Genomic DNA, 144,179 nt, shown 5'->3' on the forward strand with positions numbered 1-144,179 from the left:
AGTGCATGTCACAGTCATCTCCACATTCAGCCACAAGTAGCAATGGTTGATGTTAAGGACATTAAATCATTCCCTAATGGACAGAGGAGGTAGGCAATCTCAGAGTGGATTTGATGGTTCCACAATGTTACTGAGGACCTGGCTAACCTTCTCACCATCTTCACCTGTACTTAGTCCCTATAATTTTGCCTCACAATTCAAAGAAGGCTACATAATGGACAAGCATCATGTTTTCATGCTTTCCCATTCTTGATTCCAAAGCAGAAAGAACAGGTAATGTGTCATGTCCTCAGATGTTGGGTTGAGTTAGATGAAACATTGATTATAGTGGTGAGGCAGTAAAAATAAACTTCTGGACAATATCTGATTTGAGCCTCCCCTCCCCCTGCCTTTTGCATGACCAACAAAAAGACCTCTTCTCAAGAGGAAATAAGTTTGGCTAAGCAGAGACAAGTTCTTCCATGGGGTAGAGTTTGGAGAGACGAACCTACAAGAGAGGTAACTATTACATCTTTTTTTGGTAGAGGAGTTCACCATCAAATAGCAGGTAAGTACTTGGTGCCTGAGGCAACAGAGACCCAAGCTTCTACCCTAAGGTTCCTTAGCTCTTACAGAGGAACACGAACTGGAATCTAAGCTGAATCTCCCTTTTCTTGCCTTTCCCCTGATCATACAGGATTCTATTGCCTAAGAACTCCCCATTGATGGTACGACCAGGCCAGGACATGATGTCCATGGCCAGTGCTGCAGGAGCCCTGGTCCGTTTTCACCTAGGCTGGCACCTCCCATATTGGACACAGTTGCAAAGGGTCCTTGGCCACAGACTATGGCCCACAGTTTCATGGATTTTGTTTTCCAACTGGTTGATACCAACCGATCCATGATATTTTACTTCTGCATTTTAAGAAGTTATTCATTTATCTACTTGTTTGATAAAGATAGAAAGAGAGCTTCCATCCATTGATTCATTCAAATGCCTGCAAAAGCCAAGGCTGAGTCAGTCCAGAGCTGGAAGCCAGGAACTCAATCCTGGTCCACCACACGGTGGAGATCCAAGTACTTGAGCCACCATCTGCTGCCTCCCAGAGTGTGCATCAATGGGAATCTGAGTTGAATTGCATCTCAAGTGGCATCTTAACCACTGCCAAATGTCGAACCCTAGCCTGATGATATTCTGATAGATTTATCAAGTTAGTTCACGTCAGTCAGTACTGACTTGAAAAAGATGAGTGACTAGAAAAAGATAAAAATAGAGAGGGTGATGTTTAATGAGAGCAAAAGGAGATTCCATGGTCTTCTACAGGAAAAGATTTGCTTCAGAATGTTTGACTGAGCAAAGAGAAGCAGGACTGGAAAGAGTTCTGGTCTGAATCAGGCTCCGGCTTTGGTTTAGGCTCCAACTTTATCATTTTGACCTTGAGCACATCGGTTAAGCTTGTTGGACTTGAGTTTCCTCACTCATGAAATGAGAAACATAACAGCTTTTTTCTTATTTCTCCTTTGTGGAGTTTTGAGACTTAAGCCAGATAAAGTAGTTTTTAAAGCTTAAAGCAGTAAATTCAGAGAATACATTAAGGCTGTATTGCCACACAGAATGACAAATAGATGGATATGACACCCATGAGGTGAAGAAGTTTATGTTCAATGGTTCACAACTTTTCTTCTGTTGCAACTAACTGAGAGACACAGCACACTCCTTTCTGTAACAGTGGTTCTCCTGCAGGCAAGGATAGGTGGGGGTGTGAGTGAGGGTAGAGAAGTGTGTTGTAAGGTGGATAGAAACAAACTGTGACAGTCTTCATGGAAGAGAGTGTGTAGGGACCAACGACTTTGGAAAGGCACCTCAAAGGGTGGGTACATCTGGAAAGGAGGAGATGGGGGAAAATAAGCAGAGATGCTATGGGGGAAAAGAGCACTATGCTCCCTTGTAAAGTGACAGGCACACAGACTGGTACTTAGTGCCTGCGACTGTTGTGAAGATTCAGTGAAGTAACCCTTGCATGGGAGTCCATTTTGTGTTACTATCACAAAACACCCAAGGCAGGCTACTTTCTTTAAAAAAAAATACTTATTTGGGCACTCAGTTGTGGGGCTACCACATCTTGTGGTGACCTTCTTGCTGGCAAAACAGCATAGAACATCACATGGCAAGAAACAGGGAACACATGTTTCTATCTGTGTCCCTTTCTCCCTCTGCTTATAAATCCACCGGGGGCAGATCATGATGTCCTTACCTAATCCTAAACCCTTCCCAAAGCCCCACCTCGAAACACCAGAGTTGGATTAGGTCTTCAGTCTTTTAATCTCTCACAGTGGGAATTCAGTTTCAGCAGGAGCTAAGGGGGACAAGGCACAGCACTATAAGAAGTGCTAAGTACAGAGTCTGGCATTGAATATGAGTAATATATGTTAAACCTGGATTATTACCAATTAAACCTGTAACTCTCTAGGCAGAGAATGCTTCTCCAAAAGATGGTCAAATCCTGATCTCTGGGAGATGCAAACATGTCAAGTTACATAGAAAAGGAGAATCAAGGTCGCAAACAGAATTGAGGATTTGCTTACTAGGAAATCCTAAAATAGGGAGATTATTCTAGGTTATCCAGGCGGGCCCAGTTTAAACACCAGGTTCTTTAAAACTATAAGAAGTTGGGTGTGGACAGGGAAAGGGTATTTGGTGCAGTGGTTAAGCTACTGCCTGCATGCCATATCAGAGTGTCTGAGTTCATGTCCTGGTTCCATCTCCATTCTTTCTTCCTGCAGTATACATTCCAGGAGGCAGTAGATCTTGGCTCAAGTGGATGGAGACCTGGATTGAGTTCCCAGCTTCTGGCTTTGGCCTGACCCAACCCTGGATGTTGCAGGCATTTGGAGAGTGAACCAATGGAAGTGATTGTCCATCCTCCATAACAGTAAGATAATCAATTTATTTTGTCTTGAGCCCCAAGGTTGTGGCAATTTATTACAGCAGTCATGGTTGACCAGCATACTAATCTAAAAGCATCATGGGACAAGTTACTGATTCAGTTCTATTCACTGCTTATTTCCAGCACCCATCTTGGTATGTAGTGGACTCTTAGTAAATTTTTGAATATTCAAATCAGTAGACATGCTAGGAACATATTGCAGTGAAGTTTGCTAGGGTGTTTTGCTATGACCTAGCCATAGATGAGGCTTAAAGCTTGGTTGGGGGTCATAATTTGAAGGCTTTTGGAGATCAGGTTACAGAGTTCGTTCTTTATTTGGTAGACAAGGGAGATGCAGGGACAGAATTAGAGCTGTGTTATAAGAAGTATTTGGGTCATTTTCTGCCTTCTCAGCTGCATTAGCAGGAAGCTAGATTGGGAGCCGAGCAGCCAGTACTTGAACCAGAACTCTAATATGAGATGTGTGCATCACAAACAGCAACTTTTACCCACTGCACCACAATGCTGCTCTCCATTTTTCCACATTTATGATTCAATATGTTAATATTCTTCCAACTTGATACTGATAGTCTCAAACTGGCTAATTGTTTTTACATGTAATCAATCTGAGCTCCAAAATCAAGGAAAGGAATAGTACAAGTAGTGCCTACTCTTGAGATCAAACAGTCTGAGCGCTAATAAAAGTTATGTGGTGACTTCATTTCACATTTGATAGGGTTATCAGTTTCATATTTGATAGGGATATCAGATATAAGAGAAAGACCTACAGATACAGTATATTTTTTATTTCAGAAAAATCTCTTATATATGTTCTTGGGAAAGATTGTGAGCCGAGTGATAATAGCATGAAGCATTCTTGAAACTATGGGCCAACCATATCTAAAAGGTACTTAAAAAGTGAGCTGTATTGGCACATTCATCACCAGTACTATGACACAGGTCTTTGTCATGAGTCTCCACCAATTGGTAGAGGAAAGGATTGGTTGAATTATGCACTAGATATTATCAAAAGTACTGCACTAGGAATTGTTGGACTAAAAGTAACAAAGTGAAGTTGAACAAGTATAACAATAAAATTCAAGGCACAGATCATGGAGTAATTCATGTATGGGTAAAATTTAAATGAGCAGTTTAACGATTTGAGAAAGTTGCTTGCATCGACATTTTGGCCTACAGTTTAACTCTTAAATGAATTCTATGAAGCTCTGGAAGACTGGACAATGGCTGAAAGATAGAGCAGAAATTGATTTTGAGTAAAGATGAAAAAAATCTTTTAACTAGACATAAGGAACAAAGAAGTTTGGTTCATTTCAGGGCTGGCTTATTTCAGATATGGTCAATTTCTTGGTCCATTTCCCATTTGGGCAGTTTCTGATCTGATTAGTCATTCACTTTAAGCATTTATACATAATATTTTGTTATAGATTTATCCACTTGGCTTATTTTTGATTTTTACTTATTTTCCTCCACTTCCATGTGCTACTTAAACTTATTTTTTCAGAATTCTACTTTATAAAGCTTTTGAGTAAATCTCTTTTCATAATATATCTGCTGCTATCATTTCACTAGTTCTAATGAAATATAGAAACTGTATCTTTCTTTCTTTCCAGTCCTTTTACCCTCCACAACACTTTGAGGATTAGGACTTTTTTTTTTTTTTTTTTTTTTGACAGGCAGAGTGGACAGTGAGAGAGAGAGACAGAAAGGTCTTCCTTTGCCGTTGGTTCACCCTCCAATGGCCGCCGCAGCCGGTGCACTGCAGCCGGCACACCGCGCTGATCCGAAGGCAGGAGCCAGGTGCTTCTCCTGGTCTCCCATGGGGTGCAGGGCCCAAGCACTTGGGCCATCCTCCACTGCACTCCCTGGCCACAGCAGAGAGCTGGCCTGGAAGAGGGGCAACCAGGACAGAATCCGGCGCCCCGACTGGGACTAGAACCCGGTGTGCCGGCGCAGCAAGGCAGAGGATTAGCCTAGTGAGCCGCGGCGCCGGCCGAGGATTAGGACTTAAAAATATGAATTTTGGGGGACATTAGCATTTAGCCATCAAGCATAATTAGAAAACTTGAGAAGGAAGGACCATTTTTATGGCATAGTAGGTGAAGCTGCCACTTGCAACACTGACATCCCATGTTTAAATGCTGATTTGAGTATGGCTGCTCTGCTTCAGATCCAGCTTCCTGCTCATGTTCCTGGAAGGGTAGCAGAAGGTGACTCAAGTCCTTGGGCCCCTGCAACTCATATGGGAGACCAGATAGAATTTCTGGCTCCTGAGTTCAGCCTGGTCTCTACCTGGCTTTTGTGCCCACTGGGGAGTGAACCAGTGGATGGAAGATCTTTCTCTTTCTCTCTCTGTGTTTCAAATAAACAAACAAACAAATAAATAAACCCTCTTAAAAAAAGAAAAGAAGAAAAGTTTATTTTATTTACACATATTTTTGTTCATCGTGTTTTTTCTTCTCAATGTTCCAAGAACCCTTTTGTTGTTTCGTTTTTTAGAGAACCTCCTTTAGCTATTCTTCAGGGTAGATCTGCTGGCAACAAACTCTCTTTCCTTTCATGTGAGAGCAACTTTATCTCCTTTCATTCTTAAAGGATGTTTTCACTGGATTGGGAATCTAGGTTGACAGGTTTTCTTTTCTTTTCTTTTCTTTTTTTTTTTTCTTTCAGGGTAGGAAAAAGGTTGAGCCACTTCTTTCTGGTTTCATGTTTTGACAAGTCTGCTGTCATTCTGTTTGGGATGACAATGGTGATCTTGGTTCTTGTCTCAAGTCAAAGAAGAATTTCCATGTGGACTGGGACAGTGAACAAAGTGAGATTCATTGAAAGTGTGAAATCTCCCTTTGTAGCAGTCAGGAAGGTGACTCCAAGGGAGGAGTTACCAAAAAAGTTTGCCAGTGCTGGCTCTTTTATACACAAAATGGTTCTCTGACTCACCCCTTTCTGAAGAGTACAGATTTAACCAATCAAGGGATGGCAGAATAACAACCAATCAGAAGATAGGGTTAACATCCAATCAGGAGGCCAAAATAACAATCAATCAGAATGAAGGGACAACAACCAATCAGGAGCCCAGAATTACAACTAATCAGGGAAGTGAAAGTGTATGCTAATGAGCCATGCTACATGAACCAATCAGGAAACTAACATTGGAGTAGCTGTTTTGCACAGAAGTGTGCAGAGTGCTCAATGGGGTCAGTTCAGCAGAGTCAACAACATTTGGAGGTTACATTGTATATGTTCCCTCCCTTTCCTAGCTCCTCTTCTCTCCCGGGTTCCTGAAGAGTTACATCATGTGTTTTTCTCTTTCCTATGTTTTTCTTTCCTTGGGGGGGGGGGGGCTCCTGAAGTCTATCAATTCAAACTGCTTTTCTCTTAAAAACTAAGGTATAATTTTTATCTAGCTAATTTCAAGATATTTTTCTTTGTTCTTAATTTTCATAAGTTTGATTATGGTGTGTCTTGATGTGGATTTTTTTTTTTTTTTTAGTTTATCTTATCTGGATATGTTCTTGAATTTGTAGGATTTACGATTTTTGCCAATTTGGAATATTTTAAGCCATTTTTTAAATAAAAGACTTATTTGAAAGGCAGAGTTACAGAGAGGGGAGAGAGGGAGGAAGAGAGAAAGAGGAAGAGAAAGAGAAAAAGAAAGAGAATATCTTCATCTGGTTCACTCCCCAAATGGCCACAATAGCCAGGACTGAGTTAGGTTGAAACCAGGAGCCTAGAATTACATTTGGGTCCCCAATGTGGGTGACAGGGGCCCAAGGAGTTGGGCCACCTTCCTCTGCTTTCCTGGGTGCATTAGCAGGGAGCTAGATTATAAGCCGAGCCGCTGGAACTTGACCTGGTGTTGGTGTCACAAGCAGCAGCTTAACCTGCTGTGCCACAATGCTGGCCCCAAGGCATTGTTTCTTAAAGTACTTTTTTTTTTTTCAGCCCTATCTTCTTTCTCTTCTACTTTCAGATCTCTCTGTTGATACACACATGAGATCTTACATTTCCATGCACAGATCCCTGCAGCTCTGTTCCATCTTTTTCAGCCTGTATTTCCTTTGTTGGTAGATAGTATCTGTTGTTACATCTTCAAGCTCACCAGGTGTTTCCTTGGGCCCCACTATTCTAAGGCTGAGCTCATCCTCTGAAGTTTTTATTTTGGGTGCTGTACTTTTCACTTTAAGAAAGGCCACTTAGTTCTTTGTATTTTCTGTTTGCTGAGATTTTCTTTTTTTAAAATGTTTATTTGGTTTTATCTATGAGGGAGGGAGGGAGGGAGGGAGATCTTCTATCCACTGGTTCACTCCCCAAAGGGCCACAATAGTCAGGACTGGGTCAGGTTGAAGCCAGGAACCTAGAATTCCATTTGGGTCTCCCACATGGGTACCTGGGACCCAAGAACTTGTGCCATCACCTGCTGCCCACAGGATGCATTAGCAGGAAGCTGATTAGAAGTGGAGTAGCCATGCCTTCAATGGGCACTGCCATACGGGCTGTGTTCCCCAAGCAGCAGGTTAGCCCTCTGTGCCACAATATTGACCCCACTGCTGAGGTTGTCTAGTTCTTTGCCACAGTTTTCTACTGTTTTCATTTAAGAATTTTCATAATTGTTGAATTGTTTTTATGATGGATGCTTTAACATCTTTGTGTATAATTCCAACATTTTTCTTATCTTAGTGTTGACATCTGTTGATGATCTGTTTTCATTCGGTTTGAAATCTTCTTAGTAAGTAGAACTTGGACATTTTGGGTTTCATAAGACTCTGCGATCTGGTTTAAGTCAGTTTTAGCTGGTTTTCTGACAGTTATAATTTGTTTGTGGGAGGTGGCGGGCACTTTCAAGGTACTGCTGATTAGAAGTTCAGATTTCTCACTGTGCTTCCATTGATACCCAAGTCGGGAGTTGGCCTCTAACTATTGCTGGGTGGGGTGGGAGTTCTGGCTTCCCCCTAGGGCTGGGAAGAGTTGGATTGTCTTGCTGCTCCACATGGGCTCCACTGACACAGGGGTAAAGAATGCATCTTTACTGCCTAGCAGGGATGAAAATCCTGATTGCTTCTCCAACTTTCTCTGCTGTCACCCCAGCAGAAGTGTCAGGTACCTGGCAAGGGGACCAGCCAGAGTTTTTCCTGTGGTGTTTTGTAACAGTAGGGCAATTATTTTCTAGGAGGTGTCTGTCTTTACGAGGCTCCCACTTTCCTAGTCCCATGGCTAGAGAGAACAGATTTTGTTGAGACTTTTCATGTTTGCATCTGTTAGCATTTCTTGCGTGGCTGGCTTCTCCAGGACCCAATCTGAGACGCGTGTGAAAAAGGAATAAAATGAGACCTGGTGAACTCAGCTGCTGTATTTTTTGTTGGCTTCCCAGGGCCCCAGGATGTCTGCCGCCTTCTGTCCTTTTTGCAGAGTCTTCTGGTGTTTGTTTAATAATATCCAGGGGTTATACTTGTAATTAGCAGGAATAATAGGAAAAGGGTATATACCCCATCTTCCTGGAAGTCAAAGGCCTATCCTCTTGGCTTCCATGGTCTTCCTGTATTAGCTATCTAGTACTTTTAGAGAATATCAGTGCTTTGAGGTAATTTTTGTAATCAAAAATTAAAATGATTTTAGAATGGGTCTCATGAAATCCTGATATTTTTCTTGATAACACATTCTGTATTTTATATCATTTGAACTAAGAATCAACACTATCTTTCGGCCAGCAACCAGAAACCTAAGCTCTGATTCATAATCTTTGACTGTTCAGTTCTGGGAAACTGGACCCATCTCTTGGTATTTCAGTATTCTCCGAAGAATTGAGTGTTGAACTCATTAGATCATCTCTAATTTCCTTCTAACACTCATCAATTCTATTACTGTTAAGAAAAATCTAAACTTTCTGTAACAGGGTATGAAATATGTTGGTATTGGTTAACCCAAGTAAAATCCTCAGGGTTAGGTAGAACAAATAATGATATCTATCATTTATTGAACCCTTAAAGTGTTCCTGGTACTTCAGTGGTTACAAACATTTTTTCATCTAATCCTCAAAACAATCCAATGAAGTAGAGGTGACACCCATTTCAAATATGAGAAAACTCAGGCTAAGAAAGGTGAAAAATATGCCCAAGACTATTTTGTTGTAAAGATGTACTTGATTCCAGTTCTATTTGATTCCAGAGCTGATGAGCACAACCACTTACATATACCTTTTATTTTTATTTTCCTGGCTACTTTGAAAGAAGCAAATTTTTTTTTTGGAAGTATTATCTTAAAGCAGTTTCTGGGTAACTAACAGATACATTTTATTAATTTCTACAGTCATTTTATTGTTTGGTTTCATTTTTTTAGCTACAAAATTATAAATACAGAAAACAGGTGCCTATGGCTAGTTTTTCATTTCTTCTTCTTATTCGTCCCATCTATTTAGAAAGCATTACTATCCTTGATAGAGGAATAAACTAAGGATTGTAAAGTATCATTTCTCAGGAACAAAAATTCAGCTTTCCAACCATCCTTACACTTTGTAGTATCTCAGGAATATATTAGCTTTCTGTGTGAGTTTTACTCATTTATGGAGAATGGCTAAGGAACCATTTATACAACTATATGAGCTAATATGAAATTTAAAATAAACACTATGACAAAAAGAACAGAAAGAATGTCAAATTCTAAAGTGTACAATAATCTAAGCACCTTGAAACTGGTTCCTAAAAACACTTCATAGAAATATTGTTTGGTTTTAATTAAATGAATATGTATTATAAAATTAACGAATATCTTTCAATTTGTTTTCATACTGTCTTAGAATCAAAATTGTGTTGAGACAAGATTTATCTTCTTAATCAAAATCAGTTCTGTAGCTTGTATAGAGATGTGGTATATATGTGGTGAGAGACACACACAGACTGAACATGGGAGGGGTTGATAATATAAAAAGCGGGGACTACATTAGTCCTAAAGTGACCCCATTCTTAAATGTGGAGTCTCCCTAACTCTCCCCCTGGCGTGATCTGTGAGAGTTTGTCAGTCTGTAGGGGTATTCCAATGGAAGTCATTAAAATTCCCCATTACTGTGTGTTCCCAGAAGTACTAAGAAATAATTGTGATATAAAGTTGTTGCAATAGCACGTCTTTATAAGGACTTTAGAAAGCTGGTAATTGGCTTGATAATCTTGTTCTGAGATCAGAGTGTGCTTTTCTAGGAAAATGATGTTCTCTTCAAAGTTGCCAAGATTTGGGTAGATAGAGGACTGACTCCTGGTCTGCAGTTCGTTTTCTGCCGTAAACTCAATGTGTGAGGAGGGTGCTCCGGTGTAGAATTATGTTTTAGCTCAATTGAAATGAAACAAAAAGATTATCTGTAAGCCCAATAATACAAGATAGATAAAAACTGCTCAACTCTGTATGGGGTGGAAGTAGGAACAGGGGCGCAGCTCTGTCCCTTGGCCACCCCACTCATGCATAAAGCATTCTCTTTTGAACTTCTTTAGAGTCTGGGCACCAATCCTAAACTGGAGCCCCAGTCCTGCTATCAGTTACTGAACCACAGAGCCTCCAAATCTCCTCACGTGTGAAGTGAGGAGATCGAATTAGGTCTCGTGGAGCTGGAATAATCGGGGCAACCATTAGTGACTATATGTAAAATCACCAAACTTCTGTTTTGTTAGTTTTCTACAGCAAAAAGAAGATGCTTACTGTATGGTAACATCTGCATGCCTACCTCAAATTTTTCTAACAACATTTTTTTAAATGTTCTGAGGAAATGGCAAATATAAATGTAAAAATAAAAAAACCCAGATCATTCTTTTCCAAGCAATTTCAATCATTTTCTTCTTGCCTCATTTGCAATAATGAGCAGTGTGTTACTGATTCACTTAGGTAACACACTGCGTGCCCACTGCCTGACAGGCTCTGACTTGGGTACGGAGGCTAGAAAGGCTGGACCCCAAATGCCCATGGCCGCCCCTCCCCCCACGGCACACCGAGGGTCCCTAACAATGTGTTCTTTTCAACAGAATCTTTATTCAGGTTCTGTGATGCCATCTGCCTTCTAATGATCCCGATGGTGCCGCCCAGGGCTGTTTTCTTCAGTGAAAAGAGAAGTGGCACTCCTATAGAGGTCTACGCTTACAACAAGGGTATTTTGTCCAAGCAGGCTGGCTTTGTTGTAATTGGTCTTGGATCACCTTGAGCAAAGAGTACTGAAAGACTTTGCTTTCCTGCTCAGAGAGCTGCTCTTCTCTATGAAGATGGTGCCACTGACCAGAGGGGCACTCTCCCGCGTGCAGCCAGTACTACCGGATGCATTTCTGGGTTACTGAAGTTTTCCTGCGGTGGACTGAGGTCCAGAGAGAGAAGAGATTTGAATGAAGATGCCCAAAGAGGCCTTTGAGGGGTGAGAAGGGAATTGTGCAAGGTCTGCTCCCTCTAGCCTTAAACCCCAACTTCCCAGCTCTGATTCCAGCAACAGTTTGGGCTTACCTGCCTTTGTTAGGCTGGTACAGCTCCCAGCTCAATCCACAACCCAATCTCCCCAAGAGGGGGCCGACAAGCTGCCTCCTCCTCCTCTACCCGGGGCAGTCCTTAGCTCTACCCACCCAACTCTCTTGACTTACGCTCAAGCCCCACCAACACCAACACCACCATCACCACCACCACCACCACCACCCCCCACCCAGCACCATCTTCTAGGAACTGGCCTCTCCCCCATCAGTCCCCGCCCCTCCTCGGAGAGCACCCAATGGGTGGAGCCGGGGCCGCGGTAGGCGGGGCCTGAGGCGGGCCCATTTAAAGAAAGGCAGAGGGCGAAAGGAGGCAAGAGAAGAGAAGAAAGAGAAACCAAGGGGGCGAGGCGCCGTCCAATGACAAAGCCCAGGGGTGGGCGCCGGCCGCCATCTTGTACCGGGCGGCAGGATATTCACCCGCGTCCTCCGCCCTCGGAGGGGGAGGGGCGGCGGCGGAGGCGAGAAAAGTAGCGAGAGCCGCGCCGCGAAGAGGGCGCCAGCAGCGGCCGCCGCCGCGGAGCCAGACACGGGCGGGGACGGCGGCGGCGGAAGGCGGGGAGCGCCGGGCGGCCCCGAGCGGCCTCCGATGCGGCGCAACGTGAAGAGGCGGCGGCGCCGGCCCCTGGCCGCCCCGGCCGCGGCCGCCCGGTGCGGCGGCCTGAGCGCGGGAGGAGGGGTGGCGCTGGAGGCGCGGGAGGAGAAGGTGGTGTACTCGCGATCGCAACTGTCGCTGGCCGACAGCACCAAGGCGCTGGGCGACGCCTTCAAGCTGTTCATGCCCCGCAGCACGGAGTTCATGAGCTCGGACGCGGAGCTCTGGAGCTTCCTCTGCAGCCTCAAGCACCAGTTCTCCCCGCACATCCTGCGCAGCAAGGACGTCTACGGCTACTCCTCCTGCCGGGCCCTGGTGCCCGACCCGCCAGTGCCGCCCGCCGCCCGCGGCCCGCCGCGCCGGCCGGCTCCGCGCGCAGCGGCCAGGAGGAGGCGCCGCGGAGTCCGGGCGGCCGCCGCCGGGAGGAGGAAGCCGCCGCTGCCGCCGCCGCCGCCCCCGCCGCCGCCCGCCGCTGAGGAGACCTCGCCGGCCCAGCCCGCGGCGGCGCCCGGGCCCTGCTTCGGGGGCCGCACGCTGGAGGAGATCTGGAGGGCGGCCACCCCGACGCTGACCACCTTCCCCACCATCCGCGTCGGCGGCGACGTGTGGGGCGACCGCAGCCTGGCGGCGGCGCGGCGCCGGGCGCGCCAAGTCCTGCGAGTGAACCTGGAACCCGTGGTGAGGCTCCGCCGCTTTCCGGTGCCCCGGGCGTGAGGAGCGCTGCCGAGGGCGCCGCCTGCCGGCCCCGGACCCCGGGACGGAGCTTCCGCCTGGACGAGTGGACAAGTGTCAGTCGAGTGTTTACAGATCCGGCCAGGACCCTGTCCCCTAGTGCACTTTACGCGCGACGAAGAAGTCACCGGATGGTGTTCTCTGCCTGCCCTGCGCCCCCGGCACGCGTCGCCGCCGTCTGGGACTCCCTGGGACGCCGGGCTTGCGGAGGGGGCCGACAGCTGGACCGGCTGGGGAGGCCCCTCTGCTTCCTAACCCCAGACTGCGACGTCTCCAGGACTGTAGGGGCTATCCGTTTTCTCCCTTATGGACTCTACCTCACTGGTCTGGAAGTCCTACGAAGAAGTCACTCTCTCTTTTTTTTTTTTCCTCCAAAGGAATTTGATTTCGTGCTTGTGAAAAAAAAAAAAAAAGGCTAGAATTTACTTGCTCTTCATCGCCCTCCTCCCCCCCTTTTTTTTTTTTTTTGACTGCCACCCCTCTTTCTGGATCGAACATGCTTTGTGATGTTGCACCAGTTTGTGCTCAGGGTGTTCTGAATCCTCATTCGTTTCTGAATTTTTACTGGCTTCCAAAGCTTTGACCAAGGATGTTTTTAAAAGGTTCAAGCTTATGACTCTGAGTAGTGCGAGGATTTGTGTGACTTTAAATTTCCTGGGCTCAGTGATTACAAAGAGATGCAAAGTACAACTGTGTAAACATAAAGTGTTTCTTAAAGATTTTATACGGAAAGCTAATGTTTTTATTTACTGAGCTCCTAAAGAGAATGGTAGAGTGCTAAAAGTTCTGTTTAGGAAAAGTTGACTTGTTAAAATTCCTTTTAATTGAGTAATAATAAAAAAAACTGAATTGAAACACCACATGGCTTGTGATAAAGACAAGTGAATAAATTGTGATGAGCCGGAGCTGGTTACAGGACTAACTGGCATCCGACTGGATGTGATTTGACCTCATGTCTTGGTCCAACATATAAATCCAAGAATCTCAATTCTGGGATACTTACTTTAAAGTGGGAGCTGTGTAAGAGGGGTGAATATGTGTAAAGCTTGTTATGAAAACCATCAACAGAATACCCATTACAAGTCTCACAACTGTTAATGATCTAGAGGGAGGGCTGGGGGGGCATTTCTTGGTATCAAGTCACTGGTTGAAGTGAACTTTGGGCAAGAGAGATCTTTGTTTCCTTGTTGGCAGATAACAAGAAATGCCCAGACTAACATCGCTTTTATATACAGCGTGACGGTTGGGTTGACTTTTTTTGTCCTATGGATTTGCCTTTATCAGTTGACTTTTTTTGTCCTATGGATTTGCCTTTATCTGTTGACTTTTTTTGTCCTATGTGTTTGTGGTTGTTAGGTCTTTGACAGCTGAAGATACCAGAATCAAGCAGGCTGAGCCCCACAGAGTACTGACCCTTCTTTACGCTGTTACAGTAGTGTGGATACCATGTGGTCCAGTGTGGACTTTTTGATTATCCAAGTGCCTTTGGTCATTGGTGGCAGCAAGACTTAATGGTTCGTAGCTAGTGGTGCCACAACCAGCTTTTAACTGCAATACCTAAAGGGTCAAGTAGTGTTTCTGTGCCACTGTTATTTTAAATGTAAGAGTTCTGCTGTGGAATGATCTATCCCAGGCTGGAACTTGACATGTGAAATCCTCAATGCAAAGGTTTAGCTCTGCTTGGCAACTTTTTAGAAGGATACGCAGAGTTGGAATTTTGACTCTTGGGTTCCTAGAATTCACATGGTGTAGCTTTCTGAAACCGTTTTTTTTTTTCTTGTAGTTTAATAGTCCATAATAGGAGTGTAGTGACTTTAATTTCAGTGTTCTTTTGTTTAAAAAATGTATCTATCAATATATATTATGAGACTTTATGCCAGTTGCCCAGTATGCCTCACAGTCTTGCTACTCGATGCATTATTACAAACACTGTCACATGAGTAAATAAAAAGGGAATAATTACTTAGAAGATGGAGAGTGTTACATTATATTTGTGTGATAGAGAGCTTGGACTCTTTTGGTTTGTTAGTTTCCATTGCCAATTGTATTTCAGATACATAGGACTTTCTTCCCAAAAATACATTGTTAACTTTTATAGCTAACTAGCAGCTGGAACAAAAAAAGTATTTGTACCATTTCACTATTGTACATAGTTTTGTAATAATTAAAAAAAATCCAATGGCCATATTAGAATGTAATTTTAATATATAGTTTATCCAGGTAGTTTCCCAGAGCATTTTGAAGTTAGGCTCAGCTGAGAAGTTGACTTTGCTCAGCACACGACTGAAACATAACGAGTGACACCATGCATTTGTTTTAACTCAGTCTCTACATACTTTCCACTTTTGCCTTGTTACTTTGTGTGCTTGAACTCTCATAAGTGCTTCTTTGGATTATTTGGGCTGTTGATTTCGGTTGGGATCTGATTACTCATCGTGAATTCAATATGGTTCATCTGGGCTATTAAAAAGCTTGCCATTTCCGGTGTTTGAAATAAGCTAGAAGAAATCTTTGTATTTGCTGAGTTAGTTTTAGCAAGACCTGTATAACAACTTCAAAAATGTGAAGAAACATCTCATGTAGTTGACTAGTATTTTACCGGGAAAGGAAGAGTGTTTTATGGGAACTTTTGAGCAGAATGTGAACAGAAACTTGGCACAGTGGCCTTTGCAGTGAGGCATCCATTTCCTGTCCTCTCCAATGAGTCTGTAGCTTAGCTTGGGTGTAGTTTTCTAAAGAAATCCTGTGACCTTTATTCTCGCTCTTATATCATGGCACAAGTAGAAGGGAGCTAGGATGAGATTATCACCGTGCTGTGTTTTTATTTAATGTTTAACTCTTGAGTGCCTGTATGTGACTGGGCACCTCAATTAAGATTCCTTACGTCTTTTAACTCCTCCTCCTCCTCCTTGTCAACCAGCAACTTATTTTTACATTTCCAAAACCAGTGACGTGATTGTTGGGGGCAGGCTTGATGTTGATAGTGCGAAGTGTCACGGTAGTGGGGTGTATTTATTTTGTCTGAGTTTGAGTACTCTACTGGACAAGTGTTAAGCTGGTGGCTGACACCTATTGATTTACTATGTGCAAATAATAGTACTATTTTTCAGAAAACACTTGAATAAAAAACTCCAAAAAATATTTGAATCCAAAAATTTTAAGCAGTTTTGAACTCAAAAGTTTTTTGTTGTTGGTTTTTAATGGATTGCCACAGCACTCTATTAATTGGTGGTTTTTAATGAACATAAATGCCTAATATTTACTTTATTGGTGTGCTTAAATTTTTTTTTTGATAGACTGTTAATGTCTTAAGTGCGTTAGAAAGCAATTGTTTATAATGGAATGGAAGTGTTTCCCTGGACAGTTTGATGTGCGTATGATTAAAATTTACAATCTGGCTGTGCTTTCCTTTTTAACTTATTAACTGTAAATAAATTTTAGAGAATACACAATGTCTACTTTTCTAATGTTGCAAGTTTTTGAAATGGAATTTTATGTTTGCATGTGAATTGGAAAATACCAATCTGCAATTTGATAAATTTTGACTTCTTTGTGAACTTTGGATTTCTGGAAATCTTGATTTGCGTTTTGTCCTATCTTGAGAGTCGATGTTCCATCGTTCTTTGATTATCTAATGAATCTCTAGCTACCATCCAGTTTGCCAACAGTAAATCATCCTTTAAGAATACACTCAAATTTGTGGCCGGCGCCATGGCTCACTTGGTTAATCCTCTGCCTGCGGTGCCGGCATCCCATATGAGGGCTGGTTCTAGTCCCAGTTGCTCCTCTTTCCAGTCCAGCTCTCTGCTGTGGCCCAGGAAAGCAGTGGAGGATGGCCCAGGTGTTTGGGCCCCTGCACCCGCATGGGAAACCAGGAAGAAGCACCTGGCTCCTCCTGGCTTTGGATCAGTGCAGTGCCGGCCATGGCAGCCATATAGGGAGTGAACCAACGGAAGGAAGACCTTTCTCTCTGTCTTTCTCTTTGACTGCCTATAACTATCTGTCAAATTAAAAAAAAAAAAAAAAAAAAGAATGCACTCAAATTCAGAGTTCTGAATCCTGGTCCTGCAGTAATGATATAGCATCCAAAACTTCTATTCGTTTATACTGTGACGTAAAATAAGAGTGCTCCATGAGTGTTGCACAGAATCAGGGTAGGGACAGAATTTTCATACCAGTCTGGAAGACTGTTCAGGATCACAAGGCTACTTCAAAAAGTTTGTGGAGAAAATAGAACTTTATGTTGGTGTAAAAATATTTTTTAAAAAAGATTTATTTACTTGAAAGGCAGAGTAGTGTAGGGTGGGAGGTGGGTGAAGAGAGAATATAGCTCTTCCATCCACAGGGTTCACTTCCCAAATGGTTGAAACAGCTGAGGCTGGGCTAGACTAAGGCCAGTAGCCAGGAGCTCCATGCCAGTCTCCCACACAGATGGCAGCAGCCCAAGTAGTTGGGACAATCATCTGTGTTCTCCCAGACCCATCAGCAGAGAGGCAGATCAGAAGCAGAGCAGTAGGGAATTGAACTTGCATCCCAACTATGGATGAAGTTGCAGACAGGGGCTTATTAACCCGCTGTGCCACAGCAGTAGCCCCTGGGCCAAAAAAAAAAAAAAAAAAAAAAAAAAAAAAAAAAAAAAAAAAGAAAGAAATCTCCATAGTTTTACCAAAATAGCTTTTACCTTAAACTTTTTGAAGGTCCCTCCAGCAAGGACTGGATTCACAGTCCTGTTGTAGGCTGAATTTGTCTTTGCATCCAAGTTTCTGCCGGTAGTTGGAGGCAGCATAAGTTACTAGTTGTAGAGTCAAGAGTACGGGGGATAGAATTATTAAGCATGGCTTTGTGACTTGCTAGTGTTGGGACTTGAGGTAAGTTGCTTAAATCCATGTGCCTTTGCCTCCTCTACTATGACCAATTATAAAATGATTAGTAACAGAAGCCATTTGGGTACTGTAAGGATTGAAAGAATGTTAGTGCTAGACACTTGGAAAATGTTTAATAAATGCTATTAATTAGAGGTGTGCATGCTGGGAATAAGTGTCTGTACCCCAAGTGTGGTCCCTTGGGAGTTCAACTCTAGTTTTTTTCAGCATCCCAGGAATAAGAGTATGGTCTGGGGAAGCTACAAAAAAAATTAAGGCAATTTGTGGGTGAATTAAACTGAAGATGTAAAGAAATTATGTCTTTTAGCTTGTTGATAAGCCATTATTCAGGAAGCTGGGTTATGTTGATTTGTTAACAATGTTCCCTGTCAGAGATTTTCTATTTAAGAAATTAGGTCTTTTATTATATCTCTCAAAGACATTTAAAATGTGAAATTTAAGAATTTATGAAAGCAAGACATGGGGGCCCGTGTTCTGGTGCAGTGGGTTAAAATTGCTGTCTGTCCTATATAGTTGGGGTCCCAGCTTTTCCACTTCCAATTCAGCTTTCTGCTAATGCACCTAGGAAGACAGCAGAAGATATCCCAAGAGGATGTCATCCACATGGGAGACCCTGATGGAGTTCCAGGCTCCTGGCTTTTTGCCTGCCCCTGCCCTGGCTGTTGAGGCCATTTGGGGAGATAACTCAGTGGCTGAAGATTCTCTATATCTCTCTCCCCCCTCTGTCATTTCAAATAAATATCAAAAAAGTTAAAGTTCTTGATAAAAGGACTTAGGTTGTCAATTAAATTGTCCATTTGAGTAAGTTCAGTAGAGAGTACTCAAGACTCATGTTAATTTGCATGAACAGAACCAAGCTAGAATTAGTTTGTGTGAAGTTTGTGCTTCAGGTGTTAAAAGCAAAATGAGTATAATAGGTGTTTGAAACATCAGGAAATAATTACTTAAATGTAAATATCCTCTTATTTGAGACATTGACACACTGAGTTTTAAATGCTGGATATAAAGCCTGCAACTTAACTCTAATCCTTAACACAAAGAATAACAGAACATATTCTAAGCTGGTGAGCAAGCCAAAGTCACAGAATCCAAAGCTGATACAGAATTTCCTGGCAAAGAATTGTTTAGAAGTCATGTGGGAGCAAGACCTCAAAACTGAGCTTGATTGCAATTTTAACAAAAGCAGTGACCCCCACTGTCAACACTGTGCCATATCTTGGTAAATGGCATTTTAAATAATCTATGATATAGTAAACATATCCCAAGTCCAACTTGAAGGTAATGATCATAGTAGCACCATAAGATAATTAGCCCAGCAAATTTGAATAATACTCAGATTGGACTAAAAACTGGGCATATTTAGCTTCTGGAAGTATTCATAGGAAAGTTAAATTGAGATTCTTTCAGATAGTTAAATCAAACTCTAAAATGCATACCTATTTCTCTCTTCTAAGTTTTTTTTTAATTTATTTATTTGAAAGAGCGAGCAAAAGAAAGAGGCAGAGAAAGAGAAAGAGAGAGAAGGAAATTGTCCTTCTACTGGTTCATTTCTCAAATGCTTGCAGAGGCCAGGGCTGGGTCATGCCAAATCCAGGGACCCAGAACCTCACTTGGGTTCAGGGACCCAAATATCTGGGCTATCTTCTGTTGCCTTCCCAGGTGTATTAGCAGGTAGCTGTATTGGAAGTGGAGCAACTGGGACTTGAACTGGCATTCATGGGATGCTGGCATTGCAAGCAGTGGCTTAACTCACTCTGCCACAATGATGACTACTATGATTTTTTTAAAGTACATATTCTTTAAATGTTGAGTTAAAGTGTAGAAAAAAATGTCTTAGTGTTCTAAATCTCATACACTGAAAGAATGAATTATTGAAACAAAAATATGAGTGGATCTTCAAAAGAGTTAATGACAATGTGTATTATGAAAAAACCTATACATAGATTTGAAGTTGTTTTGCACCAAAGTAAAAAATAAAAGTAACTTAATTCCATTTTCCATGAAGTTTTTGAAGTTATCTCCTATGTATAAAAATGCATACAAGTATACAGTTTGAATTTTCATAAACTCCATAGACTCAAGGAACCAGAATTAAAAAAGAGAGTAAACCATTATCAATACCCCAGAACTTCCCTTACCCCTTCCAATTACTATCTGCTTGTCACCCCTCCCCTAACAAACCATTATTCTGACTTCTTGCAGCATAGATAACTATTGCCTATCTTTGGACTTTTTATACATGGAATTATATGTCATGTGCATAGCTTCTTTCACTTGAAGTTGTGTTTATGAGATTCATCCATATTACTGCATCCAATTATAGATCATTCTCATTGGCTTACAGAATTCCAGTGATAAGTTTATTCAACTCTTTATGGGTACAGTAGACTATAGTTTGGGGAAATTCTGAATAAAGCTCCAACGAACATCCTAGAACATGTTTTGGTGCACATATGAATTCCCCCTCCCAACCCCAAGGATGTGTGTGTGTGTGTGTGTGTATGTTTGTTTTCTGGCCACAGGGTCCCAGGGATCCAGAAATCAGTAGCTTTGGAACATGCTTCCAAACAATGTTCAAAAGGTTATACCAATTTACATAAACTCTTATAAAATGTGCTTTAAAAGTTTGTTTTGTTTGGTGTTAGTCTTCCTTTATTCTTCAAAGCTAAAGAAGTCCTGTTCCTTCTGCTTTTAATATCAAATGAAAAGATGTTTCTCCCTTACATTACTTTCTTACCATTTTAAAGCTGAGCTTTGAAAAAGAGAATGTAGTAGTTTTTCCTCTCCATCTTTTGTACACAACCAGCTCTGAAACTAGGAATAATGTTGACTACTTGTTAAGCCAAACCTACGGAATTTAAATTGTCACAAAAACCAAGTATTTGAGGAGACTTTGAGCTTAGTCATGTTCATTTTCTAGCCCTTTGGTCAGCATGACATTGAAATAATCCAAAACATAGTGGAGACAGTGTCTCCGGAAGGAACTACCTCGTGCAACCTATATAAGGTTGGTAATTCTAGAAAGTGTGGTGCTGAGAAGACTGGGGCTCAGAGAGGAGAAGAAGGCTTAGAAGGGTGTGTGCAGTGTCCGGATCTGCTTGAAGTTAGTCAAGAAGAGAAAAATTCTGTTGTGGGAAGCGTTGGCTCAGCAGAGCTCAGCTCTCAATGATGACAACAGGTGCTCATGGGCACTTATGTGAAGAATGCCTCCAGAACCCTAAAAGGGAGTTCCTGTTTTTCTTATTAGACAGAGTATTGGGGGATTTGTAGTTCATGCTTGCATGTGCACAAGACTTCTTCACATCAAACATCAATCCTCTCTTTTTCTCTGTCTCCTCCTAGATTGTCAATTTCTCATTGGCAGGACCCACCTTTTCAGCCTTTGTATCACTCCGTGCACTGTTGCTGGTCATGTGCAGAGAATTCTCAGTAATGTTTAATGAATAAAGTGTGATTATGGAGTTCAGACAAACCTGAAACACTGGTTCCAAAATTTTGCAGAACTGGTTATGTTACTTCAGGTTTATGTGTAACAGAAGCAATCTGCCATGGAGTTATAATTTTTTATAGTGCGGTGGGAGTTATGGTGCAGCAGGTTAAGCTGCCGCTTGGGAGGCCTACATCTCATATCAGAGTACCTGGTTTGACTCCCAGCTGCTTCTTGCTTCTGATCCAGCTTCCTGATAACGTGCCTGGGAAACAGCAGATGATAGCCCATGGATGAGTTGGATGGAGTTCATGGCTCCTCATCTTGGCCTGGCCTATCCCTGACTATTGGGGCATTTGGGGAGTGAACCAGTAGATGGAAGATCTCTCTCTCTCCCTCCCGCTGTGTGTGTGTGTCTCTCTCTCTCTTTTACTCTACCTTTCAAATAAATAATAAATCTTATTTTTTTTTTTTGCAGAAACTTACCAGAGAAACTCCATGAATTCCTAGCCTTTGAATTGGATGAAGGCTTTGGCATCTTTTTTGTTTTATTTTATCCACTTGAAAGGCAGAATCAGAGAGGGGGCAGAAGTGAAAGATCTTCCATTTTCTGGTTGACTCCCAACATAGTCGCAATGGCCAGGGTTGGGCCAGAAAGAAGCCAGGAGCCAGGAGCTTCCTCTGGGTCTTGTCTTTCCTGTAATAGCCATTCTTACAGGGGTTCAGGGGCCCAAGCACTTGAACCATCCTCTGTTGATTTTTCCCATGCCATTGACAGGGAGCTGGCTTAGAAGTGGAGCATCTGGGCTGGCGCCACGGCTCAATAGGCTAATCCTCCACCTAGCAGTGCCGGCACACCGGGTTCTAGTCCCTGTCGGGGCGCCGGATTCTGTCCCGGTTGCCCCTCTTCCAGGCCAGCTCTCTGCTGTGGCCAGGGAGTGCAGTGGAGGATGGCCCAAGTGCTTGGGCCCTGCACCCCATGGGAGACCAGGATAAGTACCTGGCTCCTGCCATCAGATCAGCGTGGTGCGCCGGCCGCAGTGCGCCAGCCATGGCGGCTATTGGAGGGTGAACCAACGGCAAAAGGAAGACCTTTCTCTCTGTCTCTCTCTCTTACTGTCCACTCTGCCTGTCCAAAAAAAAAAAAAAAAAGTAATGGGTAAGACTGTGAGTCTATACAGGAACCACTTTGTAATCAATATTGCATTAAAAAAAAAAGTGGAGCATCTGGGACTCAAACCAGTGACCGTATGGATGCCAGTGTCATAGGTGTTGGCTTTACCCATTATGCCAGCCATGGCATAAAACAATTTTTTTCAGAATAGTTTTAAATTTATAAAAGTTGTGAAGCATAATACAAAGAAGTCCCACATACCCCTCACCCATTTTGCCTATTAATATATCATATTAGTATCTTTGTCATAATGAATGACCCACACCCAGTTTTCCATATTTTAAAATGCAAACTTTTTTTATCCCAACCATTCCTAGTTGACTACGCCCAATTTGGGAGTCATCTTGGACACTCCCCTCACCCTGGAGCACTGAACAGAGCTCCCTGGACATACCCAGCACACACCTTGGGTATTCACTGAAAGAACAGACACTCCACTCATCCTTATCCACAAAGGCATAGTCCAAAGATAAAAGCCATCACAGGGAAGAAAAAAAAATCAGTGAGTATCTCCAAAAATGCCTAATAATAAATGCATGAATTCAAGAAACAAGAATAAGGAAAACAATGTGATGCCTCCAAAGGAACACAACACTTCAACTAGAATGTGAAAATAAAGAGACTGAAGAAATGCTGGATATTGAATTCAAAAAATTGATCATAGGATTGCTTAGAAGTAATCAGAAGCAAATCCATGAATTAAAGAAATCCATACATGATATTAATGAACATTTTCCCCACGATATTGAGATTTTAAAGAGAAATCAAAATGAAATATTAGAAGTGAATATTTCTAGAATTTCTATAATTCAATAGATCAGATAAAAAATGCAGTGGGGAGCCTAAACAACAGACTTGGTGAGGTAGAAGAAAGACTATCTAAGTTAGAAGACAAATTGCTGGAAATTTAACAGACCAAAAAAAAAAAAAAAAGAAATTAGAAAACTGAAACTACTGTTGAGATTTATAGAGTATCAAATGACCCAACATATGGGTCTTAGGAATTCCTGAAGGCATGGAAAGAGTCATGGATTAAAAGGTGTTTTTAGTGAAATAATTACAGAAAACTTCCCTAATTTGGAAAAAGGACATCCAAGTACATAGAATTAATAAACATGACCAGAAAAGATCTTCACCATGACAAATTGTAGTCAAACTCTCCACAGTAAAACATAAAGAAATGACTCTAAAATGGACATGAGAGAAATGCCAGGTTACTTTCAGAGGATCTCCAATTAGACTTACAGCAGACTTCTCATCAGAAACTCTACAGGCTTGGAGAGAATGGCAAGATATATTCCAAGTCCTAAGAGAGAAAAAAACTGTAAGCCCAGAATTCTGTACCCTGCAAAGATCTCATTTATGAATGAAGGTGAAATAAAGACCTTCCATAACAAGCAGAAATTCAAAGAATTTGTCACCGCTTGTCCAGCCTTACAAAAGATGTTTAAGGATGTGCTATACAGAGAAACATGGTCATCACTATGAAAGAGGGTGAAGGCAGAAAATCTTCCAGTAAAATTACAAAGGAAATACAAAGTAAACAATAGGAATATTTATGGAAAAATGGCAGGGCAAAGTCACTACTTTTCAATAGTCACCTTGAATGTAAATGGCCTCAACTCTCTAGTTGAAAGACACAGACTGGCTGAATGGATTAAAAAACAAAACACATCTATTTACTGCCAACAAGAAACACATCTCACCAACAAAGATAAGCACAGACTGAAAGTGAAAGGCTGGAAAAAGATATTCCATACTAATAGACACCAAAAAAGAGCTAGCGTAGGCATCCTAATATCAGACAAAATAGACTTTAACACAAAAACTGTTAAAAGATACAAATAAGGGCACTGTGCAATGATTAAGGGAACAGTTCAATAGGAAGATATGACTATAATAAATGTATATGCACCTAATTACAGTGCACCTTGCTATTTAAAAGAAATGATAATTGATCCAAAGGGAAACATAGACTCCCATACAATGGTAACAGGGTACTTCAATACCGCACTTTCAGCAATGGGCAGATCAATCAAGACAGAAAATCAGCAAGGAAACAGCAGTTAATCGACACTGTAGACCAAATGGACTTAACAGATATCTACAGAACAGAATGCACATTCTTCTCACCAGTGCATGGAACTTTCTCTAGGATAGCCCACAGGCTAGGCCATAAAGCTAGTCTCAGCAAATTCAAAAATTTGAAACCATACCATTCATCTTCTCTGACCACAATGGAATGAAGCTGGAAATCAACAACTCAAGAATCTCTAGAAAATATGGAAACACATGGAGACTGAACAACATGCTCCTGAATAAACAGTGGATCATAGAAGAAATCAAAAGAGAAATCAAAAAATTGCTGAGGAACAGTTTTTTTCCCATACTATTTGTTGAACTCTTTAACTTAGTATAGAGTTAATCTTCTTTGTATGAAATTAATTGAAAATAAATTTTAGTAAAAAATAAGAATGGGAATAGGAGTGGGAGGAGGAAGAGGATGGAAGGGTGGGCATGGTGGGAAGAATTACTGTGTACCTAAGGTTGTATTTAGGAAATGCATGAAGTTTGTATACCTTAGATAAAAGATTTCTGAGGCTCCTGGTTTCAGTGCAGCCCAGTTCCAGCTATTATGGCTATCCAGGGAGTGAACCAATGCATGGAAGATATCTCTCTCTCTCTCTCTCTCTCTCTCCTCTCTGTAATGCTGCCTTTCAAATAAATAAGTGAATCTTACAAAACAAGATTTTCTTTTTCTCCACATCCTAACCAGAATTTGTTTATCTCTGTCTTTCCTGTAATAGCCATTCTTACAGGGGTGTGGTGATATCTCACTTTGGTTTGGATTTACAGTTCCCTGATGGCTAGTGATATTGATCCTCTTTTCATATATTTACTGGCCATTTTTATTTCTTCTCATTGAGAAATGTCTGTTCAGTTCTTTTGTCCATTTCTTAACTGGGCTGATTGGTTTTTGTTGCTAATGCAAAGCCAGGTATGCAGTGGTGATGGCTCAAGTACTTGGGAGACCTGGATTAAGTTCCAGGCTCCCAGCTTCAGCTCAGCCCAGCACCAGCTAACATGTGTATTTGTGGAGTGAACCAGTGAGTGGAACACACACACACACACTCTCTCTCTGTCTCTCCCTCCCTCTTAAATACTCTTATTTTTTGAAAGGCAGCTGTAATGCAGTGGTTAAGAGAGGAGGCTCTGGAGCCAGGCTGTCTGGCTGCATAATCTTTCTCTCTGGCTAACAGCAGACCTTTGGGCAAGCTACATAACCTCTCTGTCCCTCAGTTTACTCAGCTGTGAAAACAGGCACAATATAACACCTACGTCATAAAGCTCTTTTGAGAATTAAATGAGGTAACACATATAAAACACTTAGTAGAGTGTCTGCAGTGTGGTTATCCTCAAGTCAATAAATGTTAGCTTTCACTGGTAGTGATGTGAAAGACTTTATAAAGTTTCTATTTGCTTACTTGAAATTTTTATGCCAGCACATAGGGTCAGACCTCTGTAGGGGAATGAGGTCAAGTTCACTGAAAGTAGTCTGTGCACAAGGTTGCTGTAGGCATTGTGAGGGCGCATCATGCCCAGGACTCAGTAAAACTTATAGCAAAATGACCTGGGTAATAGAGAATTTATATTGAGTTGACTTCCACCATACACCAGGTATTATCTCAGTCACTTCATGTTTTTTTTTTTCTTATTTTAAGCAAAAATCCGCCATCTTGAGCTAGGTATTAGCATTTGTATTTAATACACGAATAAACTAAAGTGTAGGGAGGTTAAGAAAAGTGCCTAGTAGCAGATACCTAGGTGCCAGAGTTAGGATGTGAGCCCACATCTGTCTTATCCTACCTCCTCCATTAAACTTTGTAAACATTTTTTCTAAGAAGTGAAATAAGTTAATCACCTCCCTGGAGAAAACTAGTCTAGGACTATGAAACTGCAAGATGAAAATAGACCCTCAGGTTAAGAACTGGGTTTGTTCACCTTTGTATTTCTCATGGTGTGTGTATAGGTGTTCACCCAATGTGCAGAAAATAAAGACTTCTGTGAATGAGTAAACAGAAGCACAAACTCCTTTGCTCCTGTGATTAGGCTGCTTAGTTTGATGGAGAATCTTAGGGCAGTATTGCTGATGACCTAAGTCACTGCATGTGTCTCCAAATTGCCACAGCAGGTGAAAGAGGTAATTTAAAGATATTCGTCTCAAATTGCATGTAATCCAGGTAAAAGTAGATTTTATTGAACTAAACATGGGGAATAATATATAGTTTTAAGCCCCTCAACCCTCTAACTGCCTTCCTAGATCCTTGTGTGTGGAAATTCTGAAGCAACCACTGTAGGCACCTCTTCCAATTTCTAATGATATTAGCTCTGTGGACTGCTACAAGACAAAGTGGACAAGATTATCAGTACATTTTACTTTCCTTTTACCACCTAAACACTTTTGAAAGGTGTTAACTCCTAGGTTTTACTTAGAGAAGCAACAGAGCTGACAAATTAAAAAACCAGAATAATGGATGCAGGACTACAGAAATAGTGGAAAAAGGGCAGAGTTTGAGGGTGGGCAAGACAGGATGAGTGGGAACTAGAGTCTTTAAGTGGAAATTCTTATTCTGCCATCAGTGGAGGTGGGAAGTTGACCATTGTATTTCTTGGTGCCAGCACTTCTTGTCCCCAGCCTGTGGAATTCACTGCTACACATTTCACAGTCGTAGGGCTGATCAGTTGCCTCTTGTAATCATGGGAAAAAATATCACCAATATAATCTGTTCATTATTGTTGCCTTATAATATTTCCCTCCTGTCTGGTTTTGCTAAAAGCATCCATTTGCCTTATAACCACATAAAACAGGTTGATTTTCTACAGCTACCCTTTGCTTTCTTTTTCTCAGTTCATTTGTTACCTAGGGCTCTATTCAGTCATTCAACAAAATTTATTGAGGGCTTCTTTGTGGAATGAATTCTATCCTCCACCCACCTAAATTAATAGAAGCACTGCAGTGCTAACCACCAATGTGATGGTATTTGGAGATGTGGCCTTTGGGCAGTATCTGGCTTTAGATGGGGTCCTGCAGTGGGTCCCCTGAGGGAACAAGGGATAGATGTCCTGCTTCTCTCTCACTCCCTGAGCTGAAGGCACAGTGAGAAGTTGGCTCTCTGCAAGACAGGAGGGAGGTCTGGCAGAGCTGGACCTTGGTGGCATATTGATCTCGGGCTTCCAGTCTCCAGACCTGTGAGAAATAAATTTCCATGGTTCAAGCCATGCTGGTATGATATGTTGTTACATATGGATGTGATGTTTCTTTATAGCAGACAGTATCCCTTATGTCCCCATGGTGTTGTGGGCTAGTGGATGCTTCTTTTTTATGTTCTGTCTTTGAAGCTGCTACACCAGGTAGGTTATTGCAATCTTTGGATGATTTTTTTTTTGTCACATGGGGATGGTTGCCTGCTACCTGTTCTCTATTTATGTATAGGGAGGAATCCAGTGCCCTGGGAATATGGATGGTTACAGTGACTCCTGGAAGTGTCTGATATCTTTGTTAATCGTATATGTTTTTGAAATCTACTTTACTCTTCAGCTGGATATTTAAAATGAAGCAAACTAAACCAGAAGGGGCTCATCAAAACTCCATATCCTAAGCGTTTGGTGAACCTTCAGTCAGTGGCTTTCTTCTGAAACATTTGGTCAGGAGATGAATTAAGTAATTCCCTAAACCTGGGGAGCAAATATGGGTTGGGTTGGAGGGCTTCCAAGTGTTAAATTTGGCCCTTGGTGGAGAGCCCTACTGTGTGTTCTCAAGAGCAATGGCAGGTGGAGCTGCTGCCAGAGTATACATGCCACAGCTACCGCACCTGCAATGACTCCTTTGATGTTTCATGGCTCCTTATTCCAGTCAAAGTGCAGTGTTCCTGGACTTGGAAATGTGGAACCGAGAGCATGCTCTAGAAACAGCTGACCCAACCCACTCCTTTCACTGTGATGGTCCAGACCAGAAAGCCAAAGGGTCCCTGAGCTAGTAAGTAACATGGCCAGAAAGAACATCCATGCCACCTGATTCTCTGCCTGGTGTCTTTTCTGCTGATCCATTGGCCTGGGAGGGCTCAGGCTTTCTTAGACTTGTGTTGTTTAGAGCATTTTGTTGTGGCAATTAAACAGGAGGTGGGCTTCTCATGTAGAAGATAGGGGGCAAGGTGGGTAGATGAGAGACTGGGAGAAGGGAGGACATTGAGATGCTAGGAGAGGAGAGTGGTCCTGAGGAACCCTCTGCCTCCAAGAGTTGAGTTTTGGGCTGGTCTTTTTAAACATGTCTGGGAAGCCCTGTGCTGAATGGATGGCAGAGCATTCCAGCCCTGGGATAGAGGGCTTGACTGTGTCCAAAACTCAGCAGTGGGCTGGTAGAGATTTGTGCATCAGCGATGGCCTTGGGGCACCTTGGGTAGGTTCCCTGCTGGGGATCATGTCCGTGGGAAATGAGGGGTGGAGATGGTGAAAGAGGAGGGAGCAAAGACCACAGTGGAGGAATATGGTAATGTTTATTCTGATTGCCTGTTTAAAATGCGGTATTTTCCTTGAAAAATAAGTCCTAAATCAGAATAATCATAATGAGTCTATATAATTAGATGTAGAAAAAAGATGTGCTAATGTGCATTGTTAAAACTCATTTATCCATTTCTCCAGTTTTAGAAGTAGGCATTAGTCTCCTCTGAATCCTGTAAGAAATTAAGGACGGTTTGAGATAGAACTTGCATTGGAGTGATTTTAATTTATCTCACAGATTGAGCATCCTGGCTGAAGAAACCCAACATATACAGTCAAAGGTGTAACACTAGCGGTCAAGGTAGAGCAGAGAGTGAGGCAGGATAGGGGGAGCCTGCAAGGTCCAAGGCTTGGAACCTAGAGTCCATAGTCAACACCATTGTCACCCTGCTGTGAGCATTTGGGCAAATCATGACACATTCTAGTCCAAAGTTTTATGGTGTGGGTTAAAGTTCTACATGGATCTGTACAGCCAAAAATCATGCATGCATGAATCATTCAGAAAAGAGGACTTTTGATGGAGCTATTGAGATAGACACCATTCATGTCTCAGATCAGCGATTGAAAGTGATGGTCAAAGCTTCAGGATCACCAGGCTTAGGTACGTGTTTTATTTATTCACCATGAGGACATTTGGAAACTGAATTTAACTTCATCAAGATTTAGTTCTTGTTCTATTTTGGTCAATTTTTAGTTAAAATGTCAGGTAAACAATGTGTTTATCTTAGTTGTAGCAGAGATGATGTATGGACGGGGACATGAGCAGAAAGGTAATGCTAAAAAAGTTTTTCTGTTTCCATTGTACAAGGGAGTCCCCTGTTAGCATAAACTATACTGAGAAGGTGGGGACCAGCACCAAAAAGAATGCTGGGAGCCTAGGATTTTATTGTGAAATACAGGAATGTGTAACACTAAAAGGTTCTTAGAAAAATCCCACATTCTTACTCGTTGTGGGAACTGATGGTTAAAAGAAAGGGGAAAACTTACCTGATGGAGAACATTGCTCTTGGAAACAGAAAATGTAAATAGGTTTCTGATGAATGATTTTGCCAGTTGTTCTTAATTATGTAACAGCAAGGGAAAAAATGAACCTCTCTTCTGGAAGGAAAATATGATTCAAGGAAACTTTGGTTGTAGGGAGCCCCAGGAAATTTCATGGAGGACTCATTCCTGCAGATTTATTAATTTTCCCATTAACACAGCCCTCCCTCTGATGACTTAGTTTGGTGTCCTGAGAGTTAATATGCTGTCTCTCTCCAATGCTAAGTAAATCTCTTCTTGTATTATTGCGTCATGTTGAAAAAATGACAGATTTACGACTGATAAGCTAGAGCCAGGCTTCTGATGACTGGTGTGTAAGCTGTTTCCACCTCTTCTGGGAAGTAAACTGACAGTAAAGACCCAGAACCTGAATCTGCTGCTCACTCCCTCAGCTCAGTAACTTCAGCTCAGTAATTTCGAATTTAGACTTTTGTTTGAATGTAACAAAGGGATGAGACAATGAGTTGGTAAACAAGAATGTCCATGTGAGAATATGATGTAAGAAAAATAGAAATTAATGATGTCCAGTCATACAATGATGAAATGAGTTACAATGTGCCCACACAATGAAATTTTCTGTAGTTATTACAGTCTATTTTTATGGCATATGTAGTGCTCTGATGTTAAATGAAAAAAAGACAGTAAATAGAATATTATATAAGATATGATTAAAATTTTATTTTTAAAGCTTTATTTGAAAGGCGAAGAGAGAGAGAGAGAGAGAGAGAGAGAGAGAGAGAGAGAGACTCTCCAAGTGACTGTAACAGCTATGGCCAGGTCAGACTGATGCCAGGAGCCAGGAACTCTATCTGGGTCTCCCACATGAGTGGCAGATGGCCGAGTGTTTGGACCATCTTTTGCTGCTTTTCCAGGCACATTAGCAGGGAGCTGGATTGGAATCAGAATAGCTGGGACTCTGACCTGCCATCTGACATAGGATGTCGGGGTCGTTGTGAGTGGTGGTTCAACCCTCTGTGCCACAAGGCTGGCTCCTGTAACTTTATTTTTAAAGTCAAATTTATTGCAGAATAATTTATATAGAGTAAGATCCTTGCTTTTTCAGTAATGCTCTTTGTTAATCCTGACAAACATATGCAGTCATGACCAACACCACACTCAGAATGTAGCTGCTTTCGTCACTTCTGCTCCCACGTCATGGCTGCTGCAACCTTAAGCTCGCCAACTTATAAACAACAGAGATCTAGTTCTCACAGTTCTGGAGGCTGGGACATCCACCAGAGGCCTGCAGATTCAGTGCATCCTCACCTGGTAGAAGGGACAGCTAGTGCCCTGGAGCCCATTTTATAAGGGGACACAAATCGCATGCATGAGGACAGCGTCCTCAGGACCCAGTCACTTCCCAAAGCCCCATCCATAGTAACATCACATTGGGAATTGGTTTTCAATATAGGAACTGGGTTGGTGGGAGGTGGTGAGACAGTCACAAACAATCAGACCATAGCACTGGCAAACTACTGTTTTGCATTTTCCAGAATATCAGATACATGGGATAATTACATATGTTTCCTTTGGGGCCTGCTTGTTTCCCTTTGGAGGCCCCTGTGTGTTGCATGTCTTCAGTGAGTCTTTCCTCTCTGTGTTGGGCAGCATGGCAGTAGTGGTTGATGGCCATTTGGGTTGTTTATAGTTTCTGATAATGAGGAACATCTGTGTACAGAACATGCTGTTCTTGTTCCTCTTGGGTACACACCTTAGGAGAGATTACTAGGTTGCCTGGTACATATTTAAGGAACAAACACTGTTTCCAAGTGTCTGTTACATTTCGGGCTCTGGCCCTCTACACAGCAGAGTTCCAGTTGAGGTGCATCCCCTTAGCTTAGGGTGTTGACTGTTTTTAAATTTAAGCCATTTGGGATCTCTTACCTCTCATGATTAATGCTGAGTATTTTTGTAGGTGCTCATTGGTCATTCATTTATGTTCTCTAGTGAAATATCTGTTCGTATCTTTTAAAGTTGACATTGGTTTTTTTTGGCTTTCTCTTTATTTTTTATTTATTTTTTAATTGTTTAAGGAATACAAATTTCATAAATACAACTAGGCATATAGTTATTCTTCCCACTGTACCCGCCTTCCCATCCACTCTCTCACCCCTCCTCCTCCTTTTCCTCCCCTTGCCAGTTCCATTCTCCATTAAGATTCATTTTCAGTTAACATTGTACACAGAAGACCAACTCAATACCAAGTAAAGATTTCAACAATTTGCACACACACAAAACTGAGAACAAGTATCACAGTTAGCTTGCATAATACAGCTCATTGAGGAGAGAGGTCCTGCATAGGAAGTTAGTGCACAGTGACTCCTGTTGTTAATTTAACAATTAACACTCATGTATGATGTCAGTGACTACCCAAGGCTCTTGACATGAGCTGCCTAGGCTATGGAAGCCTTTTGAGTCCACAGACTCCATCAGTATTTGGACAAGGCCATAATCAATGTAGAAGTTCTCTCTTCCCTTCAGGGTTAAGTATATTCTTCTTTGACGGCCCCTTCTTTCCGCTGGTGTCTCTCACAGAGATCCTGCATGTAGAACATTAATTGCCACAGTGTCTTGGCTTTCCATGCCTGAAATGCTCTCATGGGCTTTTCAGCCAGACCAGGAAGACTTAAGGGCTGATTCTGAGGTCAGAGTGTTAATTAAAGCGATTGTCATTCTATGAGTCTGGTGTGTGGACTGCTTCCCATGTTGGAAGGTTCTCTCCTTTTTAATTCTATTATTATTACCAGGCACTTAATCCTATTTATATGATCACTTTAACATTTAATCCTATCTATATGTTCACTTTAACACTTAATATGATCACTTTAACAATTAAGATGGCATTTTTACCACCAAGTTTAATGGGATTTGGAGTCCCATAAGTTTTTAAACTGTACCATTTGAAGTAAGTTCATAGGAATGTATACAGAACTATACAGCTTTACAGTTACAAACTTCTTCCTCTCTCTCTTATTCCCACTCTTACTTTTACTGAGCTCCATCCTCAATTGACTTTATACACATATGATTAACTCTATATTAAGTAAAGAGGTCAACAAATAGAATGAAGAAAAAAACGGGAAAAACAAAAAAATGAAACTCCTCCTCAACAGTCAACAGAAGGGCATCTCAAGTCATCCTTCTCAAAGTGTCAATTTCACTTCTACAGATTTTGTTTTAGGTGCTTTATTAGTTCTCACAGATCAGGAAGAACATGTGGTATCCCTTTGGGACTGCCTTACTTCACTAAGTATGATGTATTCCAGATTCATCCATTTTGTTGCAAATGACATTTTTTTTACCACTGTGTAGTATTCCAAAGTGTACATATCCCATCATTTCTTTATCCAGTGTTCGGTTGATGGGCATTTAGGTTGATTCCATGTCTTAGCTATTGTGAATTGAGCTGCAATAAACATGGAGGTGCAGATGACTCTTTTGTTTACTGATTTCATTTCCCTTGGGTAAGTAAATTCCCAGGAGTGAGATGACTGGGTCATATGGTAGGTCTATATTCAGATTTCCGAGGTATCTCCATGATGTTATTTAAAGCGCTTTTTTTTAAAAAAATGGGAGAGACAAAGAAAGAGAGCTCCTACCTGCTGGTTCACTCCCCAGATGCCTGCAGTGCCCTGCCCCCTCTGTGCCCCACTTCTCCTTTGGCAGAAAGTGGGAGCCTAGAACTCAAGAAACTTGCAAACACCAAAGTCACAATTATTTTCTATATTTTTGTGTCCATATGTTATACTTTTTGCTTTTAGGTGTAGTTCTACAATACATGTTAAGGTATTGTTTGTGTGTGATATGCTGTAATGTTGAGGTTTGTTTTTCCCTCTTGCTCTTTCTGTGTGAATATTCAGTTATTTCAGCACCATTTTGGAGCAGATATTTTAAAAAAGATGTACTATACGGTGTCAGAGACCCTTGAATGACTTATTTGACCTTTTGTGTTTTCCACGTCTATACCATTATGAGCAGAATTATGACTTCAATAAGCTTTTTTTTTAATTTATTTGAGATGCAGAGAGCCACACAGACAGAGCTGTCATCTATTGGATCATTCCATGAATGCCCACAAGGGTCAGAACTGGGCCAGGCCAAAGCTGAGAACTGGGCACTCAATCCAGCTCTCCCATGTGTGTGGCAAGAACCCAATTACTTGAGCCATCACTGCTGACTCTCAGAACGCACGTGAGTAGGAAGTTGGACCTGGAGTGAAGGACTGAACCCAGGCACTCTGATATGGGACAGGGGCTTCTTAAGTGGAGTCTTTATCTGCTGGGTCAAACGCCTTTCCACGCAAGCAGAATTGTGAGTGAGCAGACACAGCATGAGGAAGAATGATAGTGAAGACAGATGGGCTAGAAGCCAAGCCTGAGAACTCAGCATGTCACGTTGCTGCGAGGGTGACTGGAAACTGGCACTCTGCCCATTCCTGAACTTTGGGGCAGTATCCAGGAAGGCTGAACTTGTTGTGGTTCCTCTGTTCCTGTGTGATCTGGTCTAATAGTTGAGAAATTTGTATTTTTCCACAGCCACCCTTCCAATAAACCTTCATTACTTAAGACAGCTCAAATGGGTCTCTGTTTCTTGCATCCTAAAGGAAACTTACCAGTAAACCCACACACAGACAACACAGGCAGCTCTTCATGTAGTGAGAATGAGTGATGGCAGAAAAACACGTGCTGGCCCCAAAACTTCTCCTGCAGGGTCTGGCCTGCTTGTATGAAATTAGAGCTGTGACTCTCTCATCACATTATAATTCTGTTCATTGCAAATAAGTGGCTAGGATCAGGGGATGACGTGAATATATTAATTCAATTGTGTATTTTCCAAATGTCGTTTTCAGATGGTTTCAACCCAGAGATCAGAATTCTGAAAACAAGTCAACTCTGAATTGGGGTGGAGAAAGAGGGCAGCCAGTGGGGAATTTCTGAATGTACATCCAGAACTGTACTTGCAAAACGGGCATGACACAAAGTCACCGAAGCTGGATTTTGCAAATCCAATACATAGCATGCCATTGATTAAGGTCAGGGTTAGGGAGTTAGAATGCCTGGATTTAGGGGCCAGCATTGTTGCTCAGTGGATTAAGCTGCCATCTGTGATGTAGGCATCCCATATAAGCCCTGGTTCAAGTCCCTGCTGCTCTACTTATGATACAACTGTCCACTAATGTGCCAGGGAAACCATCAGAGGATGGTCCAAGTCCTTAGGCCCTGCCACCCACGTGAGAGACCCAGATGGAGTCCCTGGCTCCTGGCTTCTTCAGCCTGGCTCTGCTCTGGCATTGTGTCCAATTGGGGAATGAGCCAGCAGATGGAAGAACATTCTCTCATTCTCTCTCTCTCTCTCTTTTTCTGTCTCTCTCCTGACTTTCTGAGCTGTTTGACCTTGGCGGGTTACAAAGTCTCCTTAAAGCCCCATTTCCTTTTGCTGAAACAGGGGCAAGTAGGAGTCCTCTGTGTTCCTGGCACAGCGAGAGTACTCAGTAGTGGCTAGCTTTTCTCACTTCTCCCTGACATTTCCCAGTGCTAGCGCTAGAGCCCACAGGCCTTGTGTGCGGGCCTGAATTTCCAAGCTACTTACTCACTCTGTGATGAAGGCTTACTGTTTCACTGAGCCCCTAGGCTGCCCCATCTGTTTGGCTTTCTGTCTCTCCCTGTGTGGTTTTCCTCCTTCTGTTTAAGCCCCTTAATTAGCTTAGGGCGGTAGAATGATCAGTGCCACCTGAGCATCAGCTATTAGCAAGAAATGTGCTCCTCTGAGTAGCCACGGCACACTAATTATTACCAAATGAAGGTAGTATTCTCCTGCAGCTCTGACCATCTACTAAATCATACCCCGCATATTCCACAATTTTTCGTTTTGTTTGAAATAACTTACTCATAATCTAGGGGTACCTGTAATAATATTGGCATAAAATTCCTTTATTTAGTTTTTTTTTTTTTTTTTTGCATCCCATTGGGAAGTTCTGTTTCTTGGATTTTCTGACTCATGTTTCCTAAATAGCCAATTAATGCTTTAATTGACACTATGTCTAGGATGCTGTTGCTCTTTGCCAGGCATTAATATTGTGCCAAGCAGTTCTTTCACTGAACTTTCTCTTTAGGTCTGTGTGACCAAGAGGACAGGCCAAAGAAGCTACGGAGTTAAAGCAGCTCAAAATTAAGTTCAACGAGGATGTGCTGAGCACCTGCTAGAGGCAGTAGACATAGATGCTGAATCAGGAGACACAGTATTGAACCACAGATAGATAAGATGGACTGGGTATAAGAAAAAAATTCTTATTTACAGCATGACCAACAAACTTTCTTTGTTTTTATTTAACAATAGTGTAAGTAGGTATCCAAATACACAGCTTATTTCAATTGTCATGTTGTGTTTGACTCAGTGCGGGGTGCTGTAGGCTTGGTATACGTGCCCAGTCTCCAACAGAGAGAGCTGCTTCGACTTGTTTTGCTTTCTAACCTTTTGTGCAATAGAAATATTTCACGAGTAATTCATTTCTGAAGACTGATTTGATGATCAGTGGAGAATGTAGTTGGGAGTCAACTGCAGTGTCCAGGAAATGTGAAAATGCAAGGATCAGAGTGGCAGCAGGAATTGCAAAATAGAGATGGGGCAGAGCTGAGATTTTCTGAAAGTGCCTTTTTGTTATTTAATGAGCATGCCATGAAATTACTTTTTTGGTGGACAGTGCTGTGAGCATTAAGACATGGATCGAGTCACGTAAACACCACCCCAATCAAGATACCGCACAGTTCCTTCAACACCCAATTCCCTCATGTTGCCTCTTTGTAGTCAACTTCTCCTCCACCCCTAGCCCCTGACACCCACCCCTATGTTTTTGCCTTTTCCACATGGCAGGTAAATGAAACCTTATTGTATCTAACATTTTTTAAAAAAGATTTATTTATTTATTTGAAAGGCAGAGTTAGAGAGAGAGAGAGTTGTTCCATCGCTGGTTCACTCCCCAAATTGCCACAACAGCCAGGGCTGGGCCAGGTCGAAGCCAGGAACCTGGACCTTCTTCCAGGTCTCCCACATGGGTACAGGGGCCCAAGAACTTGGGCCATCTCCCCCTGCTTTCCCAGGCTCACTAGTAGGGAGCTGAATCAGAAGTGGAGCAGCCAGGACTCAATCCGGCACGCATTTGCGACACCAGCCCTGCAGATGGCGGCTTAACCCACTAGGCCACAGCGTCAGCCCCTGTATCTAACTTTTAGAGATTTTTCTTTCATTCAGCACACTGCTTTAAGATACACCTCCCTCAGTTGTACATCAGTTGTTTGTCCTCGGCTTTTGCTTCTGAGTAGTTTCTGTGGCATGACTGTACCACAGTTTGTTGCATAATTTGATGTTGAAGGCCATTTGTGTTGTTTCCAATTTTTGTCATTGTGAATAGAGCAGCTACAAACGTTCATGCACAGATGTTTTTTTTTTTATAATTTATTTTGTTTAAGGAATACAACTTCAGGTATTTAATATGTACAGATTTGGGAACATGATGCTTCTCCCCCCACCCTCCTCCCACCCATACTCCCGCCTTTCTTCCTCCTCCCTCTTCCCTTCCCATTCTTATTTTTTATAGAGATGAATCTTCTGTAACTTTTTATACTCATAAGATTAGCCCTACACCAAGTAGAGAGTTCACCGATTAATATGAAGGAAATACAAAAGAAGTAAAGGACAAAAACAAGCAAAAAATAAGGAAAACATTGTTCCCCCACAGTCAAGGCTAGGGCTATTCAAAATTATCACATCTCAAAGTGTCAGTTTCGCTCCTATAGATTACATTTTGAGTACTCTTAATTACCACAGATCAGAGAGACCATATGGTATTTGTCCTTTTGTGACTGGCTTATTTCACTAAGTATAATGGTTTCCAGTTGCACCCATTTTGTTCCAAATGACAAGATTTCCTTCCTCCCTCCCTCCTTTCTTCCTTCCTGCCTCCCTCCCTCCTCCCTCCCTCCCTCCCTCTTTCCTTCCTTCCTTCCTTCCTTCCTTCCTTCCTTCCTTCCTCCCTCCCTCCCTCCCTCCCTCCCTTCCTTCCTTCCTTCCTTCCCACTGTGTGGTATTCCATATATACCATATTTTTTCTAGCTGTTCTTTAGCTGATGGACATCTGGGTGGGTTCCATATCTTAGCTATTGTAAATTGAGCTGAAATGAACATTGGGGTACAGATTACTCTTTCATATGCTGATTTCATTTGCTTTGGATAAATTCCCAGGAGTGGGATGGCTGGGTCATATCATAAGTCTATAATCAGCTTTCTGAGGTATCTCCATACTGTCTTCCACAGTAGCTGTACCAGTTTACATTCCCACTAACAGTGGATTAGGGTACCCTTTTCCCCACATCCTCACTAGCATTTGTTGTTTGTTGATTTCTGTATGCAAGCCATTCTAACAGGAGTGAGTTGAAACCTCATTGTGGTGTTATTTTATGAATACAAGTTTCCACTTCTCTAAAGTGAATACCCCAGAGGGAAACTAGTGCATTATATGATAAATACATGTTTAACTTTGTAAGAAAATTCCAAACTGTTTCCCAAGGTGGGTATTTTGCATTCCAACTAGCAATGTATGAGATCTGCAGTTGCTTTGAATCATTGCCAGTACTTGGTATTTTCTTTAAAAAAACATATATATTAGCATATAATACATGTACACATTGCATATATTATATGTGCATAAAATATTATATTATATATGTGCATAAAATATCACATGTGCATTATATTAATATTATATGAATTATATGTGTGCATTATATATATTATGTGCAATATATATGTGCATTATATAAATACTATATTATATGTTCATAAAATATTATATGTGCATAAAATATTATATACACGTGTATATATGTATATGTGCATAAAATATTATTATTTTTGTAGTATATATTATGTTTACAGTGTAGCCATTTTATTAGGTGTAGAGGGGTCCCTTATGAGGTTTTAATTTGCACTTCTCTAAATGCTAATGAGGTTGAGCTTCTTTGCAAGAACCTTTGCTGATACGTAATTTGTACATATTTTCTACCAGTCTGCTTAACAGAGTTGTTCCCATGGCAAAAGTTTTAGTTTTGATAAAGTCTGATTTATCAATTTTTCTCTTTGGATTTGTAAATCCAATTTATAAAGCTTTAACCTGAGATAAAATCTGTGTTCTTTGCCACATGCATCTGTTATTATATACAAACAAGAAAATGTTTTCAGGTTTTCTGCTGACAATTGCTCAAGGTGCATGCTGCACACCTCCAGGGGGCGTGATTTATGTGGAACACCATGTGAATGGCAATTGCTGGAACTGTAAATTGTACAATTGTCTCAACACCCATTATCTTTCTGCTGTCTTCTTTACTGGACTGACTGCCATGGTTCTGATCTACTTGCTTTGTCATTTATTTGCTATTATGTGGTATCTGCACTGAAGCTATGCTAAGAAGCTCCTGTATAAGAACCATTTAAAGCTAACACGTTCTCACTGAAACTTCAGCTGGCTGATGGTCTATCCATTAGGTTCCAGCAGCATCAAGTTTTCTGGTTGTTTTTTCAGCTGGCTCTTTCCAATTGCCTGCACTTAGCCTGTTTTGAAACTCACATCAAAACAAATAACTAAAAACTTCAGATTTGTGGCATCATCCATTGTTATGCAACTCTGGATTTAACCTGCAGAAGCAAAGAGGCAGCAGAATAAATGTGCAGAAGGAAGCGCCTTTTGCAGGTAATATTTTGGCTGTTAGTAACGAGGAAGTCAACTCTGAGACCGCAAGTGACTGCTGTGAGAGTGCAAGGTGCCATTCACTAGGAGATTTTTGTATTTCGGGTGTCTACTACTTGCATTTTCTTGCTCCCAGTTGAAGACAAGCTCAGAAGCAGAGAGAGAGAGAGAGAGAGAGAGAGAGAGAGAGAGAGGCCTGCGCCGCGGCTCACTAGGCTAATCTTCCACCTAGTGGCACGGCACAGCGGGTTCTAGTCCCTGTTGGGGCCCCGGATTCTGTCCCGGTTGCCCCTCTTCAAGGCCAGCTCTCTGCTGTGGCCCGGGAGTGCAGTGGAGGATGGCCCAAGTGCTTGGGCCCTGCACCCCATGGGAGACCTGGATAAGTACCTGGCTCCTGCCTTCGGATCAGCGCGATGCGCTGGCCACAGCGCACCAGCCGTGGCGGCCATTGGAGGGTGAACCAACGGCAAAAGGAAGACCTTTCTCTGTCTCTCTCTCTTTCACTATCCACTCTGCCTGTCCGAAAAAAAAAAAAAAAAGAAAAAAAACAGAGAGAGAGAAAGAGAGAGAGGTCTTCCATTTGCTGGTTCACTCCCCAGTTGGCCTCAATGGCCAGAGCTGTGCCAATCTGAAGCCAGGAGCCAGGAGCTTCTTCCAGGTCTCCCATGCAGGTGCAGGGGCCCAAGCACTTGGGCCATCCCACACTGCTTTCCCAGGCTATAGCGGAGAGCTGGATTGGAAGTGGAGGAGCTGGGACTCCAGCTGGCGCCCGTATGGCATCTGGCACTGCAGGTGGCAGTTTCATCCACTATGCCACAGCGCCAGCCCCACAATAGGTGTTTTGGATTCTATTATGTAAGCCCTTTGAGATATCACAGGGAAGGTGATCATCCCGAGCCTCTCCGGCCTGGCTGGCTTTTCATAACAGGCTGTCATAAGACTTCAAAAAGCATTTAGTTTCTGACCATTAAATGCGCTGTTGTTGCAGGATTTGGGGGGGATGTTGTTTGTTTATTTTACAGGTGTTCTTTATCAAGTTGAGGAAGGTCCTCACCAGTCCTAGTTTAACAGGAGATTGTTTTTGTTCTTTTATTAAATCATGAAAGGGTTTTGCATTTCGTCAAATACATCTCTATATCCATTGATATAGCCATATGGTTTTTCTTCTTTAGCCTGTTGATATTGTGGATTCCACTAATGAATTTTTAAATTGGAAAATAGCCTGTCATATGTGGAATAAATCCCATTTGGTCACATTGTATAATTCTTTCTATACATTGTTGGATTTGATTTGCCAATATTTTATTGAGGATCTTTGCATCTATGTTCAAGAGCAATGTTGTCCTGTAGTTTTCCTATCTTAAAATGTCCTTATTTGGTTCTGTTCTTAGGGTAATCCTGGTTACATCGAATAAGTTGGAAGTTTTCCCTCTGCTTCTAAACTCAGGGAGAGATTGTAGAACCCTGAGGTCACATAAATGTTGGAGAATTCAGCCAGCGAAACCATTTGGGCTTGGTGCTTTTTTCCCCCTTAACTTTTGATTGTAGGTATATCCAGGTTATCTGCTTCTCCTCTGAATTTTTTGTGCTTTGTGTTTCTTAAAGCATTTTTCCATTTCATCCAAGTTATCACATAGGTGGGCATGGAGTTCTTCATGTCATTCTTTCATTATCCTGTTAATGTCCAGGGGATCAGTAGTGGGTTATTAATCTTTCATTTCAGGTGTTAGCACTTTATGCCTATATTTTTCTGGGTTGACCTGGATAGAATTTGATCAATTTTACTGATCTTTTTGAAGAACCATCTTTTGGTTTCATTGATTTTTATGTATTGATTTTCTACTTTTGATGTTGATTTCTGCTTTAATTTTCATTATTTCTTTCCTATTGCTTTAGTCTTCCTCTGCACTTCTTTATTTCTCTAAGGGGAAAGTTTAGACTACAACTATAGACCTTTCTGCTTTTCTAATGTATGGGCATACTCAGTGTTGTTTCATCCTAAACACTGTTTTCCCTGCATCCTGCACATTTTTGATAGGTTTTATTTTCATTTTCATTTAGTTCAAAACATTTTACAATTTCTCTTGAGACTCCTTTGACCCATGTTTGGTTTACTTGGAACTGTATTGACTGATCTCCAAATATTTTGGGATTTTCCAGCTGTTTATCTGTTATGGATTTCTCATTTCATTCCACTGTGTCCACAGTGGTCTGAAAGCACACTTTGTATGGTTTCTATCATCTTGAATTTATTAAGATGTGTTTTTAGCACAGAATATGGTTTGCCTTAGTGAACGTTCTACATATATGATTGAGGAAAGTGTTTATTCTACTATTGTTAAGTCATTCTATACATATCAATAAGATCAAGTTTATTTGTGGTGCTTTTTAGTTCAATTATACTTTTGCTGATTTTCTGCCTTCTGGCAGTTACTGCTAGGAGGATGTTGAAGTCTCCCACTATGATAGTTATTTTCTTTTTCTCTTTATTTTGAAGCTTTTTCGGTCTTTGCCTCAAGTATTTCAACACCCTGCTGTTGAATTCTTAGAAGCTAGGGGTTTTTAAGTCTTCTTGGAGAGCTGATGCCTTTATCATTACACAGTGTCCCTCTGTATCCTTCATGTTTTCCTTGTTCTGAAGCTGGCTCTGTCAGAAATTTATAGAGCTACTGTGACTGTTTTTGTTAGTGTAAGCATGAAAATATTTCTTTATCTCTTTAATTTATTTGTCTTTATATTTAAAGTGGGCATTTACATAGAGTAGATCTTCATTTTTAATCCACTCTATTAATACATTTAACTTAGTTACACTTGAAGTAAGTATTTATATAGTTAGATGAATGTTTACCATGTTTGCAACTTTTTCCTTTTCATTGAACTTGTACTTTCTTCTTAATCTTCCCTGCTTTTTCTGCTTTCTCTGACTTTATTATTTTACTTTTTAATTTTATTTGACAGAGGGAGACGGGGAGGGAGGGGGGATACAGACAGAGAGGGCTTCCGTGTGCTGACTCACTTCCCAAATGCCTGCAACATCTATGGCTCGATTAAACTGAAGCCAGGAGCCAGGAACTCAATCCAGGCCTCCCATACGGGTGGCAAGGACCCAAATAGTTCAGCCTTAATCTGCTGCTCCCCACATAACATATGTTAGCAGGAAGTTGCAATTAGGACCAGAGCCGGAACTCAAACCCAGGCACTCCAATATGGGATTCAGGGGTCCCAACCAGCAACTTAAGCACAAAACCAAATGCCCATCCCATGCCTTCTCTGGTTTTAATTAAGCAGCTTCTATTATTCCATTTCTCTTTTCTCTTAGCGCACCAATTATATTTATTATAAAAGTTTTAAATTTCCCCGTAGTTTGCACATTACATTTACAAGTAATCTAAGTCCACTTTCAAGCAGTGCTATGTTGTTTCACAGACAATCCAGGTACCTCAAAAGAATTTCCAATTCCTGTCTCCCTTGCTTTAAAACATTGCTGTCATTCATTTCGTTACCCACATGCTACAGTCACCCATGATATTGTTACTTTGGATAAGTGTTTTTCTTGTTAAGAAAAGAATATTAAGAACAAGGAAAATAGCAGATGTTATTTTACCTTACTTATTTGTTTATTTATTTTTTAAAGATTTATTTATTTATTTGAAAGTCAGAGTTACACACAGAGAGAAGGAGAAGCAGAGAGAGAAAGAAAGATCTTCCACCTGCTGGTTCACTCCCCAGATGGCCGCAGTGGTTAGAGCTGCGCTGATTCGAAGCCAGGAGCTTCTTCTGGGTCTCCCACACAGGTGCAGGGGCCCAAGGATTTGGGCCATCTAATAGTGCTTTCTCAGGCCATAGCAGAAAGCTGGATTGGAAGTGGATCAGCCAGGACTCGAACCAATGCCCATGTGGGATGCCGGTGCTGCAGGTGGCAGCTTTACCGGCTACACTACAGTGCTGCCCCCCCCCCCCTATTTTTTTTTAATGTTCTTCTTTTTTTTTCTTTATGCAGATGATTTTCTGACCCATATCACTTTCCCTATGGGAAAAAATTCTTTTTATAATTTCTTGCAAAGCAGATATGCTAACAAAGTATCCCATTTTTCATTTGTCTGAGAAAGTCTTTATTTTTCCTTTATTCTTTTTTAAAACAATTTATTTATTTATTTGAATGACAAAGTCACAGAGAGAAAGTGACAGGCAGAGGTAGATACAGAGAGGAGATCTTTCATCTACTGGTTCACCCAGGCTGAAGCCAGGAGCCCGGAACTCCATCTGAGTCTCCTACATGAGTGATGGGCCCAGGCACTCGAACCATCTTCTTATGCTTTCCCAGGTGCATTACCAGGGAGGCAGATCAGAAGTGGAGTAGTCAGGAATGGAACTATTGCCCATATGGGATGTTGATGTCACAGGTGGTAGCTTAACCTGCTGTACCACAATGCTGGCCCCTCCTTTACTGGTGAAAGATAATTTTGTTGGAGATATAATTTTAGAATTTTTAAAATTCTTTTTGTTTTTAATTTGACAGATAGAGTTATAGACAGTGAGAGAGAGAGACAGAGAGAAAGGTCTTGCTTCCGTTGGTTCACTCCCCAAATGGCTGCTAGGGCTAGTGCTGCACCAACCCAAAGCCAGGAGCCAGGTGCTTCTTCCTGGTCTCCCATGTGGGTGCAGGGCCCAAGCACTTGGGCCATCCTCCACTGCCCTCATGGGTCACAGCAGAGAGCTGGACTGGAAGAGGAGCAATCGGGACTAGAACTGTGCGCCCATATGGGATGCGGCGCCGCAGGCGGAGGATTAACCAAGTAAGCCGGCCCCAAATTTTAGAATGTTATACCCAGTTTCAGCACCTTAATTGTAACTGTTTTAGGCTATAACTTTTAGAAACATTTGTTAACCTGTTTTTATTTCACTGCACTCTTTGTGACTGCATGGTTTCTGAAGAGATGTCCTATGACAGTCTTAGCTTTTTTCTGTATAGGTAAAGTGTGTTTTTCTTTTTCAGAATTTCTACCTCTCTGTTTATATTTCCAATTTGCTCCTGCATACTGTATCCTTTTTTTTTTCCCATCAGAGCCTTTAACACATTAATCGTAGTTACTTTAAATTCATTATCTGAGGGTTGGTAAGAGTTAAGGCCTATTAGTTAGTTGTTTGTTGGAAGTCAGACATGGTATATATGGGATAAGGAACTGAGGGGATTGGTATGAAGTTCTGTGTTCACCCTGTAGGAACTGGGTTGCGTCTAACTGCTGAATCTCTAGGTGCCACAGACCTCAGTTTTCCTTTTCGCGTGTGTTATGCTCCCCTGTTTCTTTGGAGTTTTCTGAAAATCCCTTCCTATGTAGTGTTTATGACTTTACTTCTTAGTTGTAATCTTTGCTCTGAGTCCTCACAGGCATATATGAAGGACAAGTCTGCCTATTCTTGTGGGTCAGCTGAGGTCCTCAAATAACTCTTCAAAAAGCAAAATTATTAGTAAAGATTTTGCTTTTGCTATATTAAGAGTGTTGTACTTTTTAGCTCATCTGTTTTTACCTACCTCTTCTGATTCTCTCAGAAATCTGCTACTGGCAGGAAAACTCCCTAGTAAGTTCTTCACCATAATGGGAAGAAATCTTGCTTTGTTTTATATGATGTTGCTTTTATAAATCTTTCTGTTGCCTTGGACAACGTAACTTAGATTACTGGCCAGCTTCTATTACAACACAAGTCTGTGGATTCTGTATTTGAAATAGTTTTGGACAACTAACTAGCCCAAGAATATCTACTGGCAGAACAAGGTGGATGTGTGCAGTAACTAATAGAATCTTTCATGCTTACTTTACCACCAATGTGCTAATGGAAAGAGCTATCACAAGGATTTATGTCCAAGCTGATGGTCCTATAACTTTGGTTAGGGAGCAACAGAAAACACTTTCCCTTTTCTAAAAGGAATCCCACCCATTATCTCTCTTTTTGTCAGTTATGCTCATCTTAACTGCTAAATTTATCTCTTTCAAAATTTGAGTTTATCACAGAAATGATGATCATGCAGAGACCCTAGACATTGGCCATGAGTGTTGTCAATCTTCCAGCTCTTGAAGATGTAACCACTAAATTAGTTAAGGATTTTCCAGGATAGGCAGGAAGAATGCCCCAATTTAGACAAACTGTCTTCATTCAATCTTTCTTAAATATTATGAGACAAAAATGTTTGAGGGGCCAAAGAGAGGAGGCACAGATAGGCAGAGAGTTAGAGTGAAATGATCTGAAAGATTTTTTCCACAATTTTTGTCTCTAACCCTTCACCTTAACTCCACCCCCTTACATGCCAATCATCTAGTAGACCCACTTTTCCATGATGCACCTCATTCTCTTCCAGGACCAGGAAGAAGAGGGTGCCATGATAAACATGCACACATAGAGCTCCCAGTAGAATTCACATGCACTAAACCTTGTCCGAACTCCACCTCGTTTGTATATTCAATTAGGGCACAATTCCCTATCCCACAAAGGGGACATAGGGGTATCCCTTTTTCAGCATCCCTTGTGGTCTCCTTCCATACTGTCTCATCACAGGGTTTGTCCACACTCATGCCTGAAGGTGTAATCACTCTCTTAATTTAAATAAATCCTGCTCTTATTACTGTCCATGACATATTTTTTATGCCTCAGCTTTGACTTCTCTTATGCAGCAGCAAGAGGCTGGTATAAAAACTGGGAAGCACATTCCTGCAACAACTAGAGTGACCTCAACGGCATTTTACAAACACAGAGCAGGTGGATTTTTGAAGATGCCCTAATAGCCTATGCAGGGGTCAGTAGATTCCAGCCCACCAGCCACCAATGGAATACCACCTCTTTTTCTATCTTCATGGGCTACAAATGATCTTTATGCTTATAAATCATTGGGGGGAGCATCAGTGAAGAATATTTCATGACATGATAATTATGTCACTGTAATGTTACTGTCCACAAAAAAGAGTTTATTGGAACCTGGCCATGCATGTGTGTTTACCTATTGTCTGGGAACCCTCACATTTTAGTGGCAGGGTTGAGTAGCTGCGTCAGAGACTAGATACGGCACTCACATCACTGGGCCCTGCTTCTTGGCATGCTGCAGACAGCACTGATGCTGTTAGAACGCAACAGTATCTCACAGCATTTTATAATGTGAAACCCGTGCATCACTCCTTCCCTTCCTGTGTGTCCCCTTTCCCTCTCTCCCTCCTTTCTTACTGGTTATAACAGTACATATCCATCAAGCAAAGGCAAGCAAGGAAATCTGGGCATTGAATATCCACTTTTAAGGCACAGTGGTGTGTGTGCAGATTATTTCGTTATAAAATTAGATGGCAAAGCATTTTGCATACTATGTAATGACATTATAGTGTGCTAAGAAAATACATGTCAACATAATCACACTGACAACCATCACAATATTCCCACTCCATGGAAAAACAGTGGTTAGAAAAAATGTAAACTGGAGTCTCTCATCATGGCAGAGGTTATTCACAAGATAATGATTGAAAATGAGCTGGCAACCATAGAAAGTTTCCAAGTGGTGCATGAACCAATGGTGAGTTAACTGAATTAGCTTTGGGTACAGCAGACAGCAGAAAAAGAAAAATTTCTTTTCTTTTTAGTGAGAACACTTGCTCCAAGATTTGAGGACACTGGGGACAACATCAATAGTCAATTAAAAATAAGATAAGTGGTTACGAGGGGTTTTCTTTGGCTCATGATGAGCCAGCTGGTATCACTGGTACTGCACATTTATCACCAAAAATACTTCAAAAAATTCATGGAACTGGAATTACAAGATAAGTTTATTTTGCTGAGAAAACTTTGAAGTCCATGCATATGAGGGGGTCCTCAAAAATGCATATCTGGAAAAAGCTATGTACAAATTTAAACATTTTTGTACCAAAATAAATTTATCTTTTAATTCCATTTTCTATGAACTTTCTGAAGGACCCTTGTACTTTATTCAAAGAGCCAATTCCAATTTGGAAAGTAACTGAAGAATTAGCTATATAATATGTAGTCTGAATGGATTGACTAGAAGCAAGAATATTTGCAAAGAATTTGACCAAAGATGAATTTAGTAGCACCTGAGGGAGAATCTGCTGAGATATGTCATGTTGATGGCAGTAAAAATGTGTAGAACAGTGAAAAGGCTTAGTTGGCTACGTTTACAAAATTTGAGAAAAGGTATTTATTGTGTGACTCGTGAGCAGGTTCTTTGCAGTGCATATCTGACTTAGCAAGTGCCGTTGGTTCAATAGTTTGAATAGTAAATTCCACTCTCATGGATAGTTCCATGAATTTTTGTTGGAAAGAGAAGCTCAATATCCTAACTTGCTGTGCTTCCCAGAAGGGGAGGGGCTCAGCTGTGGGACAACATTCTTGTGATTTGTTTTTAGTTCAGAGAGGAGACTGGATTTTTTTTTTTAATAATGAGAAGAACTGCTCTCAACCACAACTATTAAACAGTGAATGGCTTTAGAAATTAATTTTTGTGGCAGACTTGCTGGTGTTTCTTAATGAAGTCCATCTGAAATTCTGAGCCCAAACTGCTCACAGGAGAAGCTGATACTGTAGGTAAAGAAAGTCAAGTCAACAGCAGCTGACAGCATTTGGGTGCTGTTAAACAATCAAGATGTGAGATCTGCATGGAGCTTTCCATGCAGACTTGTAATGTACTGTGAATATTTGTTGAGTTCAAATTTCACTTCCAGCAGTGGTTTCCAACGTCCATGCAAGAGCAAGCAACATTTCCTTATTTCAGAATCTATTTAACTGAGCAATTGAAGAGCTTCCACTTAACCTTCAATTGATGACCTTCAATTGGAAGCGACTAATCAGCAGTGTAATGATAGCTAAAAGATAAATATCAAGAGAGTAATTTAACAGAACTCTGTAAATGCCTTTCAAGTGACCAATATGTTCCATTAAAAACACATGCTCATGAATTAATATTGGTATTTGACAGTACTTACTGGGTGAAAAGAGGAAATACTCATTAGTCTTTTACTTACAATGATGACTATTCTTTAGCACATTTAGTTACAGACATACATAGCTGAGGAAAGGGGTGGGGACCAGGAGGCAGAGGAGGATAAAGAGGCCACCCTGAACTCCATCCCTGGGCCCCATTGCTTTCGAGGGGGAGGAGCCATGCAAATAAGGGGCAGAGGAGCGTCTTGGCCCCACCCACTCCGAGGCTGGCCCTGCTCCAGAACGCCCTGGGTAAGTCCCCAACTCCAGCTTCTCCGGGTCTTTCCGCAGTCGATCGCCTGCCCAGCTCCCTGCGATACCTCAAACCCCTCTGCAGAGTCCGAACTCTGCCAAGTAAAAAGGGGTCTGGTGGGAATGGCGGAGCCTTGGGCTGCAGCTGCTGCCTGTGCTGCGCTTTAAGCTCCTAACGGCGGCAGCTGCGTGGCGCAGGCTGTGGGCTGGGTTTGTGGTGGTGGGAGACAGTGCCGCATGCGGCCTTGCGGTGGCTTTGGTGTCGAAACTGTAGGCCAGTTTGGCACTCTTACCTCAGCGACATTGACCTTGTTCTGGATATAGAAGCTTGAAGATCCCTTCTCCAGAGAAGGAGTCACAGTTCCCAAAATGGCCCCTGAATCTGTCGGGGTTGGGCTCCGAGGTCACTGAGGGCACAGGACAGGCCTAGGGTGTCCCCACATGAGGCCTGTCTGCTTTGAGTGTGGCCTCCACGCGCGTGCTCAGCTTGGAGGGCCCCACATGTCACCTGCCTGCTTCGGGTGTGGGCTCCACGCGCGTGCTCAGCGTGGAGGGCCTTCTCTGACTGGGGCCGGAACCTGGTAGGCGCATTTCCGTGCGGTTTCCTCTGGCACTGGTACCTCTGCCTGAGTTTCTTCATGAAGGTAGTGGTCGCCTCGCCCTCTGCAGTGGGCCTGCTGTCCTCATCCTCCTTGGATGATACGTGAATGAAGGCATGAGTCATGACCTTGGGCGTCGTGAGGGTGGGAGGGGTCTGACTGACAGGGACAGGGCAGAGCTATCTTTACAGAGCTTGCAGGTCGAAGTTCTCATTCACCTTTGAGTTTAAAAAACCCGGTGAGATAAAGATCTTACTACAGATCAGCATTAACAGGTGTTGGTTCAATCCCATTTGAACCGCAAGTAAGTGAAATGCACCCCGAAAGAATTCCGTTCTATATATCTCCTCCCTCTCTTATTCCCACTCCTATATTTAAGAGATCACTTTTCTGTTAATTTTAAACGCCCAAGAATGATTGTGTATTGATTACAGAGTTCAACCAGTGGTATTAAGTAGAACAAACGGAGCAACAACAACAACAAAAAATACTAAAAGGAATAAAATAGTAAGTTGTTCCTCAACAGTCTAGACAAGGGCTGATCATGTCATTGTCTCTCATTGTCTCACTTCAATGGGTATCATTTAGATGCTCGTTTAGTTGCCATCAATAGGTCGGCATATGCTCACTTGGACTTACCTCCAATGGTGGAGCTAGAAATGTGCCAGGGGATTTCAACTCAATCTTATCAAGGAGGCAGGTACCAATGCCAGTGCACTTGGTAAAGTGATAAGTATAAGTATATAACCGATCAAAAATATAGGGTAAGGGCCGGCGCCGCGGCTCACTAGGCTAATCCTCCGCCTAGCGGCGCCGGCACACCGGGTTCTAGTCCCGGTCGGGGCGCCGGATTCTGTCCCGGTTGCCCCTCTTCCAGGCCAGCTCTCTGCTGTGGCCCGGGAGTGCAGTGGAGGATGGCCCAGGTGCTTGGGTCCTGCACCCCATGGGAGACCAGGAAAAGCACCTGGCTCCTGGCTCCTGCCATCGGATCAGCGCGGTGCGCCGGCCGCGGCGGCCATTGGAGGGTGAACCAACGGCAAAGGAAGACCTTTCTCTCTGTCTCTCTCTCTCACTGTCCACTCTGCCTGTCAAAAAAAAAAAAATATATAGGGTAAGTGTCGGAGAGATTTCACAAATAAGACCAGTGTAAGCAAATAATGAAGGATAGAATTAAAAGGGAGAGAATGATCCTGCAGGGGAAGCAGGACACACAGCAGACTCATAGAATGGCAAATGCCCAAAACAGCACTCCGGCCTCAGAATCAACCCTTGGGACATTCGGATCTGGCTAAAAGGCCCATGAGAGTCTCACAGGCATGGAAAGCCATGACACAGTGGCAAAAACAACCTAAATGAAAGATCCTGGTGAACAAGACCCCAGCAGAAGGAACAGGCCATCAAGGAGAGAGGCGCCTTTCTCCGAAGGGAGGAAGGAATCTCCACTGTGATACGGCATTGACTAAACAAGTTCAGAGTTGGTGAACTCAAGGGGTTTCCATAGCCTAGACAGCTCATAGCAAGAGTCTCGGGTCATTGCTGACGTCATAAATAAGAGTGCCAATTGTTAAATCAACAAGGGGAGTCACTGAGTACAGGCTCCCCACGTAGGATCTCTGTCCTTAATGTGTTTTACTATGAAACTTAAAAACAACACTCCTAGTTGAACAATACCCTATACCTTGTGCGGTTGTGTGAGGGCAGCCTGTTGAAATCCTTGCTTAGTGTATACTAAGTTGATCTTCTGTATATGAAGGTAATTGAAAATGAAACTCGATGAAGGGCAGGATGGGAGAGGGAGCGGGAGAGGGGAGGGCAGCGGGAGGGAGGGAGGTTGGGGGGGGGAAGCCACAACAATACAAAAGTTGTACTTTGTAAATTCACATTTAAGAAAAAAAAGAAAAAAAAAGAAAAATAATTCCATTCTGTATTATAAAAATGTGTTCTTAAGTATTATTATTGTATTTTGAATTTTTTTTAGCAAAAAGTCAAAAAGTGTAAAAATTTGTTTTCTTTCTGTTCTGCAAGTACATCTAGTCATATAATATTTTGTCTTTTGGTCTATAAAAACTAAAATATGTACTATCTGTCCCACATTGTTTGCCCAGGCTACCTGTAATTTTTTTTTTTTTTTTGCCTTGCTGTGTTCTAGAAGACAGTCTGAGGTCCTCAAGTGGAAAAGCCTCAGGTATAGAGCCAATGATGTACAAAGATCCTTGGATATTATAAATGAACAAAGTCAGACTTTCTATGTAAAGTCTGGAGCACAAGCACAATAGAGTGCCTCTTTCCAATGAATCCGTCTTAGTGACCCAGGGCTGCTGTGATCAAATCCCAGACTATGGAGCTTAGGGCAAACAAGTGTGTTCTTCGGCAGTTCTGCAGGCTCAAAATCTCAAATCAGGGAGGCAGCAGGGCCAGGCTTTCACCGAAACCCGGAGCAAAGAATCTTTGTCCTTTTCTAGATTCTGGTGGTTGTCTGTAATTCTTAGTATCCCTGGGCTTGCCACTGTGTCACTCCAGCCTCTCATGCCATTGTGACCACTGTGACATGATCTTCTTCCCTCTTGCTTTTGTGTCTAAGTCTCCTTTTGTAAAGGGACCAGCAATAGTGGGTCTAGGGCCCACCCTATTCCACACAACCTCATCCTAACTTATCTAGCACACCTGTAAAGATTACCAAAAAGGTACATCGTGAGGTTTTAGGTTAACATGAATTTGGAAGAGAGGGGTCACTTTTCAACTCAGTATATTTTAGCAGTAAAAGGAGGAATTGATCAAAGTGATAGTTAGCTAGAAAGCTTCAGGAAGCCTGGTAGACAGAGTAATGTCTCCCCTTAACTGCCCCCCGCCAAAAGGGTGTTCCCATCCTAATCCTTGAAACCTGTGAATATGTTGAGAGGCTTTGCTGATGTGCGCGTTACTCTCAAGATAGGGGTCTACCCAGGATGTGCCCAGTGAAGGGAAAGGAAAGCAGGAAAATCAAAGCAGAAGAATGAGGTGGAATGAAGGAGGCAGAAGCTGGAATGATGCACTTTGAGCATGGAAGAAAAGGCAAGAGGTCAAGGACTGCAGGCCGCCTCTGGACGCTGGAAAGCACAAGGAAATAGTCTTCCTTAGAGCTCCCAGAAGGAGTGCAGCCCTGCTAACACCTTGATGTTAGTCCCGCAAGCATCACTGGAGACTTCTGACACGCAGAACTGTAAGAGAACATACTCACAAGGCACCGAATTTGTGGTAGTTTGTTTTAGCAGCAATAGGAAACTAATACAGTCCTCCCTTCATATCCTTGGGGGATTGTGTCCAGATCCTTCTCAGATACCAAAATGCAGGGTTACTTAAGTCCCTTACATCAAGTGGCATAGTGTTTGTACCTAACCTGCACACAACTGCCATGTACCTCCTGTTATCTAACACAGCGTACATGCTATGTAAGTAGTTTTTATTCTATATTGTTTAGGGAATGATAACAAGAAAAAAAGTCTATACGTGTTCAGTACTGATGTAGTTTTCTCCCTCCCAGATATTTTGATCAGTCGATTATGATTGAATCCAAAGATGCAAAACCACGAATGTGGAGGGCTGACTGTACAAAGGCTGTAGCACGAGTGTAGAGTCTACTACAGACCTGACTATGGATAAAAGAGAGAGGAGCAGTGGAAGGATGGGAAAGGGAGCAATGCAGGAAAAATCACGGGAGAACAGATGTGTGCATGAATGTGTGGCAAACGAAAAGTCAGAGATTTCATGCTTCTGATCTGTTACCGGCATATGTTCTATAGATGATTTAAAAGGGCAGGCACATTCTGTTTCAGGCATGAAATTTTAAATACATAGGACTATTATGTATGTAGAAGAGAGGTGGGGTAGCTGAGCATTGACATGCAGTTGTTCAGATTCTGAGCACTGGGAAGCAATCCCATGGTCACTTTGTTTCCAGATGGTCCTGGTAGACATGCTTTTCATTTCATTGAATGCCACAGTGCCAGTGGACCTCTCAGTGTTGGAAGTCTTGGGGTGGGAGGAATGGGAAATGCTTCACTTTGGCTTGAGGAGCTAAGAAATATTTGTAGCCACACAAACATTTGATAGGTGGACTCTTCTTGCAGAAAATGGTTTGCCCAGGACCATAGAGAAATGTCAAGGCAGGAGGAAGAGGTTGGGCAGTGCCATTCTTTATCGAAGTTGGATCTTTGGGCTAAAAATACACTATCTGCTAGCCAGCTCATTCTGTCATGACTCTAAACTTCTTAGGAAATGGCAATGGCAGAACTATTTTCTTTTAAAGACATTCCGAACTAAGAGGGCATCAAACCAACCAGGGGATAGAAGATCAAATGTCCAGAAAAAGACTTCAAAACTATTTTTTTAAATGATAAAACAAGCTTTTTTTTTGAAAAATAAATGAGAATAGCTACACGCCTCCTTTAATACTTGATTTTATTTATTTTTTTAAAGCAGAAAATTGTAGGGCGGGGAGGGAGATTCTCTGATTTTGTTCCCAGAGACTGTACAAAGTAATAAGACACCTATCTTCTTGGCATGACAGGATGACAGAGTAAAAGATGGAGACCTTCCATCCTCTGGTTCACTTCCCAAATGTGTACAACAGTCAGGGCTAGGCCAGGCTGAGGCCAGGAACTCAGACCTCTGTACAGATCTCACAGGTGGGTGGTAGGGAACCAAGAATTCGGACCATTGCCTGTTGCTTTCCCAGGTGCTTTAGCAGAAAGCCAGATTGGAAACCGAGCATCAGTAACCTGAATGGGCACTCTGAAATGGAATGTGAGCATTGCAAGTAGCATCTTTTTTTTTTTTTTAAGATTTAAGATTTATTTATTTATTTGAAAGTCAGAGTTACACAGAGAGAGGAGAAGCAGAGCGAGAGGCCTTCCATCCAATGGTTCACTCCCTAGATGGCCACAATGGCTGGAGCTGCACTGATCCGAAGCCAGGAGCTGGGAGCCTCCTCTAGGTCCCCCATGTGGGTGCAGGGGCCCAAGGACTTGGACCACCTTCTACTGCTATCCCAGGCCATAGCAGAGAGCTGGAATGGAAGTGGAACTGGCACCCACGTGGGATGCCAGCACTTCAGGCCAGGGCATTAACCTGCTGCGCCACAGCGCCAGCCCTGCAAGTAGCATTTTAACCCACTGTACCACAATGCCAGTGCAAGAAAACCATGCCTGTTTATGGTTATCTTGGGTAGGAACGTGTGGGAAAAAAAATAATGATGCCCAGGCCCCAAATCCTGATAACCTGATACAGTTGGCTAAGAAACAAGATTATATGTGATCAGGAATTACTTGAAAATGTAAAAAATCCCTGTCAGAAAGATATAATGATGATAAAAGCTTCAGTGGGCTGAATCCTTTCACAGATTTCATTTAGCAAAAATTTATCACCACACACTGAATATGTAGCCTACTTTTTTAAAATCTGCAGTCTAGTAGGGAAGTAAAACATGAAAAAAGAGAAAGATGTCTCATGCTGTGCAACATGTGCCAGGCTAGAATTATGTGTCAAGTTGTGGAAGAGAGGGAGGAGAGGGTACATTAATTCAGGCTCTGGTCTTAGCTGAGTCGGGAAGGCTGACCAGAGTTTGCCACATTGTCAAACAAACGGAGCAAAAGGAAAAGCATGTGAAAAATCACAGGGATGTGGCACAGTACATTTAGAAAATGAACGGTAAAATCACTGGAAGATATTAAGGGATAAAGCAGACGTCAGAATTGGCAGAAGGAGCAGAAGCTGTTGAGTCAGGCTGGCCCTAAGGATCACAAGTATTTCAACCCCAGAGGCCTCGTGCAGGGCATTCTGGATGGGTATCTATTGCAGGGTGCTAACAGTTGGAACATGATTAACTTTTTTCTTTTCTTTCTTTTTTTTTAAATTTACTTGACAGGTAGAGTTATAGACAGTGAGAGAGAGAGAGAGACAGAGGGAAAAGTCTTCCTCTGTTGGTTCACTCCCCAAATGGCTGCTACAGCTGGCACTGCACCGATCTGAAGCCAAGAGCCAGGTGCTTCTTCCTGGTCTCCCATGCAGGTTCAGGGACCCAAGAACTTGGGCCATCCTCCACTGCCCTCCTGGGCCACAGCAGAGAGCTGGACTGGAAGAGGAGCAACTGAGACTAGAAGCCGGTGCCCATATGGGATGTTGGTGCTGCAGATAGAGGATTAACCAAGTGAGCCACGGTGCCGGCCCCTCTTTTCTTTCTTCCTTTTTTTTTTTTTTTTTTTTAAAAAAAAAAAAAAAGATCCTTTTGGCCACCCTGGGAAAGATAGCTTAGGTCATCTTTTGGTCATTAGACATTGCACCACAATTTATTTTATAGAATCAGCCACAGAGCAACAGATATCTTTCTAAATTAATTAATTTGAAAGGCAGAGTGATGGGAGTGAGGAGAGATGTCTTCTATCCTCTGGTTCACTCTCCCATGCTTGCATCAGCCAAGTCTGGGCCAGGCTGAAGCCAGGAACCAGGAACTCCATCCAGGCCTCCCATGTGGGTAGCAGGAAGTCAAGTATATGGGCTGTTATCTGCTGCCTCTCAAATGCATTAGCAGGAAGCTAGATTAGTATCAGAAGCAGGAATGAATCCCAGACACTCTAATATGGATGTGAGCTCTCCAAGCCATGGTTTGACCTATTGCACCTCACAGCTGTCCCTGGAACAGGTGTCTTGAGGTATAGTTCAGCAGTGTGCAAAGCAAACCATGCCTCTGCAGGCCCCTCCAGCCTTTGAATGTGTGGCTGTGTGGCTGTGGGTTTGGAGTGTGAGGGGTGTGTGTATACCAGAGGTCTTCAAGAAGTTCATGGAAAAATATATATTATGAAAAAACTATGCATGATTGGCACCAAAATAAACTTAATTGTTTCCCATGAGCTTTTTGAAACTTGTAGGTGTGCAGGGTGAAATGTCAAAATATGGGAGTGAAGCAATGGCTTAGATTTAATTAGCTGCAGCAACTACAACCCCTAAAGCATTCGTATGGTTGAGGGGACTGTGAGGTTTTTGAATGTGTCTATGGCAGTGCTCTTATCCTTTCCTTTCCCTGGTCAATGTCGTTCTATGTCTCCTGGACGTTGATGCTGCCTTGTTGCTGAGCCAATGTCCAGAATAGCTGTCTACGCCTTCACATGGTCTCCCCAGTGTCCCTGTGGAATCTCTCTCTTCTTTCCCTTATAAGCACATCAGTCATTGAGTTTGGGGCTCACTCTAAATCCAGGATGATCTCATGTTAATATTCTTAACTTAATCACATCTGCAAGATCCTATTTCCAAATGAGGTCACATTCATGGGTGCAGGGGATTAGAACTTTGTGGTATCTTTCTGGAGCTGCTGTTTAACCCATTTCAGAGCTCAGCATCGTCTCCACATTGGTTGTTTCACTAAGGTGGTGAAGAAAGATGAATCTGATCATTGGCTGTTTGGGATAAACTGAGATATGGTTCTCCTCTGCCTTTAAGGTTAGGAAGATCCTATTTGGTGTCCTAAAATCTTTTTATTATTAATGGAAGTGTAGAGTAACACACACACACACACACACTCTAAAACATTGCTGTTATATATTTTTTTTTTTGCTTTCAATAAATCTCCCATCTGCTGAGATGAATTTCCCTCTTAGTTTTCCACAAGCCACTCTATCCTCATACCTTCCCCCAGAGTTGTCTGACACATGATTTACCTTTCCAAAGAATGTCTTCCACCTGCATTCTTTAAGGCACAGAGAATCCTGGCATAGGTAATACCTCTTCTCAGCATATGCTGCCCCTGAATTTGATAGTGAAGGAATTCCTGACCATGCCCACCCTCCCACTGGCTTTGGCCTTGGCCATATACTCCTCCTACTCAGAGACCAGCAGGAAATAGCAGGAGGAGGCTAGAGCTGATTGGAGTGGTGTGGTTGATTCTCCCATTGCTTGACCCACTGGCTTTGATGATCTTACAACGTTGCTTGCAAATATCAGTTTCCATTTAGCATCTAAGGAGGGTTACTACTCACACCATCCTCAGACTAATGGCTGGGAACCTCTTTAGAAAACAGGATGCAGAGAAGAGAGTTAGCTGCCATCCTCCAGCACCTCCAGAGCAGAGACTAAACACAATGTTCTCCTTGGTCAACAGCAGGATCTCAGATCTCAATCACAAGTACTCAGTGAAAAAGCAAAGTCTTCTGGGAGAAAGAAGACTGACAAGGACATGTGGGAGTCAGAGAGAGATCGATGGCACTGATGTCAGCCCTGCTTCCAAGAATCCTCGTTCTGCTTAACACAGAGGAGCAGAGGCCGATATGAAGGTTAGGTCCCCAGTTCCTGTTCAGTTGCTTTTCCTACCTGCTCTGAGTTGGGCAGTGCAAGCGACCAGGGAGAGGATGCTAGCTGAATCTCATCAAAGGTCCCTTGGACCACAAAGGTGACTCACATGCGAAGTCCACTTTAGATACCTTTGGAATTGGTTAGGTAGCCTGGCGGGGGTTTTGATCTGTGATACTGAGTTAAAGAGAAACTACAGGTGTCTTCCCAGACCTAATGCAAGATATGGGACTTTGCAAAATTAGGAATGAGACCGGCATGTAAGTTGAACATTTAAAATAAAGAGGTGCAGTACTCTGTACATCCAGGAGACGGAAGCAGCTGCAAATAAGGTGCACTTCACTGTCTTAGGTGAAAGTAGTGAGATGCATGGGGAAATGTCTTCACAGAAAATGCCTTCATAACTTAAACATATATTTAACTTCCCAGAAGCGGCTTGAAAAATCCATGACAAATGGCTAAAAATCCCATTTTCCATTATACCTGCCCAAATTTGTCTAGAGGAAGGAAGCACAATAACACGCAGTTGTGTAGATTCAGAGAAATTGTCCTTCAATAAATGCATCCATCTGAGGTCACCCACCTACCCATATGTCCATCATTCTGCAAACACACTGAATCATTGTGGGGTATTGGGCATGGTAGAGGAATATGACATGATGCCCAAATCACACACCTTTCAAACTCAGAAGCTGTGACTCTGTAGTTTTTCCCATCGCATGATGAATCTTCTGAGCTTCCTTTAGCCTTAGCAGTTGACTACCAGGCAAGGTGGTTTGTGTCTGAGGCCAAAAAGTTGCAGTGCAGGTCTCAAGCCCTATTACAAGTTGGGTTGATGGTGGGTCAATTAGTTAACTGTCTGGACCATGGTTTGCTCATTTGTAAATGAGAAATAATTCCAGCTTCAGAGAGTCATTACTTGTAATAAGTACATAAAACACCCAGAGAGAGAGAGAGAGAGAGTCTTTCTCTTTTTCTTGTTCTTGGTGGAAGATCTTTCCTCTAATAGGAACGAGGAATTTTTCTCTCAAATAACCTGTGGTGCTTATAACTTGAATTTAAGGGTCATAAAAAAAGAGGTTTCATTGTATACTCCAGGTCAGGATTTCCCAGAAGGACTCATAATTTTGTTTTTCTGCCCCTCAATAGCTCCCTTCCAGGTTTCTTAGAATGTCCACATTTGCAAGGTTTCATAGATCTCAGTCTGCTGCTTCGTTCCAGGTCAGCTTAGAGGTCTTTTCTTGCCACAGCTGCATCTGCTTGAGTCTTTGTGGGTCTGGTGCCTGCTAGAGCACTGAGGGTTTCCGAAGGCATTGGCATCGCTGTTGCTCAAACTTAAATATTTGCTGACTCAGTGACACATACCAGGAAGTCACATACATTTCCCAAGTGTGTAGGTCAAACGCTGTTGTTTATCATTTGGATCAGACACATGCGATTTAGAAGCTTCTCTTAATTTGATCTCAATTTTTTTTTTAAATCATAAAGTGTCTCTAACCAAAATGTTGGGATCATAAAACATTTCTTTCTGAAAGATATTCTTTATTATTTAAAATACCGTTTATAGTTTATACGGGAACAAGAATACCTACCTTCAGAGTGGTTGTAAGGTTACCGATAATGCCTATGAAAAATGTCACATAAAGCCTGGCACATCATACTTAGTAAGCACTATATTATGATTTCTTTTCTATATTTATTCCTCAGAATTTCTGTAGGTCACTGTGTCTCAAAGGTGGGGACTTTTGTGGATAAAAATATCATGCACAGTGGTGTAAACTTAAAATGCAATCACTTTCTTCTATCTGTGAATGTGAGCTACTTAGAAATCACTGGTCAAGTAAGTCACTAAATGTGGTGTTAGGGATTATTAAGAACTGAAATCCATATTGTGGTGCAGGACACAGAGGGGTATTAGAATTTCATGTTTCATGAATTTCTTGCACACTTTATTTATTTATTTATTTATTTATTTTTACCAGACAGAGTGGATAGTGAGAGAGAGAGAGAGAGAGAGAGAGAAAGAGAAAGGTCTTCCTTTGCTGTTGGTTCACCCTCCAATGGCTGCCAAGGCCAGCGTGCTGCGCTGATCCGAAGGCAGGAGCCAGGTGCTATCCTGGTCTCCCATGGGGTACAGGGTCCAAGCACTTGGGCCATCCTCCACTGCACTCCTGGGCCACAGCAGAGAGCTGGCCTGGAAGAGGGACAACCGAGACAGAATCTGGCGCCCCAACTGGGACTAGAATCCGGTGTGCTGGCACCGCTAGGCGGAGGATTAGCCTGTTGAGCTGCGGCGCTGGCTTCTTGCACACTTTAGGTATCAGGTGCTGCTAGGCTCAGTCACTCAGCAACAGACCAAACATAACTTCCATGTTTTTTTTTTCAATGATACTTAAAGCCTAAAACAAATACCTGGGTTACTGGCATAATTATTGATAGTGGTAAGTTCCATGAAATAAAAGACCAGGAGCTACTAGGGAGCATGACAAGGAGACATGATTTAGATTGAGGGATAGTTCAAAGAGGTATGGGGTGTGGATTAGAAGTAGAGGAGCTGGGGCTCAAATGGCACCCATATGGGATGCCAGCATCACAGGCAGAGTTTTATGTCACTGTGCCAGTCCCAAGCAAGTGCTGGTTTGATGAACCAGGTGAAGAGAATGAGTCCCAATCACTGAAGGAAAGGAAGCATGTGGAAAGAAATAATTAGAGCAGGTTCAAGGCAAGATCCTCCAAGGCCATATCATGTTATAGCTTCTATATGGCATCCGGTATAATGAAGACCATAGGAATGTTTACACAGGTGAATAATCTCATTAGATTTGGAACTTTTAGATGACGTTAGCTGCTGTGTAAGGAATGGATTAGGGTTAGGAATACATTGAAGCAAGGAATTTAGTTGGAAGGTGTTAAGGGGTCAGCTGACTTGGCCTAGGGTGGCGGTGGACAGACTGAAATGGAGGCAGGGCTGAGAGTACTTGCTGATGGCTGGTTGATGAGGATAGGATAGAGGATGAGTTCCAGGTTTCCTGTTTAACCAGCTGGGAAGAGTTCTTTGTCAACATGGCATTGTAGAATGATCTCAAGCTGATCATGGATCTCAGTTGCTGTTATTTTTGGTATTAACTCATATATCTAGAGAATTTGGCTTAGAGTTTTTGCTTTCTTGATCATTTTGTTTCTACCCAATCACTTAGTTGCTACTGTCTTGACTGCTTCGTAGATTGTTTCTAATCCTTTGTTGTCATCAAGGTCTTTTCACTCAGGCATATGAAACTTTTGTTTTTCCTGTGATTGAAGTCACAGACTTTTAATAACAATGCTTTTGTAGAAGGATCACACAAGGGAATTGGCCTCCTCTTTGTTCTCTGGACATCTGTCCCTTCTTTTCTGCAACTTAACTCTTCTCTGAAATACCCTCCTTTTTCCTGCCTACCCAGTAGACATTCTTTGAAATTTAGCTCATGCCTACTGTTCATGAGAAGCCTTTTATCATTCAGCTCACTGGGGCTTCTGATGCATCATACTTGGCTATGCAATCTTAGTTTTCTTTGGGTGAAAATAGACCTCTCCCATCCTCAAAAAAGTTTAAGGTCCTTGAAGGAAGGGTAGAGTTGGTAGACCCTACAGAGTTTTGCAAAAAGCCTGTCACATGATCAAAACTCAAATTATGTTTCTTGGTTCAAAGAGTTGAATTCATGTCAAGTCAGGCAGGAGAGGAGACTTAAAAAAATATCCCTCTTCACACCATACATTGAAAACATTCAATTACTGGTAAATAATATTAAGTTTCTAATATATTCTGCACATATGACAGAAGAATTGTGTTTACAGCCACTGTCCTTACTTGTCTGCCACTAACTGGACACTGTGTTAGAAGGAAAACCCATTTTGAGAGCTTTACTTTCATGTATTTGTTGGACTTTCTAGAGCCAGATTGTCCATTTTTGTTTTTTGTTCTCTGAAACACATTCATCAAGGCAACTCCTGGGCATGAGTCCAAAAAACAGTTTTAAGAAAGCAGGGAATTAATTAACACCAACCAAATTTTCAGTTGCAACAATAATTATTAATTCCAGACTGTGATCTGGACCATGGAAAATTAACTCTTGCCTTTTTGAAGTCTCAAGATTTATGAAGCTGGGTCACCAAAATGATGTCTAAGTTTTTGATAGCCTCATCCTCCTTCCAAAATGACACCTATATGACACATACATCCTTAAAACTCATCTAAAGTAACCTCCTTTTGCAAATTGGGCAATGTTTAAAAATGCCCTGTGGGTCACTTATAGTATCATGAAACCATACATGTAGTGTTTTGGTTAGGAGATTGAAATAAACAAAGAAAAGATAAAGTCAATGGGCACAATATATATTTTTAAAGATTTGTTTTATTTATTTGAAAGACAGAGTTAAAGAGAGAGAGGGAGAGACAGAGAGAGAGAGGCCTTCCATCTGCTGGTTCATTCCCCAAATGGCCACAGTGGCAGGGACTAGGCCAGGCCAATGCCAGGAACCAGGAGCTTCATTAGGGTCTCTCCCACATGAATGTAGGGGTTGAAGCACTTGGGCCATCTTTGGCAGCTTTCCCAGGCGCATTAGCAAAGAGCTGGATTAGAATCAGAGCAGCTGGGATTTGAACCAGTGTCTGTATGGGATGCCTGTGCTGCAAGCAGAGGCTAAACCTTCTATGCCACAGTGCCAGCCTCCTACAATATAATTTTTTAAAAATTATTTATTTGAGAGGCAGAGAGAGAAAGAACACTCCCCATCTGCTGATTTACTCCCTGAAAAGTCTGTAATGGTTAAGCCTGTGCTAGGGCCAAAGCTGGGAGGCAGGAACTCAGTCCTCCCAGGCAGGTGTCGGGAAGCCAATTGTTTGAGCCATCACTGTTGCACCCCAGAGTCCATACTAGCAGGATGCCGGAGTCAGGAGCTGGAGCTGGCTGCTAAATCCATGCACTCTGATATTGGACATGGGTATGTATCCAATGAGGCATTACAACCACCAGACCAAATACCCACCCCTATGTTGCCGTTAAGTATCGTCTTTCTAGAAAGCAATTCATTGAGGATTCTCTGAGCTGGATTATCATCTCATTTGTTCTGGAAATTTCAACATTTGACACAGTGATTCTTAACCCCAGCTCAGACTACAGTTACCTGCAGACCCGGCACCCAGGCACCGGGGTGATTCTGCTGTGTAGCAAGGGTATACGACTAAGGCAGCAAACTGCTGTCATTGGTAAACTCCTATCTAAACACAATGGAAAGGAATATGCATATCATCCTCCTTTATAAACAGCTCTAGGGTAGAACTGACTCATGTGTCTGCAGTGGAGTGGATAACTCCCATTGTGGAATACTCATAACACGGGAATAGCATATAGCAATGACAGTAACTGAGTTCCTGCTGTGCCAAGTGGCATGGATGAGCCTCGTAATACTGAGTGAAGGAAGCTAGACAGAAGAGAATGCACAGTTTCACATTATTGTTCTAAACCTCAGAGGCAAATCTAATCTATGGTGTTAAAAATTAGGACGCTCGTTAAATTTGGAGAGGGAGATAGGAGCAGTTATTGGGAATAATCACAAGAGACAGCTTCCATGATGCTGGCAATGTTATTATTAGTATCTTTTGAGTTTTGTGGAAGTTAGAACGAAAGGTTATACAAAATAAAACCTGTTTTTGCTTTATTACTTCAATATGTTCTAAAATCCATACACTGAGATAATTAAAGTGATTCACCTAAAATATGAAGTAGTATAATCTTTTTGAAGGAGATGTTTGGTTCAAAAATAATGAGATTTACAGTGGCATTTATCATTGTGAGTTTTAATTTTTATGAAATCTTTGAGACAGACCTACTTAAGATAATATTTTTGAAGATAATATACTAATCCCAGTAATTGAAGTCTAAGATGAATCTATTCATTTAATTCTGCTCTAAAGCAACTAGAATACTGCATAAGGCCATTTATAATCACTTCCAAATAATTGTAATTTTTTATATACTCATATTGCAATCTAGACCTTAATAGTGTTAGCACTAGACTACTTTAATCTCCCTTAATATCTTTAGCATCCCTAACAAATTTATGAGCTGAGATATCTTATTGAAAATGAAGCAATACTGGAGTGAATCATTTAATTCACTTCCAAATATTATTTTCAGAATATAATAGTAATACATGTTTATTGTAGAAAAGTTAGAAAATAATAAAAGAATTTAAAATGCTCATAATTCAGCCTCCCAGAGGTAAACACTTTAACATTGTGGTATCATTTCTGGAAAGGAAGAAGGATGCCCACATGTATGCACTTGAACAAAATTAGCTGTGTAGCTTTGAGTCCCACTTTTTCCATTCGGTATTGATATGAGCATCTTCCTAAAGCATGAAGTTCTGCAGAGGGATGAATTTTAAAGGTTACACAGCATGACACAATTTATTTAAACCTATTGCACTTCCATTTTCTTGAATCCATTAAATGCCAACAATGGATAGAGCCTTTGGTGGAGAAAGCAGGCTGAAGACTCATTGCAAGGGATGTGAGGAGTGGAGTCTGCATGGCTGAGCGTTGCTGCAGAACCCTTGTATGGCTGGCAGCATTTGCACCCTCCCTCTTCCTCTTACTCCTTCTCCCCCTTCCCCATCCCTCTCCCTCTCCCTCCTTCTTTCCCTCCTCTTCCTCGTCTCTGTCTCTGTTCTGGTCACACTGACTTCCTTGGTGTCTATCAGTGTCTAGGCCTTCCCCTGCCTTTGGCAATTGTCAGCTCTTTCTGCATGGATTACTTTTCTGTCCTGTCACCAATGTCCCTTTCACCCCCAGAGGTATTCATTCAGATGACACCGTTTTAGACCTTCTGCAGTCACCCTGTTTTGCTTTTTCACACACACACACACACACACACACACACACATCCCAATTCCTGTATCACCTCCAGAGATTTATTTACCTTTTTCCTCTCTAGAATTTATTATTATTGTTAATCTAAAAACAACAGAGAGAGTGGTCCCTAAAGGAATGCATTAATTTGGGAATATGTCGGGATTGTAGTCCGAGGTACGCATACTGTGATGGATACGAGGGAAGGATAAATACACATGGGTTGTTCTGAAACAGCAGTTCATTGGTTGTAGGGACTTATCCCAGGCATTGGTGTGTGTGTGTGTGTGTGTGTGCTGGCTGTTGCTGGGAGGAGCTTCATAGAAGCCACTCTGACTGCCAATTTGTAATTCAAGAAGGCTGCTTGCCAGGCTGTGGTTAGAACTGGCTGTTATCAGAGATATCCGCATAGAAGCATCCTTAACTGCTAGATTGTGCTTTTGGCAGAGACGTTTGCAACATTTTCTGTTACCAGGCAAATATGAGGGAACTTCAGGAAGTTTGTGAAAAATGGGATTAAATGTATGAACTTATTTTACTGCAAAAATTTTTTGGTGGAAAATTTTTTTGTCAGAATATGTGGCAAATGTGCACTGTGAAAAAAACTATGCATGAATTTCAATTTTTTTGCACTAAAATTAGCTCATACTTTTCATTTTCCCATGACATTCTTTGAAGTACTCTCATGTGAGTGAGGACGCCCCAACCTCCTGGCTTCATTTTTTAAGGACATAAGTGACTCTATTTTGATTCTGACGACATTCACATTATCAACCAAAAGCTCTGCTTCACTTATTTATTTTTCTTTTTAGTCTCCACAACTGGAATAGAAGCACCAAAAAAGGTAGGGATTTTTGCCTCTTTTGTTCAATGCTGTGTCTTCAGTCATTGGCCTGTCTGTGTAATTCTTACTGCTCAGAAAGTATTTGTTGGATAAATTAGTGAATCCACATCACTGTTGTCATCATCACCATTCCCATTTCTGCCAGAAATGTTGACTAGTCAAGCTATATGGAGATGTGTAACCTGGGCAGGGGGATCAGATACATGATACTGCTTAAAAAATTCCATGCTATAAAGTGGCCCAGGAATGTCTCATCAGAAGCAGATCAAACCATGAAGTCAAATAGATGGTCTCTGTTTATATCACCGAACATAATGGACAGTAAGAGGCTGGAAAGGCTACTTAAAGTGTATAATTAACCAGATTAAAATGATCCAAAGAGGATTTGTGAAGGAAAAGGAAGTTCAGGATTAAGAAACATCTTAATCTCTCTATGTCTTGCAAAATATAAAAATTAATTTACTAAGGCAACTGGCTTATCTTCCTTATCAGGAAGAACAGGACAACCTGACCTACTCCAGCCACAGCAGCTCTGCCAAACCTCAGCCCTGAATCGACCCAACAATACATGGTCTTTGTTCCTCCTGCTACTCCAAGGCCAGTAAATGCTGTAGAAGAAAACTGAGTTACCATTACAAATCTGCTATATATCCAGCCTCAAGCCAGCTCAGCTGTGCTTAGCAATCCTGGAATGTGCATGTTCTCAAGGAGTTTGATCTTAGGATCCCTTTACATGAATTACTGAGGACCCTAAAGAACTTTTGTTTAGGGCCAGAGCCGTGGCTCACTTGGTTAATCCTCCACCTGCAATGCCAGCATCCCATATGGGCACCGGCTTCTACTCCTGGTTGCTCCTCTTCCAGTCCAGCTCTCTGCTATGGCCCAGGAGGGCAGTGGAGGATGGCCCAAGTGCTTGGGTCCCTGTACCCACATGGGAGACCAGGAAGAAGCACCTGGCTCCTGGCTTCAGATCAGCACAGAGCCAGTCATAGCAGCCATTTGGGGAGTGAACCAACGGAAGGAAGACCTTTGTCTCTGTCTCTCTCTCTCTCTCTATCTCTACCTGTCAAATAAATAAAAAAAATGAGTAGCACTTTTCTTTTTTAAAAAAAGAGCTTTTGTATAAATACATCATATCTACTGATATTTATTGGAAATTTAATTTTTTTATTGTGGTAAAATTTAAATATTTAAATCAGGAACTGACAAACTGACATTATGGCTTAGCAGATTTAAGTCACCACCTTTGATGCCAGTATCCCATATGAGTGCTGTTTCAGTCCAGGCTTCTCCACTTCCGATTCAGTTCCCTGCAGGAATTCCCACATTTGCTTCTGCATTCAATCTGTTGAGCTACAAATGCCAGCTCTTCTCTAGAATACTCTACTCTCTACTCACAAGGGAAAGGAGTGAATAAACAATTGTTTTTTAATTTACCTTGCATTTTCTTCAATGTGTAAAATGCACAGAATCTCTCTTTCTAGAAGTCTCTGATAACTGCTTAGTTAGTGTCAGAGTCAATGACAAGCTGAAGGGTTGGGGAGGCTCCAAGGATGTTAAGGTAGATGTTAAAGAACAGATCTGTCATGTCAGGGTAAGAGAATCAGCGGAGAGGGATGATGATAGATGGTGAACAGTCCCTGTGATGCTGGGAGAGGAAAGAGAGACAAGGAGTGCCCTGCTCAGAATTCTGGATGCTCCTGGAGGCATTAAGGAGCCATGGAGGGTGACAGAGACCAGCTTGGGAAGAAGTATAAGATGACCCTTCTCTAGTGCAGGGAGAAGTGTCCTGAGGATGCAGCCCCTGATGTTGGTGGTAATGAAGCAAAGGAGAGTGGAGACTTCAGTCATCGATTAATTCACTTAATTCATCGAGCACCTACTATGTACCAGATAATTGATAGCTTCTATGTATCCATTGTTATTAAGTGAATGCCATTTGTTAAAAATAAATAGCCCTGGCTGTGGCTATGATGAGCAGAAAGTGTTTAGAGTAACTTCTGGAACTGGACGTCATCACAAGGTTTGACAGTCATGTAGCCACCAGGGTTTAGTCAGTGGTTACACTGATGGGCAGAAGACCAGAAGGTGAAAGGAAGCTGTGAGTGCTGCTTAAAATGGTTGATCCTGGATTCTAGGCCGAGGCTTAAAAATTATTGAGATACATTTTTCTTAGCATAAATGTAGCCGTTATTTAGTAGTATTTAGCACATTCATATGGTATGCCAGCATCATCTCTCTTGATTCATACTTTGTCACACTGAAACCATTAAACAGTCATTCCAGCTCTGCACACCATTGGTCTACTCTAGATCTCTGTAGATTTTCTTATTCTGAATGTTTCATATAAATATTTCATGCACTATACAGTCCTTGTGAATAGTATCTTTCTTGGCATACTGATTTCAAGGTGTACTCAAGTAACTCCAGGTTTACCACTTTAAGGAAGTGCCAAACTGCTTTCCAAAGAGACTGGACTCTGTTACACTTCATCCAACAGTGTCAGTGTTTCTAAGTTGTCCGATTTTTTTCCAACAGTTGTTATTTTCTATCTCTTTGATTATAGCCAACCTTGTGGTTTTGATTTGCATTTTCCTAGTGGCTAATTCTGTTACACAGTATTTCATTTGTTTACTTGACATATGTAAAGTTTCTTTGATGACATGCTGCTCAACTCTTGTCATTTCATTTTTTTTTATTTGACAGGTAGAGTTATAGACAGTCAGAGAGAGAGACAGACAGACAGAAAGGTCTTTCTTCTGTTGGTTCACTCCCGAAATGGCTGCTATGGCCGGCGCTGTACTGATCTGAAGCCAGGAGCCAGGTGCTTCCTCCTGGTCTCCCATGCAGGTACAGGGCCCAAGCACTTGGAATATCCTCCACTGCCTTCCCAGGCCACAGCAGAGAGCTGGACTGGAAGAGGAGCAACCGGGACTCGAAGCCGGTGCCCATATGGGATGCCGGCGTTGCAGGTGGAGGATTAACCAAGTGAGCCATGGTGCCAGCCCCGCCCATTTCATTTTTAAAACAACTTTCATGTATTTGTTTCATTTCATTAGAGAGAGAGAGAGAGAGAGAGAGAGAGATCTTTCATTTGCTGGTTCACTCCCCAAATACCTGAAACAGCCTGGGCTGAAGTCAAGAGCTCAGATCTCCATTCAGGTCTCCCACATGGATGGCAGGGACGCAGGTACCTGAGCCACCCTCTGCTGCTTCCCCAGGTGCACATTAGGAGCAATCTGGATCAGAAACGGTGGGGCCAGGCACTCCAGTATGGGTTACGGAGTTCCAAGTAGCATATTCACCACTGTGCCAAATGCTCATTTCATCTTGCCCATTTTTGCTGTAGAGTTTACAGAGCTCTTAATACATTCTGCATGCAGACCTTCGTCAGAAATGTGATCTACAAATATTTCCTTCAGGTTTATGGCTTGCCTTTTCAGCTTCTTAAGAGTGTCTTTGCTAGGGTAACACTCTTAAGTTTGTTGAATCCCACTGTAATGTTTTCGAAAAAAATTGTACAGATCATCTTTTTCCATGCCATGTCTAAGAACTCTTCATCTAACTAATTTCCTAAGATTTCTTCCTATTTTTTAAAGACCTTTAGAGTTTTAGATGTTAACATTTATGTTAGTGATCCATTTGAGTTAATTTTTATATCAGGTGTGAGTTTATGTCCAGGTTTATTTGTTTTGACCACAAATATCCAATTATTCCAATAACAGTTATTGAAAAGATGCTCCTTTTTCTCCCATTGAGTTGATTCTGCACCTTTGTCAAGAATTGGTTGGCTCTCCTGTATTGTAAGGTCTATTTCTGGATTCATTATTGTGTATACCTTTTTGTGTATCTTTTCTTCAGTGCCACATTGTCTTGACTATTGTTGTTCTGTAAAATGTCTTCAAATTGTGTACTGTGAGTTCTCCAACTGTTCTTTTTTGAAACTATTTTGGCTTATTCCAATTCCTTTGCTTTTCCATATTCACTTTAAAATCAGATTGTTGATATCTACACAAAACTGTTAATGAACTTTTTTTTAAAAGATTTATCTATTTATTTGAAAGGCAGAGTTACAGAGATGCAGAGGTGGGGTGGGTCTTCCATCTGCTGGTTCACTCCCCAGTTGGCTGAAATGGCCAGAGCTGCGCCAATCTGAAGCCAGGAACCAGGAGCCTCCTCTGGGACCCCCACATGGGTTCAGGGGCACAAGGACTTGGGCCATTCTCTCCTGCCTTCCGAGGCCATAGCAGAGAGCTGGATCAGAAGCGGAGCAGCCAGGACTTGAACCGGTGCCCATATGAGATGCTGGCACTGCAGTAGGCGGCTTTACCCACTACGCCACAGCTCCGGTCCCTGTTAATGAACTTTTAAGAAAAGATTTACTTATTTGAAATGCAGAGTTATATACACAGAGACAGAAAGACAGAGAGAGGGAAAAAGAGAGAGAGAGAGAGAGAGAGAGAGAGAGAGAGAGTCAGAGAGAGACACAGAGAGAGAGATATGTCTTCCATGCACTGTTTCACTCTCCAAATGGCCACAGATGCCGGGGCTGGGCCAGGCTGAAGCCAGGAGCCAAGAGCTTCTTCCAGGTCTCCCACATGGTTCTTGGGTTGCTTTTCCAGGCCATTAACATGGAGCTAGATTGGAAGTAGAGCAGCCAGGACTCGAACTGGCACCTATATGGGATGCAGGCACTGCAAATTGTAGCTTAACCAGCTATGCCACAGTGCTGGCCCCTATTCTGGAATTTTGATTGGAATTATATTGATTGTACAGGTAAATTTAGAGAGAATTAGTATCTTGACAACATTGACTCTTTAATCTATGAGCATGATATATCGCTCTACTTACTCAGGTCTTTCTTGATTTCTTTCATCAAGCTCTGTAGTTTTTAGAATGCAAAATCTATATGTGCTTTGTTAGATTTAAATCTAAGTTTTTCATTATTTGTTATTTTAAATGCTCCTGTTTTTAAAATTTTAATCTTCTAGCTGTTTATTGCCAATATTTAAAAATAAAATTCCTTTTCTTTATTAAGCTTATTTTAATAGTTCTGAGAACTTTATATATTCCTTAGATTTTCTGCTGTAGATATTTGTGTCATCTGGAAATAGTTTTATTTTTCATTTCTGTAGATTTTTGCTGTTCTGCTTTGTGTCCATACCCCACACATACTTTAGGAAAATATAGGGGTTTGTATAGGTACACACAGGTTTGAAGGGTTCCTTTCTTTGATTCTCCCCTTTTTTGAATTCCTCTCACAGTTTTCATATTCAAAGGCCTTTATTCCTCATCCTTTACCTAGAAAATTGGTACTTTTTTTTTACTCTGACTGGCTGTTGCATATCTGTGCTAAACTCAATAACCTTCAGGTTACAGTGGCAAGACAACAGCCCAAAAGTGGTTAGGGATTGACAAAGGGCATCTTTGCTTTGCTCATCTGGCTAGAAACATGCATTTTCTCTTGGAGTTTCAGGTTCCTATTCCACTCTGCAACTGAGACTGCTCATGTGGCAAGAAAAAAAAAGGAGGAAAAAAGAGAAAATGACAAGAAGAGACAAAGATCTCGGGATATTTCCACTGCCTTCTCTGGCTGACAGAAGCCTCCTTTCCAAGGCATATGACCAGGAATATGGGATTCCTGTTTCTGTCATCCATACCCACTGTGTTAGCTAGTTTATCACCACTATAGCTAAAAAAAAAAAAAAAAAAAACCAAGAAGAGCTACTTAGGAAGGAAGAAGATTTATTTTGGTGCACAATTTTTGGAGGTGTACAATTTAAGATTGGGTGAACTTACCAGTCTGTTGTCTGATGAGGGTGGTGGAAGGTAGAACCCCTACAGAGGAGGGATCTTCTGGTGAGTTAGGAAGCAGAGAGAAAGAATGGCTAGGCCCGGCCCAGGCCTGTATACCAAGTCCCCTTGTGAGAATTCTCTCCTGAAAGCATGCCTTTAGCGACCCAAGGTTCATAGCCGAGAGAGTTTGCCTTGAGTCTCAGATGAGACTTTGGATTTTTGACCAATGCTGGAGCTTTGGGACTTGACTTTAGGACTTTGAGGGATGGGATGAATGCATTTTGTATTGTGAGATGGACATAACCTAGATTCTATAACTGGATCAAGTTTTAGCATCTCAATCCTTAATCCATTGACAATGAATATTAATTAACCATTCACATAAGACTTTGATGAGCAAGCCCACAATTCATAGGACTTTTGGGGGACACCCACACTATTATCCAAATCATAACGTTCCATCCCTGACCCTTCAAACCCTTCATTTGGTTGGGTGGGTACCAACTCTGCTTTAATGAAATAATTTGTGTTGTATGTGCTCCTAGAAAAGTTACTTATCCTCTTTGAGTCTCACTCCTCATCTATAAAGTGGAGATCCTAATGAGGTTTATACAGATTGAATGCCAATATGAGCAAAAGCCTTAATGCAGTACTTGACAACACAGAACAAGTGCTCAATAATTGATAGCTACTTTTATCCATATCATAACAGCTAAGAGGGACTAAATGGTCTTCCTCAGGTCATATACCTGGAGGGTGATATACTTAAGACTGCTAGTTCTTACCAAGGCACTATTTCCTGGATGGATTTCTGTTTGTCATGTAAGCAGTGGTTTTGGTGTTTTTCTCTCTAAGAGACAGAGATGACAAATTCCTGAACTTTGTCATTCTGGTCTGCTGGGAGGGCCAGTAACAACCAGTGAAGCTCACTGACAGATGGAATTTGAAGAGGAGAGCTTAAATTCTTCTGTGCCACATGTCATGCCTGTGAAAAGTGAAAAGTGGGACTTCAAATGGCATTCATGATTTCCGTCAGCTCCTTTGCACGGAATCTGACTGTTCTCATTCCACTGCCTTCCCAAATTCTTTCCCTATTTTTTTCTTTTCAACCATATTTCCCATCTGTCAACTCATTCCCTCTAATTTCTCCCCATGTCTAGCAATTACCATTCCCCATATGGCCACATAAAATCTACCATCTAAGGAGAAAAAAAATCATAAAAACAAAACTAGAAAAATAAAACTCAACACTAAACCATAATTTAGAGTTAAACACTTCTACCTGCAGCCAAAAAATAATAAAAGGGACCAGATTTATGTTCCTGCTGGAAACTAAAAAATTTAGACAAAATATATATGATACAACTGTTCTCAATACATCAATGCATCAAATTTCAGTTGATGGAGGGACAATGGTCTCTGAGAGACAGGAAATGGAGCGATCCCTTCAGTTGTCTTAGCTTACTGACTGCACAGGTTTTCAGGTCATAATGAAGAGAGCAGATCCTCAGAGATTTCCTGAATTGTGGTAATGGAATCAGTAGCTCAGGGAGGCTGCTAGATTCACAGCGTGTGTTTGCAGGGAAACTCTCTGAAACCAGGGGATGAGACATCCAAAAGATTACAGGGGACAATAATTAGGGTCTATTCCCTAACTTTACAATTCATGTATCATTTGGTAGAACACTAAGGAGACTCTTGCTTCTATAGTGGGATGAACTAGCCTTCTACTAAATGCTGTTCCAGCCATGCCCCAAAACTTAAAAGCAAGACCTAAAAAGATCAGACTATTTTCAAGTAACTTTACTTTGTTCCTGAATGAAAATAAAAAAAATTCATAGGAATGGGAAAATATCTTCCACCCTACAAGATGAAATTGACAATTTTGCCCCCCAGTCTAATCAGGCATGCAGAGAAGTAGGAAAATAGAAATACAATATAATAAGTGGGGAAACCATTGAAACTGACCCTGAAATTATACAGACAATAGAATGAGTAGATATGAACAGTAAAGCAATAGTTATTATAGTTGCATTCCATATGTTCAAGAAGTTAGAGTGCTGCTGATTGAATGTGTTCAATAGAGACACACAAGTAACAGACTTTGGTGCGGCCATTAAGATGCTGCTTGGGATAGCCGGATCCCATAGTGGAGTATCTACTAGGTGCAAGTCTTAGTTTCTCCAGACTCCCAATTCCAGCTTCTTGCTAATGAGCATCCAGGGAAACAGCAAGTGATGGCTCAAGTAGTTGTGTTGGCTGCCCACCTGAGAGATCCAGATTGAGTTCCTGGCTCCTGGCTTTGGCATGACCTAGCCCTGGCTGTTGTGGCCATTCTCCATCTCCACCCCCCCACTGCCTTTCAACAACAAAAATTGTAAAGATAAAAACTAGAATAACTGAAGTGAAAGATACAAAGACTTCTGAATGGGATTAACAAGAGATTAGACACTTCAAAAGAAAAGATTAGTAAAGTTGAAGACATAGCAATGAAAAACTTGTAAATAGACGTACACAGAGAAGACTTCAGATAGCCTAATGTACATGAAATCGATCCCCCCAAAGGAGATGAAGTAGGCAGGAAAAATAATTGAATACATAACAAACATGAATTTTTTAAAGTTGATGAAAAAAATTCATAGATCAAATCTCAATGAACTCTAACCACAGGAAAGCATGAAGAAGAGTACACCAAGACATACAATAATCATAAATTTAGGTATAAAGAGGAATTATTAAGTTAGAAGAAAAGATGCAAATGAAGGTGGATTTCTCATCAGAACCAATGCAATCTGAAATATAGTAGAAGAATGTTTTTAAAGAAAAAAATCCCTGTGACTGAATTAGACAAAGATTTCTTAGTAACAGCAGCAGAAGCAAGATTTATTAAAAGAAAAATTAAACTTCATGAAAATAAGATGTTTTGCCTTTTGAAAGACTTATGAATATAAGATACCAAGGCACAGACTGGAAGAATATGTTTGCAAATGACATATGTGACTCAGGATTTGGATCCAGAATATATAAAGAACTCCCAAGACTCAATGTTGTGAAGATTGTCCAGTAAAAAATGGGCAACATATTGTAACAGACACATTAGCAAAGAAAATGCATGCATGGGTGCCAAATAAGTGCAGGAGAAGTTGTTGAACATTGTAAGACATTAGGAGAAATGTGAATAACAACTACGAGATAACACTATACACCTGTCAGAATGCCTAAATTAAAAGGCATATTGTTGATGGAATGTAAAAATGGAATGCTCAATTTGGAAAAGCTGTTTGGCAGTTTTTAAAAAACTTCAAGTATTTGGGGCCAGTGTTGTGGTGCAGAGGGCTGTCCATGTTGCCAGTATCCCATGAGTGTAGCCTGTATTCCTACTGCTCTACTTCTGATCTAGTTCCCTGCTAAAGTGCATGAGAAAGCAGCGGAAGATAGTCCAAGTAATTGGGCCTCTAACACCCATGTGGGAGAGCCAGATAGAGTTCCAGGCTCCCAGCTTTAGCCTGGCTTGGCCCCAGCTGTTCATTGCAGTTGTTTGGGGGAGTGAACCAGTGGATGGAAGATCCCTCTCTCTCTGTAACACTGCTTTTACAACAACTAGTTACCCAAATAAATAAAACTTTTTTAAAAAATGAAAATGTGAAGCATTCTCCTGGCACATGACCTAATCTACTTCCAGGTATTTTAACCCAAGAGATTAGAACATACTTCCATACAGAGAATTTCACAGCAGTGTTTATTTCTGGGAGAGAAGGAGTGAAGGAAAACTGAATTCCTTACTAGGGACTTTTGTCCCTCACAGAGACAGCTTACCATCTAAGGAAGCCCTGTGTGTATGTGTGTGTTGGGGAGGGTGTGGTGTAGCAAATATGAAACTCTGGCAGTTGTTGAAAGAGCAGGATTGTCTCAATAACAACATTCTCTGAATTGTGCCTTAAGCACTGGCATGGTAATCAAAGCCAGTTGTGAAGTACCTATTGTAAATAGCTCAGAAGCCGACCATTTTTCTACACGTCAACAGCTATTTATAATATTTAATCATGTCTGTACTTTGCATGTGAACACCCCCTTGGTAGTCATATCCCCTTCCCCCCACCATATATTTCAGTGGGTTTGCAAATTTAACCTTTCCATGAGTGAGGAATTGGAGGTGGCAAAAAAGGCATCTCCTGATAGCATTTTTTATTTTATTGGGTAGTTTTGAAACTTGATTCTTGTTTTTTATTTTATTGGTTAGTTATGAACCTACCCTGTGAAAGGGTTCAGACTTTTCTCAGTTTGTCTCTACATCGAATTGAAAGCCCATTGTCTATATTCAATTCAGCTGGACAGTGGTTATTTTCTAGACATTGTATGATATGTATTTGAAGAAAAATTGCATTTCAAAGGTCATTTGTAATGGATACAAAAGGTTTATTCTAAAAACCTGTCCACTAGGATTCCATGTGTTTTGAATTCCATGAAACCACTTAGTGAATCAGGATCAGCATGGTTTAAAATGAAATAGAACCAATTCCACAATGCATCTACAAATCAAAGCATCAACTTATATACCTTAACTATATCTGATTCCCATTTGTTAATCATACCTCCATAATGCTGGAGAAAATCTTTGAAAAATAAAAATCATACAGAAATTTTCAGAGTACATCACACTTAGGGCAACTAATGTTTCATGAAAATTTGGTCTCATATATTTGTATTTTATATGTGTTCTTAGGCTGGGTTCGGTGAAATAAATGTGTTCTTATAGTGAGGTGGGTCAGAATGTTTGAAAAACATTGTTCAATGCTTCTTCCTGAACTACCTGACTCCTTGCTAGCTGGCACTATAGGCAGGACTTAGGTTCAGCAAATCAGTGCGACTTGCATGAGATTTGAGAGTGTGATGGTTAATTTTATGTGCTCAAATACTCATCAAACATTATTCTGGGTGTTCCTATGAAAGTGTTTTTGGATGTGATTAACATTTTATGTATTTTAAAGGTTTATTTATTTGAAAAACAGAGAGAAGGGCACACATATACACACACACAGTGAGTAGGAGAGAGAGAGATTTCTTATCCATCCATTAGTTCACTCACCAAATGCCCACAAAAGCCAGGAGCCAGGAACCCTATCCAGGTCTCTCACAAGGGTGGCAGAGGCCCCAAGCACCTGGGCCATCTTCCACTGCTTTGCCAGGAGAGTTAGCAAGAAGCTGGATCAGAAGCAGAGCAATCAGTACAGAAGCAAGCACTGATACGGGATGCTTGAGATGCAAGTGACAGCTTTACTTGCTGTGCCACAATGCTGGCCCTGAGATTAACATTTTAATTGGTAGACAGTAAAGCCATTGCCCTCCCTCATGTGAGTGGAGCTCATTCCATCAAGTGTAGGCCTCAACATGGAACAAAATGACTCCTGCGACTCCTGTGGACAGGGATATGGATTGCCCCTGCCTTTTTTTTTTTTTTTTTTTTTTTTTTTTTTTTTTTTTTGACAGGCAGAGTGGACAGTGAGAGAGAGAGACAGAGAGAAAGGTCTTCCTTTGCCGTTGGTTCACCCTCCAATGGCCGCCGCGGCTGGTGCGCTGCCGCCAGCGCACCACACTGATCCTATGGCAGGAGCCAGGTACTTATCCTGGTCTCCCAGGGGGTGCAGGGCCCAAGCACTTGGGCCATCCTCTACTGCACTCCCTGGCCACAGCAGAGAGCTGGCCTGGAAGAGGGGCAACTGGGACAGAATCCGGTGCCCCGACCGGGACTAGAACCCGGTGTGCCGGCACCGCAAGGCAGAGGATTAGCCTAGTGAGCCATGGCGCCGGCGCCCCTGCTTTTGCACTTGACTTGAAACATCAGCTCTCTGAGGGCTCCAGCTTGCTGGAGCCTCCATAATCATAGGAGCCAATCCCTTAAACAATGAATCTCTTTCCATAAAGATATGCATCCATATTGGTTCTGTTTTTCTGGGGATACTCTACTAACACAGATGAAACATAACAACAGTCATGCTATTTTTTGCTGGCCAAACACAATGTGGTAGGCAGATTTCTAAACTTAGCCCCCAAGGTTCCACACTCTTAATTCTAGAACATGTGACCACAAAGAGATAGAACTCGTCTTATGGCACAGTTGACCTTAAAATACAGCAATGATCTGGGTGGCCCTAATTTCATCACATGGGCCCATTTAAAAGTAGGGAGCTTCTCTGGATGGAGACAGTGAAGGAAGTCAGAGAGATTAGCGCTGGGGAGGGAGTAGGTTCTCCATGAGGAATCTTGCTGCTACCTGTGATGTGTGGGCGAGCCTGTGAGTGATCCCCAGCCAGGAAATGAAGACCTCAGGGACTGAATTCAACCAAACCTGAATGTGCTTTGAAGTACATTTCCCTGGGAGCTTTCAATAAAAACCCAACCTGCCGACACCTTGACTTCTGCCTAGGAGGCTCTAAGGAGAGAACAACCTAGATTTGTGAAGAGTGTTGTTAATAGGTGGATGTTGTTTTAAGCCACTAAATTTGTGGTAAATTGTTACATAGCCATAGAAAACCAGTGTACATAGTCATGGAGGTGTGTGTGTGTGTGTGTGCTGTGTTTGGCAGAGATTCTAGCAACCCGTCATGGATATCAAGAGATGGAGAGTACAATGCCTGTGAAAACCAGAGCTCATGTTAGTGTTGTGTCTTGGTGGTTTAAGCCACAGCCTGCAACACTGACATCCCAAATGAACACTTGTTTGAGTCCCGGCTGTTCCACTTCCAATCCAGTCCCATGCTAATGTGCCTGGGAAAGCATTCAGAGGATGGCCCAGGTCCTTGGGTCCTTACACTCACATAGGAAACCCCAGTAGAATTCTAGGCTCCTGGCTTCAGCCTGGCTCAGCCCCAGCTGTTGGTGTTGGGGCCGTTTTGTGAGTGAATCAGCAGATGGATGGTCTCTCTTTCTGTCTCTCTCTATCTCTGCCTTTTAATAAGTAAATCTTAAAAGAAAAAAACAAGATCTCAAGGTTTAGGACTCAAATTTAGAGTCATCTCAGAAAGTAGAATCAAAATATCAGAACAAAGAGCAAAGATTTAAGACCATAGAACCTCAATAGTTTGAGAGCTTGCTCTGGTAGGGAAAAGTTCCTTTGGAGTTAGGGGAGAGACTGGACAGTATTCTGTAGGCTCCCCCTTAACACCACTGGGTCATTACCTCCCTACTCTCAGGCAAAAACCCCTTCTACTCTCCCTTGAAATGCCTGCCTGCATCCTCCTCACTCTGTCTACCCAGCTCCTGAGCAACAACACCCCATCATTCTGTTAACTCTCTGGAGCCCTGTTCACACTTTTCCTCTATTGTAAGCGACTTCAGAATCCTAGCGCACTGGGTCCAACAAGGCAACTTCACAGTTTTCTAACTTCTCTGATCCCCCAACTTTAAGCCCTGGTTCCCTTTAGTAACCTGTTTCTATGGCTGCATTCTAGGCTCTGTCATGACTTGGAAGAAGAGATTTGACTCTGGAATCTCAGACTTCCAGCCTAGTCTCTCCAAAGAGCAGCAACAGTCCAGGTGTCTCAGAACTTAACTGCATTGCTTTGCCTACCTATACTCCCCAGTTCATACAGGTTTAGTCCCTAAAGTCTTATGTTAGTGGTAATAAGAGGGTAGAAGCTTGCTCTAGTTATGGTGTTTAGAGGTGGGGCCTTTCGGAAGTGATTAGATTGGATTTGGTTGTTAAGGTGGAGCCCTGTGATTGAATCCTGACAGCTTTATAGGGAGACACACAGACATTCACAATCCCCATCTCTTGCCTTGTGATGTCTGTGCTACATTGGGATTCTGCCAGTAGGAACACTGTCATCAGAGAGCAAGCCACAAGGGCCTGCCTGACCTCGCACTGTGAACCTTCAAAACTGTGGATCAAAATAAACCTCTTGGGGGCCAGCTCTGTGATGTAGCAGGTAAAGCTGCCACCTGCAGTGCTGGCATCCCATAAGGACCCTTGTTCAAGACTTGGCTGCTCCACTTCTGATCCAGCTCTCTGCTCTTGGCCTGGGAAAGCAAAGGGAGATAGCCTGAGTGCTTGGACCCCTGCATTCACATGGGAGACCTGAAGAAGCTCCTGGCTCCTGGCTTTGGATTGGCCCAGCTCCAGCTGCTGGTGGCCATTTGGGGAGTGAACCGGCAGATCAAAGATCTCTCTCTCTATCTCTCTCTCTCTCTCTGCCTCTGCATCTCTTAAATAGTTCTGGACATCTATTTCCACTCACCACAGCAGCTATTCCAAACCTTCGTCACTTCCTTTAACGTACTTCTCTCATCTTTTTTTTTTTTTTAGAAGATGACTCTTAGTGCAAAGAAAGAACTTATACTATAGAAAACTTCAAATTCTCACCCAAGTCCTAACCTTCAACCCCCTCCAGCACCCCTACCCAAAGAGAAAGAATTGTATTTTTCCCATTCAACACACTCATTCCACCACCACTGAGTGTGAACTACATCCCAGTAGACCATGCTATATGTTGGGAATATTAGAAACGCACAAGATGTGAACTCCATCTACAAGGAGCTTAAAATCATGTAGGGAGAGGTCAACCTATAACTGAATTGTAATTCAGTGTGTACTATTGTGTAATGATAGGAACATGCCCAGAGCATTACAAGATCCATGGGAGGGAAAAATCACCTGCTTCAATCTTCATGGGAAGGGGTAGGTATTGTCATCAGGGAATTTCTGGATGGAGTGTTGCTTGAGCTTCCCCTTAAGGAAGGAGACAGAAGGGTCAAGAATTGGGAGAGAGGGTAGAGAGATGGAGAACAGGAAGACGGTTTAAGCAAAAACATGAAATTGAGTCCATCCGGCCAGTAACTTCAAACTGAACACATTTTCCCCAGGGTTTTTTCTCCTTTATTCTTTATCCTACTCTATGGCACCCCTGCCTGTTTAGTGATCAGTAATGTGAGAGGTTTCTTGGATTCCTCTTGTTCCTTCACCCCCATCAGTCAACAGTGATTCGTTTTTTTGTTTTTGTGGTGTTAACATTTTGTACGTGCCTCTCTCTCTTTGCTAGGGTCAGTACAATGGTCTCATAATTAGCCTCGCCTGCATACCGCCTCTAGTGGGATCTTTCTCACATGCACAATGGATTACATCAAGCCAGTCCAAAACAAGGTGTCCCAGCAGGACAGGAGAGACCTTTGCCATACAGCCTCTGTGCTCACCTCTGCAGACTCACTCCCTGGTGATGCACCACACCTCTCAACTCTGGCGGAAGAAACTATTGGTAAGTTCCCTGGTGTGCTCTGTTGTTCCATAGGAACAATATTCTGCCATAAGTATCAGAATATTTCAATGCAAAATCTTCACATGGGTCCAGTTTAATGCCTAAAGCAATAATCAGACATTCAGCTGTTGTTTCTTTTACTTTCAGCAATAATGGCTGTAATAGGTACTCTTAATGCATTCCTCCACTTTTCCCTTTGGATTCTCTCCAGGATGGTGATGATGGTAATGACTGTTTACAGATTGACTCTCTCCAGTTTGATCATCCATCAAGAGTCTTAAGTTACCTTAGCTGTCCTGTTTCTAGTTACATTCTATTTTATTTTAAATAAACTTGTATTTTCATTACATTTTCCCATAAACTTCAGACAAATTTTAAATTTTATTTGAGACGCAGAGAGACAGAGACAGCCTGCCAGCCAGCCAGCCAGAGCTCCCATCCAATAGCTCAGTCCCCAAATGCCCATAACAGCTAGTGCTGGGCCAGGCTGGATCTGGGAGCTGGGAAGTCAGTCCCACGTGGATGGCAGGAACTCAGTCTTGAGTTGGAACTGCATTGGCAGGAAGCTGGAATCAAGAGTTGGAGCTGGGCACCAAGCCCAAGCACTGCAGTATGGAATGTGGGTGTCTTACCCAGCTGAACGCCTACCCCCAATCCTCTGTTGACAATTTCTAATGCTTTTCTGTTTCATTTGTCTGCCTAGGGTACCCCTGTTTACTTTTGGTTACCACCACCATTTCCATCTCTCAGGAAGTCCTTCCAGTCACCCATCAATTCCCCTGACTCTATCTGTATTCACTGCCAGTGACACCTCTTACATTTTTATTGCCTCCATAGGACATGATCTCTCTGGGGATAAGAGATCATTCATTTTCCTAATTTCCAGCTCTTTCTCTAGTACTAGACCAGAGCAAGTGCTTTATAAATGGAGGTTGAATCAGTAAATGCAGGTTGAATGTACAAAGGAATGGGATACATTGATGAAAGTCTCAATCTAGAACCCTGGTGCTTTTGAATTCAACCCACAGAAAAATCAGAGCTTTTGAGTCAACCAGAGAATTCTTTTGTTCAATCCTAGGAGAAGTCACTGTATTCCAAAACCCTATAAGCTGAGCATAAGATCCTTTTGCAGATACCTGAAAATAGCATGATTTACTAAGAGGCTAGACCTTAGTGTTAAAGTAACTGTTTGGGAAGCTGTTAGACTGAGATGGCTCCAGTGCCCTTGAGTTCCTCCATAAGCAAACTGAAACCCACCTCAGTGGAAACAGAGTCTAGAGAAGGAAACACAAGCTTGGCAAACCACAAGCAGCCCACAGAACACTCACTAAGAAACTAGAGAGACTTGGGATGATCCAGATAAGACTACTGCTCCACTTCAATCAATCAAGTGCCTTCTTTGCCTTGCTTCCCCCTCCATCCTATAAAGGCCCCCCATGTCTCTCCTTTAGCAGGGCCCTGAACTACTGCAGGCTGCCCACACACATCAGGAGAGCCACAGCAAACACCGCAGGGTCCCTAGGGGTGAGGTGTTGCCCTTCGGTAGATGGCACAGTGTGACCATAGGCATACAGTGTGACCTTGAACCTTGAATGGGAGGAGAGGGCATCTGAAGTTGGAGGGTGTGGAAGAGAAGTGAGACTCCCAATTGGAGTGGCAAAAACTAAAAGGAACACTAATATCTTTTTAGTATGCTTCCCTATAAGAATCCAAAAGAAAATGGTATTTTCCCCTAATTGGTTTTTTATGGTAACATATGCACAGTAACAGTTCATACTTTATAAAAAGGTACTTAATGATAGTAAACCTCTGTCCTGCTCTGGCCCTCCATTTTTCTTCCCGAGAGGTAACCACTTTTATAAGTCTCTAATCTTTCTCCCCTAACCTCTAAGTATCAAAATAGAAATTGTAACTTTTATTGTTTTTAAGGATCTATTTTATTTATTTGAAAATATAGAGTGATACAGAGGGGGAAAGACAGACAGAAAGGGACAGGGAGAGTGAGAGTGAGAGAGAGAGCTTTCAGCCATTGGTTCATTCCCCAAAAGACTAAGCCAGGCCAAAGCCAGGAGCTCTGAGCTCCATTGAGGTATCCCACGTGGGTGGTAGGGCCCAAATACTTGTGTAATCCTCTACTGTTTTCCCAGGTCCATTAGTAGGGAGATGGATTGGAAGCAGAGCAGCTGGGACTTGAACTGGCACTCTGATATGGGATGTCAGCATCACAAGCTGCAGCTGGCTCTGAAAATTATCTATATATTTCTAACATACACAGACACACACACAAATCTGGCTAAATCTAATATATATATTTAAAACATATTTATTTATTGCTTATTTGAAAGGCAGAATTATGGGGGGGGGAGAGAGAGAGAAAGAGAGAGAGAGAGAGAGAGAGAGAATCTTCCATCTGTTGGTTCACTCCCCAAATGGCCACAATAACCAGGGCTGGATATGGCCAAAACCAGAAGCTGAGAGCTCCATCTGGGTGGCAAGGCCTAAGCACTTTGGTCATCATCTTCTGCTTTCTCAGGTGCCTTAGCAGGGAGGTGGATCAGAAGTAGAACAGCTAGGACTCTAACTGGTATGCCAGCAGCAGTTTAACCAGCTATGCCATAGCACTGGTCCCTAATATCTATCTTTTTCCATATTTTTAAACATAATTGGTCGCATCCTATCATCAAGAGCTCTCTATATTTAGCTCAGAGACATTATTATTACTTTATTATGGTGAGAACATACAACAGGAAATCTACCCTCTTAAATTTTTAAGTATATAGTACAATGAGATGTGTTTAAATTCCTACTTGGCATTCCTACTATAACTGCATGATGGTTATTTAATCAAGTCCTCTGTTGATGGATATGTATCTTTTTAGTCTATTGCTATTTCTAGTAGTGCTGTGATGGAAATTCCTGTACATACATGTGTCAGCCAGTGATCAGCAAAAGCAAGTGGCACATCTGAAGCTTAACTGAAGAATTTAATAATGGAGGGACTGTTTGCACAGCTGCTAACCAAACTAATGGAACTAACAATGCACAGTTAAGCACTCAGGAACTGGCAACAAGGGAGAAGCTTGTACGACTACTAGGCATGAAGGGACAAGGGAAAGGAGCAGTGTAACTAGAAGCCAGGAAGACCATTGCCATGGTAGACAGGCCACAATCCACCTCAGGAGCTATGGCTGGCTGTTGGCTGGGCAGTACAGCTGCTACCCAAACTGCAGCCATCAGAGTAGGAGCAGGAGGAACAAATAGCTTCCCCTGTCTCCTCTTGCTCTCTGGTTCTCTCCAGCTGTTGAAGACAAGAGGAGGCCCACGTGATGCAATCCATGAAGGTCAGTAAGTAAGAAGAACAGATTTAAAACCACATTTGGAAGGGAAAATGAAGGACACCCAGTGTTAAATAAAAATCACAGAAGGCCATTGTTGTGGACCAAGCTTCTGCAGAGACCAGGGTGAGAGCCAAAGTTGTAGTCACTCATGCTAAAGTTCCGTGTTGCAAGCTGAAACAAAGCTGTTTATCTGAACTTCCAAGAAATCAGGATCAGGGAAGAAACAGCCAAGCTGTGCAAACAGGCCGGTGTTAGCTGGCCTGTGATGAGGTTTCCTCTGCCTCAATCCCTACAAGGAAAAGTAATCTGAAGTAAACGGATGTTACCCAGTCAGATATCTTCTTATTGTTCTGTCCCTCTGCTCCTGACTTCCAAGGAAAGTAACTCTGAAATGACCAATGTGCTTTTGTTTTTGGTTTCTGCCTTTTTCAAGCCCTTCTCGATCTATAAAACCAACTTCTTTTGCTTGGGTCATCAGAACCCTCATGTTATTTTTTGGAATAAAGTGTGGCTTGATTCTAGAGTGGAAAATTAAGCCAATTAAGATCTTTAAATTGTTGTAATTTTGACCTTTGGTACTAGTGTACTATGTTTTTGCACAAGTGTATCTTAATTGGTTAGAAATTTTTCTAGAGATATAAAGAAAGTTTTTCTAGAAGTGTCAGGATGAAATAAAGAACCCGCTGAGTGTCCCCTCTGTGCCTATTCTCATCTTGTATGCTAATAAAATGCTTAGCTGTGCATATAGCTGCCTACAATGAAAACTACATTTCCCAGACCCCCTTGCAGCCAGAGCAATGTAACAGGAAGTGTCCTGTAAGAGCCTTCTCCATTTGACAGCTGATGTATGCCTTTTGTCCCTTATTTTTCATTCCTTCCTCTAACCCACAGGCTACCTAAGGCCACGCTATCTGGATGGTGAGTAGGAAGGAGTCAGGTTCCTGAGGCCTTTTAGAATAAGAGCAGGCATACTATACACCTCCATATTTCATTTAGTTGGGAGAAAAATGAACTTTTACTTGTTTAAGCCATCATTATTTCCTTTTCTGTGTCATGTAGCTGAACCTAATCTTAATGAATATAACAGGTGTAAATATTTTGAATTTTTCTATCATCAAATTTGTTTTATTTATTTTTAATTTAAAATACTTAGCAGATAAAATTACATATATTCAAGGTATAAAACATGATGATTTAATATGCCTATATGTTGTGTACTGATTACTACAGTCAAATTAACTGACCTATCCATCACCACCTGTGGTTACTGTGTATGTGTGTTATTGTGATGTTTTAAACTGAAATTTTCAGACTGTCTGGGTTTGAATCCCAGCTTCTCCTTTTTCTACTTTTTAAAAAGGCTTATTTTATTTATTTGAAAGGCAGAGTTACAGAGAGAAGTTGGGGAGGGGGAGAGAAAGAGAGAGAGAGCTTCCGTCCAAATGGCTGCAACAGCCAGGGCGGGGCCAGGTGGATGCCAGGATCCAGGAGCTTCATCCAGTCTCCCATATGGTATGGGGGCACAAAGACTTGGGCCATCCTCCACTGCTTTCCCAGGCACACTAGCAGGGAGCTGGATCAGAAGTGGAGCATCTGGGACTCGAACCATTGCCAGTATGGGATTTTGGCATTGCAGATGGTAGCTTAACCCACTATACCACAATGCTGGCCCTGTCTTTTTCTAAACATGAGCCTTAAACAAGTTTCTGAATCATTGTGCCTTAGTGTTTTTCATGATGATAATAATAGGAACTACTTCATTGATTATTAGGAAGAGAAAATGAATTCAAATATCTGAAAAACAAAAACCAATGCCCATCCAACACAGCAAAACAACCACTCAATAAATGTGATCTCTTATAATTACTATTGTCAATTTTAATTTTCCTTCAAAAAATTAGTCAATCAGTCTCAAAGTGTCTCTCTTCTTTTTCTTCTTCGGTATGGTGTATTAATGGAGATTTTTGTCCAATAGATGAGTAATAATATTTCATTTTTATTTAAATTGCTTTCTAAAATTATGAGGTTGAGTATCTTTTCATATTTTAAAAATAATATTTCTCTTCTGTTGATTTTCCTGTTTGTGTCCTCTGTTGAATTCTTGTTTTGGTTTGTTTTATTTTGTCTAGTTTTTTTAAAACTTCTTCAATGTGTTACAGAAAGCAGCCCTTTTTTCTGTCATTGAAGCTTGTGTGAAAATTGCTCAAGTTCTCATTTGCCTCTTCATTTGTCCCATACATAAATTTTAAATTTCTATGTAGTGGAAATGATCCTCCTTTTCCATCATAACATCTGATCTTAATGTCCCTTCCTTACAAAGACCTTTCTCACTCTGGATTACACAGATAAGTTGCTTGTGATCCATACAACAGAAACATTTTAAAACAGGGTTCCCAGGGGCCATCAGGCGTGCAGATGTTGGGGGAATGTGTCTGCGTCCTGGGAGACAGATGGGCTGTTTATAGTATCATTTGATAGTCCCATGGTAGGGCTCTTTCAGGTCTAGCGTGAGCACTTCCCACATCAGAGCCCCTGGTTCTCAGTTCCACAGAATTCGACCCAGTCTCTTCCTCTGCCAACCGGACCCCTCTTACCCTCTGTACGTAGGTTAGGTCACAGAGCCACGGCATTGCAGCCCCACGTCTGTCAGGACCGATCTGTGGACACGTGTGGGCAGGCACTGCCTGTGTGCCACGGCCATGGTAGTGTTGGCCACGGGGTGCCATCACCGACCTTTTTCCTGTGGATTGCCAGTTGTTTCAACAGGTAGTTTGTCATAATGGATTGAAAAAAAAAAAAAAAACTCTCAGCTGGGATTTCTGCTTTGCCAGGGGACCAGCAGCCAAGTTTATTTCACCTTTTTGTGCTTTATTTTCTCATTTGTAAAGTAGGGAATTACATGGAATGGGGGGATTAAGTGAATGGCATGTAAAATGCTAAAAATTGCCTGGCAATAAGTGCTCAGTAAATATTATTTATTTATTTTTACACAGAACAAGAAATTTTATTATCGCCAATGCTGATGTATGACAGATCACAAGTTGAATTAGAGGAGGAGACTGAGGGAAACGTCAGGTACTTGGGATTTCTGGGCAGGTTAAAACCTTTCAAGTTCAACAGTACAATTGTTTATGCACCCCTTTTCAGAAATAGGACTGTCTTTTCACCTGGTACATTTTTTTAAAACAAGATTTATTTATTTACTTATTTGAAAGGCCAAGAGACACGGAAAGTGAGAGAGAGAGACCCAGCATCTGTTGGTTCACTTCCCAAACGGCTGCAACACCTGGGGCTGGACCAGGCCAAAGCTAGAAACCAGGAACTCCATCTTGGTTTCCCCTCTGGGTGGCAGGGAACCAAGCACTTGAGCCATCATCTGCTGCTTTTGCAGGCATATCAGCAGAGAGCTGGGTCAGAATCGGAGCAGCCAGGACTTGGAACCACTGCTCTGACATAGGGTGTCAGGGTTGCAAAAGGCATATTAGTGCACTGTGCCACAATTTTCTGGCTCCTTCACTGGGCAATTTTCTCTAAACACTATTACAAAATGAAGTTCAACTAGTGTTTGATCTGTCAAGTTAAGCCAAAAACAGAATGAGTAAAACAAAATTTCTCAGTACATAAGGATGTGAGAAACTTTGTTTCTTTGGATTTTCACATACAACTTAAGCTTTTTAAAGGCTAGCTTTTGACTTTTAAAAATGATCATTACAATAGATTTCTTTTTAAATTATTGATCCAATAGCTTTATAAATGATCCAGATGAATGTACAAACCATAATTTCAGATGCTCTTGGAAACACATCTGAAGTTGTAGCCTATGGAATAATTATTTCTTGAGTTGGTTCACCCTTTCAGACAATGAAGAATACTCAATTTATCTTACACTGAAAATTCAGTCCTTGATAACCTTGGTTTAAATAGATCATGGTGGGGGGATTTTCAGTTTTCTCACCAGGCTTTGGGTTTAATTAAAGATACCTTAAGGGGGCCGGTGCCGTGGCTCACTTGGTTAATCCTCTGCCTGCGGCACTGGCACCCCATATGGGCACCGGTTCTAGTCCCGGTTGTTCCTCTTCCAGTCCAGCTCTCTTAAGTGGCCCGGGAAAGCATTGGAGGATGGCCCAAGTGCTTGGGCCCCTGCACCTGCATGGACAAGGAGGAGGCTCCTGGCTCCTGGCTTCGGATATGCGCAGCGCCGGCCGTGGCAACCATTTGGGGAGTGAATGAACAGAAGGAAGACCTTTCTCTCTGTCTCTCTCACTGTCTGTAACTCTACCTGTCAAATAAAAAAAAAGATATCTTAAGAACACTTTGTTTTCATTCCATCATTCCTATCAGTGGACTGTCAACGCTGGCCGTTTGTCTGCGTCATGAATTACCCTTGCAAAATCATCTTTACAGTGAAGTGTAAACAAATGTGAAAGACACCATCTCCAATGCAAGGAAAATCCTCTGGATCCACAGCAAAGGCAAAGCCAAGGTATTTCAGGGCCTCCTTGAAAACAGACAGCAACAGTCCCCGGCCTTTTTCTTTTATGATCTTCATACCTGTGCAGTCATTGTCCCGTTGTTTTCCATTCTGAAACAACCACCTCTCTCTTTTTTTCCCCAAGAACAATGTTTTCATGGGCACAGAACCATTTGGAGTGAACCCTAAAGAAAGTGGAATGTTGGGTCTGGCTTCTGGTAGTTTCCTTCTCTTTCATCAGCAGCCAGCTTTGATAAAAGCCAACTGGTCAACCGCGGTTTTCTCATTGTGTGTCTGAAACCTGCCATCCAAGGCTGCTTTGCTGGTACTGGATGGTCTCGGACACAGCTCATTGACTCCTTCGGGAGCCGCAGATAATCTGTAGTCGTAGCTATCCTCCAGTCATGCAATTCTTTGCCTTCGTCCCTGCTCCAAAGCCTGGGTAGCAAGCTGGCAGGGTTGCCACCCTTAGCAAGGCCATGTCTCCCCTCTGGCTCCGCCTTCACCTCCATTGGCCCTTGCTCCTGGAGCTGTGGCAGGGCCAGGTTGCGGGAGGGACTCAGAGGTGGCTCTTTCCAACCTTGTAAAAGGTGCTCAGCTGCTTTTTAAAAAAAATTTTTATTAATGTAAAGATATCAGATTTCATATATTTCTTTTTTAAAAAGATTTATTTATTTTACTTGAAAGAGTTACACAGAGAGAGAGAGAGGCAGAGAGAGAGAGAGAGAGAGAGGTCTTCCATCCACTGGTTCACTCTCCAGATGGCCGCAAAGGCTGGAGCTGCGCCAATCCGAAGCCAGGAGCCAGGAGCTTCTTCTTGGTCTCCCACGTGGGTGTAGGGGCCCAAGGACTTGAGCCATCTTCTGCTGCATTTCCAGGCCATAGCAGAGAGCTGGTTTGGAAGTGGAGCAGCCGGGACTCGAATCGGCGCCCATATGGGATGCTGGCACTGCAGGTGGTGGTTTTATCTGCTACGCCACGACGTAGCCCCAGATTTCATAATTTCATAATACAGTTCTAAGAAATTCACTGTCCTTCCTCCCTACCTCCCTCCAAAAGCCCCTCCCTCCGTTTTTTTCCTTTAATTTTTACAACATTGTTTATTTAATTTTTAAATTTTTAATTCGTTTTTAACAGATTCAATGTGCTTTATAGATACTACTCTAATAGCATGATATTCCCTCCCCCCAAACCTCTTTCCTTCTCCCTTTCTCTTTTAGTTTTTGACATAACATATTTTAAATTCATTTTACAGTAAAAAGGCTTACTATTTCACCGAATAAGAAGTTTAACAAATAAGAACCAAGAAGACCCTAGTTTAGTGGTAATGTATGCAATGGCTATATACAATAATTGAATGGAAAAATGACCATTTCACCCATAAACAGAATATTTTAAAGTAATCACAGGTCATTAAAACCATAGTAGTATAACATTCTTAACCATTGGTTTCACAAAGGTAAAAAATGTGGTCTTACCAAACAATAAGTGTAGCAATACTGATACACACAGACTTTCTTTTTTGTTGGCTTTTTAAAGTTTAGCTCTCGCATATAAGGAAGAACATGTACTATTTGTCTTCTGGGTCTGGCTTATTTCACTCAACATGATGTCCTCCAGTTGCATCCATTTTTCTTCAGATGGTAGGATTTTATTCTTTTTTTATAGCTGAGTAATATTCCATTGTGTAAATATACTACATTTTCTTTGTCCATTGATCTGATGATGGACACCTTGGTTGATTCCAAATTTTGGCTATTGTCAACAGTGCTTCTATAAACATGGTGGTGCAGGTATCTCTTTGATACATTATGTCCATGTCTTTTGGGTATATACTGGGATTGCTGGATCATATGGCAAGTCTACTTCTAGTCTTTAAAGAAATCTCCACACTGTTTTCCACAATGGCTGCACTAGTTTACATTCCTACCAAGAGTGTATAAAGGTTCCTCTTTGTCCACATCCTTTCCAGCATTTGTTAATCTTTGTATTTTGGATTTTAGCCGTTCTGATAGAGGTGCGATGCTATCTCACTGTGGTTTTGATTTGCATTTCCCTGATGGCTAATGATGTTGAACATTTTTTCATATATTTGTTGGCCATTTGTATTTCTTCTTTTGAGAACTGTCTATTGAAGTCCTTTGCCAACTTCTCAACAGGATTGGTTTTGTTGTTGTTGTTGAGTTTTTAAGTTGCTGATATATTAAGAATATTAATCCTTTGTCATATAGGTGGTTGGCAAATAATTTTTCCCATTCTGTTGGACGTCTGCACTTTTGTTTGCTGTATAAAAGCTTCTGAGTTTGATATAGTCCCATTTGTTTAGTTTTTCTTTTGTTGCCTGTGCTTTGGGGGTCTTGTTGAAGAACTCATCCCCTACACCAGTGCATTGGAGTGTTCCCTCTGGTTTTTTCCCAGCAACTTCATAGTCTTATGTCTGAAATTAGGTCTTTGATCTATCTTGAGTTCATTTTTGTATATGATTAGAGGCATGGAACTAATTTCAGTCTTCCACATATATAAATCCAGTTTTGCCTGCACCATTTGTTGAAGAGACTATCCTTACTCCACTGTATGGCCTGAGCACTTTTGTCAAAAATCAGTTGGCTGTATGTATGTGGATTGATTTCTGGGCTCTCTGTTCCATTGATCTATATGCCAGTACTGTGCTGTTTTAATTACTGTAACTTTGTAGTATGCTTTGAAGTCAGGTATTGTAATGCCTCCTGCTTGATTTTTATTGTTCAGGATCGCTTTGGCTATTCTAGGTCTTTTGTGATTCCATGTGAATTTTAGGATTGCTTTTTCTAGTTTTGTAAAGAATGTCATTGATATTTTGATAGGGACTGCATTGAATCTGTAGATTGCTTTAGGTAGTATAGACATTTTTATGATATTGATTCTTGTGAACCATGAGCAGGAAATATCTTTCCTTTTTTAGTGTGTGCTTGGTAATTTCTTTCATAAATGATCATTTTCATTGTAGAGATCTTTTACTGCTTTTGTGAAATTTATTCCTAAATATTTAATTTTTTATGGCTATTGTGAATGGGATTTCTTTCTTGATTTCTGTTTCTGTGAACTCATCATTAGCATCCAGAAAAGCTACTTTTTATGTGTTTTTTTTTTTTGTAACCTGAAAGTTTACTGAATTGTTTTATCAATCTAGCAGCATTTTGGTGGAGTGTTTAGGTTTTTCCATGTTCAATGTCATATCGTCTGCCAAACTGATAATTTGACTTCCTCTTTTCCAATTTTGATACCCTTTATTTCTTTTTTTATAGAAAGCTTTTATTTAATAAATATAAATTTCATAGGTACAACTTTTGGATCATAGTGGTTCTTTTCTCCATACCCGCCTTCCCACCCCCAAACCATCCCACCTCCTACTCCTTCTCCCATCCCATTCTTCAATAAGATTCATTTTTTTTTTGACAGGCAGAGTGGACAGTGAGAGAGACAGACAGAGAGAAAGGTCCTCCTTTTGCCATTGGTTCACCTTCCAATGGCCGCCGTGGCTGGTGCGCTGTGGCCGGCACACCGCGCTGATCCGATGGTAGGAGCCAGGTACTTACCCTGGTCTCCCATGGGGTGCAGGGCCCAAGTACTTGGGCCATCCTCCACTGCACTCCCTGGCCACAGCAGAGAGCTGGCCTGGAAGAGGGGCAACTGGGACAGAATCTGGCGCCCCGACCGGGACTAGAACCCGGTGTGCCGGCGCCACAAGGCGGAGGATTAGCCTAGTGAGCCGCGGCGCCAGCCCTCAATATGATTCATTTTTAATTATCTTTATATACAGAAGATAAATTCTATACTAAGTAAAGATTTAAACAGTTCGCATCCACACAGGCACACAAAGTATAAAGTACTGTTTGAATACTAATTTTACTGTTAATTCTCATAGTACAACACATTAAGGACAGAGGTCCTACATAGGGAGCAGGTGCACAGTAACTCCTGTTGTTGATTATACAATTGACACTTTTTTTTTTTTACAGGCAGAGTAGACAGTGAGAGAGAGAGAGACAGAGAAAAAGGTCTTCCTTTTCCGTTGGTTCACCCCACAATGGCCACTGAGGCTGGCGCGGTGCGCTGGTGCGTGGTGTGATGGCCGCAGCGCACTGATCTGAAGGCAGGAGCCAGGTGCTTCTCCTGGTCTCCCACGGGGTGCAGGGCCCAAGCACTTGGGCCATCCTCCACTGCCTTCCTGGGCCACAGCAGAGAGCCTAAGGGAGTGGCGGGGCTGGACCTAGTGGGCGGGAGGGACCGTGCACACTGTGCCCACTGTGTCGGAACACCAGGGTGCAGGAAGAGGCTGGGGTCTCCTTCCACACCCACGTGGGAGTCCCAGGAGGAAAGTGACTGGAAGAGGAGCAACCGGGACAGAATCTGGTGCCCCGACCGGGACTAGAACCCGGGGTGCCGGCGCCGCAGGCGGAGGATTAGCCTATTGAGCCGCGGCGCCAGCCACAATTGACACTCTTATTCATGACATTAGTGATCACCCAAGGCTCTTGTCATGAGCTGCCAATGCTATGGAAGCCTCTTGAGTTCACCAATTCTGATCTTATTTAGACAGGGTCATAGTCAAAATGGAAGTTCTCTCCTCCCTTCAGAGGAAGGAACCTCCTTCTTTGATGGCCTGTTCTTTCCACCAGGATCTCACTCACAGAGATCTTTCATCTAGGTCATTTTTGCCACAGTGTTTTTGGCTTCCTATGCCTGAAATCCTCTCATGGGCTTTTTAGCCAGATCTGAATGCCTAAATATGCCTGTTATTTCTTTCTCCTCCCCAATTTCTCTCACTAAAATTTCCAGGACTATATTAAATAAGAGTGGTGAAAGTGGACATCCTTGTCTTGTTCCAGGTATGAGGGGAAGTGCTTTCAGCTTTTCCCCATTCAGTATGATATTGGCAGTTGGTCTGTCATATATAGCTTTATAATTTTGAGGAATGTTCTTTCTATACCTAATTTGTGCAATTATCATGAAGGGGTGTTGAATCGTATCAAATGCTTTCTCTGCAACTATTGAGATGACAGTATGGTTTCTCTTCTTCATTCTATTAATATGATTTATTGATTGTGAATGTTGAGCCACCCTTGCATTTCTGGGATAAATCCCACTTGATCATGATGTATGACCTTTTTTGATGTGGTTTTGGAATCATATTGCTAGTATCTGGTTGAGGATATTTGAACCTATATTCGTTATAGCTCTGTAGTTTTCTTTTTGTCCCATGTCTGGTTTTGGTATTAGAAGTAATGCTGGCCTCATAAGTAAAGTTTGGCAGAATTCCATCTGGTTCAATATTTTGGAATTGTTCAAAGAGTATTAGAGTTACTTCCTCTTTGAATGTTTTGTAGAATTCAGTAGTAAATCCATCAGGTCCCAGATTTCCTTGATGGAAAACTTTCGATGACTGCTTCAATCTCATTGCTTGTTATGAATCTGTTTAAGTTGTCTATATCTTCTTGATTTAATCTTGGTAGGCTATATGAATCCAGGAATTTATTCATTTCTTCAAAGTTTTTCAGTTTATTAGCATATAATACTTCATAGCAGTTTCTTATGATCTTTGTATTTCAGTGGTATTGATTATATCTCCTTTTCATCTCTAATTTTATTTATTTGAGTTTTTTCTCTGCTAGTCTGGCTAGAGGTTTATGTATTTTGTTGATCTTCTAAAAACCAACTTTTTTGTTATGTTGCTCTTTTGTATTTTTTATTAGTTTTAATTTCATTTATTTCTGCTCTGATATCTATTATTTCTTGCCTCCTGCTGATTTGGGGTTTGGTTTATTCTTGCTTTCTAAGTCTTCAAGATGTATCCTTAGATCTTTAATTTGAAACATTTCTGTTTTTTTAAATGCAACCACTTAATGCTATAAATTTCCCTCTTGTTACTGCTTTTGCTGTACTCCACAGGTTTTAATATATCAAGTTTTCATTTTCATTTATTTCAAGCAAGTTTTTTATTTCCTTTTTAATTTCTTCAATGACCAATTGATCTTTCAGTAGCATGTTGTTTAATTTCCAAGTATTTATGAGTGCTTTGTTGTTCTTCTTGTTGATTTCTAGCTTTATTCCTTTATGGCCTGAGAAGATATATGGTATGATTTTAATCCTTTTAAATTTGCTGATACTTGAATTGTGGCCTAATATGTGGTCTATCCTAGAAAATGTTCCATGTGCTAATGAGAAGAATGTGTAATCTGTAGCTGTTGGGTAAAATGTCCTGTGAAATACCTCTTGAGTACACTTGGTTGATATTATGTTTCAACTCCAGTGTATCTTTATTGATTTTCTCTCTGGATGACCTGCCCATTGATGAGAGTAGGGTGTTAAAGTCACTCACTGTTATTGAATGGGAGTCTATCTTTCTCTTTAGGTCTAATAGTATTTGCTGTTTTTAGCAGAGTTGTCTTGTGTTGGACACATATATATTTATGATTATTATATCTTCTTGATAAATAGAACCTTTTATCAAAATATAATGTCCTTCTTTCTGTCTTTTGACAGTTTTTGATTTAAAGTCTGTTTTATCTGAAATCAAGACAGCTATGCTTGCTTGCTGTTGGTTTCTATTTGTCTGGTTTATCTTTTTCTAGCCCTTCACTTTCAGCCTGTGTGTATCTTTGTGAATTGAGCTTCTTGTAAGCATATAGTGGGGTTGTGGTTTTTTTAATCCATTGTGCCAACCTAAGTATTTTGGTTGGTGAATTTAATCCATTTACATTCAAGGTTAGTATGGATAGATAAAAACTAAGACCTGCCACTGTGTTGGTTGGATACTGATTCTATCTTCTCTGTTAGCGAATTTTGTGGTGACATGTGTTTCATGTTTACTTCTAATGTGCAATTACTTTCAGAACTTCTTGGAAGGATGGCCTGGTGGTTGTGAATTCTCTCAGTTTTTGCTTATTTGGAAATTTTTTTCCCTTCACTGTTAAAGGATAGCTTTGCTGGATAAAATATTCTTAGGTGGAATTTTTTTTTCTTTTAAGACCTTGAATATATCATCCAACTCTATTCTGGCCTGTAGAGTTTCTGCTGAGAAGTCTGATGTTAATTCTAATTGGTTTTCCTTTATATGTAACCTGACGTACTGTCTTTAGGATTCTTTCCTGGTTTTAACTTTTGACAATTTGATGACAATATGCCTTGAAGGAGATCTTTTTTGGTTGCATCTGTTTGGGGTTCTTTGAGCTTCTTGTATCTGGGTGTACAAGTCTCTTTTAAAATCTGGGAGATTTTCAACTATTATTTCCTTTAGCAGGTTCTCAATGCCTTTTTTTTTTCTTCTCTTTCAGGAATACCTATAGCACAAATATTTGGTCGATTAATGGTATCCTACATTTTTGCATAGACTTTCTTCATTCTTTTTAAGTATTTTCTCTTATTTTGTCTGTTTTTTTTTTTTTCAAAATTCTTATCCTTGAGGTCAGAAATTGTTTCTTCCACGTGGTCTGTTCTGCTGTTAAACCTCTCAATTGTATTTTTTATTTTACTGATTGACGATTTCATCCCCAAAAGTTCTATTTTGTTTTTTCTTTAAATAATTATTGTATTCATTTGAAAGGCAGAATTACGAAGAGAGTTAGAGCTAGAGAGAGAGAGAGAGAAGTCTTCCATTCTGCTGGTTCACTCCCCAAATGGCTGCAATGGCCAGAGCTGAGCTGATCTGAAGCCAGGAGCCAGGAGCTTCTTCTGGATCTCCCACGCAAGTGCAGGGGCCCAAGGACCTGGGCCATCTTCTACTACTATCCCAGGCAATAGCAGAGAGCTGGGTTGGAAAAGGAACATCCAGGACTAGAACCAGCACCCATATGGGATGCTGGCACTTCAGTATGGGGCTTTAACCCGCTGCACCACAGCACTAGCCCCTGTTTTGTTCTTAATGAATTCTGTCTCCTTAGTGATATTGTCATTCATTGATTTCCTCATTTCTTTAATCTGTCTATCTGTGTTCTCTTGTATCTTTTTTAGTTTCCTTAAAAGTATTATTTCTTTTTTTAAGATTTATTTATTTGAGAAGTAGAGTTACAGACAGAGGGGAGACAGAGAGAAAGGTCTTCCATCCGCTGGTTCACTCCCCAAATGGCTGTAATGGCTGGAGCTGCACTGATCCGATATCAGCAACTTCTTCTGGGTCTCCCACCAGGGTGCAGGGGCCCAAGCACTGGGCCATCTTCTACTGCTTTCCCAGGCCACAGCAGAGGGCTGGATTGGACATGGAGCAGCCAGGACTAGAACCAGCGCCCATATGGGATGCCAGTGCTGCAGGTGGAGGATTAACCTACTGCACTACAATGTCGGCCCCCTTACAATTATTATTTCAAATTCTATATCTGTCATTTCATAGATTGCCTTCAGTTCAGGATCTAATTCTAGGGGACTATTGTGTTCTTTTGGAGGCATTACGCTACCTTGCTTCTTCATGTCTTCTGTGTCCCTATGTTGACACCTGTCCATCCTGTATATTTGTCCCTTCTTCTTTATGGAGGAGGTTTTATTAGAAAGGAGTTTATGGTTTACCTTGAATGCAGGGTATCACTTGGCTTGTTGCTTTGGCTTTGCTTCTAGGTGAGTGCAGTAGTGTAGTCCCTTGAGTGATTTCTTTTGTCTTAATGTCATCTCTGTCTATAAGTGACACAGTGGACTAGTCTGCTTCCATTTATAGGGATAGAAATGTGACTTTGAGATGAGTAAGAGTTTCATTGGGTCTGTATCTTTGGTCCACAGAGAATTCAGTGTCAGTATCTCTGGTGAATGTGATAGCCAGGGCCTTGCTGTTGGTGCTGAGGGAGATAGAGATGGCTGCCCCCTTGTCCCACTGGCAAACCTGAGCGATGTGGGGCTTGTGGGATAAACTGCTGTGGCTCTAGGACTATGTCATACAGATGGACCCTTCCTCAGGTCCTGCTAGGAGAGTCCAGCTGGTTCTGTGGCTTCTAATAACAACAGCCCCAGTCCTGTGACTAGGAGATGTGAAGTGAACCCTGTTCCAGTCCTGTAGGGCAACTGCAAGGCATGCAAGTGATTTATTCTGAGGAAATGAGTCCAGAGAGGTGGAATGCAGGTAGGCTTTTCCCTCGGTCAGAGCATAAATTCCAGTGGCATTGGGAAATTTAGAGCAAACTGTTACAGTCCTGGTGTTGCAGGATCATAACCCAGACCTCCCAAAGCAGAAGTGGAGTTTTTTATGGGCTGCTTCTGGTGTTAGCCCCCAGAAGCTAAGGTGAATCCACCTTGCTCACGTAGAGTGCATGAGCTTAGCTCTAGAGATAATGCCCCAAAACTCCCACAGTTTCAGGATACAGGGGAGCTGTCATTTGCCCAAATGTTGCCCTGACTCTGATTGTGATGCTTTTAGGAACAGGATAGGGATGCCTTGTGCACTGCTGAGTATGGAGCTCTGTGTCGGTGGGGTAGGGAAGGAAAGAAAAGCAAGGCGGCTTCCTTGCTCCGAGCCAGGATGTTGCTCAGACCCCAGTCAGCTTTCCAGGCTTGAGTAAAAGTCAATGTGTGACTGTGGACTTCCCTCTCAGATAAAGCTGCAAACAGCTGGGTATGCGGTGATTTCTTCCTACCTTGACGTGGTAAGATGGTGGCTCACAGGCAGCAGCTGGCTGGGCCACACAGCTGACTGCAGTGATGTTTCTGGCCCCTCTCTTGTCCTACAGAGTCTTTGTTGCTTTTTATTTTCACTTCACCAAACATTTCTGTCAAGCAGATGTCTGGGAATATAATCTTTTCTTTATTCTTTTCATATACCACAGCAGCTTAAGTTAGTGTGGCTATACCCTATTTAGCCATCTTGGATTCAGAGCAACTTTTTTCTTTTATTGTATTTCACATATACAGATTTAAGAACATAATACTCCATCTTACTCCCCCTCTCCCTCATTCCCACCCTCTAATTTTTTAAAATTTTTACAATAATATACATTTTTTAAAAAAGATTTTATTTATTTATTTGACAGAGTTACAGACAGTAAGAGGGAGAGACTGAGAGAAAGGTCTTCCATCCGATGGTTCATTCCCCAAATGGCTGCAATGGCCAGAGCTGTGCTGTCTGAAGCCAGGAGCCAGGAGCTTCTTCTAGGTCTCCCACATGGGTCCAAGGGTCCAAGTGCCTGGGCCATCTTCTTCCTATTCTTCTTCTTCTTTTTTTTTTTTGGAAACCTTTCCTTTTAATATCAAATTTTAGATGACCATTTTTTATAAAGATTTACTTATTTATTTGAAAGTTAGAGTTACACAGAGAGGAGAGGCACAGAAAGAGAGAGAGAGAGAGAGAGAGAGAGAGAGAGAGAGAAAGAAAGAGAGAGAGAGGTCTTCTATCTGCTGGTTCACTCCCCAGTTGGCCCCAATGGCCAGAGCTGTGCCAATCCAAATCCAGGAGCCAGGAGCTTCCTCTGGGTCTCCCATCCAGGTGCAGGGGTCCAAGGACTTGGCCCATCTTCCACTGCTTTCCCAGGCCATAGCAGAGAGCTGGATTGGAAGTGGAGCAGCTGGGTCTCGAACTGGCACCCATATGGTGCTAGGGCATTCATGCTAGGGCATTAACCCTCTGTGATGGATCATCTTCTACTGCTTTCCTAGGCCATAGCTTTATTGGAAGAGGAGCAGCCAGGTCTACAACTGGCACTTATATGGAATGTTGGCGCCACAGGCAGAGGATTAACCTACTGTGCCACAGCACCAGCCCCACAATAACATACTTTAAATTTTCTTTATAATCACAAGCTTAACTCTTCACTAGATAGAGGGAAAAAACCACTGTTCTTCAAGATTATAGAAAAGGAGTATAAATAATAATAAATCTCAAAATGTCAATTTCACTCATATATATTACATTTTTGTGCTCTATTAGTTACCACAAATCAGTAAAAATATGATATTTGTCCTTTGGGGATTGGCTTCTTTCACTAAGAACAGTGGTCTCCAGTCGCATCTATTTTGTTGCAAAAGACAGGATTTCATTCTTTTTTTATGGCTGAGTAATATGTCATTGTGTATATATACAACAGCTTCTTTATAAAGTCATCAGTCAATGTACATCTGTGTTGATTCCATATCTTAGCTATTGTGAGTTCAGCAGCTGTGAACATGGGGGTACGTATGTTGATTTCATTTCCTTTGGGCAAATTTCCAGGATTGGAATGGCTGGGTCATATGATAGATCTATTTTCAGATTTCTGAGGAATCTCCATACTGTCTTCCATAATGATTGCACTAGTTTACATTCCTACCCACAAGTATTAGGGTTCTTGGTTCCTCACATCCTTGCCAGCATTTTTTAAAAATTTTTAGCTTATAGCCATTCCAATTGGTGTGAGGCAAAACTGCATTGTGTGTTTTATTTGTATTTTCCTGATAGCTAGCAATCCTGGGCATCTTTCCATGTGTCTGTTGGCCATTTATATTTCATCCTTTGAAAAATGCCTGTTAATGTCCTTCTCCCATTTCTTAACTAGATTGTTTGTTTTGTTGTTGAGTTTCTTCAGCTACATGTATATCCTGGATATTAATCCTTGATCAGATATATAATTTGCAAATATTTCCTCACATTCTGTTAGTTGCCTCTTTACTTTGTTGAGCATTTCCTTTGCTGTGCAGAAGCTTCTTAGCTTGAAGCAATCTCATTTGTCTATATTTGTCTTTTTTTTTAAATGTCATTTTTATTCCTTTTTTTTTTTTTTGACAGGCAGAGTGGACAGTGAGAGAGAGAGACAGAGAGAAAGGTCTTCCTTTTGCCGTTGGTTCACCCTCCAATGGCCTCTGCAGCTGGCTTGCTGCGGCCGGTGCACCGCACTGATCCAATGGCAGGAGCCAGGTGCTTCTCCTGGTCTCCCATGGGGTGCAGGGCCCATGCACTTGGGCCATCTTCCACTGCACTCCCTGGCCACAGCAGAGAGCTGGCCTGGAAGAGGGGCAACCAGGACAGAATCCGGTGCCCCGACTGGGACTAGAACCCAGTGTGCCGGCGCTGCAAGGTGGAGGATTAGCCTAGTGAGCCATGGCGCCAGCCTATATTTGTCTTTATTGTCTGTGCTTCTGGGGTGTGTCTATTCAAGAAGTCTTTGCCTAAGCCAATTTCTTGCCATGTTTCCCCTATGTTTTTCTTCAGCAATTTGATGGTTTCAGGTCTTAGATTCAGATTCTGATCCCTTGTGAATTTACTTATGTATAGGGTGTAAGGTAGGGGTCTTGTTTCATGCTTCTGCATGCAGACATCCAATTTTCCCAACACCATTTGTTGAAAAAGTGGTCCTTTCTCCAGGGAGTGATTTTAGCTTATTTTTCAAAAATCAGTTGGTTGTGGATGCATGGATTAATTTCTGGGGTCTCTAGTCTGTTCCGTTGGTCAACATGTCTGTTCTTATGCAGTAACAAGCTTTTTGATTATATCTACCCTGTAGTATGTCTTGAAATCATGCATGCTGGCACTCAGGTTCTTGTAAAAGGCTTTCAGCAAAATAGCGGCTATGTGCTCAGTAAATAATTAAAGAGGTCTTTCCCTGTCCAAAATATAAAATAATCCCCTATGTCTTCTAATTCTTTATAGATTCATTTATTTAAAAGAGTATAACATTTATAATGAATATTGTAACATAATAAATATGTAACATTGTAAAAAATCAAATGTAAAGGAAAAATTATCCTTTGTGAATTGTATCTCTGTTATTTGAACTATGCATTTGCTTTGAAATGTCACCTTTGTCATACACCAAATTTGCATGACTGTGTGAGCTGAATTCTGTATTTTATATCATGATTCATTCATCTAGCGTAATTGTTTTTGCTTTACAGTATGCTTTATTTTCTGGTAGAGTTGCCTAATTCATTGGGCTTCCTTTGCAGAAATTTCTTTCTGGCCAAGCTTGAATTTTGGTACTCATTCAAAAATCTTAGAACCAGCTTCTCTGATTTTTAGAAATCGATTACTATTTTTATTGGGGTTGCAGCCTATTTACATATTCATTTAGAGAGAATTGACAGTCTTAACAATGTTAGCTTTTCCTCTTCCAATAAAAGGAATAGCTTTCCATTTTAAGCAAGCTGTTTTTATTTTTAAATGTCTCTCAGAAGAGTTTTAAAGTGTTTTGAAAGTATTTTTTTTATAGTTCTGGCATATTTTAAAAGTTTATTCCTATTTGCCCCTCCTCATTCCTTCTTTTCTTTCTTCCCACCTTCCTTTCTTCCTTCCTGCCTTCCTACCTTTCTGCATGGCTCCTTCTCCATACCCTCTTCTTTCCCTCTTCCTCCTCCTCCTCCTGCTACTGTGGCAAATGGCATCAATTATTTCATTGTTTTCTGACTACTTTTTGTTTGCATATAGAAGAACTATCAATTGTCCCTTTGTGAGCTTGTATTCTGTAACTAGATCAGAAAACTAATGAAAATCCTCTAATTTCAGTTTCCTCATTACAATTATGTGTAATTACCATGTGTTGGAAGACATAAACTAAATCAAGAATACTTATTTTTGGAATAGAGACCCCAGTGCAGCTAGTACCCCAGAGACCAAATATAGAGAGGGAATAATGGTGGTGAGAAAGCGGCTGACTGTGACAAGGGGATTGGGATAGCAACCCAGAAGTAGTTTGATTAAGAATAACACAAATAAAAAATGGTTTAATATAAAAAACACAAGGAGATTTATGTTATTTGCTGCTATTAATTTAAATGACTGAATTAAAACTACATAAATGAAACATTACACTCAAGAAAATAGGCATGAAAAATCAAATTATTTATTAAGCTAAAAATTAGTGGCATTAAGAGATTAAAATAGAATGTGCATGTGGCACAGTGGGCAGGGTAAGCTGCTGCTTAAGATACCTATATCCCATATTGGTGTGCCTGCTTTGAGTCTCAGCTACTCCTCTTCTGACCCAGCTTCCTGCTAATGCATCTGAGAAGCAGAAGCTGGTGGCTCAAATAATATGAATTTCTGGAGTTCCTTGCCCCTGGCTTTCTGCCTGGCCCAGGCCCAGCTACTGTGCATATTTTGGGGAATAGGGAAGGTGAACCAGTGGATGGAAAATCTCTCTCTCTCTCTCTCTCTCTCTCACTCACTCAGTCTCTCCTACTATCTTTGGCACTCTGCATTTCATATAAATAAATAAATATTTTAACAAAAGAAATAAATACAATGGCTATTTTGTTGGGAAAATATCTGAAACCAACAAAATCTCCCCATACCCACCCCCTCATCAAAAAAAAAAAATACCCACCCACAGGCACTTAATTTTATTCTTAATCAGTTCCAGGAAAGGTTTTGAGATTTCACAAATATTAATTCGTGTAATCATCCTAACAAAACTATTATGCTCATCTCACAACTGAGCAAAGTGAAGAAGTGAGATGCTAAGGAACCTGTTATCCAATTTCACCCAAGTGGCACATGATGGCACAGAGCAGCAGGATGGAACAGTGCCCTAACATATGTTCTCTAGTGCCAAAATGCCCAAGTTCAAATCCTGGCTCTCCCATGTTTCCCCTGGTAAAATTTTTACTCTTTTTGTGCTTCAGTTTCCTAAAACAGGGGATGGAATACCTAAGAAGACATCATTCTACATTATTAATACAAATGCAAACTGGACTGAAGTATGCAATAAACCAAATGGAGTTCAACTAAGGAATTTAAGAATGTCTTACCCATCACTTTAATATATCCAATAAGAAAAACAGGGTGTCCCTGTATGTTTGTGGTGTGTGTTTCAGTCATCTCAACAGACCATGTCAACACTACTCCTGAACCAAAAAACAAACAACACAACCCTAAACAGCCAACAACAGCAACTTCTTCCGAATCTGATAAGGTAAATCATACTCCATGGTAAATTACCTGAATATGAGGAATTAACTCTAACATAAGAACCACATGGGAAACTTTAAAAAATTTCCAATGCCTGAGACCTGCTGTAGAGTAGCTAAATCAGAATCTCAAGGGGTTGGGGCATTGTCAATAAAATAGGAATAACTTGACTAGAAGAAACCTAGTTTTGTTTTAAAGTCCAGAATAAACCATGATGTATATCATGACCAGTGTTTTGTAACATTATTTTGAAAGTTCTGGTACGTACACTAATACATGAAATGAATAAAAAAATTGGGCATGAGGAGATACAGATCATTATTTGTAACCAACGTGATTATCTACTTGGAAAATGCCAGGAGGATAAATTGAAAAGCTGAAGAATTTCTAAGAGAGTTTACTTATCTACAAAGGGAGCTCTTCTATGTATCAAGAACAATGAGTTAGATGATGTAATGATAAAAATTCCATTTAGATTATTAGCAAAAAAATGTGGAACTTAGATCAAGAAGATAGTAAAGCTAGCTTTGATAAATAGCCTAGATCTATGGTTTTCAAACAATGTATCTGGGTCCCAGGGTCACAGTAGCAAAGTGGGACATGATGAATAGGCCTGAGTAGGAGCGTCACAGGACTCTCACCCTGCTTCAAGTGAAGCAGCTCCTTTGTCTTGTTTGCAGCATTGACCTTCTGCATAAGATTTTTCTTGGAGAAATGTTTCGGCCACTAACAACTACTTTCTTTCTGCAAACTTGTAGCCCACAAAAAATGTCCCTTACAAAGACGTGCTTCCCTTTGCTCTCCAAGGAAAGGTTGATTATTCAGCCACTTGTTTTTTGTCTATTGAGTGCCAACAATATATAGAACTTGCCATTTGTTGAGTACCTACTGGGAGCCACTACTGTGCTGAGATTTTACATACTTTATCTGCAAATACAGATTGAGTGTCCCTTATCTAAAATGCTCAAGACCAGAAGTCTTTCAGATTTTTTTCTCAGATTTTGAAATATTTGCATATACTTAATAAAATACTTTGGGGATGAGACCCAAGTCTAAACATGAAGTTTATCTATGCTTCTTATATACCTTATACACATAGACTGGAGGTGACTTTACAGTATTTCTAGTGTGCCTGCATTTGGACTGCAAACTGTCACATGAATTCAGGTGTGGAATTTTTCCACTTGTAGTATCTTGTTGGCACCCAGAAAGTTTTGAATTTTTGAGCATTTCGGATTTCATATTTTGGGTTAGAACCGCCCAACCTGTACCATGTAAGGAAGGTATTGTCCCCATTTTACAAATAAGGAATAGCATTCAAAATAAGGAGCTTGTTGCGGTCTGGCAAAAGAACTTCAGTTATAACTTGAAAGTATCTCAGCCTGACTTTGGAGTTCCTTTTCTTTTTCCAATGTACCACACCATTGCTTAGCACCCGAGAAACAATGATGGCATTTGAGGTTACTGTGATGATTACACTGGTGTTCCTGGCCCATGGACACCCTCATGTTAATGAGGCTGTTGGTGTTGTTGGATGTGGGAAAGGAAGGGAGGAGAGGTTGATCCTGGTGAAGGTGATGCACATGGGATGCAGCTGGTTCTGGTGGAAGAGGTGGAGTTATTCAGCCTAATGGCTGGTCCTCTGTCAGTTGAGGTGGAATGAAGAGTATAAATGTCCAAGACTCCCTGATAGAAGCATTTTCTGTCCAGAAGAGACATAAGCATGGCTGTTGGGTTTGAAAAGCAGATAACAAATCTGTGGGAACTGAGTGGTGACATTAAAGGAGAAGAGATGTGGAGAGATGGGACTCAGGTTGAAAATGAGCTCCAGGCAAAAGTCGCTTGGGCAGGACACATAGCACATGTAGAAATACTTTCTCTACCCGGTGCAGTTCTCTGAATTACATTGTTCCTAGCTGTTCTGCACATGTGCCAATAGATCCCTCCCCTGTGCTTAAGTGAGAAGAATGGAAGCAGTGGTATAAAGGACATTATGATCACTGCATTAGTCTGAAATCTTGACATTGGGCAAGACATGCTTGGCAGTGTTAAGGAGGAGGTGAGAATGTGGAGACAAGCAACACATTTCTGTAAGATAGTAATTACGAGTGTCGTTCGGCCTTGCAGGTGCACACCCTCTGTTAAAAATAAGTTAACAATGGGGAAGGAATGCTTCCTGCTTGTTTCCTATAGGGGCTGCTTGATCTCACAAAGCTCTGGATGCCCCCTGATCAATCAGGTGGGAAAATCAGATTGTGTTCTGTCTTGGAGACTACCTGAAGAGGGAAGAAGAGCTAAGTGCTGGGTGCCTACCAATGGGACCAACTGGTTGAGGACATTATGTTTTCTGAGTAAACCAAGAAAACTGACTAGGACCCAGGTGACTCTCCTTCATACTCCCTTTCATGGATGTTTCATAACACTCATTCTTTTCTCTTTGTTTTTTCTCTCCTCCATGTCTCCTCCCTTCTGAATAGTTGCTATTCCTCCATCTCCAGCAGTGAGCACAGGTCCCTTCCTGTACTGCCCCACATTCCATGCACGCAGTGCTCTAAGGGTCTGTTCTTTTCAGTTCATATTGGGTTTTGAGAAAGAGGCCCTAGTCCTAGGGAGCTTTGGAACAGAAGTAGCAGGCAAATTATCAAGACAGTGGGATCAGGAAACAGGTTGGGCCTGTTAATCATCACCAGGTGGAACCAGTTATCAAAAGGCGGGTACAAGGTTAGAACAAGCAAGGATAGTGGAGGCTGAGTCACCCCAGCCACTACACAGGTTCCTTGGGTTTACCATGCACAGGTGCAGGGTTGGCCCACAACTGAGAGTGGTGACGGCCAGGAAGAAGGGATACAGATCTGGGAACTAGCACTGCTTCCCAGGGCTCTCTGGCCAAGCCATCGTGATTCTCTCTTCTGTCATGGTTGGGTTAAACAATGATCAGAGGCCTCGGTCTCCCAGCTTGAGCACTTCCTCTAGCCAGAGTCAGGGGAAGTCCAGGACGGGGAGGGAAAGTCCTATATAAGCTGGCACTGTGGTTCCCACTACACCTGCGCTCGGGATCACCCTGGGGAATGGGTCATCTTCTCTCAGGAATCTAAATGTAAACCTTTCAGAGAAGTTATTCTTCAAAGTCACAAACCACCATGCTGTTTCTGAAGTGGGTAAAGGGAGAACCACGGAATCTAATGGGTATTTGCTAAAGGGCCAGGAAAGGAGCTGCAGGGAAAGATGGGTACCCTGAGTGCACTCTAAGGGGCTGGACCTGGCCTGTGCCTCCCAGACTGATCTGCTCATGTCTTGGTGTAGCACCAAGGAGCAGAGTCAGCAGGTGAGGCAGTCGGTGACTCAGGCTTGAGGCTCCATGTGGCTTTGTAAACATCGAGGTCAAGTAGGGAGACACCTCATGGAGAAACATGGCCATCCTGCGGTGACTCAGTGCCCAGGATGGTTTTATTGTAGTCTTGCAAGTGGAATATCCTTATAACTCACCTGTTCAAGTATGCGTGTATTTATTTATTTAAAAGCCAGAGTTAGGAGAGGGAGAGGGAGGGAGGGTGAGCTCTTCCATCTGCTGGTTCACTCCCCAAATGACTGCAACAGCCAGGGATGGGCCAGGAAGAAGCCAGGAGCTTCATCTAGGTTTCCCACATGGGTGCAGGGGCCCAGGTACTTAGGCAGTCTTCCACATCTTTACCAGGTGCATTAGCAGGGAACTGGATCAGAAGAGGCACCAGGATATAAACCAGTGCCCATATTGGATGCGGCGTCACAGGCGGTGACTTAACATGCTGTGCCAACAAACTGGTCCCCACCATTGCTTTTTTACTTTTTTGCTTTTGGAGGGAGTTAATGGGAGTCTGGGAATCTGATAGAGTGGATGAAAACATGAGGCAGGCATTAGAGTCTACAGTAATTCTGTTCCAATCTTTGTAGGTCATAATGGTAGCACATAGACCATGCAGGAAGGAAGCAGAAAAAGAAAAACTCTCTGCTGTGGCCTGGGAAGGCAGTGGAAGATGGCCCAGGTCCTTAGGCCCTGCACCCGCATGGGAGACCAGGAGGAAGCACCTGGCTCCTGGCTTCAGATTGGTGCATCCCGCCAGCCATGGTGGCCATTTGGGGGGTGAACTAACGGAAGGAAGACCCTTCTCTCTGTCTCTCTCACTGTTTAACTCTGCCTGTCAAGAAAAAAAAAAAGGAAAACAAGCAGACATTTCCCACCCTGAACGCAACAAAGGCATTGAAATGAGGACAAGGTTTTTTTTTTTTTTTTTTTTTTTATTGTATTTAGGATCTAGAGATTGTGTTCATCAACACAGCAATCAAAGTACAAATCAGTTATATTGTTAAGCTATACACAGGGTAATTAAAAGTAATTTCTGTAGAGTGTTTACAAAGTGAGCCACCTATATCGTTGTCTTGAGTGCTCAACAGTGTCAATTTAGAAAGTATTTACTGTGAACTCAGCCCCTTATGCAAATTCTCATTTAATTCTCACAAGTACTCTAAGCAGAAGGCAATGCTAGACCCCCTGTTTTGTGGATGAATGAGTGAGGCTCAAATGGTCACATTATGTGTCCACAGACACATATAGCTAGTAGACAGAGCTAGAATTCTAAACCAGTTCTGAATCCAATGCCAAACCATCTCACGGCTGACCTGGCAAGCGGGGACTTAACACGGCATAGGCAATTTCGGTTTATAGAAAGTTGAATGAACTTGCTGATGATCTACTACTTTTAACTTATAAAAGATGACCATATGCTACAACCTAATAGATACGAAGGTCATCCCAAGTTTTTACATGTCCCTGTAAGAATCTAAACTCATTCTTTCTGCAGTTCCACTCAATTTTACTCTCAGACATCTGACAGTTGCCCTTTGGGGATCTCACCACTTTGTTGGGGGTGGGGAGGAGTGCTGTGGCAAAGAGGCAAGGTGCTGTTTGTAAAGACTCCCGTAGGGAAATCTTGAGCTCTTTGGATAAGGCTCTGGGAGATTGTAGAGAATAGTCCTAGAGAGAATAGGAGAGACTTGGCAACCCATATTGCTTAGTGAGGGAACAGCTCACACAAAGTCAGTGACATGAGGGACATGAGTGACAGCGTCTTCAGGGTACTTCTAAAAAACAGTTACTTGAGAGAAAGCGCTTCCATTCATTGGTCCCAATTCCCCACCCCCCCAAACCCCACCCCAAGTGCCTGCAGCTCAACCAGGAGCTGGGAACTCAATTCAAGATTTCAACACAGGTGGCAGGAACCCGACTACTTGCTGTCTCTCAGCATCTGCATCAGCAGAAGCTGAAATCAGGATCTAAAGCCAGGACTTGCACCCAAGCACTCAGATACAGAACACAGGTGTCTTAGCTGCTAGCCAAACATCTGCCCCCAAGGGCCTGTGGCTGTGGCTATGGCATAGGCCTTTGCCTAGGGAGTGGAGGAGGATGACAGGGAGAACCCCAAAACAAAGTGCCTGGGAATGTTTCAGAGGTTGGGTTTTATCCACTCCAGGAAAGCATTTAGATACTTCGAGCATTGAAGTGACACATTCACATTTTTGGAAAGTACTCCTGTGTGTGTGTATGTGTGTGTGTGTGTGTGTGTGTGTGTGTGGAATGGGTTGGAAGGACATGCTGGGAAGCAGGGGGACTGGTGGTGAGAAGTCTAGGCAAGCCACGATGGGTGCCTGGCTGATACAGCTGACAAGGGACAGAAGTCACAAATGATTTGGGACTATTTAGGAAGTAGAATTGACAGGCATTGGTGACTGATGAGAAGCAAGGAGACATTCTACAAATGGTGCATGTGTTTGGAATCTCCAAGTAGGTTCTTGGCTTCACCGAGTCTTACAAAGACTTACTCGGGCCTCCACAGAAAGGAAGGATGCATTCTCTATAGGAAGAATTCTTAGATCACAAAGAGCTGTGTGTGTGTGTATGTGTGTGTGTTTGTGTTTTGAAAGAAGGAGGGACCGGTGCAGTGGTGCAATGGGTTAAAGCCCTGGCCTGAAGCACTGGCATCCCATATGGGCGCCGGTTCTAGTCCCGGCTGCTCCACTTCCTACCCAGCTCTCTGCTATGGCCTAGGAAGGCAGTAGAAGATGGCCCAAGTCCTTAGGACCCTGCACCCATGTGGAAGGCCCTGAGGAAGCTCCTGGCTCCTGGCTTCGGATTGGCACAGCTCCAGCCATTGTGGCCATCTGTGGAGTGAACCAGCGGATGGAAGACCTCTCTCTCTGCCTCTACCTCTCTCTGTAACTCTGACTTTCAAATAAATAAAATAAATCTTAAAAAAAAAGAAAGAAGGAAATAAGAAAGGGGTCTTTAGCCTGGAAGTCACTCCACTCAAGACAGGGTTGATATTCCTTGGTATGGACCGAACTGACATATTGGCCACTACTCTTTCTATTGGTGACTGCTATGCTTCATGAATTGTCAGATATTTTGATCATCATTCCTACTTTTTCACCAAGAGGACAAAGCAACTTAGCAATTCTATAGGTGTCAGAAGTGCTACATACATGAGACTGTACGCATGGATGAGTCATCATCTCTAAACTCTCGGGAGGAAAGGAAGCTTTGGCACCAGAATCTACTGATAGGGTTTGCTGGATCATGTTAAACACCAAAAGAAAAGGGGAAGTAATTTGGGCAGGGCCTTGATGCTTATGGACATCAGCTGATATCAATGAGGCATTGGTTCCAGGGCACATGGCAATTCACAAAACCTACAGGTGCTCTAGTTTCTTCTATCAAATGGTATAGTAATTGCATATTACCTGCATATAATAATACTAATACTCTGCGTCATTTACAGGTTATAATACCTAATGTACATGCTATATAAACATATAGTGCATTTTTAGAGACAGTGAAACAGAAAAAGTCTGTACATATTTAATACAGATGAACCCACACATAGGAAGGGCCAGCTGCCTTTGATTTCTGGAAGAGAAGGCAGATCTTAGTTTTGTTGGAAACAACCTGAAACTCATGCTGGACCCCTCAATTGTTGCAAACTCTCTGGATAGGTTAGTCATCCTGGGTCTGTAAAAACCCTTTCCTTCCTTAAAGGGATGTTGACACCATTCCAGCCTCCCCACAGGAAGGGACAAGGATGGGGACAATGGATGGGTTTGTCCTGATGACTGCCAGTTTGTTTCAACATAATGTAAAAAGTCAGTTTTTTAGATACCTAAAGAAAATTTCTGGGTACATTACCTTTAGGTGATTGACTTTGAGTCAAAATCCAATCTCTTGAAAGAAATGTAGTCTTCTGATGAGATTAAGCACACACACAAATAACCACCTTGTCCTTCCCTGTTGGAAAGCTGAGTTGTCAAAGGAGGCTATATTATCATTAAGCATGTTCTTGAAAACTAGCAAAGCACATTTATTTTTTTTAATTTATTTTATTTATTTGAAAGACAGAGTTAGAGAGAGAGGTAGAGACAAACAGAGAAAGAGGTCCTCCATCCACTGTTCACTCCCCAAATGGCTGCAACAGCCAGAGCTAAGCCTATCAGAAGCCAGGAGCTTCCTCTGGGTCCCCCATGTGGGTGCAGGAGCCCGAGCACTTGGGCCATCCTCTGCTGCATTCCTAGGCACACCAGCAGGGAGCTGGATCGGAAGTGGAGCAGCTGGGACTTGAACATGTGCCCATATGGGATGCCAGCACAGCAGACTGGGGCTTTAAGCCATTGCACCACAGTGCCAGCCCCACAAAGCTCATTTCTAATAAGTAAACCGCCTTCACCCAAAAGTGAAATCCATTAAAACTTTGTTCCTGGAAACTTTTCTCTCGCATATGATCTATATAGCCTTGTGTGTATTTTCAGAAGGCTTGAAAATAGGAAGAAGACTTTGAAATTTTTCCAAGCAGCCTGGTGAGAAGATGTCCAAGGCTGGGGAGATAAATGTATTAATCAATTGCTTTCAAAGTAGGCTCCCGGCAATATTCGGGAAAGACATGTGTCAGCAATGGTGAACTGCTTGATGGGAGTAGAAAACAACATCAGCTGCCAAATTAAATCATTCCAAAGATTTCTGAGTTGGAAATGCCTCATGGTCCATGTCCTTCATGATTTACGTGTCTAAAAAGTGACATAATTTAACTGCTGTAAATTTTTGAATTTTATACTTTGTTTTTCTCTACTCTTCTGGTTCTTGGCATCTGTATTTTTAGAGGTGTGGATGTGTTTATAACACACAGTCAGGGACTCCATAGGTAAGGCCAGTTTTGGACTTGGCCAAAGACTGGCTGAATATTTCTGCCTCTGCATTTAGTGAAACCTGGAACTGGAGTTGAGCAAAGCCAAGGGACTGCTCTGGACTCCAGGATAACTTCACATCGCTCTGTCTGGGACTGCACAATCGCCAACAGAGAAACGATGAGTAGGTTAGAAGGTACCAGAGAGTGGTCTTGATTGGGCATCCCCTACTGGGACCCTGTGTTCCTTGAGTCAAAATTTAGAGAACGATGCCTTAAAAATGAAGATATATTTTCTCTAGTGCACATTTTGGATATTCTCATGGCCCTAAAGGGCCCCCCTTTCTCTTCAGGCTGTACTGTTTCAAAACGTCCCTTCCAGATCCCATGATACAGACAAATAAAATGCAGTTATTCAGAATATACCTCTTATTTTCTTGAAGTGATAGAATAAAGGATTATTAAGTACAAATGAAAAACTTTCTTTCAAAATTTATTTGGGAGGCAGAGAGACAGAGATCCATCTATTTATGCATTCCCCAGATCCCAGCTGCGACTGGGCCAGAGCTGAAACTTGGAATGCAATCCAGGTCTCCCAAGTGGGTGGCAGAAATTCAGTTACTTGAGCCTGGAAAATTGTATTTCAAAGACATAGTCAGCTAAATTAGGTTCTCTTCATTGGTCTGAGAAAATAGCCTTCAGAGTTAACAGAATTTCTGTGATGAATGGCTTTCCAGGTTACAAATCCACCTCAGTTGAAAGTTAAAGGATGACTTTATTAACACATAGTGAAAATTTATACCACTGTAACAGAGACAACAAATTGTCCTCCACATTGCCTAGCAATCTAATTTAAGCTGAGCACCAAGCCTCCCAAGGTCAAGTGTTGCTTGTTCTGAGTGTTTATTGCAGTAGGGTGTGGCTGAAGGCTGATGGTGTTTGTGTTGTTGAGTGCTTCACATGTGTGCTATGTGTTATGAGAGGTTTGGGTACAGAGACCCTTTACCGTCCCCTCCACCGGCGTTCCCTTCTCTCTTGCTGCTAGAGTATGTATGCTGCCATTTTGGGTCAGGACAACCAGATAGCAGAAGTTGCCTCCCAGCCCCGTGACTCATCAGGTCTTGAACATCCCTCTGGATGTGGGTGGAAGAAAAGCAAACTGGCTTTTCATCACTTGCAGCTTAACCTAATTCTAACTAATTAGCTTTTATTATCATGACTTAATCATGACACACTTAATTCTGCCATTTTGGTATTAGTTTAGTGCCTGGATTAAGTTGCTTCTGTAAATTAGCCTTGCAAACATGTGTAAGGATGCACACTCTTTTTAGTATTAAGCATCTCTTAGTGAGATCTCTGGCATGCAACTGTAAAGCACTATCACCAAATTTTTTCAATTACTAGGAAGCCTGCAAAGAATCAATTTTGCAAATGTACTCATTTTTTTTAATCCTTCTTCAAAGTCAGTATCAAGAAAACTATGAAGGCTTTGAACCTCCTAAAATATGAAAGTAGTTGAGAGACTGGTCTGACTGAAAACAGAATATCCAAAATACTGATTAGAGTGCAAAACCAACTTATGGACATTCTGTAGGTACCAGCCACTAGTGTTTCTGGGACTAACAGATCTAGGATGACCCCACTGGCAGTCGGTTTGCTGGCTGTCAGCTGAGTCAATGGATTGGCCAAGCCATGTGTCTTTCATTATCCAGCATGCTAGCCTGGTTTTGTTTATGCAGTGGTGGCTGGGTTCCAAGAGAAATGTGCAAGGGCTCTAGAGGATTAGGCTCAGAACTGGCATGCCATCACTTTAGTCTCATTCTATGCCAAAGAAAGTCTCAAGGCTAGAGCAGATTCAAAGGATGGGGGAATAGACTCCACTTCTGGGGGAGAAGCACTTCAGAGTCCCATTGTGATCGATGTGACACAGGGAAGGCTGAAGAGTGGGCTCTATTTTGGAACCAACCCAGCACATGATTCGTGCATCCACATTCCTTGACCATGCTCCTCAAACAGAGTAGGGCATGCCCAGGAAGGCAGAATAAATCCTGTATGGATTAATGAAGAGAGCTGAGTGATTATGATGTCCTTGAACATCAGAGGATTATAGATTTCATTCTCAGATTTTGTACCATGCCAAGGCAATCATTTTGTTACTCGGATTCTAACTTAGCCTCTTTCTCCCAAAAATGACACTATCCAGGTAATGAAAACTGAGGGATCTGTGTAAAAGCCAAGATTGTAATTAAAGCAGTCTTTGCCTCTGAACCCCACGACTCATTCCAATCAAATGTATAAGAAATGGTAAGGTCAATGCCCTGGGAAGCCACAGTCAAGACAGAGGCAGGAAATCTAGGGTAATAGAGTACACGATGTGGTAGGTACAGACAACAGAGGCTCACACTGGGGAGAAAGGTAACATGGGGGAGGGCGCCTTCTGGAGGCAGAGTCAGGAATAGCATTCCCAGGCCCCACCCCCAGGCTCACTTTCCTATCAGTCCTTGTGGTCCGAAGTCATTCTTTGACACTAGCGCACACAGTACTCTCTAGTTGCTGTTGAGACCAAACCAGCTGGCACTGTCTAGGTCTCTCTCGGGGCTCCTATGATTGTTTCCTCATCGAAGGCAAAGACCCCTCTCTGCTCAGGGGTGTGTGAAGGCTCCTGCCAGGATGTGGCTGTCTCACCTCAAAGCTCAAGGTCGGAGTCTTTCTATAGATCTTCAGGTCTTTTCTATTCATGCTTCCTCAAGGGGCACAGGAAGAAGAAAAAGCCATTCTCTGAGGATGGAGGACACTTAAAAGATTGAGCAATGCTCCTCCCCAAGGTAGCTCTTCGTAGCCAGGACGTGGTGACCAATATGGTTTGGATGTGGTTTTCCCCCAGGGGCTCATATTGTGGAGGCTTGGTCCACGGTGTGGTAGGTTGATTTGGTGAAACCTTTAAGAAGTAGAGCCTAGAGGGATGTTCATAGAAGAGAGTTAAAAAAAAAAAAAAGGGTAGGGGGGTGGGATAAAGCTAGCTTTGCCCTGCCCTCTGGCTTCCTGTCTCACTGTGTGGTTACTGCTGTTGGGATGCCATCTGCCATAAGGTTGTCCCTAGAGTAGATGCCAGTTCCATACCCTGGAACCTCAAGGACTGTGAGCTAAGTGAACTACTCCTCTTGGAAGAGGACTCAACCTCAGGTGTTTGATTAGAGTAATGGAAACAGAACTAATGCAGTGACCCAGGATGAAGACAGACATTAGCCCCAAGATGAGATCTTGCCATGGCTGATGGTGCCTGTTTTCATTCTCCCATTCAGGACTCCTTAGTTGAGCCAACAGTCCTCTCTAAATCCCCTGTGTCCATTTCTCCCAGTACAGCCCCAGAATCTTAGTACAGTGCAATCTGTGGTCACTTTCTGCTTCCTGGGATGGGAATGCTGAGTAGGGATTTCCCTATGACCCTCACCATTCTTCTCATTTTTGTGTATGTCTAATCACAATTTTTAAAAATGCAGTCTTTGTTTTAGTTACAAACTCCCTTTCTTAAGTGAATGGTCACAACTGAATACACTGGCTGCCCATGGTGGGGCCTGCTTGGAGCTGGTGTCTTTAGATTCTGGGTACTGAGGTTAAAGCCAGTAGCATGGAGGTTCTGGAAATGATACAAAGCTCTTTAGTACAAAGCTGTTCAGCACAGAGTAAAGTGGGCATCTTTCACGATAGAGCGCAGAGCATTTATCATGTGGACCGTGATTTCCCACCCGCACTATGTGTTTAATGCTTGATAGTGAATCATTGTTGTAGTTTTACTTTTGTGCTGCATGAATACAGAGAATTGAACCTGGTGACCTGTGGAAAAGCTGGCAAGAAAGTCATAAGCCAGGGGCTGGTACTGTGGTGTAGTGGGTAAAGCCGCTGCCTACAGTGCCGGCATCCCATATGGGCTCCACTTCTGATCCAGCTCCCTGATGTGGCCTAGGAAAGCAGTAGAAAATGGCCCAAGTCCTTGGGGTCCCTGTATCCGTGTGGGAGACCCTGAAGAAGCTCCTGACTCCTGGCTTCAGATTGGCTCAACTCCAGCTGTTGCGGCAATTGGGGAGTGAACCAGCAGGTGGAAGATTCTCTCTCTCTCTCTCTCTCTCTCTCTCTCTCTCTGTCTCTCCTTCCCTCTGTGTGTAACTCTAACTTTCAAATAAATAAATAAATGTTTTAAAAAAAGTCATAAGCCAAATGAAAGTCAGATGGTAACAGTTTATATCCCTCCTGACTGACAGGTTACAAAGAACAGGAGTGCTACTTGGGGTCTTCAAAAAAAAAAATCCATGGAAAATGAACAATTTGAAAACAACTATGCATGGATTTCTAAAGCTTTTTGCACCAAAGAAAACATCATTTAATTCCATTGTCCAATGACTCTTTGAAGTACCCTTGAATATCAGAACTGAGTCTTGTCTACATGAGAAATTGGGAGAGAGAAAGACCTGAGTAGCAAGGTGAAGGGGCATGGCAGGATATCCAGGCATAGTTACCCTGGAGCTTTGGAGAGGTTACCCATGTTGGCAAGGTAGGAAGCAGAAAAGACAACTTTATGTAACAACACTCAAACTAGAATGTTTCATTAGGTTTCTGTTAAGTTTTAAGACTATGCATTTCAAACATGCTCCTAGAGGGAGGTGCTGGTCTTCACAGCACACTTTGAACAAGAAGATGCCATATTGTGATCTATCTGCCCAATGCATCCGTCTCCTGGAGAAGAGTCTGGCTGAATGGGAGACAGGAGAATTGATATGAGAAAGGATACTTGTCAGTGAAATAAACAGTCTGTGGCAGAAACAGTGCCAATGGCTTTCAATCTCTTGTTTAATTTTGATATAACCCTGTAAGGTAGGCAGCAGTATCTCTTAGGGAGATGAGGAAAGTACAGCTCTGAGGTTTTTGGTTGCTCACCTAGTATGTTCCATTGTGAATTAAGGAATGACAGTATTTATAATATTGGGCTATTGGCCATGAATCTAGTAAATGCTTGAAATCTGTTGACTTGATCCAGTGGCAGGCTTATGTTTTTCCAAAGTGAAATAAACCTATCTATCTTTTCAAGCCTATCTACTTTAAAGATGCCTGGGTCGTATGGTAAGAACTTATGAACTGGATTGGCAATTACATTACTCCTGTTAGAGAATTGTGGGCCATCTGAACTTTCTAGGAAGTTTCACTGGGATCACTCTTTATAAAGATAGTCTTTGGGGCCTTGGCTAAATGGGTTAAAGCTGATTCAAGTCCCAGCTGTTTCACTTCTGGTACAGAGTCCTGCTAGTGCACCTGGGAAAGCAGTGGAGTATGGCCCAAGTGCTTGGGCTCCAGCACGTAGTTGGGAGACCTGGAAGAAGCTGCTGGGTCCTGGCTTAGGATCTGCTCAGCTCCAGCTGTTAAAGCCATCTGGGGGTGTGAAACAGCATATGGAAGACCTTTCTCTGTCTCTTCTTCTCTCTGTAACTATACCTCTCAAATAAATAAATGAAATCTTTATTTTAAAAAAAAAATAGTCTTTAGAGGTGGGATTGATTAGGGAAGTTGTACCAACTGTTGTACAGTGGGCAACCCTTAGAAATGCACATGTATGTCATGATATTAAGGAATGATTAAAAATCCACCAAAGCCACATAAAATGGGAAAAGACTTGACCCATTTCTGATGCTCTTTATTCCTTTGTGCAGATCCATATTTCCATGTGATATTATTTTTCATCAGCCTGAAGGGCAGCTTCTTTTTTAAAAATATTTATTTTTATTCAGAAGGCAGAGTTAGAGAGCTGTCTTCCATCTATTGGTTCACTGCCCAAATGGCTGCAATAGCCAGGGCTGGGCCAGGCCAAAACCAGGAGCCTCTTCTGGGTCTCCCACATGGGTGCAGGGGCTCAAGCACTTGGGCCATCTTCCTCTGTTTACTCAGGAACATCAGCAGGGAACTGGATTGGAATTGGAGCAGCCAGGACTGGAAGTGGTGCCCATATGGGATGCTAACATCACAGGCAGTGACTTTACCTATTGTCCACAGTGCCAGCCCCAGGACAATTTCTTTAATACATCTTGTAGAAAACATGTGTTGATAACAGTTCTTTCAGACTTAGATGTCTGAGAATATTCATTTGTTTTTGAAAGATATTGTGTTGGGATGTAGAATTACAGCTTGACTATTGTTTTCTTTAGTAAGTTAAAATACTTTATCCCTTTTAGTATTTTTTTTTTGTTCTACTTAATACTATTGGTTGAACTCTGTAATTAACACAGAATTATTCTTAGGTGTTTAAATTTAACTGAAAAGTGATCTCTGTTAAATATGAGAGTGGGAATAAGAAAGGGAGGAGATGTACAATTTGGGACATGCTCAATCGGATTTGCCCCAAATGGTGGAGTTAGAAATGTGCCAGGGGATTCCAATTCAATCCCATCAAGGTGGCACGTACCAATGCCATCTCACTAGTCCAAGTGATCAATTTCAGTTCACAATTGATCACACTGATAGGTCTAAGAGTCAAAGGGATAACATAAGCAAGACTAGTGTCTGCTAATACTAACTGATAGAATAAAAAAGGAAGAGAACGATCCAACATGGGAAGTGGGATACACAGCAGACTCATAGAATGACAGATGTCCTAAACAGCACTCTGGTCTCAGAATCAGCCCTTAAGGCATTCGGATCTGGCTGAAAAGCCCATGAGAGTATTTTAGGCATGGAAAGCCAAGACACTCTGGCAAAAAAAAAAATCTAAATGAAAGATCTCTGTGAGTGAGATCCCTGTAGAAAGAACAGGCCATCAAAGAAGGAGGTACCTTTCTCTGAAGGGAGGAGAGAACTTCCACTTTGACTATGACCTTGTCTAAATAAGATCGAAGTCGATGAACTCAAAAGGCTTCCATAGCCTTGGCAAATCATGACTAGAGCCTAGGGAGATTACTGACACCATAAACAGAAATGTCAAATTGTTAAGTCAACAACAGGAGTCACTGTGTACTTACTCCTCATGTAGGATCTCTGTCCTTAATGTGTTGTTCAATGTGAATTAAAGCTATAACTAGTACTGAAACAGTATTTTATACTTTATGTTCTGCATGGGTGCAAACTGATGAAATCTTTACTTAATATATACTAAATTGATCTTCTATAAAGATAATTGAAAATGAATCTTGATGTGAAAGGAATGGGAGAGGGAGCAGGAGTTGGGAGGGTTGTGGGTGGGAGGGAAGTTATGGGGGGGAAGCCATTATAATGCATAAACTGTACTTTGGAAATTTATATTTACTAAATAAAAGTTAAAAAAAAAGATTGCCCTACTATCTTGTTCCTTGCATTGCTTCTGGCTACTGTTTAGATTTTTTTCTTCATCACTGATTTTGAGAAATTTATGAAATGCATGGGTTGGTCCAGTTTCCCTCATGTTTCTCATCCCTGAATTTTGTTGAGGTTCTTGAATATATGGGTTTATAATTTTCTCAATTTGGAAAATTTTGCACTTGATGTTAGCCAAAAGGCCATGAAATGATAATTTGGAAGATTTGGGTCAGTATTTCTTCAAAAATTCTTCTGTTCCTCTCCATTTTTGGGGGATTAAGTTATTCAGTCACATGTTTATTAGTCCATCTGAAGTCCTAGTCACTGATTTTTTTTTTGTTTTCTGTATTTTTTCTCTTTGTTTCATTTTGGATAGCATGTATTGGCTTGACTTCAAAATCACTGCCTTTTTCTTTTGCAATGTCTAATTTGCCATTAATACAACCAAATTTTTTATTTCACAGATTGTGCTTTTCTTTATCAGAAGTTTAATTTGTGTCTTTAAAAATGTCTTTCATGTTTCTACTTAACACATACAGTCTGTTATCTACCTTCTTGAATTTATGAAATGCAGTAGTAACAATTTTAATATCCTCATTTGCTATCTCAAACATCTATGATGATTCTGGGTTGATTTGATTGATTGGTTTTCTTCCTCATTATGAGTCAGCTTTTCTTGCTTATATGTATGCCTGATGATTTTTTTTATTGGATGACAGACATTGTGAACTTTACCATGTTGAGTGCTGGTTCTGTTTCTATTCTTGTAAATTTTCTTGATTTTCATTCTTATTCTGGGATGCAGACTTACTGGGAAACAATTTTATTCCTTCAGCTCTTATTCTTTTTTTTTTTTTAATTTGACAGGTAGTTATAGACAGTGAGAGTGAGAGACAGAGAGAAACGTCTTCCTTTTTCCGTCTGTTCACCCCCCAAGTGGTCGCTACCGCCGGTGCATTGCGGCCGGCGCGCTGCGCTGATCCAAAGCCAGGAGCCAGGTGCTTCTTCCTGGTCTCCCATGCGGGTACAGGGCCCAAGCACTTGGGCCATCCTCCACTGCCCTCCCAGGCCACAGCAGAGAGCTGGACTGGAAAAGGAGCAACCGGGACTAGAACCCAGCGCCCATATGGGGTGCTGGCGCCGCAGGCGGAGGATTAACCAAGTGTCTTCAGCTCTTATTCTTAAACCTTCTAGGCAGGATCAAAGTAGCATTTTGTCTAGAGCTACTTTTTTCCCATTACTGTTTTCTTCTGTTGACTTAAAAAAAAAAAAAGCTGAAGAGGAGTTGATGTAACTTGGCAGGAAATTGAGAAAAATGAGTGAAAATAAGGGGTTTCTTGCAATAAGTTACTTGGGGTATTGTTCATGAAGCTGGCTGAAACTAGGAGCCAGGAACTCGATCTTGGTCTCTCATATGGAGAACAGGATCCCAAGTACACTGCCTTCCCAAGTGCATTATCAGAAATCGGAATCAGAAGGGGGAGTAGCTGGGACTTGAATTGGCACTCAGATATGGAATGCTGCCATCAGAGGTGGCAGCTTAAACCACTGTGCACAGCGTCCTCCACCCCCAGCTCCATCTTCTAACTCTAGTTTCCCACTAATACACACCCTGGGAGGTGGCAGTGATGACCCTGCCACCCACGAGGGAGATCTAGATGGATTTTCTGGCTCCTGACTTTGGCACTGGGCATTGTGGGTTTTTGGAGAGTGAATCAATGGAGGGGAGTGCTTGCAAGCTTGCTTGCTTGCTCTCATTTGCCTCTCATCTGTCTCAAAAAAAATTACAAACTTTATCTTGGTTATTTGTGGAATCTAAAAGTTGGTCTCGTAGAATTAGAAAGTAGAGCTCTACTGCAGATGTGGCAGCAGGATGTCTCACAGGAAGTTCTGTGCTCCTAGACATGGGGCTGTGGGCTTCTTGCCTCTGAAGTGAAGCAGCAGGAAATCCTGGGAAAGTGAATAACTTCCCCAAGGCTGACTGCCCTACACCTGTGCACCTCTTAGCCTTCCTGGACTACAAGCTGGCATGACTCCTGTCATGCAGGAAGTTGATAGGCCAGGATCCAAGATGAACAAGAAGGAAGTTGTGGAGGCTGTGACCATTGTGGAGACACTGCCCTTGGTGGTTGTAGGATTGTGGGCTATGTTGAAGCCCCCCAGGACCTCCGGACCTTCAAGAACATCTTTGCTGAGCATATTGGTGATGAGTAAAAAAGGCACATTTGCAAGGACTGGCATAAATAGAAAAACAAGATGGGACACAAACCAAAGCCCTATGGGATGCCAGCATCACAGGTGGTGGCTTTATTTGCTGTACCACAACAGCAGCCCCCAAAGTAACTTTTATTGAGATCCCACCAGCTGCACACACTGTTGCTGACTAAGCTCCTTCTTCCTATGTAAATTGATCTTTCTTAAGTGGTCCACAAATGCCTTCTATTCATCCAGAGCCTGGAAGTGGCCATGGCCAAACTTGGAGGTGGTGTCAGTGAATTTAAGGTCAACTGTGGCCTTGAGGGGAGTGCACCAGAAGATGGAAGATTGATTTCTCTCTCTCCCTCCCTCCCTCTCTTACCCTCCCCCATCTCTCTCAATCTCTGTAACTCTGGCTTTTAAATAAATAAATAAGTCTTTAAGGAAAAGTTAACTTTCCTGTGGGGGTGGGTAGAAGAAAGCAGAATGGTGGTTACAGGGGCTGAAGGGAGGGTGGCTTCCGTTAGGCAGATGTTGGTCAAAGGATACAAATTTCAGTTAGATGGGAATAAAAATGTAACATAGCTTAATACTTTACATGGATTGCATGTTGAACTCATGTTTTTTTTAATACACTGGAGTAAACATTAACATCAAATTAAATATAAACAGAAGCTATTTGTAGATCAAGAGCAGTGAAGACAAATACTTTTTAAATGGGAGTCACTGTGCACCTGCTCCCCGTGTAGGACGTCTGTCCTTAATGTGTTGTACTATGAGAATTAACGGTAAAACTACTACTCAAACAGTGCTCTATACTTTGTGTGTCTGTGTGGGTGCAGTCTGTTGAAATCTTTATTTAAGTTGATCTTCTGTATATAAAGATAATTGAAAATGAATCGTGATGAAGAATGGGATGGGAGAGGGAGTGGGAGATGGAATGGTTGTGGGTGGGAAGGAGGTTATGGGGGAAAAGCTGCTATAATTCAAAAGTTGTACTTTGGAAATTTATATTGATTAAATAAGTTGAAAATAAAATAAAATAATAAAAAATGTTTTTCTTCATATGAGAGACAGAGTTCCAATCGGTTGCTTCACTTCCCAAATTGCCTGGAGCAGGGACCAAAGTCCAAATCTGGGAGCTCAATCCGAGTTTCCCATGTGGATGGCAGGAACCCAAACACTTGAGTCTTCACTACTGGTCCCCAGGTCTAGAAAAGCAGGAAGTGGAGTCAGGGGCAAGAGAGGCAGGTGTTAAACCTAGAGATATGATATGAAAGTAGGATATGATATGAAAGTAACTATTAGGCCAAATGCCCATCCCTGAATTCCTGACATAGTATAATATGTCTAATCATGAACCTCAGCAAAGGAGATGTGTCATTCTTTTGGTTTGTCCTTAGTGAAAAAGACAGAGGAGGATTTCAAGCAGAAAAAATTAAAATTTAATCATTGTGCTATCAAGTGAAGGCAAAAAAGGCAAACATTGATTGGGTCTCAGATATTCTTGGTGCTAATTTTACTACCTGAAAAATTTTTCATGACAGTAAAAAGGTATATTTTCTTTTTTATTAGAATACTAAGGCTATGTTAAAAAATCTTAAATTAAGAAAACATTCCAGAGGCAGAGGGACACACAGAGAGAAAGAGAGCTCCCATCTGCCAGTTCATGCCACAAATGTCCTTAGTGGCTGAGGCTGAACTAGAACCAAATCCAGGAGACAGGAACTCAATGCAGGTCTCCCACGTGGTTGGCAAGAACCCAGCTACTGGAGACATCACCACTGCTTCCCAGGGTCTGTGTTAGCAAGCAGCTGGGATCAGGAGCTTGAGCTGGGAATCAAACTCAGGTACACAGATAAGGGATGTGGGGAGTTCAACTGCTAGGCTAAACACCTGCTCCCAGTTATTTTCAAACTTGACTGCATGCCACTTTATTGGGCAAGGTTTTTATTTCAGAAGACCATCAAGTTCTACCTTTGGCACAACTGAACAACTTGACTTTCTCTTCCTGTGTTAAAAATTCACCCAGATGGGACTGGTGCTGTGGCGCTGCGGGTTAATGCCCTGGCCTGAAGCGCCAGCATCCCATATGGGTGCCAGTTCGAGACCTGGTTGCTCTACTTCCAATCCAGCTCTCAGCTATGGCCTGGGAAAGCAGTAGAAGATGGCCCAAGTCCTTGGGCCCCTGCACCCGCATAGGATCTGGAAGAAGCTCCTGGCTCCTGGCTTCGAATTCGTGCACCTCCAGCTGTTGCAGCCAATTGGGGAGTGAACCAGTGGATGGTCTCCCCACCCCGCCTCTCCTCTCTCTGTGTAACTCTAACTTTCAAATAAATAAATAAATCTTAAAAAAAAAAAAAATTCACCCATGGCTGGCGCCGCAGCTCAATAGGCTAATCCTCCGCCTTGTGGTGCCGGCACACCAGGTTCTAGTCCCGGTCGGGGCGCCGGATTCTGTCCCGGTTGCCCCTCTTCCAGGCCAGCTCTCTGCTGTGGCCAGGGAGTGCAGTGGAGGATGGCCCAGGTGCTTGGGCCCTGCACCCCATGGGAGACCAGGAAAAGCACCTGGCTCCTGACTTCAGATCAGCGCGGTGCGCCAGCCGAAGTGCTGGCCGCAGCGGCCATTGGAGGGTGAACCAACGGCAAAGGAAGACCTTTCTCTCTGTCTCTCTCTCTCATTGTCCACTCTGCCTGTAAAAAAAAAAAAAAATTCACCCAGAATGAGAAAAATGACAGATTGGTGCCTTCGACTGAGTTTGTGAGTTTGAGAACATTCCTACCCCTCTGCCTTTCCCACCAACCTTCATGTTCCCAAGTTCTGCTTTTGTCTCTCAGCCTTCTTTCCTGTTCTAATTCCATTGGAGAAAAAAGTTAAGCATTGTTCATTCTTTTAAAACTGCCATTTATTTTCTATGTGAAAGAAGGAAAGATGATCATCTAAGCTTAAACTATCAATATCTAGGGGCGGAGCCAAGATGGCGGAATAGTGAGGGCGTGCACTGATAGTCCGGGAAATTTTAGTTTAATAAAAGGGGAGTTACGGTAGCCTCAGAAAAAAGAACCAGGAAAATATTGCAGAGGAAACCCTTCTGGATCGAGTGGCTGTGAATCTGAGGACCTACTGGGAGAACAAGGTCGCCCACCGCGCGGAAGCCGAGCCATGGGAGCCATGGGTGCCACGGAAGCCGCAGGGTCTGCGTGCCAGTGCAGGAAGGGGAGTGCATGTCACACAGACAACAGCGGGGAGAGTTGGGATGGCCAGGGCTCCGAGTCCACACATCAGCGCTGGAAGGGGAGGTGAGCTCAATAACCCGAGACATTGGGGAAACGGGGGTCAGAATCTAGAGGGGGGCTGGAAAGTGCAGCAAACTCACTACCGGAAAGAAGGAAAAAAAAAAAAAAAGCTTGGGGGTTTCTCTTTCCCCTAACCTTGCAAAGGTTGCAAGGCTGCAAGGCTTGAAGAATTCGCAAGAGACAAAGAGCAGGCCCCCTCTCTGGATTTACATATCAACAGGGGAGAGCTAAGGAACTGAGTCACTACAATTCAGTAGCCTAGGCAACCCAGTGGGAGTCCAGAGGAGCCTACACAGACTCTTTGGGTAGAAGCCAGAGACTGGAAGCTAAATACCATCAATTCTGCACAGCCGTGCCGTGCGGTATTACTTACCCCCTGAATAAATAAAATAAATAAACAAATAAATAAATAAATAAATAAATAAATAAAAAGAGAGAGATTTACCATGCATAACCTGAGGGCATCACCTTTGCACACCCTTAACCAGGAAGAACCAAGCAGAGCTCTCAGGCCACACCCATCTCAAGCCTCCAAGGCTCCTCCAACAGCAGGCAGTCCACTTAACACGGACATAGTATAAAATAAAAAAAAATTAAAAAAAAAACGCACAGTGATGAAAGAAGAATTAACTATGCCAAGCAACAAACACAGAAATAGAGGGAACAAGATCAACGATGACACTATGATGCCTCCAAATAAACAAAACACCCCAAACCAAGATTATGAAGATGATGAGATAGAAGAAATGCAAGACACGGATTTCAAAAAATTTATGATAAGAACATTTAGAAGTTTTCAAAAGCAAATCCTTGAACTACAGAAATCCTTATTGGACAAGATTGAAAATCTCTCTCATGAAAATGAAATTTTAAGGAAGAATCAAAATGAAACTCAGAAACTAGTAGAACAGGAAAGTGTGATAGTGAAGAGAAATCAAAATGAAATGAAGAGCTCAATAGATCAAATGACAAACACATTAGAAAGCCTTAAAAACAGAATGGGTGAAGCAGAAGAGAGAATATCGGACTTAGAAGATAGAGCACAGGAAAACATACAGTCAAACCAAAGAAAAGAAGAGGAAATTAGAAATCTAAAAAATATTGTTGGGAATCTACAGGATATTATTAAAAAAACCAACATTCGAGTTCTAGGAGTTCCTGAAGGCATGGAGAGAGAGAGAAAGGATTAGAAGGCCTTTTTAGTGAGATACTAGCAGAGAACTTTCCAGGTTTGGAGAAGGACAGAGACATCCTAGTACAGGAAGCTCATAGAACCCCTAAAAACATGACCAAAAGAGATCCTCACCACGACACGTGGTAATTAAACTTACCACAGTGAAACATAAAGAAAAGATCCTAAAATGTGCAAGAGAGAAACGTCAGATTACTCTCAGAGGATCTCCAATCAGACTCACAGCTGACTTCTCATCAGAAACACTACAGGCTAGGAGGGAATGGCGAGACATAGCACAGGTGCTAAGAGAGAAAAATTGCCAGCCCAGAATATTATATCCTGCTAAGCTCTCATTTGTGAATGAAGGTGAAATAAAGACCTTTCATAGCAAACAGAAATTGAAAGACTTTGTGGCCACTCGTCCGGCCCTGCAAAAGATACCTAAAGATGTGCTACACTCAGAAACACAGAAACACGGCCATCAATATGAAAGAAGGGAAAGGAAGAACACCTACCAGTAAAAAAGCATGGGAAGCTCAAAGCATATACTAGAAAATATCTCCAGGAAAATGGCAGGGCAAAGTCACTATGTATCAATAGTCACATTAAACGTGAATGGTCTGAATTCTTCAGTTAAAAGACACTGTTTGGCTGATTGGCTCAAAGAGCACAACCCAACTATTTGTTGCCTACAAGAAACACATCTCTCTAACAAAGAGGCATGCAGACTGAAAGTGAAAGGTTGGAAAAAGATATTCCATGCCAACAGAAACCAAAAAAAAGCAGGTGTAACCATATTAATATCAGACAAAATAAACTTTAATACAAAAACTGTTAAGAGAGACAAAGAGGGACACTATATAATGATTAAGGGTTCAATTCAACAGGAAGATGTAACTATTATAAATGTATATGCACCTAATTATAGGGCACCGGTCTATTTAAAAGATATGTTAAAGACTTAAAGGGAGATTTAGATTCCAATACAATAGTACTGGGGGACTTCAATACTCCACTCACAGAAATAGACAGATCATCCGGACAGAAGATCAACAAGGAAACAGCAGATTTAATTGACACTATTGCCCAAATGGATCTAACAGATATCTACAGAACTTTCAACCCTACATCTACAGACTTCACATTCTTCTCAGCAGTGCATGGAACCTTCTCTAGGATTGATCACATACTAGGTCATAAAGCAAGTCTCAGCAAATTTAAAAGAATTAGAATCATACCATGCAGCTTCTCAGACCACAGCAGAATGAAGCTGGAAATTAGCAACTCAGGAAACCCTAGAGCATACAGAAACACATGGAGACTGAACAACATGCTCCTGAATGAACACTGGGTCATTCAAGAAATCAAAAGAGAAATCAAAAACTTTCTGGAAGTAAATGAAGACAACAACACAACAAATCAAAACTTATGGGATACAGCAAAAGCAGTATTGAGAGGCAAATTTATAGCAATAGGTGCCTATATCAAGAAATTGGAAAGGTACCAAATAAATGAGCTTTCAGCGCATCTCAAGGACTAGAAAAACTGCAGCAAACCAAACCCAAATCTAGTAGGAGAAGAGAAATAATTAAAACCAGATAAGAAATTAACAGGATTGAATGCAAAAAAACACTACAAAAAATCAGCCAAGCGAGGAGCTGGTTTTTTGAAAAAATAAACAAAATTGACACCCCATTGGCCCAACTAACTAAAAAAAGAACAGAAAAGACCCAAATAAATAAATCAGAGATTAAAAAGGAAACGTAACAACAGACACCACAGAAATAAAAAGAATCATCAGAAATTACTACAAGGACCTGTATGCCAGCAAACAGGAAAATCTATCAGAAATGGATAGATTCCTGGACACATGCAATCTACCAAAATTGAAGCATGAAGACATAGAAAACCTAAATAGACCCATAACTGAAACAGAAATTGAAACAGTAATAAAGGCCCTCCCAACAAAGAAAAGCCCAGGACCAGATGGATTCACTGCTGAATTCTACCAGACATTTAAAGAAGAACTGATTCCATTTCTTCTCAAACTATTCAGAACAATCGAAAAAGAGGGAATCCTCCCAAATTCTTTCTATGAAGCCAGCATCACCTTAATCCCTAAGCCAGAGAAAGATGCAGCATTGAAAGAAAATTACAGACCAATATCCCTGATGAACATAGACGCAAAAATCCTCAATAAAATTCTGGCCAATAGAGTACAACAACACATCAGGAAAATCATCCACCCAGACCAAGTGGGATTCATCCCTGGTATGCAGGGATGGTTCAACATTCGCAAATCAATCAATGTGATTCACCACATTAACAGACTGCAGAAGAAAAACCATATGATTATCTCAATAGATGCAGAGAAAGCATTCGATAAGATTCAACACCCTTTTATGATGAAAACTCTAACCAAATTGGGTATAGAAGGAACATTTCTCAATACAATCAAAGCAATTTATAAAAAACCCACAGCCAGCATCCTATTGAATGGGGAAAAGTTGGAAGCATTTCCACTGAAATCTGGCACCAGGCAGGGATGCCCACTCTCACCACTGCTATTTAACATAGTTCTGGAAGTTTTAGCCAGAGCCATCAGACAAGAAAAAGAAATCAAAGGTATACAAATTGAGAAGGAAGAAGTCAAACTATCCCTCTTTGCAGACGATATGATTCTTTACTTAGAGGATCCAAAAGAACTCTACTAAGAGACTATTGTTACTCATAGAGGAGTTTGGCAAAGTGGCAGGATATAAAATCAATGCACAAAAATCAACAGCCTTTGTATACACAAGCAATGCCATGACTGAGAAAGAACTGCTAAGATCAATCCCATTCACAATAGCTACAAAAACAATCAAATACCTTGGAATAAACTTAACCAAGGATGTTCAAGATCTCTACGATGAGAATTACAAAATCTTAAAGAAAGAAATAGAAGAGGATACCAAAAAATTGAGAAATCTTCCATGCTCATGGATTGGAAGAATCAACATCATCAAAATGTCCATTCTCCCAAAAGCAATTTATAGATTCAATGCAATCCCAATCAAGATACCAAAGACATTCTTCTCAGATCTAGAAAAAATGATGCTGAAATTCATATGGAGGCACAAGAGACCTCGAATAGCTAAAGCAATCTTGTACAACAAAAACAAAGCCGGAGGCATCACAATACCAGATTTCAGGACATACTACAGGGCAGTTGTAATCAAAACAGCATGGTACTGGTACAGAAACAGATGGATAGACCAATGGAACAGAATTGAAACACCAGAAATCAACCCAAACATCAACAGCCAACTTATATTTGATCAAGAATCTAAAACCAATTCCTGAAGCAAGGACAGTCTATTCAATAAATGGTGCTGGGAAAACTGGATTTCCACGTGCAGAAGCATGAAGCAAGACCCCTACCTTACACCTTACACAAAAATCCACTCAACGTGGATTAAAGACCTAAATCTACGTCCTGACACCATCAAGTTATTAGAGAACATTGGAGAAACCCTTCAAGATATTGGCACAGGCAAAGAATTTCTGGAAAAGACCCGGGAGGCACAGGCAGTCAAAGCCAAAATCAACTATTGGGATTGCATCAAATTGAGAAGTTTCTGTACTGCAAAAGAAACAGTCAGGAGAGTGAAGAGACAACCGACAGAATGGGAAAAATATTTGCAAACTATGCAACAGATAAAGGGTTAATAACCAGAATCTACAAAGAGATCAAGAAACTCCACAAGATCAAAACAAACAACCCACTTAAAGAGAGATGGGCCAAGGACCTCAATAGACATTTTTCAAAAGAGGAAATCCAAATGGCCAACAGGCACATGAAAAAATGTTCAAGGTCACTAGCAATCAGGAAAATGCAAATCAAAACCACAATGAGGTTCCACCTCACCCCGGTTAGAATGGCTCACATACAGAAATCTACCAACAACAGATGCTGGGGAGGATGTGGGGAAAAAGGGACACTAACCCACTGTTGGTGGGAATGCAAACTGGTCAAGCCACTATGGAAGTCAGTCTGGAGATTCCTCAGAAACCTGAATATAACCCTATCGTTCGACCCAGCCATCCCACTCCTTGGAATTTACCCAAAGGAAATGAAATTGGCCAACAAAAAAGCAGCCTGCACATTAATGTTTATTGCAGCTCAATTCACAATAGCTAAGACCTGGAACCAACCTAAATGCCCATCAACGGTAGACTGGATAAAGAAATTATGGGATATGTATTCTTTAGAATACTATACCGCAGTAAGAAACAACGAAATCCAGTCATTTGCAACAAAATGGAGGAATCTGGAACACATCATGCTGAGTGAAGTAAGCCAGTCCCAAAGGGACAAATACCATATGTTCTCCCTTTTTGGTGACAACTGACTGAACACAAAAAAGGAAACCTCCTGAAGTGAAATGGACACTATGAGAAACGGTGACTTGATCAGCATAGCCCTGACTGTTAATGAACAACTTAATACATTATCCTCTTAGTATTTTTTTGTCTGTTGTACTTAATATGACTGGTTTAATTCTGTAATTATCACACAGTTATTCTTAAGTGTTGAAAATTAACTGACATGTGATCCCTGTGAAACATAAGTGTGGGAATAAGAGAGGGAAGAGATGTATAATTTGGGACATGCTCAAGCTGACTTGCCCCAGATGGTAGAGTTAGAAACATACCAGGGGATTCCAATTCAATCCCATCAAGGTGGCATGTACCAATGCCATCTCACTATTCCAAGTGATCAATTTCAGTTCACAATTGATCATAATGAAAGGACTAAGAGTCAAAGGGAGCACATAAACAAGTCTAGTACCTGCTAACACTAACCGATAGAATAAATAAAGGGGAGAGTGATCCAACATGGGAAGTGAGATACTCAGCAGACCCATAGAATGGCAGATGTCCTAAACAGCACTCTGGCCTCAGAATCAGCCCTAAAGGCATTCGGATCTGGCTGAAAAGCCCATGAGAGTATTTCAGGCATGGAAAGCCAAGACACTCTGGCAAAAAGATCTCTGTGAGTGAGATCCCAGTGGAAAGAACAGGTCTTCAAAGAAGGAGGTACCTTTCTCTGAAGGGAGGAGAGAACCTCCACTTTGACTATGACCTTGTCTAAACAAGATAAGAGTCGGAGAACTCAGAGGGCTTCCATAGCCTTGGAAACTCATGACTGGAGCATAGGGAGATTACTGATGCCATAGACAGGAGTGTCAATTGGTAAAGTCAACAACAGGAGTCACTGTGCACTTACTCCTCATGTAGGATCTCTGTCCTTAATGTGCTGTACATTGAGATTTAATGCTATAACGAGTACTCAATATATTTCACTTTGTGTTTCTATGGGGGTGCAAACTGTTGAAATCTTTACTTAATGTATACTAAACTGATCTTCTGTTAAAAAAAAAAGAATTTATCAATTCCCAACTTGACTCTCACTGGGATTAAACATGACAATAGGTCTGATCTGATTTCATCATCATTTAAAAAAATCATCTATTATTTTTCACTTTATGTTTCTGTGTGGGAGCAAACTGTTGAAATCCTTACTTAATGTATACTAAGCTGATCTTCTGTATATTAAGATAATCGAAAATGAATCTTGATGTGAATGGAAGGGGAGAGGGAGTGGGAAAGGGGAGGGTTGTGGGTGGGAGGGACGGTATGGGGGGGAAGCCATTGTAATCCATAAGTCGTACTTTGGAAATTTATATTCATTAAATAAAAGTTAAAAAAAAAACTATCAATATCTAGACCTTGGAGTGTATCAAGGAATAGGGAAAATGAAAAAGCAGAGGAGAAGACAGCAAAAGAATTTCCATTCCTTGGCTGTTTGTAGAGCAACAAATAACATTTGGTTAACATGTTATATTGACCATTTGGTTATCAGTTGCCTTTTAAATATATAATGTGGTGCTGAAGAGAATCTAGGCAAGGTGGTCGGCCTTCTCCATCACAGCTTCTGTACGGCAAGTACAGGACCAAGGTCGGAGTTCTTGGTTCTTCCCAGGTGTACGTCCTGCTTGAGTCAGGCTCTCAGTGAACCTTTGCTGATGCTTCCACCCTGTGAGGTCACAGAAGATGCTGGCAATTATTCCCCCTCCCACCAGGGCAGAAATAGCCACTGCAGCTTCCAGATGAGTTATTTGATGGTGATAGGGTCATACACCATGAGTAATCAATTGCAGGACTCTACACTCTTGAATAGAAAGAGTTCTTGGAGACAGGGCAATCCCTTGATTTTTACTAACAAAGGAAGCGTAAATGAGGTCAACCTACGTATTTGTAGCCTTCTCACTGTTGACTGCCAGAGCTTTAGCTGTAATCTTCTGTTACCCTCCTTATGTTCTTGCTGTCCAACTAATAATTTGCATGACAACTAATGATAAGCCAGGGGCCACTAATGTAGCAGAAACATATGGATCAGGCATACTGGTAGGGCTGGTGTGGGCAGTGCCCATTCTATCTGGAGATAGGAAATTTATTTCCTGTATTAGTTTCCTGCTGCTGCTCAAGTGTGTTCAGCATCTGAGGTCAGAAGTCTGAAAAGTGTCTCCATGGGTTAAAATCAGGGTTCTAGCAGGACTGTCTTCCTTCTGTCTTGTTTTTTAGCTTCTAGAGGCTTCCTGCACTCCTTGGCCCGTGACTCTCTTCCTCTTTCTTCAAAGTAGGCCGCTGTCAGTTAAGTCCTTTTAATGATGTCATCTCTCTGTGACTCTTCTCTCTTCCGTGTTTAATGGATGCCTGTAATTACATTGGACCCACCTGATTAAGCTAGGATAATCTCCCTATGTAAAAATCTTAAACATGTCTGCAAAATCTTCTTTGTCACCTAAGATAGCATGTTTGTAGGTTCTGGGGTTTAGGGTGTGGACATCTTTGAGAAGCCATTATTCTGCCCACTATTTATAAAAAATAAAACTAAATAGCCTTGCAAATGAGATATAGCCTATGGGCTGCCAGTGTTTGATCTTCAGTGTATTGCCATGCCAATGTCATGGGCACAGATAAGAAATACCATTAAGTTTCTGACTTTGAGTTTGGTCAGTGCCAATGGTTCTGTGTCCTACGAGATGTCTCTAAGTCTTAGGTCTGGACTTTCAGATCAGGAGAGAAACCCAAGTTACGATTTTTTTTTTCATCTTAGGAGAAAGTGAAACCTTTCAGAAGAAGGTGGCAGAACGAGTTACTGGCTGAACTGGGGCCCGAGTTCTGATCCTAATGTCCCACTCAGTTCTCACGTTGCACAAGAGGCTGTTCCCTACCGGTGCCCTTGGCTAGCACTCAGGGTCATTTGTTACCTGACTCTCCCACCATCTCCTTCTCTCATGACCCCAGGCAAACCTTTCTCTTATTGAATTGCTCTCCTTATGGTCCCAAGAATGCACTGCACTTGTTCCTACTGATAAACTTGTTCCCTTATCTCAGTGTTCATCATTCATTCATTCCTCGCCTGGTGAGCACCTGCCACTGCTGGACTCTGAACCAGGATCGGCAAGCACAAGGCTAAATAAGACCCAATCCCCTCTCTTCAAGGGCTTTGGGCCCAGTGCAGTGGTTCCCACTCATTTTATACCATGGCACAAATAACAGATGATTTGCTCACTCTTTGGATGGCCTGCTGGCTATAACCCTGGGCACACCCTCTCCTTCCCTCCTTTCTTAACAGAGAAGACCAGAAGGGCAGTAGGTGAGAGGGTTATTATTCAAGGGAAGACACTTAGGTTTTAAAGTTAGACAAAATTATTTTGGAAGTACTTTATTTGCAAGCTCATATACAAGTGGTAAATAACTTGAGCTATGCTGCGCTGGCATCCAGGTCAGAATCTCTGATATGGTGGCTCATGTAGGCTTCCGTCATAGCAACGCCCTTTTATTTTTTTTTTATTTAAATGAACATGGAGGAGCTCCAACTAGTTCTCATTTTCTCAAAGAGAATGAAAGCAACTGAGAGATGAGGAACTTTTATTTTTTTATTTTTTGGATAATAGTTTGGGAATCCCCCAGAGGCCCATGTGTTGGAGGCTTGGGTACCCAAGTCTTGGGTTAATGGATGAATGTTACTAGTTGTTGGATGGAGACTTAATCAAATAATGATGTTTGAAGCTGGGGGCTTTGGGAAGTGAGTGGATAGGATTAAGCTTCTGGGTAGAGACCTGTGATCAAGTCATGATGGCTTTGGAAATACCACATGGGTCCAGGGGACTAGTTTGCCCATGTCTCCACTTCCTGGCTTGCCTCATGGTCTTCCCTCCACCCATGCCCCACCAGCCCTTCCTCAAACTAATGGAGTCAACAGACCTGAAACTCCAGATCTCCAAAACCATAACCCAGAATAAACCACTGTCCATCCCAAATTGCTCCTCTCAGAAATTTTAAAGTAATGAAAAGAAGACAAACAGAGCACCTCTGTACCCTTGTGTGGGGACAGCTTGACAGCTGAACTTTGACCTAGGTGTTCTTTGATGAGACACAATGGAAGTACACCAGGTAACAACCAGAGAAAGGTTTAGGTGAATACAGCCAAAAAGGCGAATGGGCTACCGCAGAAGACGCACAGATAGATGCTGACTAAGTGTGACAGATGCAGGGACAGAGTTCACAGTGGGGAGTTCTAGGCAAAAACGCAGTGTCATGGCAGGCAGCATTCATGAAGGAAGGACTTGGCAGTGAGGGAGGGAGTGGCCACATAACCCTGCAGAGCCCAGACCACAGCGGGATGTTGCTTTTGTTTTAGGGAAATTCTCTCTGAAAGAGCTAATGACAGACTTCATGAGGCTTAGAGGAACCTGCCCTGAGAACACAGCGGAGTGGTGGCACCAGCACGGACTTTGAAGTGGGTTTGAATCCTCCTGCCCCTTAAAGGGGTAGTGACCCTCAGCAGCTTCCCTAACCCCGTGATGTACAGTTTTCCTACCAGCAAAATGGTGAGAATGTGAAGACTGCCTGAGTACTTGTAAGGTCTGAATAAAAGAAACTTATAAAGAAAAGAAAACGGTATTGGAACTCAATACCTTACCCTGTGCGAAGTGAGGCTGTCAGAAAGGAAAACTGATAGACATCGCCTGGCTGAGGGCAGAGATCTTTCCCTTGGTGCCAAAGAGAGGAAGCCACAAGAAGGTAGGATTCACATTCAAGTGGCTCAGTCCTCAAAGTGAAGTGGCCAACATATTGATGAGTTAGGGAACCCTCAGTTGCAAGGGAAACAGCTCTGGCATGAAATAGCTAATCCAGAAGTAAAATTAGAGGGGGATTTCATGTATCACTGGAAGAAGCCAAGGATTTAGGGACTTCAGTCATCCTCCAGTTCATTCACATTTCCAGCAGTCTGTCTGTATCCCTGGCCTCGGCCCCACTGCTGCACCCCCTCTCCTGGCCCCAGGCAGGTAGATGGGCTCCGAGAGGTTGTGCAGGAGGATTAAAGCTCACAGGTGTCCCAGTTCCCACTCCCATGGCCTAGCCATTTGCAGTTGCTCTAACACACTTCATGGATCAGCTTTCACTGGGAGAATGCTGCTGAGCCTGAGCCATATGCATGCTGAGCCCAGGACGGGGGACGGGCAGGAGAGGCATGGGGGCGTGGCATTTGTCCACTTCCCCCCACCTCCCCCAAGCCCCACTCAAATCTCAGTGTGTAAGGACCAGGTGGCTCCTCAAGACAAATTAGTTTGCTTGACTGAAGGAGGGCAATGGGTGATGGACAGGTGAAAAGAGCAGGTGTCCCTTCAGGTGCTGACAGGTCAGAATGAATTCAGCTCTTGCTTGTCCCAGCCACACAGGGGCCATGCAGGACTTGGGTCACACTTCTTAACAGTTCCCTGTGATTCCATCCGGACCTACCCTCCCACACACGCAGCGCCTCCACTGTCATTCTCCCTAGTGCAGGTGGGGCCCCAACCCTGTCTTCCCACCTGATTCTCTTAGACAGAACCTGAGAAGTGGTTTTACAGGTAGGGCTGGGGAGCTGGGAACGGGTCGAGTTTTGTTAGCACATCAGGACATCTGAATTCTCTGAGGTAGGAAGGTCTGTCCTAGAATATGCTCAGTTCCCAATCCCAGAGGATAGCTCGTTAAGGACTAGGGCCTGTCCGAACTCTCGGGATGCCTTTCTGCCACAGGTGCCCAGCGTATGTGGAGTAGGACTGCTCCCTTCTCTCCTGCTACATCTGATGTCGCTCATCATTTCTGTTTTTTTTTTTTAATTTTTTTTTATTTTTTGACAGGCAGAGTGGACAGTGAGAGAGAGAGACAGAGAGAAAGGTTCTTCCTTTGCCATTGGTTCACCCTCCAATGGCCGCTGCGGCCGGCGCACAGTGCTGATCCGAAGGCAGGAGCCAGGTACTTCTGGTCTCCCATGGGGTGCAGGGCCCAAGCACTTGGGCCATCCTCCACTGCACTCCTGGGCCACAACAGAGAGCTGCCCTGGAAGAGGGGCAACCGGGACAGAATCCGGTGCCCCAACCGGGACTAGAACCCGGTGTGCTGGCGCTGCAAGGCAGAGGATTAGCCTAGTGAGCCGCGGCGCTGGCCCACTCATCATTTCTGCACCGTGGTCTGACACCATACCATGCCCACAATTCTAGTGTCAGGATTTATGAGATCTGTTGTACCGCAAGTAACCAGGACAGAGGGGGAAAAGAATGAGCTAAAAAAAAAAAAAAAATCACAAGCAAATGAAAAAAACAAAAAGCCACCCATCCTCAATAAGGATTGATATTAAAAATAATTCAGAAGCAGCCACCACACTGGGATAAAGCCCATTAGATCCTCTCATCTATTTCTGATATAAATAATGGGTCCAATAGAAGTCATTCCAAAGCCAGAGTTAGGGTTTTTGAAAAGCACTCTCAACTTTGAGGCAGGCATTCATCTCAGGCCAGTTTGTCTTGGAAGGTACTCGAGGAAGCTCTATTTTATGTTCTTAAAAGACTGGTTTTTTTAAAAAAATGGGAGTTTTATTAAGATTTTTATTGCTTATTGGCCAAGGTGGATTTACAAGAACACCTGCTGCAAAATGTTTAAAAGACTGCAGTTACTATGACCTGCAACAACATGGATCTGAGCCTCAAGATCTACTTGCCATGGAGAAGACCGATGCCTGCCAGTCTCCCCCCACCAGGAATTCTTGACCATGAGCCTGGTGTTCCCCCAGAGTGGCCTTTCATTCAAACCTCAGGAGGCCCCTGGCTGTCCTTAGCGGAGCCTCATTCCCCCACTCCCTCCAGCTCAACTGACTGCCCATACATGGAGTTTTGTCTACCACCAGCGCTGTAGGCACGACCTCCATCTCAGACAGGGTCGGGACACACCATCTGGCCTTCAGGGTTTGCAGACCCTTGAGGGTGGCCTGGCTGCACCACTGAGTTCAGATACCACTGAGGGGGCTTTATGGAGCACCTTCGTGGTGTCCTGCCATTTGCGTGCTCCAGGGCTCTGTCTTCGCCAAAGCAAGAAGAAACCGTGCACCAGGAGCTGAAATTGCTGTATGTGCTTTTATTGGCAGATAGCCACCAGTCTTAAGTCCCAGGTCTTCAGGGGGTGGGGGATGGAGAAAGTTTGGCCTAACCTTCACATTGAACCATCCCTACAGATGGGGGAGTCATTGGATCATCTGGGGCTTCGATGTGGGATGGAGATCTGGCCAGCTGCCATTCGTTTAGGCAGTGGGCTGCAAATTGACTGCAGGGGTGTTGCTAGGGTTAAGGGACTCTTCTGTGGAGGCTATAGGACTTGAACTGACCCTTGTCACTTAGAGACAGATGCCATGCCCTGAGGTTGTCCGGAATCGGTCACTTTTACATAATTTGAATGTACTCTCTGATGGCCAATTGGAGCTACTGTTTTAAGCATTGAAGTTCCTGCCCATAATTAAGCTGCCACTGAACACAAGCAAGTATTGCATCACTTCACGTTTCACACAGAACACTCAATCCTGGGAGTTATTACATCAGCTCCCAGCAACCTGTTCTTCCAATCAATTAAACTCTTTGCGCATGAATGCGCAATGCCTGCCAATCACTCTAAATTACCACCCCCCATCTATTTCACAATGGGCTGTCCCTGTGGAATGACTTCTCAAACTTAATCAGCCCCACCCCCAGGCAAGCTGGTCTTGAAAGAGATTTTCCAGTGTCTTTTGGGATCAACCCTATTATATTTCTCCCCCAGGGTAAAACCTGCTCAGGTCTAGCGCCTGGGATTGGCTACTCTGTTGCCTAGTTGCCGATTTGCTTTCTTGTCCTGGGATCCTATGGATTATGAGACTGTTTATCTTTAGAATACTAGTAATATACTTATTGTAGGAAAAGTTGGAATGCTGTATACTTTAAGCAGAATAATAAAGTTGTCTAAATCATCTTCATCTAAAACCTATCATGGCTTAATGGTCTCTGGTTTTTCCTTTTCGCAGTGGCTACTAAATAGAGCCAGACAAAAATCCCGGTATAAATTGGAATATGTAACAATGGAAAAAATGTAATATACAACTAACAATACTAGTACTGGCTTAATGTGCTCTCTATTTGGAGTATATAAACATGGACCCCCACCTTACACAATGTGGAGAAGCACAAGACCAAAAATTAATCAAATTGTTTTTAAACATAAAAAATATAACAAGATTAAAAATCTGGAGGCTACATGTGCACTCTAGGAGTGAGGTCTTTTGAAACTAAAACTAGAAGTTTTAAAGGAAAACATTTAATTTTTAAATCATAAATTAAATTAATGCAGGTGACAACATGTGTCTATAGTACACACTCTTAAATTTGATGAGAAAAGGAAGAAGACGTACAAATGATACCAATAATTCAGAGTAAGTTCAAAATGGCCAGCAACCATAAGAAGAAACTCAAACTCAAAAGCTGGCAGAGAAAAGCAAATTAAGCCATAGAACTCCGTTTTACACTTAGCTTGGAAAAAAGAACTGTAGTAATCTATGCTCCTGTGAGGGACAGGGGAATGTGCTCTGATACCTTGTGGTGAACTGTGATGTGCTCAAATCTTTTGGGAAAGAAATTGGATAACATCTGTTAAAATTAGAAATACATCTACCCCTAACCCAGTTAATGTATTTTATATATAGTTAAATGAATGAGGGTACTTTAAAACGTGTGGGAAAATGAAATTAAAAGAGAAGTTTATATTGGTGCGAAAATTTTCAAATCTATGCATCATTTTTTCTTAATGTACATTTTTATGAGCTTTTTGAAGACCATGAGTATGCATGGGTTTCAAAATTTTCCACCAAAATATTTATTCCTTGTAAAGTTTTATTAAGGAGGGAGGGAGAGAGAGGCAGAGTGATAAACAGAGAGAGAGCTTCTATCTGCTGGTCCACTTCCCAGATGCCCACCGCAGCCAGCAAGGAGCTGAAGCCAGGAGCCAGGAACTCCATCCAGGTCTCCCACAGAAGTGGCTGGGACTCAGCCACTTGAGTTGTGGCTTCTGCCTCCCACGGTCCTTATTAGAAGGACTCTAAAATCAAGTTCTGGGTGTTCCGGTGTGGCATGTGGGCATCTTTATTTTTATTTTTTATTATTTTTTTTCTTTTTTTGACAGGCAGAGTGGACAGTGAGAGAGGAGACAGAGAGAAAGGTCTTCCTTTTGCTGTTAGTTCACACTCCAATGGCCACCGCGGCCGGCGCGCTGTGGCTGGCGCACCGCGCAGATCCAATGGCGGGAGCCAGGTGCTTATCCTGGTCTCCCATGGGGTGCGGGGCCCAAGGACTTGGGCCATCCTCCACTGCACTCCCTGGCCACAGCAGAGAGCTGGCCTGGAAGAGGGGCAACCGGGACAGAATCCGGCGCCCCGACCGGGACTAGAACCTCCGCCGCTAGGCGGAGGATTAGCCTAGTGAACCGGGGCGCCGGCAAGTACCTTTTTTTAAAAAAAAAAAAAAATTTATTTCAACAAATGCTTATATAATTTCAATGTGAAAAAAATGTTCGCCTGCTCTTTCCCGAAGTTGGTGAACTCAAAAGGCTTCCATAGCCTTGGCAACTCATGACTAGAGCCTAGGGAGATTACTGATGCCATAAACAAGAGTGTCAAATTGTTAAGTCAACAACAGGAGTCACTGTGTACTTACTCCTCATGTAGGATCTCTGTCCTTAATGTGTTGTTCAAAGTGAATTAATGCTATAACTAGTACTGAAACAGTATTTTACACTTTATGTTCTGTGTGGGTGCAAACTGATGAAATCTTTACTTAATATATACTAAATTGATCTTCTGTATATAAAGATAATTGAAAATGAATCTTGATGTGAATGGCATGGGAGAGGGAGCAGGAGTTGGGAGGTTTGCGGGTGGGAGGGAAGTTATGGGGGGGGGGAAGCCATTGTAATCCATAAATTGTACTTTGGAAATTTATATTTACTAAATAGTAGTTAAAAAAAAAAAACGTTACATACATTTCTTACTGAAGTCTCATAATTTGTGAAATGGGTCACAAAGAAATGAGGGAATGCTGTGAAAATCCTCCAAACAAAAACCATATGGATGTCCAATTCCCACAGTATACATTTTGCAGAAAGAAGTAAACATAACAAATTTCCAACTTGAAGATAATTACTCATATGTAGTCAGAACTAGGATTATATGAGTTTACATCAGCTCACCAGGCCACGAATTCTGTCACAGGTCCAAACCTGAAGCCCTGCAGGGGCTGGTATAGGCCCCTAGTCACCTGCACTCGCTGGCCATTATCATGGGCCTCTTGGGTGTCTGCCTAGATTCAATGTGAAGTAAAAAAAAAAAAATCCCAAGCCTTACACCAAAACAGAGGCTCAGAGCTAGAAATATGCTTTCAACTTTATTTTAAAAATAAGACAGAAAAAAATCAAGTTTGAAACACAGTGACACTTATTTTGGCAAGATGGCAACCAAAATCTAGGAAGTATAAGCTATGTGGTTCAAGTGGAAAAGGCATTAAAGAACAAGTCATAGTATTCAGGGAAAAACCACACCTGAGCAAAATATACAGCATGTCTAAGTTTTCTGAAGTTTTATTTTAAACCATAATGGTAAAAGCTAAAAAACTAGGCTCAGTTTCTGCTAGGATTAAGTGCACCTTTACCTGTTTCCCCCACATAAAAATCAGTTGATGATTTAATCACACCTCAGAATTTGAGTTTTCTTTCTCGGTAGGAAGCAACCTCTACTTTCACATAAAATGCTTCTTTGTTAATATAATTTCCCTGGCTTATCCAATATGCAATGCACATGACTTCAAAGACAACAAATTTGGGGAAAGTGTATACAAACTGTAGAAACAAATATCAGATTTTAAAACCTGCTCTTAATTAACTTTTATAGGACACTGAGGTCACTTTGGCTCCTCAGTTAGATGTTGCACTGTTATTGATTAGAGTCTACCTCAGCCTAAAAAAGTACATCACCAAATGCCAATTTATGGGATCAGAGGTCAAACTTTAAAAGTGCTATATTTCTTAGTGGCTAAATAAGGTCATTACAAATATGTATATTTATACTCTGAAGACTTCATTATGGTCTCAGCACCTAACAATATATCAAGGCTCCAAGAATCCCATCAGGTTAAATGATGGTACATTTATTTCTTATTTCTTTTTTTTTTTTCTTGTAGTTTAAAGATGGAATATTTATTTGTTGGTGGAATTGTTTGAAAAATTTCAAACATTGGTAGGAAGTGGTAATATATTTTTTTAACTTTAATGAATATAAATTTCCAAAGTACGGCTTATGGATTACAATGGCTTCCCCCCCATAACGTCCCTCCCACCCACAACCCTCCCCTTTCCCACTCCCTCTCCCCTTCCATTCACATCAAGATTCATTTTCGATTCTCTTTATATACAGAAGATCAGTTTAGCATACACTAAGTAAAGATTTCAACAGTTTGCTCCCACACAGACACATAAAGTGAAAAATAATAGATGATTTTTTTAATGATGATGAAATCAGATCAGACCTATTGTCATGTTTAATCCCAGTGAGAGTCAAGTTGGGAATTGATAATTTCTTTTTTTTTTTTTTTACAGAAGATCAGTTTAGTATACATTAAGTAAGATTTCAACAGTTTGCACCCCCATAGAAACACAAAGTGAAATATACTGTTTGAGTACTCGTTATAGCATTAAGTCTCAATGTACAGCACATTAAGGACAGAGATCCTACATGAGGAGTAAGTGCACAGTGACTCCTGTTGTTGACTTTACCAGCTGACACTCCTGTCTATGGCATCAGTAATCTCCCTATGCACCAGTCATGAGTTTCCAAGACTATGGAAGCCCCTTGAGTTCTCTGACTCTTATTCTTATCTTGTTTAGACAAGGTCATAGTCAAAGTGGAGGTTCTCTCCTCCCTTCAGAGAAAGGTACCTCCTTCTTTGAAGACCTGTTCTTTCCACTGGGATCTCACTCACAGAGATCTTTCATTTACTTTTTTTTTTTTTTCCAGAGTGTCTTGGCTTTCCATGCCTGAAATACTCTCATGGGCTTTTCAGCCAGATCCGAATGCCTTTAGGGCTGATTCTGAGGCCAGAGTGCTGTTTAGGACATCCGCCATTCTATGAGTCTGCTGAGTATCTCGCTTCCCATGTTGGATCACTCTCCCCTTTATTTATTCTATCGGTTAGTATTAGCAGGTACTAGACCTGTTTATGTGCTCCCTTTGACTCTTTGTCCTTTCATTATGATCAATTGTGAACTGAAATTGATCACTTGGAATAGTGAGATGGCATTGGTACATGCCACCTTGATGGGATTAAATTGGAGTCCCCTGGTATGTTTCTAACTCTACCATTTGGGGCAAGTCAGCTTGAGCATGTCCCAAATTGTACATCTCTTCCCTCTCTTATTCCCACTCTTATGTTTAACAGGGATCACATTTCAGTTAAATTTCAACACTTAAGAATAACTTTGTATTAATTACAGAATTAAACCAGTCATATTAAGTAGAACAGACAAAAAAAAACTACTAAGAGGGATAATGTATTAAGTTGTTCATTAACAGTCAGGGCTATGTTGATCAAGTCACTGTTTCTCACAGTGTCCATTTCACTTCAACAGGTTTCCTTTTTGGTGTTCAGTCAGTTGTCACCGATCAGGGAGAACATATGGTATTTGTCCCTTTGGGACTGGCTTATTTCACTCAGCATGATGTGTTCCAGATTCCTCCATTTTGTTGCAAATGACTGGATTTCGTTGTTTCTTACTGCGGTATAGTATTCTAAAGAGTACATATCCCATAATTTCTTTATCCAGTCTACCGTTGATGGGCATTTGGATTGGTTCCAGGTCTTAGCTATTGTGAATTGAGCTGCAATAAACATTAGGGTGCAGACCGCTTTTTTGTTTGCCAATTTAAATTCCTTTGGGTAAATTCCAAGGAGTGGGATGGCTGGGTTGAACGGTAGGGTTATCTTCAGGTTTCTGAGGAATCTCCAGACTGACTTCCATAGTGGCTTGACCAGTTTGCATTCCCACCAACAGTGGGTTAGTGTCCCTGTTTCCCCACATCCTCTCCAGCATCTGTTGTTGGTAGATTTCTGTATGTGAGCCATTCTAACCGGGGTGAGGTGGAACCTCATTGTGGTTTTGATTTGCATTTCCCTGATTGCTAGTGACCTTGAACATTTTTTCATGTGTCTGTTGGCCATTTGGATTTCCTCTTTTGAAAAATGTCTATTGAGGTCCTTGGCCCATCTCTTAAGTGGGTTGTTTGTTTTGATGTGGAGTTTCTTGATCTCTTTGTAGTACATTTATTTCAGCCAAAGTCATTCAGAGCCAAGAATCTTAAGAATGACCCAAATCAAATCTTTATTTTTGTTAACTATAAAGTCTGATCCAAATGTCTCCATCACTAGTTTTTTCAAAAAGGAACAAGCTATAAAATAAGCATATTATATCTGCTCACTGATCTGTACAGACTCCCTAAATGTCTTGTTGGGTTAATCACAGATCACTCCCAGTAATAGATTTTTCAGTACAAAATGTAGTTTGATGTTAGGTTACTTTGGCTTTTGCACATACATATTGCATTTCTGGCTGATAATGTAGAAAAAGTTGCTGCGTTTCACTGTTAAGCTGGGTCGCATCTGGCCCTTTAAATGGCATCAATATCAATGTCATCATCTTTGTAGTCAGACTTCACAGTTTCAGCTTTCAGTACACTGGCCATCTTCAAATACACCACCTCAATGTTCTCATCTTCACCACCACCAGAAGATTCTGCCTCTGCCTCCTTCAGCCATTTACTACATTTTTTTTTAACAGGCAGAATGGACAGTGAGAGAGAGAAATACAGAGAGAAAGGTCTTCCTTTTGCCGTTGGTTCACCCTCCAATGGCTGCCACGGCTGGCGCGCTGCGGCTGGCGCACCATGCTGACCCGAAGGCAGGAGCCAGGTGCTTCTCCTGGTCTCCCATGGGGGGCAGGGCCCAAGCACTTGAGCCATCCTCCACTGCCTTCCTGGGCCACAGCAGAGAGCTGGCCTGGAAGAGGGGTGACCGGGACAGAATACGGTGGAGGATTAGCCTAGTGAGCCACGGCGCCAGCCCACTACATGGTTCTGATTGGACATGAATCTCTTGGGCAAGTTCTTTTGAGACCTATTTCTTAGAAGCCTTTCCCAACCAGCTGATAACGACCTCTTCTTCTAAAAGGTCTTCGTCATACATCTCCTTCAAGATGTGTGGACTCTTGGAGATGAGTGGGGCTTGATGCATTGCTACCACACACTCCAAACCATGAAGAAGGTACCTTTCAGCTTTTTTGTTGTGACAAAATCTTAGGAAATGGCACCTGTATTTCTTAATTTGTTCTCTAATCTCGCTAAAAAGAATTTCAGTCATAGTAAGAGGACCTATAGCTTTTGCA

General features: G+C 42.0%; 1 protein-coding gene, 1 long non-coding RNA gene and 1 pseudogene across 3 annotated transcripts; 2 read left to right on the forward strand and 1 right to left on the reverse strand.

Annotated features, from left to right (window-relative positions):
• Positions 1-10,960: 10,960 nt before the first annotated feature.
• CCDC71L (coiled-coil domain containing 71 like) lies at positions 10,961-16,294 on the forward strand. Its single transcript, XM_051848824.2, has one exon. It carries the CDS (start codon positions 12,000-12,002, stop codon positions 12,717-12,719), a length of 720 nt encoding a protein of 239 aa, XP_051704784.1. The 5' UTR covers positions 10,961-11,999; the 3' UTR covers positions 12,720-16,294.
• A 34,557-nt stretch (positions 16,295-50,851) lies between these two features.
• LOC138849197 (uncharacterized) lies at positions 50,852-103,492 on the forward strand. Of its 2 annotated transcripts, none has more exons than XR_011387637.1 (4): positions 50,852-51,136; positions 52,312-52,582; positions 80,264-80,476; positions 86,808-88,755. It is a non-coding gene; the product is annotated as an uncharacterized lncRNA (long non-coding RNA). The 2 variants fall into 2 exon arrangements; XR_011387636.1 differs by lacking the exon at positions 86,808-88,755 and adding an exon at positions 102,843-103,492 and having other exon boundaries at positions 50,853-51,136.
• Positions 103,493-143,406: 39,914 nt separating this feature from the next.
• Positions 143,407-144,179, reverse strand: part of LOC100343891 (eukaryotic translation initiation factor 5-like) — a 1,558-nt pseudogene continuing 785 nt past the window's right edge.

The sequence above is a fragment of the Oryctolagus cuniculus genome, chromosome 3, assembly GCF_964237555.1.
Source record: "Oryctolagus cuniculus chromosome 3, mOryCun1.1, whole genome shotgun sequence".
Classification (NCBI taxonomy): domain Eukaryota; kingdom Metazoa; phylum Chordata; class Mammalia; order Lagomorpha; family Leporidae; genus Oryctolagus; species Oryctolagus cuniculus.

Excerpts from the sequence above, each read along its gene's own strand:
- CCDC71L (XM_051848824.2), top strand. The coding sequence starts at position 12,000 with ATGCGGCGCAACGTGAAGAGGCGGCGGCGCCGGCCCCTGGCCGCCCCG.